This window comes from Achroia grisella, unplaced genomic scaffold (genome assembly GCF_030625045.1).
Source record: "Achroia grisella isolate CSIRO2021 unplaced genomic scaffold, CSIRO_AGI_Agris_v1 utg660, whole genome shotgun sequence".
Classification (NCBI taxonomy): domain Eukaryota; kingdom Metazoa; phylum Arthropoda; class Insecta; order Lepidoptera; family Pyralidae; genus Achroia; species Achroia grisella.
Genome location: NW_026712984.1, coordinates 357,905 through 480,078, shown reverse-complemented (window position 1 = coordinate 480,078; position 122,174 = coordinate 357,905). Strand labels below are relative to the sequence as shown.

General features: G+C 32.1%; 1 protein-coding gene across 1 annotated transcript; it reads left to right on the top strand.

The window, feature by feature from the left end:
* Positions 1–18,721: 18,721 nt before the first annotated feature.
* On the top strand, positions 18,722–117,477 carry LOC131849768 (uncharacterized). The gene is made up of 9 exons (XM_059199886.1): positions 18,722–18,811; positions 64,074–64,941; positions 72,136–72,322; positions 80,523–80,622; positions 81,457–81,565; positions 109,680–109,771; positions 111,477–111,669; positions 113,245–113,399; positions 117,221–117,477. The coding sequence occupies exons 2-9, from the start codon at positions 64,119–64,121 to the stop codon at positions 117,350–117,352; spliced, it is 1,791 nt and encodes a 596-aa protein (XP_059055869.1). The 5' UTR covers positions 18,722–18,811; positions 64,074–64,118; the 3' UTR covers positions 117,353–117,477.
* The last annotated feature ends 4,697 nt before the right edge of the window (positions 117,478–122,174 follow it).

Genomic DNA, 122,174 nt, shown 5'->3' with positions numbered 1-122,174 from the left:
TATGTAACAGCTGGTAAATTTTTTCTAATAATTTCAATAAGTTGTAAACATTACTTACGTAATGCGTTGTAATTTCACTGTCTTATCTCTACCCTACGACCAAAATATGTTACACGGCAAGCTACTTGGTGTCTGTGATATAGGGGCACTCTTACGACAGATGACTATGCACAAAGTATAACTATATCGTGTTATCAGGCTGTTTGTTCCACTGCTCGTACATATTAGTTTTATTACGTTTTAGCCTATAGATTTGTGGTTGGTTAAGCTTACCTTCCCTACAAATATTCCCCCCCCATTCATTTTTAAGTTTGGGAGTGTTTTTTTTTATATCAAAAAAGTGTCATCAATAGACCCAAATTTGTGGGAAGTCTTAAAAAAAATACATTTTAAAATGCTTTAGTTTAACCTGACGGTCAATAATATTTTTTACTTACTTATACTCTTTATTGCACCAATTACAGAACAAAAACAAAAGAACAATTAAAATGGAAAATATACACTGATACAAAAGGCGGTCTTATCGCTAAGCAATCTCTTCCAGACTACCTTTAGGTGGATAGAGAAATAAAAATAAGAACAGGGTAGGTGGCGCACGTAATAAATAAAAATGACTCAAATCTACATAAATATAAACATATATACCTACACATTAATACATATATACATACACATACATATACTTAATAGTGCACATACATTTGGAAAGAATGAAGGAAGATTAGTTATGAGAATAATAAGAAATTAATTAAAGCGATATAAAATGCGATTTGACAGATGCTTTAAAGTTGATTGAATGCTCCGAATGCAAGAGGGGAGTGAGTTCCACAACCTAACGGCTTTTTAGTGGCTGAATATGGAATAATGTATAAATTTACCATCGACCACAAAAAGCATATCTGAACCCCAGATGGTGTAGGTATATATAAATATATAAACTTAAGAGGTACTTCGTCTGATAGAAACATAAACAGCCCTAATGCATTGTTAATAACATTTCCTTGCCTAGGTGTAACTTAATTACAGGTACTAATTATGTTTGTCAGCTTCCCGCATCTTGTTCCTGGGTGTAGGTACAAATATAAAGTGCCCACTCTAATATTATATCAGATGTTATCTTTAAATTACATCCCACCTTTATAAGTAACTAACGCGCCCACCACGGATTGCACTGTAATTTAAATTTTTGGGATGTTTTTCATTACTCATTGCTCCTATTGGTCGTAGCGTGATGTTATACAGCTATAGCCTTCCTCGGTAAATGAGTTATGTGACGAATAATAAAATTTTCAAATTTGGATTTGTAGTACTAGGGCGTGGTTAATCGAGCAGGGCCTGTAAATTCTTCTAAGACGCTGATATGGTATCAATATTTTTTACATTGCACTGAATAAAATGTTTTTCTTCTTCAATATAAAAAATATGGCTCAGAGCATATACCTACCTATATAGACAAAAAAATTATTGATAAAATAAAATCCTGTTGTGTTTCGTTTGGACATTTGTTACCCGAGTACTGAGTGGCCCTATCAGTGCTCGGGGCCCTTAGCACCTATTAGTATTACTATTATTATTAGGTATTACAGCTAAATTCTCAATATTTAACTCTCTGTAATACCAGCATAGATATAGGTAGGTATAGAAGGTTACTTATTTGTGCAACAAAAGGTAAACTCGATAACAGCAAAGTGTGCGGCGGACATATTGAAAATGTTGGTGACATGACAGCTTGTCGGAAAGTGTGACAAGCGTTTTTGATAGGCTTTTACAGTCGAATAATTTCTCTATCGTATAAAATCGCAATATCCCGGTTCGATTTTTTTAATCCTAACTGTATCAAAATACTATTAAATACATTTCTAGATATATCGTTTATTTGTTTGTTACTAATCACACACATCGTAAAGACATTTCTTTTTTTGTTTTTGTCAATAGTACAATCCATACTGATGGATCAGTATAATTGCAAAAATGTGTCTGTCTGTCTGTCTGTCTGTTTGTTACCTTTTTACGATTAAACAGTTGTGTACATATCCTTGGAGTGGCCCTATTCATTTATGTCTCACTAGCTGTTCCCGTGACTTCGCTACTTTTTTGGATGTGTAGGATATTTATTTATTTATATAACTTCAATGCACAAAATACCAAGGTAAAAGTACATATGGCGGACTTAACGCCTTAAGGCATTTTCTACCAGTCAACCATAGGCTGTGCAGAGAAAAACTGTAGGCGGTGCAAATATAATCAATAAAAATAAATAGGTCAAAAAAAAATTATACATATACTAAAAGTAAATACACGTAAACACATGCATATACATACACAAATACATATACATATATAATATGTATCATGTACATAGGATATGTACATGTAGCTCATGTTTGTCATCCTAATACAATCTATTTCACGCAAAATTCATTAAAATCCGTTCAGGCGCTTAGTAGTGGAAAGGTAACAGAGAGACTCTTTCATGTATGTATTAATATACATGAAATGTATCATTAAATAGTATAAAATAAAGTCACTATCGCTGTCTGTCCGTCCCTATGTATGCTTAAATCTTTAAAACTACGCAACGGATTTTGAAGCGGTTTGTTTTTAATAGATAGAGTAATTCAAGAGGAAGGTTTATATGTATAATATATGTACACCCGTGCGAAACTGGGGCGAATAGCTAGTATATTATAAATACTAGTTGTGCCCAAGGTTTCACCCTGTTAAATTTATAGTCTACTTGTTATTCTGATGTATTAGCTACATTATAGTAAAGTTTCAATAGATAGATAGATAGATAAGTTCTTTATTCAACAATTACAAACACATAGCATACATGAGATACATTTTATAAATAGAAATAAAGTTTACAGATTAAATAATACAGAAATATAATATTACAAAATAAAATAAAAATGGAGGTGGCTTTATGTGTCGCAATGATGAAGAGGCAACCAACTCAGCATGAAGCTACAGATAAGTCTGCAGAGCTGATATTCTGTTGGCTCCTATAATTAAATACATACTTACATACATATATACGTGAATGTTTATATATTACACTTCGAGCTCTTAAAAAATTATACTATTACAAAACATTATACAATATATAAATAGATTAAAAATGAAGTGGTGTGTTATGTATACATATATTGTTAACCTATAGATACATACTACGTAAATAATACTACAATAAAATCTATTCCGTGGTTTTGCATGAAAGAGTAACAATCATCCATACTCAGAAACTTCCGCATTTATAATATTACTAAGATAGTTATTTACGTAGGTCATAATCTAAATTTCAAAACATTACTCAGTATGTTTAATTCGTTCATCGTTTAAGAGATGTACTGCAACAAAACAGACAAGAAAATTAATGTAATATTAATTTAAATTTTTACACAATTGAAAACTGTCGGCTAGATGGATAGCTGAGAATAAATCGTGATTACTTAGACAGATGCCTGAAAGTTCCAGCTCTTGTTGGTATTTGTTAGGGAGACTGTGGGGTAGCAAGAGGTGGGAGAGAAAAGAATGTAAGTAAAAAATATTACCAGTAGTCTAACTATATTCATTCATTCACTACTATTATTAATTCATAAAATCTAAACAAAGATTTCTATTGAAACCTGTTTTAGCTATTGAACTGTGTCGTCTTTTTCTTAACACTAATTTTATTCATTTACTAAGAAAGCTAATACATTGTAAACAGAGTGCAACGAGAAATCGAACCCGCGACCATTGGAAGTAAAGCGGTGTGCTAAACCGGTAGGCCACCGAGGTCGTCATTTGACGAAAATAGCATCAGACTCGGGGCTATTATTTTTTATTTAATTATGTCAGATACGAGGATCGCTGGAAGACGTTGTATGCGAACAGCGCAGGACCGATCGTCGCGTCGCCGCGTCGTGAAGATTTTTGGGGAAGGCCTTTGTTCAGCAGTGGACGTCTGAGATGATGATGATGTTGGCGAGTTTGCGGGCTGAAATGATGATGATGAAGATGACGAATTGAACTTTTTTTTTATAATAGAAGTCTCTGGTCCGCAGTGAAGTACCACCTCGCTCTATTGAGCACACCGAGCTTCTTGGACGCTCTGGAAATGTTCTGGAATTGAGGAGCCACAGCAAAAGGGATTTTCTTACTACAGTTGTAGTAGCTCGGGGCTATATTTTTTATTTTTTTATTCATATTTCATTATTTATTTATTATTTATTTTATTTATTTTATTAATGCCAGATATGAGTTGAACTACTGTTGTGGTTACGTTTACAGTAACTTGAAGTACTTACGGGTACATTCCTGTGGTTGGCTGGCACCTGTTGCTACAACATAACTTGGTTAGTTAAGTTTACGATACCACCCACTTGTACAGTGAGCTTCATATTTATGTACCTCGAGAGAGTGGTGAGCCTCATACCTTTATGTGGGTAACATTATTAATGGCACCTTTAATCTAATTCGGAATGATTATTTTACAGCCAAAATGAAAATTCATTAAATAAATATATATATATAATAATATCATATACAGGAACTATTCCTAAAACACTACATAAAGCAATAGACGATCTGAAATTAAATAAACGAATCTACATTCCACTACAAAAGGCTGTTATCTTAGACACATGTGCAATAGTCCGTCGCTTCCTAAATGCTACAGAATGAACCATCCAGCAAAATAAAGTGACTAGAGACTTGTCATGTCCCGTCTTCGCTATAAGTCAGCAGCTTAAGCTGTGAAAAAGAGAATAATAGTAATATATTTATTCATCTACACAAAAACATACATAATATAAAGTGATGTAGAGCCTTTGAGGCATATAAAATTCCATATGGAAGTATGTACTACTGAAAGTATGTACTGTATGTAGAACTTACATTATAAAAAAAATGTGTCTGTTCGTTTGTTCTTGGTAATCTCTGAAAGGGCTCGATCGTTTTTTACGGGACTTTCTTTAGTATCTGCGATTGAAAGTCCCGCCATAATCAATAAGGTAAACGAAAGTTACTCCTAATATTGTAAAGAGTAACTTTGCCTATTTTTATTTTCGAAAATTGATTTATATTAATAAAAGCTAGTTAAATTCTACGCGGACAAAGTTTCGTGTAACAGCTAGTCTAAATGTATATAACTCAAAGGTGACTGACGTAGTGATCTATCAACGCACAGCCCAAACCACTGGACGGATCGGGCTGAAATTTGTCAAGCAGGTAGATGTTATAACGTAGGCATCCGCTAAGAAAGGATTTTGATTAATTCTACCCCCAAAGGGATAAAATAGGGGATGAAAGTTTATATGAAACTTTGTCAATTTTAAACCGATCGGGCTGAGACTTTGCATGCAAAAAGCTACTATGACGTAGGCATCCCCTAAGAAAGGATTTTGATAAATTCCACCCCTAAGGACGGCGAGCGAGCGAAGCCGCGGACAAAAGCTAGTCATATATAAAAATTAATTCCTATTATCTACCGGTGGTCACGGCATCCCGCGTGTACGGCTGGACCGATGTCGCTAATTATTTTTTTGTTGCTTGTTATTGTTAGGAGATGTTATGAAAGAAAAAAAAATAAGAAAGTTACGCTGAATTTTCATTTTTTATTGATTACATAAATGCAAATTCAATATTCATTCATAGGATAACGTCTTTCGGACTAGTTTTATATTCATAGAAGGCTAGCTGCACCCGCGCTTTCACCCGCATGTAGTTTATAGCCTATGTGTTACTCTTATGTATAAGCTACTTCACTGTAAAGTTTAATCAAAATCCGTTCTGTATTTTTTGCGTGAAAGAGTAACAAACATCCAACCATACTCACAAACTTTTGTGATTATAAAATTAACCAGCTATCCGCGACTTCGCGCAGCGTACGCAACGGAAGCCCTCAAATATGAATAATTTTCGCCGTTTTTGCAACATTTTTCACTGATGCTTCGCTTCTATTGGTCGTAGCGTAATGTTATATATCTTAAAGCCTTCCTCGACAAATGGACTATCCAAGACAAAAACAAATTTTCAATTCGAACCTGTAGTTCCTGAGATTAGCGCATTCAAACAAACTCTTCGGCTTTATCATATTAGTATAGATAATACGACTGACTGTATATTTCATATGTAAGTAATAAAAGTTATAAATAATAAGTAGATAGCTATATGAGAATAAAAACGGTAACAAATGAAGTACATTTGTTACGATGGCTCGATGAATGGCCATCACTCGATACACGACACTAGACGCCTTTCATTACTTTCTGGCAGCCTTCTGTAAAAATAGACGTTGACGTCATCAGCTTTTAGGGTTCCGTACTACAGCTATAACTAGCTGTCTCATGCGACTTCCTCTGCACAAAACATTTCACTTCCTATTACACCCTCTTCTTGAATGAAAGCTTACGGCCGTCCTTCCCTATTACACATCCCCTTCTAGAATGATACCGTACCGGCCGTACGGCCGTTTTCTGATACAATCTATCTACACATCCAATTTTATTAAGATAACTTCAGCTATTATTATATGTAAAGGTAACAGATATACAGACATTTTTATAAATATTATGAGCGGACAGTTACTGGAACTCGTTTAAAATAAGTCATTTTAAGTGACACAAGGGAAAATATATACACTCACTGTATATACCCACAATATATACTCATAATGTGTTAATATGGATAATATGGAAAAAAAATCCTAATAAAGATATTGTCAACTCACCCGGCCGGCCAGCGGTGGTTCTGGGCCAGACGGATAAGCTCTGCCTTGGTGCCACTGTTAGGCAAATCGTAACATCTCGGTTGGAGGCTCCTCTGGAGTTGTTCAAAAGTGGAAATTAAAGAAATATAATAATATTAAAGTAAATTAAAAAAAAGGCACGGACGAATATATCTGTAGAAAATTGTATTTAATTTAGAAAAAAAAATGGACCTATGATAATTCACACAGCGACATCTAAGCCCCATAATTAAACAGAACTTATAAAAACAATCATAGTTATGAAATATATATAAATATATAATACTTTTATTGTACGAAAGTCGACCTCGTGATTGGAAGTAAAAGGTACCTATGACTACCGACTAAACCGCTAGACTATCGAGACCCCTAAACCTTCAAATAATATACCCAGCTCATTTATTAGTTCTATTTCAGTGGTAGAGCTCTTAGTTCTTTCTCTCACTTATTTCAGCTAAAGCAGCTTGCCTTATAACTTTGTAAGCGTTGTTCAAGTTTGAAGGGTGAGTGAGATATGACAGTGAAATTAGTGTTCAAAAGCATAATATCTTAATCTTCTAGAATAGCAACGTATGAGGACCTAATACGGTCCTCCTACTACGGTAATCGTTTGGTCTTTCGGTTTAGTATACAGCCTTACTTCCAACGATCGCGGGTCGATTCCAAGTGTTGCAGATTGACAGTGTTATAGAAAAATAAATAGAGATGAAAATTTGTATGAAAGTATTGTAATTTTTAAAGTTAGGAGATTGATTTGTTTTTAGGCTATTGATTAGATTAGGTTAGATAATTGAATTTTTTCTTTATTTGGTTAAGGTCACTATAACATCCGGACGAAGTCGCGAGCACAGCTAGTGTAACGTAAATAAACAATTATTATATTATTTTAATATCTCAGGACAATTCATACATCACCATCTAGTCCCAAGCTCAGAAGAGTTTTTTTTTTGTGAATACATACATAATATACATAGAAAACTTAAACTGATACAAACAATCAGTCATGATTACAAATGTTTTACCGTGCCAGGAATCGAACCCGCAACCATCGGAAGTAAAGCGGCATGCCTAGGATGTATTATGAAAAGCTATGTAGGAGCCTGACTATCTACTATGTATATCTTACATCAATATACATACAGGTAATAAATATAAACTGGCATTTTTACGAGAAATAAAAATGCCTACATGTAAGGGATCAGTATCTTATAGATCTCATATGGCTTATCGGTTCAATATACAGGACACGCATCGCTATTTATGAAGCCGTAAAACGTCCCACGTGTTGCTTTATTATCACTATAAACAGGTAAATATAAAATTATGTCAGGCTCGTTAGAGGTCTCTATAAAATAATGTCCGTATATGACCCACTATCCGTGCCCGCGGTTACACCCGCGCGACGTACTGTATCACACTTATCATTATACATATATCGTCCAATTTACTTAATATCTTTTTATATTATATCCTGTGTAATTCTGATGTATAAGTCACTGTAAAGTTTCATTAAAATAATTTCAGTAGTTTTTGCGTGAAAGAGTAACAAACATCCATCCATACTCACAAAGTTTCGCACACACATACGCGTTGCCGACCCTTAAGAAACGTTAATATACCCTTCTTGAAAAACCATTCTAATATTTTAATACATTTATTTATTTATTTTTATTTATTTATTTGAGCGACCAACAAGACATGCACCATGAGGTTACAATTATTATAACTTGCAAAGAGTTCAGGTATATAGTGTTGACTTAATTACTGATTGCCACGGCATGCGATATTGTTTACAGAAGTTTATATATGTGTATACATATTTATCTTTTTATTTTATTCATTCTAGTTTAATATATTATATTTATATATAAGTATATACCGACTTTTTTTTTATATATTATTTATATGTGTATATATTTTTAATATTAATTTTAACTGTGTTAATGAAACGGGTTTGAAATATATAAGCTATATTATTGTAAAGTTTCATCAAATCCGTTCAATACTTTTTGTGTGAAGGGGTACAGTATATTATCCTAAGGTATAAGAAGAAATGATATTTTATATTGTTATAAATACATTTCAAGACAGACCATTGAACTTGGCACCCATTTAGATCTCATCTCTTTTGTCGTAGAAGTCAACAATCAAGGCGTATATCATAATATTAAACTCGGCTATCATTTCACATTTATGTTTTTGATGAGATACAGACTACTCAATTGCACAGAGTACGTTACAAGCACCGTAGACTATATTTATACTATATGATTATATCTTAGACATTATACTTAAGACTATATTATAAATACTACAATAATAACTTTAGACTTAAGACTATTATATATACTACAATAATATTAAAAAGATATACCTAATGGGACCATTTAGGTGTATATCTTGTTCACAGAGCTGGGCCTTCTTGGCTTTAATTAATAAACAAACTGGGTAGTAGTAGCTTCATTGTTAGTAAAGAAATGCTCGTATGCATGTGAGATAAACCTCCACGCGGTACCTCTGAAAACCATCGTGTTTAATTCTTAGGGAACATATACTAACTGAACTGATTTCATGATCATCTTCCACCGGCTGATTGTTTGTAATAGAGACTCATTGCTTAGATTAATATATTTAGCGGTAGCCATTTTGCTTACGAATTCTATTGAATTGCCGTCTGAAGAAAATAGTCCATTTTCTTCAGACAGCCACCATTTATAAGACTGCTAAATGAACGCTAACAAAATTTATAATAAGTATTTGAAATACTAATTACGAATTGTCCACGGTAGTTATGAGTTAGTTATATGTCCCTGACAAAATAAAGTCGCTGTCGCTGTCTGTCCGTCCCTATGTATGCTTAAATCTTTAAAACTACGTAACGGATTTTGCGGTTTTTTTAAATAGATAGAGTGATTTAAGAGGAAGGTTTATATATATAACATGTACACCCGTGTGAAGCTGGGGCGAGTAGTTAGAAAAATGTAGCAAGAATGGGGAAAATGTGACGCAAATGAAGTTACGTGGGTGAATTAGTCTGTACTATTTTTATAAGGAGTGGATTTTTTTAATGAGAAATGTAACTTTGAAATGACTGCATTGACTTGAGAAGCTGTTACCCTATTTGAAAGCTACATTATTGCAGAGAGACATAGCTAACAATATACCATTACGACTTCTATAACACACGAGGTAGCTAGAGGATTGTCAGCTTATCCATATTTCCTTCATTGGAAAAGTTAGTGTGAAATATAAATTAACACACACCAAAAAAAAAATCGATTTGCCTCACATATAAAACTGCATAGTTTTCTGCTCTTGCCTTTTATATATAATATACTGTAGAATATGGATTTGATATTATAAAATATTCATGCTTTTGTAGGAAAAAGAAAAATGGACGATGCAGTAAAAGGAACGTATGATAAAAGGAACACGAAAATAAATCTCAGTACAATGCGAATATAGCTTCATTCATTTGTTTTTATAAAAGTGCACGTTATTTTAAATCATATTTGATTTTCATTATACTCTTTTTATTGTGGGGCAAGTGTTATGAAGACTTCAATGTTCCACCAATTTTCCATACTGCCATCGGTTCCTCGCACAGTACACACATTTTTATTCAATAGTCGGATTGTTTGTTTGTTTGTTACAAATAATCATATTATTGATATTTGGGTGTTGTTCCAATTGTTTTCTATATGTATTGCTAGCTGACCGAACTTCGTCTGCATCACACTTACTTGACATTTATCTTTGTACTAGCTGTACCCGCGACTTCGACCACGTAAATAATGAAAAAATATTTAATGACCTAACCCAATAAAAGCCAAATAAAAAAGTTTCATCCATTTAGCTTTAAAAGTGAGTATACAAAATTACATACAATTCAATCAACAGTCTAAACAATAATTTTCAAGCATCTAGCTTTGATAATGACGACACTTCCATACAATCTTCATCTCTCTTTCAACAGACAGACAGACAGAGTTACTTTCGCATTTATAATATTAGTAAGGAGTAAGGATTTCGCCCAATTTACATAATATATTTTTAAATTATAGCCTATATGTTATTTTAATGTATAAGATATACGACTGAAAAGTTTCATCAAAATCTGTTCAGTAATTTTTTCGTCAAAGAGTAACACACATACAAATCCATACTCACAAACTTTAGTGTCTATAATATTAGTGAGATTTATGCACTAAAAACGTGTTTAAGTATTCCTACCAGTTATTTAATACTGATAGTTTAACTTTTGCTTAATTTAAGACTATATGGTGTTATATAAATAGTAGTCGTTTATTTTATTATTACACATTTTTCTAATTTTAAAACAATAACAATTTATTAAAGATTTTACAATCGGTCGTATTTTTTTGTTGTTTCTCCATAAACATACATACAATCAAATCCAATCTTTCGTTTATATAATATTACTTTATACATCTCTATTTTTAATTGTAACGGAATAATGCCATCTCTTTCAGTCTGTGGTTTTTTTCAGGAGATGTAAGCAAAATGTTATCGGTTCATGTGAAAATTTCGATGATTTATTGTTTCTCATATCGAAGTTTCGAGTACAGTTAGCAATAAATTCACGTATTTATTGTTTAGAACGCAAAAAAATCAACGGCTCAACTGCGTAGCAGCAAAAAAGTCAATTAATCAAAATATTATAAACCAACCCCTAATTCGGTCATCGAACCAATTTTTGGCTAAAGTAAAGAAACACAAATACATTCCACCATTCCATTTCCTTCTTTATTGATGAACATTTAAGACTTATATTGCATAGCAGAAGGCTTGTCATTTATCTATATGTTGGCTTATTTAGGGGCGTCAACAAAATGCTTTCTGACATATCGTTAATCATGCTTTTGTGCCTAAATTCACCTGAAATTCCTTGGTAGCAAAATCCCAGCAAGTTTCTATTGTATGGTAATATTATAGCTTTCATATATAAGATTAATTAAGACCAAGGGAAATACCGCAGTCAAAGGGTTTGAGTGTATGATATATCTAATATCACGAAGTATCTAGAAATGGTGATATCAGATGTCACCCACCTACAAGCTATGTACTTTAGTTTATTAAGAAAATTTCACCAATTTATGTAGTCTTGTACATATGAAAGTACATTTCTGTTTTCAGGATCAAACGGATATATAGATGGTCTCGGTGATTTAGTGGTTTAGTACACCGCCTTGCTTCTGATGTCGTGGGTTCGATTTCTAATACGGTATAAACATTTCTTTGTATTAATATCGGTTGTCTAGCATCCATAACACAAGCACTGCTTACCTTGGTATTAAATGACTGACTTTGTGGGAATTCTCCTGAGATATTATTATTTTCATGATGGTCTGTTTTGAATTTTTGTGCCGTTAATTTTTATAAAACTACCAAAACTTCATAGTTGATAGAAAGTACTTATATGAAGTCGAGACTCCGGCACAATTTGAATGTCTTATTTAAAATAAAGAACACGTTTGAAATTACGTTATCGTTACAAGTTATTTACTGTTTATTTTTATAAAATTACCAGGGCGTTAGAGACGAGGGAGAGTCTAAAAGAATTAGATATGTAAACGAAACGCGGGCACGGCCTAAACTGTTTTACAGCAACAGGTTACATAAATTTTTATACATAGAGAATTTTACACTTTGCTACGTTTTCGATAAGGTTGTTTTTAGGTTGTGTATCGGAAACGAATTTCAAGTTGAATTCTTTCAGAATTAAGTTGTTAGTAACGTTTTTCTCTAAAACACTCCGTCTCTGAAGATTGCCCTGAAGCGACGGTATGTGCAAATATTCTTGTAATTTAGTAAGAGGTGCAGAGTCCTTATAGTACATAAATATCATATTTAAGTCCATTTTATGGCGAATTTTGATCAAAAATTATGTTTGTGAATTATTTGGTGATTATTTTAAAATGTGGTTTGACGTAGTACTTTAGTTAAATATATTTTTATTGTCACGTATATAGGTTAAATAAAAAAATATCATAATTCAATTAATTTGTCTTTTTGAAGTGTTTTCAGGTCATGGAAATGTGAGGCAATTGCAAATACAGTGGTGAAAAAATATCCATATGGCCTTATCCATACTATGTAATATTATCTTGTGTCCATACTAATAATATTATAAATGTATGTCCGTACGTTAATACTTTAGAACTAATCGGATCTTAATGAAATTTGGCGTTGAACTAGATTGTATCTCGAGAATGGACCTAGGACTATCTTTTATCTCAAAAAACAATCTGCAAGAGAAGAAATAGGTGGTGAGTGTGTACAGACGGAGTCACGGCTATTAGCTAGTTACTAATATCTTTTCAGAAGGGTCGGAAAACTTTGCCGATGAATCTATAATATCGAAGTTTTGTTTTATGATCCGACCGGGCTGGCAAAGGAAAATCTGAGAAGAATATCTTAGTAGAAATTTAAATTTATTCGGGTAAAGGTAAAGTTTTTATTTCACACATTTTAATGACAAATATTATTTATACCTAATCTTGGTAATCCGCTCTTTCTAATACTTCTGGGATGAAAAGAATTTTTGATACATTTATTCTTAATTCGTCACAGGTATACATATTTCGGGACGAGAATTTGTTAGTATTCGTGGGCTAGTTGAGAATAAACACAAAGGGTAGACCAGACAGTCTCAGCTATTATTTTACATCCCACACAATTGTGACAATAGTAAACTATTATCACAAATATGTGTAATTATCTCCTATACTATGAGATTGTTTAATGCTTCCATTAAAGAATCTCATAGTATCATGGTATAGATATGTAATATCATATTATGTTATCTGTGGTATAGAGATCATAGTATAGTCAAAATATATAATAGTTAAACTATCATACATTTTGACTTAACCTCCTCTACTATAGTTTAACCACCTATATTATATAAAAATATATTTATATACGTTTGATTTTGATTAAAAAATATGTTTGTGAATGATTTTTTCAATATATTTACGATGTTATAGATATATAGTTTTCGGTAAAATTAATAATATTTTTTTCTTCTTAAGATCATTGTATTCTGTCATTACAACAAAACAAGTAATCAGTAAAAACTGAAATTATATTTACTGACTAGCTTTACCTGCAACTTCGTCCGCGTGGAATTTAACTTACATTTTCTAAAATAAAAGATTTTTTTCTAAAATAAAAGTAGCCTAAGTTACTCCTTATTACATCAGCTACCTGCCAAAAAAAGTCCCGTCAAAATCGGTCTAGCCATTTCAGAGATGAGCCGGAATAAACAGATAGACAGACAAAAATAGTAAAAAATGTTAATTTGGTGTCTGTACCGTATTTATATTCATATGCATGTAGCAAAAAACGGTTATTTCAATAATACATACAGACACTCCAATTTTATTTATATGTATAGATAAATTATTATATATATTAATTATTATAGTTTTCGATAAAATTAATAATAAATTTATTTCTTAAGATATTTGTACCCTGTCATAACAAACAAAATAAGTAATCAGTAAATAACTGAAATTATATTTATCGATTATAAACATTAAGTATAAGTGTCATGATGTTAAGAATACCATTTAGTTGAAAAACAAAAATAAGGATTTATGTTGGTATTGCGTGATATATTATATGTTAGACGAGGCAATGATGTAGGCGGATAAGAAAGTTCTACAACGAAAACTACGAAGACGGGAAACAGCATACGATTAGCCTTATGGTAGGCAGTTATAATAAACTCGTGGAGACTAGCCTTGGCAACTTTTACAAGTTCGTGTCGTTGTTGGAATGCAATACTTGAAATTTTATTTCGTTTATAGCCTAACGCTTAAGGTTTATAGTTAATATCATTATAATAGTCAGAAAAAACAAAAGGACTAAGCCAGACCTCAAATACATACTATAATATAGTTAATGTTTTTAGCAGCACATTTTGAGTTATTGCTTATAGTCAGAAAGGAGGGACTGTTCTGCCATATTACTGTCATTGATTTTGTTTATTATCAAAACTTTTTTTAATTTAATATTTTACTCTTGTAAGTTTCTACTTTGAACAACATCTGTTTAAAAGAGCAATAGGACCTACCTTTCTTTATCAATCTTCTTAACTGAATCTGAACAAATTAGCGGTAGAATAAAAAAAATACTTTATTTGAATATTTGAAAACTCTTAAAGTTATTTAAATAAAAAAAAAATAATGGATAATTTTTTTTTATTATATAACTTTAATGCACGTAATACACAGGTAAAAAGTACATATGGCGGACTTAACACCTAATGGCATTTTCTACCAGTGAACCATGAGTTGTGCTTTGTATTTAATCTGCAAAGCATGACTTTCTTTTTAAATAAACCCTACGAGTATGCAATATTATTTTATCTCTTCTTTATCTCTGACGACCTCGGTGGTCTAGTGGTCTAGCACACCGCTTTACGACCGATGGTCGCGAGTTCGATTCCTCGCACGGCACAAACATTTGTATTCATGAGTATGATTGTTTGTATTGGTCTGGGTGTTTTCTATGTATAGTATGTATGTATTTACAAAAAAAAAATATATCTATGTATTTGTATCAGTTATCTAGTACCCATAACACAAGCTTTAGCTAGCTTAACTTGGGTCTAGATGGCGCTGTGTGAATTGTCCTGAGATTATTATTATTATTATTATTATTATTATCTGTGCTACGAGTTCTACGAAGTGCTAACCGCGGTTTGGTCTAAGCCCTAATATCCAATAGTTAAGTCGGAATGATCTATTAGCGCCTAATCTTCCTTCAGGTATCACAAAGTGAATAGGAAACCTTCGAGATAAGTTGTCGAATTCAATTTACTCGGCGAGATGACTTGACGACTAGCGACTGGAATAGAATTATACGACAGCGTACGATCTTGAACTTGTTAGTTAAAAAAATATTTATTAAATACGTTCTGACATGTTTTTTATTATTGAGGATTTGGGCTATCGTCAGGTATTAAGACCTGTAGCACTGCGACCTATATAGAGAATCCAATCAAAGATTTGTATATATATATATTAACACATACTTACTAATATTATAAATGTAAAAATAGGGTTGTTTGTTACGCCTTCACGCAAAAACTACTGAACCGAACATCATGAAATTTTGTACACATCTTCTTGAAGATATTAGAATGAACCTATAGTAAAAAGCGTCCTATATGCTTTTTATTTAAAAAAAACAAATATTTTATTAAAAAACAAAAAAATAATAATATCAACAGTTTGCTATTAAGTATATTCATCATATTGATTCATTTCTATAGTAACGATATCCGTTACTTATTTAATGGATTCAATGGGAGCGAAGCCGCGGGTAATAACCAGTATTGTATATTTTATAAAGAAATAGTATACAATGTCAATTGTTTACCTACGATTCACGTATATCAGCTGCCAGCATCTTCCTTTGTGCGATGTGTTCCGTTTGAAGGAAGAGATAGGTCAGTGAAGTAATAAGGTAGTAATGACGTCTTATTCCTCCAGTGGCTTCACAGGTGTACCCCAATGACGTAATGTCTATGATGTTTACGAGTATGTATCTACTAGCTGTGCCCGCGACTTCGTACGCGTGGAATAGTGGCTTTGGATAGTACTTTTAATTATTTAGGCTAATCATAAAAAGCCAAAGGAAAAAGTGTTAGCTTCAAAAATGACGAGTTTCAATAAAAACTTTCATTCTCTATTTTATTTCACCCTTTAAGGGTAAAATTTTTACCAAAATTTGAAAGTCATATTTATTAATATTTAATTAATAGGCTAAAAATAAGTTTTATGTTTCTAACTTTAAAATATACTTTCATACAAACATTTGTCTTCCCTTTCAACGTCTTACAATCCTTATTACTTAATACTTATTTTAAAAAGTAGCCTATGTCCTTTCTCAGAGTCTAGACTATCTGTGCACCAAATTTTATTTAAATCGGTTAGTAGTTCGACAGACAAACAGATTGAGTTACTTTCGCATTTATAATATTAAAAGTAACAATATAAACAATCTGACGAGCCGTGTAAGGTACGTAGGAACCGTCAGTTGGCTCGTCAGATTGTTTGCCTACGTTAAAAAAACATGTAAATATTATTGTTGTTATGTGTTGTAGTGTGTACTGTAACAAAATAAATACATAATATTTAATGTGCTATTTTATCTTTATTTTACGATACCTATCTGAAGATTATTAACGTTATGACAACAGTTAATATTTTAATGTACAGTGCTGGCAACCATCTTGTTCATTTATCGAGGTGACATCTTCTATTTGTTGTCCTGTATGCAATAAAATTATTTCAAAACTATTTAGTACTCTTATATATAACAATAAACATATTTGTTCTTCTTATAAAGCTGGAGAGTTTGTTTAGTTTACTTAAGTTAACTCGCTAATTTCACAAACTACTAGTTCGTATTTTAATTTCTTTTAGTATGTGAGAGTCTATTTATCTGGGAAGCTTACAGCCAATAGGAGAGGAGCATTAATGAAAAATGCTGCAGAAACTAAGAACAAATCTAATTATGCTGTCCGCAGCTGGTCTTGGAAAATGGAGGCGAGTGGAGAGGGAATTCCACTCCAAACTCGGAATATAGTGGACGGCCAGCTCCTGCGTGAAGAACACAACTTCAGTTCACCCCTAAGGGTGATTTACAACACCTTGGGTGTTCGACACTTTGGTCAGGATGTCACTAACTAAAAAAATATTAAAAATAAAGTAGTTCTAAGACATAACATAAGTAGCACAGGATGTTGTAACTTCGATTCCCGTTGGAATGGTATAGGGTAGCGATCGGGGGAGCAATGCGCCAGGTGTTCATCTTAAGACTAAGCTTACTTTAAATAGGTACTAGTTTACAAAATTAAATTGCATGTATTAACGTTATTTAAATACAAATTATTTCTGATTCTGTTGTCACTTCCATCACGTATCATCAGTTTTTGTGCCTTTACAATTTAATAAAATAATAACAGCAAAAGTGGCTATATTTTATTTTATCATATGCTTATCAGAATAATGTTATCTTTAAGAAATGTCTTGTCATTCGTATTCACAAAACCTATATCAGAGCATGATCATTGAAAGGTGCCTTCGTATTATATGCTCCAAGGGTAAAATTGACATGTGCCAACTGCCGCCACAGTCGACAGTCACTGTGACATTTTATTTACGGTACAAAACAGAAATAAAAGACACACAAACAGAAATAACAACGACAGGCACAGGTCTAAGAGACACATGAACTTTTGCAGACAAATTTTAGAATTGTTTTTTTGTGGACGTATTACTTGTGTGACCTAAGTTATTTTTTTAAGTAGGTATGTGATGGTATTAGCATGTAAGTTGTGGTAAGTGGTAAGTGGTAACCGTCGCCTATATACATGAACAGCACCACGTATCCTTTGTGACATAACTAATACGTTGTCTAAGATGTTACGTAATATATATGTCCACTTTATTTGTAATTTCACTACTTTATCTCGACTGAAATACAGCTCACTATGCTTGGCAGCTGAAATAGGTGAGATAGAGGTAACCACTTGTAGAATGTGTGCAAAGTGTGCCACAGTAGTACTTTTAATTTATACTATGTCGTTTATGTACATTTAATTTAAATCAGTAAAGTCGTTTAGGCGTTATTGAGTAGCAAATCTCTAATTTCCGTTTATAATATCAAAGTATCTGTGAATAGCACTAATAAGCTTCAAAGAGCTTCATCATAATTCACATAAAGTTAATAACGATCGAAACTTGGCATAATATATTATGACAAAATGAACATCCCGTTTGTCCGTCGTTCCCAGGCCGAACGTCTCGGCCATTATTATCGCCCCCTAACAACCTGAAAAGGATTCCATTCCCCTCGTGTTTCTGATAATAATTTCCTATAAATTTTCCCCAGTCGTCTGTGCCGCGCCGTTAGGAACGGACGTGTTCTTATAATCGTGTTGATACCAAATACAGTGCATTGTAATAGTTGTGAAAGATACAGTACAAAATAATCGTTTATTAGTGATTTATAATAAATAATATTGGATTGTTTAAACCGGTAAGTTATTTTTTTGTAGATTTTTAAACAACATATTTGAATACCTGTTGCTTGACGCTCAACAGAACCGTCTGACTGACGCGACTCGGCATGCGAGTAATGCGTTGTTTTTTTTTAACAATTTTTCAATTTTTCTAAATGTTTTTTATGTGCCACTCATAATATTAGTTTTTTGTTATCGCGTGTGGGCGTTATCGTATTGATCTTTACCGTTTTATCATCTCAATGGGACATCAATTTGTGTTCGTTAGACGCCTCCTAAAGCAGTAGGTTGGCGTAATAAAACAATTTATTTTTATTTTCTTGACTATACAATGTTATTACAATTTTATGATTTTTATTGGTATACCTAGTAAATATTTTTTTTTATGACGCGACCTAACACCTTGATTGGTTTTTAACAAATTCAGGATTAAGTATTTTGTGATAAAATTTAATTATATTTCCCACTTATTCCAGCCGAGACTTGTTTGTCTATATTTTTATTTATATTTATAAATAAATACTTATAACTCTGAGTAGGTATACTTGTATTGGGTCATACAACCACTTTGTGGTGATCAACAATCGGCATAAGTACCCACTTCCTCAAATAAATAGATATACATACAACGTGAGTCGAGCCTATGCCATATCACAGAATAATCGTTTAGTGTTTTCGATCATCAGAGTATACTTTTTTATTATTGTTTTAAGATTTCATTTTGGTATAATATATCACTGCATGTATATATTCTACGATACTGACGTTTGCCTGAACTGCTATTTAATCGTATGGAATGTAATTTGGCAAAGATAAAATTACTCGTTTGTGATAATAGAGGAAGTATAATGTCCATTGAGATCTTCATCTGCCGTTCTTGCAATATTTTTCATTACAGCTCAGTTCCTATTAATCGTAGCGTCATTATATAGTCTTATAGACTTTTTCCAACGATAAAATGATTTTTTAATTTAAACTACAGTTCTTATTTTTAGCGTTTTCAATCAAACTAACATTTCAGCTGTATAATACGTCAGTTAGTATTAAAAAAAAAGAAATAAATAGCAGTACGAGCGATAATCTCTTTTTGAGTAATTTAGTAGATATGAAATAAAATGAGACACTTCCTGTCTTATAAAAAAAAATTGTCCAAAATATAAAAACAAATCTAGGGTGGTGCAGCATCCTTAACACTTAGTTAAACACAGACTAATCGGAAGCTTTGGTCTGGTCACGATTTTACAATTTCCTTATAAAGACTAGATCTTACTCTCGACGTCGTATGCTTTTTTTAACTTAAAGATAGCCAATGTTCGTTCTTGTGATACAATCTATTTATATATTAAATTTTATTCAGATCCGTTCAAGTATTCGACAGTGACGCGGTAACAATCAGACATACATACTTTGGAATTTATAATGTTAATATGGGAGTATGGATATCTACACCGATACTCCCAGTATGTATGTAAAAAATATATATATGTACTTATTTTGTTTAGTTTAACATGTCATGCCAATTAATGATCTTAACACTAAATATACAAAATACAAAGACATTAAGATTTCTGCTTTGTTTCTTGACCAAAATGGTTTATATTCCCTTGGTATATCTCTCACTAGTACTGTGCAAGTAAGAATCAACGCGCTAGAAAATTTCTGTGAAACTTTTCTAATAACCTGCCAACTGTATGTTGAACGTTACCTACAGAAGTCCAAAGTTGTGTGTTTAGTAGACAACCGAAATAATATAACCTTTACATTAATTCTACTGTTTAGTTAATTAATGTTGAACTTTGAATGCAAAAGTTTGTAAGGTATTTGTACAGAAAAAGGGTCGTTTAACCTTCAGGTATAAATTACGACAATAGATTTAGTGAATGAATTTTAAAGAGCGTTGTGGCTTTCCACCGGCTTTGAGTTCGAGTTCGAATTCCAACACCAATAATAATAATAATAATAATTAAATATTCACCCTTCCAAAAAATATCTCCCATAAAAAACCACAATATTAAATACCTGTCGCATAACCCGAAAATTCTTAACCTCCTCAACAATATCTTGACCCAGCACAACCTCTCCCACACTTGGCTAAGGCCCGTGTAGATGAGTATTACCTTCTTTTAAATGTATAAAAGAAGAGAAAGAAAGAGATAAAATAAGAATAATAATAATAATGATAATAATCTCAGGAGAATTCACACAGCGCCATCTAGAACCAAGTTAACTTAGCTAAAGCTTGTGTTATGGCTACTAGATAACTGATACATATACATAGATATTTTTTATTTGTAAATACATACATATTATACATAGAAAACAAGCGGACCGATACAAAAATCATACTCATGAATACAAATGTTTGTGCCGTGCGAGGAATCGAATCCGCGATCATCGGTCGTAAAGCGGTGTGCTAACCGCTATACCACCGAGGTCGTCAATATCGTGTCAATTTAAATTTGTTACTGATTCTCCTGTAATGAAAAAAACTTACTAATATTATAAACGCGAAAGTTTGAGAGGTTAAGACGGATGTTTCTTACGCTTTAAGGCAAAAACTATTGAACGGATTTTGATGAAACTTTACAGTAATATAGCTTATACATCAGAATAACACATAGGCTATAAATTAAGAAGATATTATGTAAATTGAGCGAAATATAAGCTATGGTAAACAGCTTATGGTAGGTACATCATAGTAAACGGTAACGGTCGTCTATATATATGTACATGAACAGCATTCCGAACGTCAGGTTATCACGTGACACCCGTGATGCAGCTCATGCCTTACTATTCCAAAAGACTAAGATGTCATGCCTTTTATCAGGTACATAATCCTACAACTGAAGCACATGTCACAAAGTCGCCCAAGCAGCTTGCTTAGCAGCTGCTACAGATAACTTTTTACTCTACGTCTGGCAAATGTGTATAATATTTGGATGAGTTTGCTTTGTAAACGATAATGAGTTATTACTGGAGAGTGGTGATGTTACGGAGCTCCGTAACCGTAACCGAAACTATCGGATAACCGACGGATAATATCGGATAGGAGCGGAGCCTAATTGAGACACATTATGTAACTACAAAAGCCTTTCTTAGAGGATGCCTACGTCATAGTAGCTTTATGCATGCAAAGTCTCAGCCCGATCAGTTTAATATTGACAAAGTTTCATCCCCTATTTTATCTCCTTGGGGGTAGAATTAATCAAAATCCTTTCTTAGCGGTGTATTTTATTAGCTATTTATATTTTACTTTTGAAATTCCTTAAAAATTAATATCCGTAACCGAAATTATCCGAAACTAACGGATAATCCGAAATAATTTCATATCCGCATTCGTATCCGTATCCGGTATAATAATCGTTCCTATATCCGAAACATATCCGTATCCGAAATTTCATATCCATAACATCCCTGCTGGAGACTTAGTCAGAAATATAACAATTGATGTCGGGCAGTTTGGAACTTAAGACTTTTGAGTCCAATTTGAGGTAGGAACTACTATACCACGTCATTTCGAAAAGTGCATTATCATAGTTAAATAACAATCATTCACTATGAGATTGGTTATCCGGACATAAAATTGTTCTGACCATCTCCATGGCGCAGGCTATTTGTATGCAAATTTTCGCTGAGTTTCATCATTGGACTGTATAATTTTTATTGAGATCAGTTCCATCATGTTGCGAAAGTGGAGCAAAAAAATATCGTCACTTTATGTATACTGCTAGTTACCTAATTCTTATTTAACCCTTGACTTCGTCTGCACTTTCACCCCCTATTTCATCCCTTCCAGATTATTTTTTTGTTATAAAAGATATATCTTTTTATCCAACAATTAGATCTATCCAACCGTTTACTCTTGAAAAGGTCAGATAAACAGGCTGACAGACAGACATAGCCTCGAGTTTGTAATAATATTATGAATGGACTACTTGGCTTAACCATGAAAAGAATTTACTGTTTGCATATTTGTTAATTTGTAATGAATAATGGAACATTTTTTCCTTTAATCAAATCTATATCTATATATGTACAACTCAAAGGTGACTGACAAGTGATCTATCAACGCACAGCCCAAACCACTGGACGGATCGGACTGAAATTTGGCATGCAGGTAGATGTTATGACGTAGGCATCCGCTAAGAAAGTATTTTGATTAATTCTACCCCCAAGGAGATAAAATAGGGGATGAAAGTTTGTATAAAACTTTTTAATTTTAACCCGATCGGGCTGAGACTTTGCATGCATAAACCTACTATGACGTAGGCATCCTCTAAGAAAGGTTTTTGATAAATTCCACCCCTAAGGGCATAAATTAACGCGGACAAAAGCTCATCATCTGCTTCTTCCTTATCCCATTTATTTTGGGTCGGCGTAATATGTTTTTCGCTTCCATTCATCCCTGTTCGCAGTCATCGCGTTATTTACTTCCTTTTTTACCATATCATCTTTCACACAGTCCATCCATCTCTTTTTCGGCCTTCCTCTGCCCTTATAACCATCCACATTCATATGGATTTCAAAACACCGAAGAAAACCTTTTTTTAAATTTTATCCTCGTTCCTACGCATTACATGTCCATACCATGATAGACGATTACTCTTCAACCTCTCTGACACCAGTGCCACAACGCGGACAAAAGCTAGTGTATTTATAAAGCTGAAGAGTATTTTTCGTTTGTTTGAACGCGCTAATCTCAGGAACTACTGATTCAAATGTCAAAATTCTTATTGTGTTGGATAGTCCAGTTGTCGAGGAACGGTTTAAGCAGTATAACACTTTTGCATATAGAAAAATATTGCAAAAGGTGGCGAAATGAAACGCAGACGAAGTTGTGCAAAGGTTCATCCTATGTAATCGAAGTGAAACTGAAAATCACTAAGGATTATTCAATTCAAGTGCTAGCTGGCACAGTAATTTTAACCTGGGATTTCAAACGGGGTTCATTTTGATTGCACACTGTTTTTGCTTTTTTTATCCGATCCGCCGTATGCAGATGGTTCGTTTTCAATTTATTCTGAAATCTTGTCAGTTTAGCTCTGATAAGTATTTTTTTAATGTTACTGGAATGGCAAATAAACTGTAAGCTCACCTGGTGGTAAGGAGCTACCGTCACTTGGATAGCATGAAGTACACACGTCATCATGTGATGCCCTTGATACCTCTTTCAAGTATTGCCATTCGTATCAATATCAGTTTCGTCTTTGAAACATAATTAAAAAAAATATTTACTCCAAGTACAAAAATCTTAAATGTGTCAGATAAATGCAGTAGTTATATATATATTTATACACACTTAAGTCTTTCACTCAACACATCGAGTTTTTTATTTTTTACTCTGTATTATGATGCTGAGTAAATTATTATTATTATATCTCACCCTTCTACTGACTCTGAAATAGGTGAAATTTGTCTCAAGCCCAATTTACATCCAGCCCGAGTGGGCAGGGAAGTGAGCAGCGCGTGAGTGTAAGCACGAGTGGAAACACTTCCCATGCCATTGGCGCTGCCACTCGCGCTGCCCGGCGCTCCCTCGATTGTCGGTTTTGCGTGCGCGAATCAAAGGACTGGCAACGCGAGTGGCAGCGTGTTTTTACATTCAGCCCTCTCACTCAGTTGTCGCCCGGCAATATTTCCGGCAGCGCGAGTAGCAGGGTTAGCGGCTGAATGTAAACGTATAGAGCAAGAGACGGCCAGACATACGTCATATTAGTAAACGTGAAAGTTCTTGTATGTGTGTCCCCAACACAGGTAAGAACGATCCCCAAACATGAAACCTGGATCGTAGTAGCATCAGGTACACTTTGTTTAACTTTATACGAAATCGTTTGTGTAGTCACAGCTGTCTCGCCTATTTCTGGCGCCAAGTAGCTTGCTTTAGAAGCTGTTTAATCCAGTGTGAAGGGTAATATTACAGTTTATAGAGACGTGGCATCTTTGTCCTCCGGAATGCCATCGTATGACATGTAGACGACACATAATAACGCGATGTCGGTGAAGCTATTCATGCACCTATACAGACGACGGATGACATTGTTTCACATATTAATATAATGTTTAGCTCTACGTTAAACTTAAAACTAGTATATAACAATTCGTTTCATATTAATCACAACCTGTTCCTGCGAATTGGTCTGCGTGGAATTGAACTTTATTTTTCTAAAATAAAAGTAGTCTAAGTTAATCCTTGTTACATCAGCTACCTGCCAAAAAAAGTCCTGTCAAAATCGGTCCAGCCATTTCAGAGATTAGCCGGAATAAACAGACAGACAGATAGACAGATGAAAATTGTAAAAAATATTATTTTGGTATATGTACCGTTTTTAATTATTAATGTTTCTAAGGACTGTATATATTTTATATTATATTTTTAGTTACAACAGGTTTTCTGTTTATATTCCTGAAACTGTATTCCCGCGAAACGGTTTGACCGATTTTGATGAAATTTTATATGTATATTCAGTAGGTCTGATAATAGGTTTATAACTAATTTTTATAAAATGACATATATTACATCAATTAATTTATATGACAAAACAATGATATAAAAAATAAACGCTACATATGTTTATTGTATTTGAACAAATAATAGAACAATAGAAAATGTATTTTAAATATATATATAAATAATACAATAAAAGTCTAATTACATTAGAAAAAAAATCGTCAATATCGGTCCAGCCATTTCAGAGATTAGCAGGAACAAACAGACAGACAGACAAAAATCGTAAATTATGTTATATGTACGTACCGTATTTGTATTCATATGTATGTAGTAAAAGACGGTTATTTCAATATTACAAACAGACACTCCAATTTTATTTATTCAATAACCTCTAATTTGAGTATTTTTCATATTAATCCATTGCAAACGATAAACATTAAATATTTCCTCTTTATGATATAAGTGTAGACAAATTGCCAACCATATTTCTATATAGGTAAGGAGGATTTTAGCATGTACTTCTAAAGCAGGGTAGGACAACTTTTTCCTCATGAGTCATATAACGTAAAAAAATTTACAGAGCACCAAAATTATCACGAAAGAAACATTATATTTACATATATATTACAATTATACAACAGAATATTTTCTTTATGTTTATTATCAACAACGTTACGAAGATATATCCAAAGATACAGATATATAGAAATCATACAATACATATTTAAAACTATGTTAAATTCCTAATTAATATTATATATATATAACAATATTAAAAATACACGAAAAAAAGCGAAAAATAACCAAATGAAGTAGATAATCTTTACATAGTATAAAATGGAGTCGGCACAGCTATCTGTTCGCTTATGTCTTATAAATTATTTAACGGATTTGATGCAGTTTTTATATTCAATATTCTAATTAAAAAACATTACGATTTTCCATACAAATGGTCATCCCCTATTTTATTTTACCCCCTTACATTTTTACAAACTCTTACTGTCATATTTATATTTAACCCACAGCTTAAAAATATTATTTAAGCTTCTAGCATTAAAATGAATACTTCCATACAAATTTCGATCTCCTTTTCAACCCCTTACGACCCTTTTATCACATCAAAAAGTAGCCTATCTCTTTCTTCATGGTCTTGACTATCTGTGTACTAATTTTCATTGAAATCTGTCTAGTAGTTTTGGCGTGAAAGCGAGATTAGACAGACAGAGTTACCTTCGCATTTATAATACTAGTAAGGAGTGTATTGTGTTATACATGTCAAAAAAATATTCAGAATCATCTTTAATTGAAACATTTTTGATGAAAATATTTTTAACTATTGGGAATCTCAAGCAAAGCCTGTTCTCGCAATAATTATAATTAGGTAAATAATAAAATTTTACGATAATACGCGCGCATGAAGTCGAGTGCACCCATTGTAGAAAATAAAAAAATGAGAAATGTACGATACATTAAAGAATATTAGTAAATAATATTTGCATTGTTCCCTAAGCAATTTAGTTTGACAGTTGTGACAGACATCTGGTTTCTAAAATTGAATTATGCACAAGTTGTCACTTGAAAACATTGATGGAGGTCTGTTATTGTGGAGGGATTTGCTATTTTGCTTCAAAAAACATCACAAACTGTCATTCACTCTGTCTATTTCAAAACTGTTGCTATAAATGAATTTGTGTATTTAATATACGTTTTAAAATAGGATATAATGTATTAAACTATATTTTATCTTGTACTAGCTGGGCCCGTGGTTTCACCTGCATTAAATTTCAAATAAAATGCCGTATTTTTTTTTAAATTTAATGCAGGTGAAACCACTATGTGTTATTCTGATGTATAAGCTATATTACTGTAAAGTTTTATCAAAATTCGTTCAGTAGTTTTTACGTGAAAGAGAAACAAACATCCATAATTTCGAAAACCAAATTTCCAAAACTCACAAAATTTCGTTTATAATATTATTAAGATGTTCTTCTTGCATCAAAATCCGTTCAGTAGTTTTTGAGTGAAAAACTAACAATCATTTATCCATTCATTTATATAGATCTTACAAATTTTCGTATTTGTAATATTAGTACGATATATAACACAATACTTTCATTAATTCTGCTCCAATTTAGATGATTCAATTTATTATATATATTTTATTCTCAATACTAACTCCTTTTTTCGTTAGCCAATCCAATTTTTTCTAAACCATCAAGACTTACTACGTACATTTTTATACTCGTATAACAATAATGGCAATATTGAAATGAATCTATGTATAAATCACGAAAATTCTATCTCGGTACTGCGTCTCTGCACGGAATCAATACTACGCCACGAATAAATCTTATAGGGCAGTTGTTCCTTAGGTTTTTTATACTAGGCACCGATTCCTTTAATAAAAAGACATGTGAATAAATAAACTTACTACTTTTAATTAAACAGTAGTAAGTAATATCTACACCGCTTTTAAACGGCAATGTGCGGAACGAGTTCCAGTACCTACCCTGTTTATAAGTGGTAATCCTCGAAGCTTTGGAAAGTTTACATTTTTTACTGAGGAGATAAAAACCATCACTCCTAAGAATATCCTTCAATTCTTTTCCCTGACGGGTCTAGGTAGCGAACTCTGAAAAAGAGCGAGCACAATAGATCTCTTGCCCCTATCACCTGGTGTTAAGTCCGCCAAATTATGAGGTGGGCGGTTTGTACCCAACCGCCCACCTCATAATGTGATAATAAATATTTTTTTAATTTATATGATTTTAGCGCATACAGTTTTAAAAAATAACAGTACATTTGGCGGACTTAACACCAGGTGTTACTGACATAAGAAAATTCAGTTATTAAATTACTATTATGTTTGAGACCTTTTATGTTATCCTACATAGTTGATTTTGTATCAGATGAATAAATGAAAAACATTATTCTCAAAATTAAACTTTAAATATTAATATTATTCTAAATTTTCATGCTGGTAATGTTCAAGCTGAATATGAAACTATTACCTATTTAAAGCAAATAAAGAATTAAAAATTATTTTCCCCATAAAAACAACCGAGAATCAACAAAGTAGGTGCAAGTGTTAATAAATTACCACAACACTTGTTGCCGAGCGTATATTGCCTCGCCCTTGGGATGGAGAAAACAATAAATATATAGGTACGTAAATACAATATAACAATATGAACTGCAACATTGCTCTCATTCACATAGAGTACGTGTAGGAGTGTCTACGTCACTTCACGTGATGGGATAAGGTTCAGTGTTGCCATCACCGTTTGAGTAAGCCCATTATATCATCCATTAGAAACAACCAAAGGTTCAGTATTGCCAACAAAGTTCGAGTAAGGACATTATATAATTCTCCTAAAACAACCAAATGTTTTAAGGTAATTTTTTTTATTACCTCCATAACTATTAAAAGTTATCTCGTTTTAAGTTTTTACATATACATTTTTTAAAAGCCAGGCCTGGATCTCTTTTAAGTATAGTCAAATGCTTGTGATGGGGAAAATCCCGCAAGGAATTATATATATTCTTTATTGCACTTTAAAATAGAGTAGAAAACTTAATTATATATAAAATGGGCAAAGGTTGACTTATCTCTAAAAGAGATCTCTACCAGTCAACCCAACAGTGAGGCATAGCTATTAGTGAGTGGGTAACACTAGTGCAACTAGGAAACAAGCTGGCAGCACACTTGATGGTAAGTGGTAACTGTCTGCTATACATGAATAGCACTACAGACATAATGTCAGCCCGTGGTACATGTAACGTTGTCATTCTGGAGGACTACGTAGTCCATAAAATTAGATGTCATTAGCTACTCGCCCCGGCTTCGCTCGGATATACGTGTATATATAGGGCTCGGAATAGGTAGTACAATTTTATGTACTTACGATTTTGTGACATCAATAGTATGGATATGCCTATAAGGTATTCTTTTCTATTTCGCTGTATAAATGGATAATGAATATCAAAAGAAATTCCTTGACACCCAGTAATACCGAAAAAATAATAGTTTTATATTATAATAAACCCGACGATGATGATTTTGTTGGCGATCTTGAATTCGATGACGAATAATTGTCAACTTTGGAATACTGTACTGCACTCTGATTTTTCTTTTAAATTGCAATAAATATTTGAACATGTTTTTTTTCTACTCACCTATATACCTAAAATAAACAGTAAGGGTAATTTTCATGATTTTATAATTATATAAGTTGCATTGCATTGCATGGTTTAAGTCCCCGGAAATCAAACTGATTTAAGGTCTTATCCATGTCATGCTTACGTTGACTTTCTTGCTGCAAGTACATAAAATTGCACTACCTATTCCGAGCCCTAATAATACATATAAATCTTCCTCTAGAATCACTCTATCTATTAAAAAAAACCGCTTCAAAATTTGTTACGTAGTTTTAAAGATTTAAGCATACATAAGGACGGACAGACAGCGAACGCGATTTTGTTTTATACTATGTAATGATGCTCTTATCCTATAATTTCACTGCCTTATCCTAGCTTTCAATAGAAATACATCTTACAAAAATAAGTGAGACGGTGATACCCACGCAGACGACTTTACACAAATTCTACTTAGTTATGAATAACATTTATCTACAATGTTCTGATATTTTAATTAAAAAAACAACAGGAAGTGAACTTGTGTTCAGAAATTAAATATTAATGAGTACGTACCTACTTATGAAATATTTTAACTTTGCAATAATTTTTCTGAATTCCAAACCACAAGCCATCAAAAAGAAATCCCTATCAAAGAGGGAGCAAATTCACCAGATACTGTGGTAAAACTAAGGTGATAAAGGTAATACTGTAGAGTAGATGTTATAAGTACCTACGTCATCTTACGTGTGAAATAACGGTATGTTTAGAATTCACTAACGACTTAATTTATTAACGTTTTGTTACTGTTAATCTAATTTTGAAATTCGAACGTTGCCTCGTACTATTTTGTTGCCGCCATTCAAGGTTTATAATCACTCAGCTGTTTCTTTTATTACTTTAAACATATTTTTTAACATATGTTCATAAAAAAAAGTTAGTAGTATGTTAAATTTTAAATTTCTCTATAGATAGAGATATTTAAAATTTAACATTTAGAAGATATTTAAATTTGAATTGATAAAAATTTGATTTTAGTAGAATTTCTCAATTTGATTTTAGTAGAATTTACTACTCTACATTAGAATGTAGAGTAGTAAATTCGACTAAAATCAAATTTTTATCAATTCAAATTAAAATATCTTCTTTCATTTGGGTGTCTCGCAGGTTCTTATGATATGTTAAATCTACTCTACTCGCTGATCCGTGCTAGTTATTAACATCTGGCAATTCTTTTGTGGACTCCCGCGATACAGGTTCGCCTAGATCGTTTAAAAAATTTATAAAAATTGAATGTTAAAAAAAAAATGTAAGATTTCTTTATTGAATCTATTCTGTTTTTTAAATCGATAAAGTATTCTTATTCATAGAAGTGAAATGAGTCTTGCGTTGCCTTTTCTTGCTCTATACATTTATCTCTCTGACACTTCTTATAAAATAAGCTTCTGAATGATAGAAAACAATGCAGATGATAAACATGTGCTATCGACAACAAAAGAAATGAAAAAGTTAGTATTCTCAAGTTTGTTATCAACTTTTATTTGAAGTTATTTTCCCGTATTTTTTAAATATCAGAGGTTAACCATTCAACATTCAGAGTCATGCTCAGTGAATACTGCGTACTTTTGACGTGAATTCACAAGTTACGCGAATGTTACAGATAAAACAGAGATATATTTATATGAAAACTAGCTGACCCCGCAAATGTTGTTTTACCATATAAACTAAAATCGCTATTAAAATTAGGGGTTGATGATAGAAGGGTGAAACTTGGTTGTATGTGTTTTTAATGCCTCATTATAAAAAAATAACAAATGAGCAAAAAATAAAAAATAAATGTTGGAGATGGACAACCCTTATCACTCAGGGGTATCAAAAATAGATAGTAGCCGATTCTCAGACCTACTGAATACATATATATAAAATTTCATAAAAATCGGTCAAGCCATTTCGGAGGATTATGGTTACTAACAGTGTGATATGAGAATTTTATAGGTATATAATATTCTTACAATACAACCATATTGTAGCCCTTCGGTACGAATGCGCCAAATATCACTTATGTAATGACAATAGTTAATAACTTTTTTTATTCGAAAACTAAGACAAATTAAGAATAAAAAAAATCTTTATTCAAATGAACTTGAATTTAAGTATTTTGTTTAATCTACCGTTAAATACAACAGACACAATATTTTAAGTGAATCTTATTTTCTAATACATCAGTGAAAACTACACCCAAATTGATTATTGAAGTCGTATGATTTCAGGCGGAAGTTGGTCTTCAGCCGCTCCATAAGTCCTTCCGCGGGTTTGTTGTTTATTCTCTGCACTCACTCTTTTTTAAATTCGGTGAAACTGTAGCGGCCAGATACGGCTAACAGTATGAAAATAATTAAAAAAAAGAACAATTTTAACAATATTTTTTATGAGTTACCCACTGATTTATTTATTACCGTCAGTTTTCACACATTCATGACTAAGCTTTCTTTTATATACTGTTTTATACTTGACAAGGTCATTATTTATACGTATAATTAGTAAAAATCACTGGATCTTACCACGTTTTATATTTATTAGTCGAGTTCCCGATATTTCAGCAGTGTTTCAATCACCATGATCACGGGTAAACTGCAAATAATTATAAAACGTGGTAAGATCCCGTGATTTTTACTAATTATACATATAAGCTTTCTTTTGTTTAAATGCTGTTAGATGAAAATAATAATAACATTTTTGATATTTCATTTTGAGTGGTTTCGTATCTAATATTTTTTCTGTTCTACTGATTAATATGTTATTTTTTTCTCATATATCTTTAACGTTCAGACAGTTGAATTTCTATGATATGTATAGATTTTATTTACTGGAGCATTTTTTTTATATCGACTAAGATCTTCATTGAAACATAAACCTATAAGATCAATATGACGATATTTTTGTAGGCGATATCTTGTAAAGTGTTAACCGATTCTGATGAATCTTTTAATCCAAAATTTATTTTTCCTTGCCATAATCAGGAATAATTATCCGCAGATATATTAAAATTAATTAGTAAACTACGCGTATAAATGGCAACTCGCCAACTTTTCCAATTGTTTACCGAAGGGGGTGTCGTTCAATGAATAAATTAAAATGAATGCTGTACACAAAGATATTAAGTGAGACAGTCAATATAAACGACGCCATTACGGTAGCATGCATTAAACGTGAACTACTGAAAATAAGTGCAAGCAATAGAGGAACGTGGGGGAAATACAAATAGTGAGTTTTATAGTCTGTGCTTATGAAATGATGCTAACACTAATGGTATAGTATGGCGAGGCAATATTGAAGGATGATGGGATGACCACACCGTGGAAGGTGATGAACTGTTGAAAATGTCTGATCAGTTTACCCATCATGCAACGTGTGCATTACTATTATCATACCATCTCTTAAAAAATTAGCTCTTTCCATCTTGTCTTAAAAAATATATAAGCGGACGTTTACTTTGTGATGTAAAATGACGATAATTGATAATAATGCGAAGAAAATTATATTAATATTAATTTACTAAATACTAATTTATACTAACACTAGCTGACATAAGCAACATTGTGTCCAATTTTCCCCATTTTGAAACATTTTCTAATGCAACTCAGCTCGTAACGTGATGCTATGTCACTTATAACAATCCTCGACAAATTGTCTATGCAACACTAAAAGAATTTTCATAATTAGTTTATTAGATCTATAAATTACCCCCTACAACTTCACAAACTTTATTTCCATAATATTAGTATACATTAAAAAGTTGTAAAGTTTGTAAGTTTGGATGTTCGAGGTAGTCTTCGATACTACTGATCCGGTTTTGAAAATTATTACAGTATTGGATAGTCCATTTATCGCGGAAGTCTATATAATACCACGCTACGACCCATGCGTATATGTATGCGTATCTATATTGAAAACTATTACTAAAATGGGAAAAATGTGAATCAGATGAAGGCGTTCAGCTAGTATTATATAAGTCGAAGTGTGTCTGTCTGTTTGTAACATTTTCACGACTAAAGCTGAGCGGATCTTAATCTTTGGCATGAAGACACATTGTATAAAGAAGACGGATGTACGTTACCTTTAATCTGAAAACTAATTTGGCAGGGGGTGAAATATAGGATGAAAGTTTTGGTACATGAACATCTAAGTAACTAATATAATTATTTCTCTATTAATTTCGAAATATATATATGTGCGATATTTTTTCTTAACTATCAGTTGTTCCCCTGTTCACTCCTGCGTATTGCCTGTACTGGGAATTGCTCAATTTTATTTTATTCGAGTCGCAAACTGGAATGAATGTTGATTTTACGATCCCTTGGGAATGGATAGGTTAGAATTCTTGTTGCGTTAAGTATTTTATGGTCAATGTTTCGACCAACTTCGAAATGGGGAAGGTATTCGATTAAATTGTATTTTATATATCAATAAATAATGAATTGGGGACTGATTTTATTCACATTTTATTTAGCAAACAATAAATAATTACATACATAAACAATGACAACAAAACTGATTTTATTACTTTTTTACAATTAAATAAATTTCATTCTGTTTTGATTTCATACTACCAGATTTGTCGTTATATTACGATTAATAAATTAAAATATAATTATAATTGTGTGTTAGGAGTTATGACTAAATATTACCAATAAATATAATTATATAACTAGAGTATAATTGTAGAGCGTCGCAGCCTAGTGGTTAACTACTTTAAACTACAGGAGGTCGTCAGTTTAAATCTGATCGAGACAAAAAAAAACTTCCTATGCTAATTTATGTTACTATTTTAAAGCACTTCGAACTGACGGTAGATTTGACATATCATACGAGTCTCAAATATATTTATTCATGTAGGTCTATTATAGACCTACATGAATAAATATATTTTGATTTGATTGATTTCTGATTGTTTATCCAGTGAAGGAACATCGATAACAAACCAAAAAGTAATTCGTCTCTTGGATTTTCTTTTATTTTTCTGTTTTTAAGTACCGATTGTTTTCTAATGACTGATCCAATAGAAAGTGGCAAGGAGTTATAAATACGATTAGCCTGGAGAGTGAAGGATTGAGAAAAGAAGTTAGTAGAAATATAATTCACATGTCCAAATCCGCCGTTTTCAACTAGTATGCGAATAGTATTTTTATGGAAAAGTTCTTTAATGTTGTTTCGACAACTGAGTGGCAGGTCAAAAGTGCTCCATTAGCCGACTATAGAAACTTTCCCGAGTGTTGATATATGCCGCGATTGTGAATGATCAATCCGAAACGATTTATGAAATCAGATAATTCTAAACTTTACAGCATTGACATAAGGTTTTGTTTCATCAGATATCATAATGAATCTGCTGGAGTTTTGATATACGGAGAAATATGTGCGAATCGAATATTATATGGAAAGTAAACAAAATTAGGATGGTCGCGGATTTGATTCCTCACACGATGCAAACATTTGTATTCATGAGCATGATTGTTTATGTTGGTCTGAGTTATTTCAATATATGTATTTACGAAAATATGTATTCAAATACACAAGGTTTGCTTAGCATGGAACTAGATGGCGCTGTGAATAGTATTGATATTAAAAATATCTTTAGTTATTTCAAACGAAATGACTATCTTAATAGATAATTAGTTATTCATCAGATAACACGTTTTAAGTTTATTCTAAACTGAGAAGTATTTTTTCATAGAGCTTTTGCAATCTTTATATACAGAGTACTGAATAACTAGTAGGTTCCCTGTAACGAAGTACTGTATAATTATCTCAGATTTCTTGTAATTACTTAGTGTAGATACTACTGTTACGTAACTCGCATTTGAACGATGTGTTGTTTTTTGTAGATAAAAAAAAACTTAAAATCATAAATGTACATATTTGTAAAAAGTCACAAGCCAAGTTCAAGTAAAATTTGTCAAAAGCAACTTGTAACGATACGATACTGAAGTAACAAGATCTATTTGGATTAGTAACTAGTCGTGGGATTCGTAGTAATTAGTGTATAAATGAAATGGACCTACAACAGATAACATATTAAATAAAAAAATATATAAATTTGTTTGACTGTTATGTCTAGAAAATATGAGAGCACAGTAATAAACACAGTTTCAGTTATAAGGCTCGGATTAGTCAATGAAATAGGATAAGAGGAATCTCCTCGGAAATGGCAACGAGTGGTTGGCATGAGTGGTCTCACGGGTATCACCCATACTACTGTTCTTGTATGTTAACAACGGTTACTACTTATGTACCATCATGTGGCCGTCACCTTGTTTGTAATAATATACATACTCAGAAAATCTCAATCTATGCAACCCATATGACAGAACATTCTGTAAGTAGTCTCTTTTTTTTGTCACAATACAAAAAAGGTATTTTCTGTATTGTGACAACAGATTACCTACAGTGTTATCTATCATATGGGTTGCATACATTGATATTTTGTTTACATCAGTACGTTGACAGTGGTATTTAGAGCTGTACCTTTGATGGTAAGGGCTCTTGTACACGCCCTCAGGTGCCCACTAATAACCACTCGGGATTAAGGTGCGTTAGGTACAGAAGTGTGAGTATAGTTTGCAATAAAAAAATCATTAATATATTATAAATAAATAAATTTATTACAGCGGACAGCAACTGAAGTAAAATGTAATAATATATTACTATAAGATTTTTTGGTTGACAGTCCATTTGGATTTAATTTTATTTATATGTGAATCCTTTTATTGGCGACAGACCTTTTCATTTATGTTTTCCACATTCGTTTTTGTCTTTACGTTATGCTCTTATAATACTCTTAAGTCTTGTTCTTCAACATTGACAAATAGGCTACAAAATAATAATGAGTCTAAATAAAAAAGGCAGGTTGCTCGACACAGTAGGCTATCAAAATATTTTTTTTCTCCTAGACGGAGATAATACTAACAAAAAAAAATTTCCGCCGTTTCAATGGCTTTATTCTCCTAGTCGCCTGCGATATTGTGGTAATTAAAAGGAAAGGTGGCAAGTTTCTGTGTTAACCGTGTTTAAAAATGTTCATTTTCCAAAAGTACAAGTTTCAAACAGCGATAATTCGGCAACTTGCAGTTGACATTTTTGATGTTTCATAGACTGCAGTAACCGTTTACCATTAGAGTTACTACAGATTAGGGCCTGTTTGCTACAAACCAAAAAAAAAAATTAAAAGTATAATCTTGATTACGATAGCACAATATGTATATCATAATCGGTCTATTGGCTTAAAAGCTACGATGCCACACAGATACACAGAAACGCTAAAATTACCGCCCTTTTGCGTCGAGGATTAAAAAGACAGAAGTAAGAATGTTAGTGTATTCTTACCTAATAATAATAAAGACATTTAATCAGCATTACAACAGTATTATTTACTTCATCGTTGTATGGTTATTATTTAATTAACAAATATTTATTTGATATTTTTGCTGTCTGTACATAATCAGGTAGACCGACGAGGATGCTTAATGAAACCTGCGGTTGTAATTCGCTGTAGGCAATTTCCTCTGCTCTATTTCAGGATCCATTTGAAATGCTATCTCATGTCGCATTATGAAGTTTATATTTGCTCGCCTTTCGCCGACAAAAAAATAGGTAATATTTTAACTAAATAGACTTTGTCCCCGTAGGTACTTCCGTAAGGCTGTGAAATACAAGGTACGAGGTCATAATATCATATTTGATTAGATTGTCTATAATGGATTAGATTCAAATCGATTGAGATTACTCTCCGCAGTAGATCTGTAGGTAGACCTGCACCTGCTTGCAGGGCTTCATTGCTAATTACATATATATAAAAATCATCAAAGTGATTTCCTTTACAGTTTCAATAAAAAAAACTACACAACGTAAAAGAAATAAGAAGTGGTTTTGGAATGTACAAATGAATCCCTTTCAGATGATAACCTACTTAAGGCATGTACGAAATTTCTAAAGGACGGACGGACCATAAAGGATACGTTATATCTTTTTGTTTGGTATCTTAAAACATAAGAAAATATTATACCACAAATATTATGCATTATAACTTGTTGAAAATGATTATGATAGTTATTTTTAGTTTTTGTTAGGATCATGTCAACGTCATTGTATCTAACCTAATTATCATAAATAATGAAAAACAAAAATTAAACAATTACTGACTGAAAGGGTCCTCCTTGTCAAATGGCTTCAGCGGAAACAAAGATGGCGCAATCTCAGAAGAAAGGGCATGTTCTATGCTCTGAACAATACCCACACCTTTGGTCCTTTCAAGTTGTAATAGTAGAAATAAAAGCCCATTCATAAATTACGCCACACGTTAAGGGGCAGGAGATTGACAAGGTTCGTTTAAAAAATCATGAAATCTAAGAACCTTTCCACCTTCTTGGTGTTTAGTATTGAAATACGAAATTATTACTAATAAAATATGACAAGCTATTCCATGTTTTATTTATTGTTATCGTATGTTCGATATTAATAAATACAAATGTATGCTCTAACACACGCGTACGAAGTCGTGTGTACCACAGAATATATTTAATGCACCTACATATTGTGTAATATGTCATCGCTTACATAGAATCCTAACTCGTTAAAACCTCGCTGGGGAAATATGTAAGCATTTAGGCGAAAACGGGCACCGCGCATTATAAAGTTAAATAAATTACCTAGGTTTGTCAAATTAAATGAAAACATGTGTTTTATACATTGCAATAAATAGGCTATACGAGTATATATTAGATTTTGGCTGTGAGTTACATGAATAAATTTATCACATCCGATTGCACAATAATTTTTAAACTCTTAATAAATAAATCAATTTATTTTAGTTTTCGTGAGCACTTTGTTTCTTAGTGACAGTGGTTCAGTTTCGTAAATGTTCTGTCCTTTGGATTCGTATACTGTTTCAAAGTTTGAACTTACGTGTAACAAAATTGGTAATAAAGGAATGTATCCTTTGTAACTCAACAGTCAAGCAACACTCCTGAGACATTACGTTTATTATTATTCTGAACACAACATCTGGCATTGCAGTCGTTAAGACGAGCAAAAAGAGAATTTATCTTCTTTTCATAAAGATAAATGCTTGCTTAATGTTATACATTGAGTCAGAAAAAACGGTTCGCTATTCATTGTTTCCAGAATAAGAGTGCCACTGGCCAGTAATATATCTTCGGGAAGTGCCGATTAAATGATTAAATGGAAACGTGTAAGATGGATTGATACGTGATCCCAATGCGTAATGGGAGAGTTTTCTATCAATTTTCAGGCCTCATCAGAGTTAGGTAAACTTACTATATTGTATTATACATCGTACAAGTCAATCTTCGTTTCATTCGATTATCAGATATTAAATGAAGTCTAATGGTCCTAATCTAATAAGTTTATTTATTTATTTATTCTTAGAAGTAAATTACAAAGAACATAAACAGAAGTAAAAAGATACAAAAAACGGTCTTATAGCGTAAGCAGTCCAGACAACCTTTGAGTAGAGGAAAGAAGATAGAAAGTGGTAGATGGCACAAGAATGAACAATGAAATAAAAAAAGGCATAGCAATACTAAATAATGATAATTTACATATACTAGGTCGTAAAACGTATAATAAAAATGTTTGCAACATTTTTCGCGTCAATTTGTCGTGACGTGATGTTATATAGCCTTCCTCGATAAATGTGCCATCCAACGCTAAACGATTTTTCAAAACCATTCTGCACCTTTTTATACTTTTCATTTATATACAACCAACGTTTACAATTACGTTTTATTATTTTATTAATTTCGTCTTCTATGAATGAACTAACTGAAATTTTTATCAATAAATTCAGTTCATTTAGTCTTGATTATATTTCGTAAAATTAGTACAAATTTGATAGAATTGAAATTGATATTGGGAGTAATCTTAATATAATTCAATTCAATAAAATTTAAATCAATTCTGTGTTTTTATTCTTTAGACTGATTTGCAGGAATATAGTTCAATAATTATAAAGTTTAATCTTAATATAGTTCAATTCAATAATATTTAAATCAATTCTGGATTTTTATTCTTTAGACTGATTTGCAGGAATATAGTTTAATAATTAAAAAAGTTTAAAAAATCAAATAATCCCCGATTAAAAAAGTAACAAATTTGTGAACAAAGAGCCATGTCGATCGTATTAGCTTTCAATAATAAGTACTTATGTTTAGGAGTTATGATGTCACAGATACACAGACTCGTCAAACTTATAACACCACCCTTTTTGTATCGGGGGTTAAAAAGTAAGCAACTTGACAGCAGAAATAAGCAACAGTGGTACCCACGCACAATGTATTCTTAGAAATAATCTGTTTTGTTAGATTGTGAAGACTAACCATCTGCAAGCACGATAATAATTATGAGTCGTATCTTTTTAAGGACATTGTTATTTTTACTGCACTTACTTTAACGGAACAAGAACGTCGTAGTTTACAAGCCAATATCAGCTTTACGGCTTTTGCAATAAAGGCGTCGGCTTCAACAGTGTCGTTTTACGTATGAAGATGGAAACGCATTAAACTTTGACCCACTCATAAAGTTTTATTAAAATTTTCCCGAACTCTGACCTTTTTAGAAATCCATTGTAGATTTTTTCTTATAAAAGTAATTCGTTTTGACTACAGTGAAAATGTCAATCAATTATCTCAATACAAAGTAGACAAAACAAACGACAAAGAAAGTCTTTACTTCGAAAATATACAATTGTATTGAACGATTAATGTTTTGTTTATCAAGTTGTAAAGACAAACAAGCTACCTAAAGCTAGCCTACAGAATGGAAAGTGATAAGCGCTGTTTTTACCCTTGAACCTTCTCCTCAGATCGATCCCCCGTCCAATTCAAACGGGGACTGAAATTAGGACGGCCTGAGCCGAGTTTTGAACCCCTAGCGGTACCCTAAGACTAAAGTCGTATCCGTTAGGCGGGAGCAGGTCCTTAAGTTCTTTCTTGGAGTGCCGAGTGCACTCGCCCCCTATCGTCCGGTGAAACTGTAAAGGCCAGCTGCGGCTAACAGCATTAGAGTAGTCCGAAAAAATGAACTCGAACCTTATTACAAATATGACAAAATATATATAATACATTGAGATTCCCGTTGTAAATATGTCGCGTCATTCCTACCTGTAGCTACCAAGTTGTTAGGTATTGATTCTCTGTAATTTCTTTGCTTCTACACTACTTCTTCTATTATAGAAATAGTTGCAGGCACTATCAAGTAAAACAGCAAAGCAAGTTTTGACTACATCTTATATATAAAATTCTCGTGTCACAGTTTTCATTCCCATACTCCTCCGAAACGGCTTGACCGATTCTCATGAAATTTTGTGAGCGTATTAAGTAGGTCTGAGAATCAGCCAACATCTATTTTTCATCACCCTAAATTTTTTTTTATTTTAAGGCAAAACAACGTTTGCCGGGACAGCTAGTAAAATATAAAACATTAAAGTTAGCGCCATTCACATAGACATTCACAAGCAAAATATTTTGTAGAAAATCATCACATATAAAAGCACTACATTAGCTCAGATATATATGGCGTTTGCGTATAACTTCTTATATAGATTACGGGTATTGACTCCTCTATATAGATATTACAATGTACCGTCCTGGACTACATAATACACATGTTACCGTCTGGTCAAGAGGTTCATTGGTAGATATTTTGATACCAACACGTAAGCTGTCTGTTCGTTTATATTTGAAGCCCCGTAGTTGTCGACGTCAATGATTGGATGCAATTTGTGAGGCAAATATAAACAATCTGCATTACAATATATATTTATACAAATAAAGTTAAATCCAGGGGTACTTCAGTCTCATTCATTTTAGCCGTTATGCTGTAATTCAGTTCGAGCAGTGTTTCCCAACCTTTTTAGTGACAGACCCACATTAGCCTATCTAAAATTCTTATGACCTTCACCCTATCTAACATACATAATTAATAAATTAAAAAAGTGAACCATTCAATTAAGAAACTTATCTACCTACTAGGTTTTAGGAAGATATCACTAGGAAGTGGATATGATAGTAAATTTTCAGAACATGAAATATTGAAATTCACATTTCATATAATTTAAATAAAGGGTCAATTTTTTAATTACCCCCTTTAACAGTCAAATTGCCCATCTCTGGGGCGTGGGTTCTACGTTGGGAAACACTGGGTTAGAGAGTGAAATATGTCAGAGAAATTACACCACCAGGTTTTAAGTCATATAAAAAAATAATTGCCAATTACCAACTTGATTATGTAAGAAGCACTAATTAAAGATGACGACTTTACTTCGATGGACGTGGGTTCGATTCTTCACACGGTACAAATATTTGTATTCATGAATATGAATGTTTATATCGGTTGGTGTAATTTAGAATTATATGATAATGTACATTAATACAGATTTTGATAAATTTTGAATTTTGATTCTTTTCCACAATAGGTTCTATAATGTTCCTTCTATATTATATTTCTCAGAAAACAGTCAATCGTCTAGAATTTTTTACAAACTAGGAGGTCATAAAGCCTACTTTTGAATAACTTCAAGTCACAATATTAGTTATTTTATAAATAAACGATCAACATTTTTGTACTAGATAGATAGCACCTATTTGCATTCTAATTGGTTACTGTGCAACCGAAATTTAAGGAAAATATTTATACTTTTCAGCCATGCTGTATATATTTATTTATCTTCAAACCGGGTTTGTTACGCGGTCGGGCCTCTTGGTTAAACCACTTCAAAACTAATCAAATCTTCTATCAATAAATATTGATACCTTTTCGATATCCTTTCAAATATATATATGTATGTGATTATATTCATGTAATTTATACACCTGAATAGTCAGAATCTCGTAGCATTTAATATCTAAAGCATCTGTTTAGGAATTTACCAATTTGCTGCCAGGAACGCGATCATATTGGTCTAATAAAAACATATACTTACAGATTTTTCATATTTCTATACATTAATAAGTTATAGAGTATCCGATATTGCTATGACCTCGTCTTGTTTCCCATCCTATATCATTTGAGGTCGCCGTAATATTTTTTCTCTGCCATTCACGTTTTCGTTTACAGCCATCTCTCGTCGTTTTTACCGCGCCAACATTTTTCGCATTTACGATTGGCAAACTTATGTACATATATATAGATGTATATTATTTTCTTTAGTTGCTGTGGCATAAAGAAATACTATTCGGTGTTTATAAGAAATTTGTCTGAATATTTTGTTTTCTGTTTTAGAAAGGTACAAGAAAGTTATATCGGTACTAATCTAGACACGCGGCAGCGTGTCAAGCCGAGTTTCAAGTAAACTGGCAAGCAGCACCGTGTGTATATTTACAAGAACCATTTGGAGTCACTTTTGACCTCCTCATAACTCAAAAACTCTTTCACAAAAACCTGTCAAATTTGGTTCATATATTGAGACTTGCGAGATAAATATGTGTTCCAAATTTCATAAAAATATCTCAAACGGTTATTTAGATATTAATGTCCAAAAATCGTCATTTTTATCACTGATCAACTATAGATCAAAATTATAACCCACGGAAGTGAATTTGAACTTCCTAGGTCATCTGGAAAGATGACCTAGGAAGTTCAAATTTGGCATGCAGATAGGTAATTAGGTGAATATAAAGGAAAAACTGAAACTGGTAAATTGTTATCATTTTACTACAATTTTTCACTTTAATTGATTCTATTTCAACTTATACTGGACGAATACTAAAATTCTATGAAAAGTTCGATAGCCACCAATTGACATTGATCCCTGGCGAAATATCTCATCTTGTACTGGACGGAAACTAATATTGTATGAAAACGTCGATCATTACCAATTTACGTTGAGCCCTTCACATCAGTGTCGATAGCTAGCAAACTTCAAATATTGCATTGAGCGGTAAACACTAGTTGCTATAATTTAGATTCTGTCTAAAATATACTCGTACTTATAACTAGGAGTATAGTCGAATTTCGTATTTATTATGTTATTAACTGACATACATCATTCATTCATTCATCATTCATTCATCATTCATTCATCAATCATCATTCATTCTTTCATCATTCATACATCATTCATTCATTCATCATTCATCATTCATTCATCATTCATCATTCATCATTCATCATTCATCATTCATTCATCATTCGTCTTTCATCAATCATCATTCATTCATCATTCATCATTCATTCATCATTCATTCATCATTCATCATTCATTCATCATTCATCATTCATCATTCATTCATCATTCATCATTCATTCATCATTCATCATTCATCATTCATTCATCATTCATCATTCATCATTCATTCATCATTCATTCATCATTCATTCATCATTCATCATTCACCATTCATTCATCATTCATCATTCATTCATCATTCATTCATCATTCATCATTCATCATTCATCATTCATTCATCATTCATCATTCATTCATCATTCATTCATCATTCATCATTCATCATTCATTCATCATTCATTCATCATGCATCATTCATCATTCATCATTCATTCATCATTCATTCATCATTCATTCATCATTCATAATTCATTCATCATTCATTCATCATTCATTCATCATTCATTCATCATTCATTCATCATTCATTCATCATTCATTCATCATTCATCATTCATTCATCATTCATCATTCATCATTCATCATTCATCATTCATCATTCATTCATCATTCATTCATAATTCATTCATCATTCATTCATCATTCATTCATCATTCATCATTCATCATTCATTCATCATTCATCATTCATCATTCATCATTCATCATTCATCATTCATCATTCATCATTCATCATTCATCATTCATCATTCATCATTCATCATTCATCATTCATCATTCATCATTCATCATTCATCATTCATCATTCATCATTCATCATTCATCATTCATCATTCATCATTCATCATTCATCATTCATCATTCATCATTCATGCATCATCAATTATTATTCATTCTTCATTCATCATTCATTCATAATTCATGTATGATGAATGAATGACATAAATTTTACCTCTGGAGGTAAAATTTACCCAAAAGCAGGTACGTAAGTCTCTTTTCTCCCTTGACATCCACAAGTCGAGTGGGCCTGACGGTATTCCTGCTATTGTGCTCAGGACGTGTGCACCTGAGTTGGCTCCGGTACTAACGCCTCTTTTCCGGTACTGCTACTCTACAGGTGTAGTCCCGAAACTTTGGAAGACGGCTTTGGTTCATCCGATCCCTAAGAAGGGAGATCGCTCAGATCCAGCTAACTATAGGCCCATAGCCATCATTTATTCTTCTTATTCTATTTATTATTCTTTTGAATCAAAGACAATGGAGTCGATTGTCAACCGTCAACTCCTACGATACCTAGAAGTGAACCAGTTGATTTCTGATCGTCAGTATGGCTTTCGCCAGGGTCGCTCAGCTGGTGATCTTCTAGTGTATTTGACACATCGATGGGCAGAGGCTATTGAGAGTAAGGGGGAGGCCCTATCTGTTATATTGCATCTCTATGCATTTTCTACCGCATATATCACGGGGAGTGTTCTGAGGAATTGTTCGGATTCGCACAACCACATTATGGAATCACCTTATAGCAATGGTATTTCCGAAACGATACGATATTGAAACCTTCAAGAAAAGAGCTTATTCCTTTTTAAAAGGCCGACAACGTACTTGCAATTCCCCTGGTGTTGCGGGTGCTCATGGGCGGCGGTAATCACTTACCATCAGGTGAGCCGCATGCTCGTTTGTCCCCTGTGTTATAAAAAAAAAATATAAAAATTCATAAAAATCGGTCAAGCCGCTCCGGAGGAGTATGGTACAATATATAAAATTCAAAAATGGTATAATATAATATAATATAATATAATAGTATAATATATAAAATATTAAAAGAAGAATGAATGATATATGAATGAAAATTAAGAATGAATGATATTTGAATGAGAATGAAGAATGAATGAGAATGAAGACTGAATGAGAATGAAGAATGAATGGGAACGAAGAATGAATGATAAATGAACGAAGAATGAATAGCAACATTGAGAATGAGGAATTATAATGATAATGAAAACTAAAGAATGAAGAATGAAGAATGAATACTCATCAATGAATATTCATTATTCAATATCAATATTCATTCTTCATTTTCAGTCATTTTTGATTCTCAATCATTCACCATTCATTATTCATTCATTCTTCATTAATCATTCATTCTTCATTCACCATTCATCATTCATTCAACATTCATTCATCATTCATTCATTATTCATTCACCATTCATCATCATTTATCATTCATTCATCATTAATTCATCATTAATTCATCATTAAGTCATCATTAATTCATCAGTCATTCATCATTTATTCATCATTCATTTATCATTCATTCATCATTCATTCATCATTCATTCATCATTCATTCATCATTCATTCATCATTCATTCATCATTCATTCATCATTCATTCGGTTGGTATTTATGCTACGAAATTCATAGTTTTCTTAAATTATACTTATATATATGTGGTTATATTATTATTACATTATTTTAGTAAATACGTATGGTATAGACAATAGTTTAAACCAAAAATTAATGATGAAAAAAAGAATGAATGATGAAAGTATTAATGATGAAAGAATGAATGATGATTGATGAATGAAGAATGATTGATGATGAATGAATGATGCAAGAATGAAAGATAAATGATGAATGATGAATTAATGATGAATGGAGAATGAATGATGAATGAAGAATGAATGATGACTGAAGAATGAATCATGAAGGAAGGTAGAATGATGAATGAGAATAAAAATGAAGAATGAATATTGATAATGATGATGATGATGATTAAAGGTTATTATACTGGTTTGCATTACAAATACTTAAAAAATAGATGGTACAATATATAAAATTCAAAAATGGTATAATATAGTATAATATATATAATATATAAAATATTAGATATATTAGTTATAATAATAAGGTTAATGTTTATACGCGGATATGAATGAACGGACAAAAAAACTATAACAAGATTATGAACTCGTAAACAAAGACATACCATCGTAAAATATATCCCATCAAAAACATAAATGTGAAATGATACGAATATTATATATATTTGATTGTTGACTTCTACGACAAAAGAGATGAGATCTAAATTATTACTTTCGATTGCTAGTTACTACTAATATTAAAATAGGAACCGACAAGTAACATGTTTAGAACTTGCGAAGAAGTCAACAATCAAGGCATATATCATAATATTAAACTCGGCTATCATTTCACATTTATGTTTTTGATGGGATATTATAAGTACAGAATCGTCTGTATCATATGTACAATAACATTCACACAGCTGTAATTTAGTAATATAAAGTTTTTAATATACAAAATTAACTTTAATTATATGAATATTATTACTGTGCAAATGTGTGATAATGCAATAAATGTATGTAGAAATGTATTCAAATCTACATTTTGTTTTCGAGTTTATTTATATGATTCATTCTTACAAGTATTTAACTTGGTGTATATTACTTATATTGTTAATGTAACGAATATTTTTTTCTCAAATAAAGGTATTTACCTTTCTCGACGTTTCGATTAGGTTGTACTAGCCGTGGTCGACTGATGGTACGAGCTGACTGGACAAACAGCCAATGTCAATGTCAGTAAGTGCCCAACAGTTTATCAAATACCGTCACTAGATTGTCATACTAAGCAATAACTTTATTTGCTACTAGCTGTTCTTGCGACTTCGTCCGCGTGGAATATAACTTTATTTTTCTAAAATAAAAGAATGTTACTCCTTACTACATCAGCTACCTGCCAAAGTCCCGTCAAAATCGGTCCAGCCATTTCAGAGATAAACCGGAACAAACAGACCGACAGACAGACAAAAATGATAAAAATGTTATTTTGGTATATGTACCGTATATATACCAATATTATATAGATTCATGTGCATGTAGTAAAAAACGGTTATTTCAGTATTACAAACAGACACTCCAATTTTATTTATATATATAGATAATATTCGTGTTAGTATCCGGTTACCAATATAGTTTAGTGTAGTAGAAAGTTTAAACTGTAGAATTCTCAAATTTAATATGTAACAAACGAAAGTTTTTTTCAAAAAAGTTCATTGATGGACATAAACCACCATAGCACATATTGTGATTTATCCAACATTGACGGTCTATATGACTCATGGGCGGGATAGGCCACGACATCTTTCAAAGAATACCCACCTACGTACGAAAGTAATATTCTGAGAATAGCTAAAACGAGAAACATTACCTATGGCATGAGTTAGCAGAATGTGATCCCTCTTTGTAAAAGCTTGAGTGGGTTTTGAGAGCATGCACGCTGAGAAATTTTACGCATAAATAGGGTTCCCACTTGTCAGAGGACTCCGGAAGTCTTATAGAATTTAGCATAGAAAGTGAAAATCTCGTCTTTTTCGAAATAAACTAAGGTAACGAAATTTCTGGAATTTCTTATATAGGCAACATTTTGTCAAATGTGGAAAATGGGGTGAGAATTGGTTTAGAAATAATATTGTTTTATTTTATCTATACTGATTTTGTTATTAACAATAATATACAAAGACGTACAAGAGTCTATCAAAGGATGTAAAATGTATCAGTTCCAGATATACATTAACATTTATATAAAGATATATCGAAATTTAATTGAAAATTATAAGCAAAAGTGTTTGAGGATGAATAATTGAATGGTGTGAAAGTTTTTCATGTTACATTATCATGCTGGATGGATAAGAATAAAACTTTGGTACTCAGATTCATCACATACAAAATTAAAATACAGGGTATACCTCATATAATTGAAATGCAGTTAGTATAAAAAAAATTGTACACTTCATAGATTTTCACACGGATTTAAGTAGCACAGACGTGGCAACCCTCAGCAAGAATCGAATATGCGATGTTGTACTATTTGCGATATAGGTGATCAATTGTGTTCAAATATCACAACAGGGCCGTAGCCATAGGTTTACTGCTATAGGCTCTAACAGAAGTTATAAGTTCCGATCTGGCCGACACCTAGTAAAACTTTGTCCGTTTATATTTCTGACTTAAAATAGAATGAATTTTTCCATGAGCATACCAGAAGTACTAGCTTATACGTCCAGAAACAATAACTAGCAGTAACGAAGTTGAGGTTTTTTTAATTCACACGGTACCATCTAGTCCCGAGCTAAGCACGTTATGAGCCTTCTGTTATAGTACCCATAACAGAAGGCCAAGACATATGTGCGTAGAATTGTACCCGGTTTGCCGTTAGACACTACCGAGGCCGTCAATGTTTATCTGTAGAGCTTTGCATATCGTTATATCGTGTTTATTTGCCATTAATTACTAAAATCTACATACATCCATATTTGTATTGAAACAATTCCCATCTGTACATCTGGCTATCAGAGAATTGGATACCTTTATACGTAAAATTAACAATTTCATTCAATTTATACTAATAATATCTATATTATATAAAATATATATTATATAAAAAAAAACATCTACACACACAAGTAAATGAATCTGCATGAAAAGTTTCAAAAGTTTGAATAAAGATTATTTCTATTTCTATTTCTATTTCTATTTCTATTACTACAATAAAGCTGAAGAGTTTGTTTGCGGTCTAAAACTAATTAGGGTGTACAAAATCAGCAAAATTTGTTAAGAATGAATCATCATTAGATTCATTTAACATAGTCAATAAATATGTTAGAATAATATGCTGAACTGACAATAAACTCAATTAGTTTTTTGTGATTTCAGTCGGTATAATTGAATGGTTGTTCATAAATATAAAAATTAACGTACATTGCAAAAAATGATAAGAGATTCTTCAATGAATAAAAGATTTTTACTTTATCTTTATTACGGAATATTTAGTTTGTATACAAATTGGCATGAAACAATCACAATTTTAACTAAGGCTTAACGTTAACGTCTCCCAAATCAGTTATGTAGTGTTTGAGATTAGAGCACATAAACGCAAACACCAACTATCAAAAATTGTAACAATCACTGTTTTGATTTCTTCTATATGCGGCTAATTCGATTGTAAACGGTTACCAGAGCTTATGGACGCCCAAGATGATAGGATGACGTTGATGTCAAGTTTTTTCCTATGGAGGTCGACCTGGAGTAGAAAAAAAAGAAACACCTATGTAATATATTTTTTTCGGACTACTTCGATGAGACTCTAAAGTCCAGTATAATACTGTTGAACGCAGCTGGTCTTTACAGCCTTACCGGACGATAGGGGGCAAGTGCAGATGGCATATCAAACTTGGCGAAGGACTTATGGAGCTCTCGCCTGACGGATACGACTAGTCTGAGCGCACCACTAGGAATTCGAACCTCGGCTTAGGTGGTCGTAATTTCGATCCCCTTTTTGAATTGGTAAGGGAATCGATCGGAGGTTCATGCCTTTCAATCTCATTAATTCCTGCGTACTTGACAAAGGAATCAATAACTTTATCTGCAGATAAAAGGATCGTGTGATATTGACTTAGGCACAGATATGGCGATTAAGTAGATAGGCGTTGAAACTGCAAGTACTCTGTGTATCAATATTTTTGTTTGAATTATATTCGTATAATAATACTTATGTATAGACATTATAAAATGTAGGAACTGGGCCATCTAGTCCCAAGCCAAGCAGATCTTGTATTGTGGCGACAACTAATAGATATATTTAGTTTTTTTCGTAAATACATACATGATATACATAGATATACCCAGGTCAATACAAACAATACTTATGAATACAAATGTTTGTACGTATGAGGAATAGCATGCGCGAATATCATTACATAGTATAAAATAAAGTTGCCGTCGCTGTCTATCCCTATATATGCTTAAATCTTTAAAACTTTTTTTAATAGATAGAGTGATTCAAGAGGAAGGTTTATATATATAATACATGTACACCCGTGTGAAGCTGGGGCGAGTCATAAATAAAGCGTTGTGCTAAATCGCTAGACCGTCATTAACATGACTAGCTCACCCGCGCAATTTCGTCTGCGTTTCACTTCCCCACCTTTTGCAATATTCTTCATTGCAGCTCCGCTCCTATTGGTCGTAGCGTAATGTTTTATAGCTTAAAGCCTATCTTGACAAATGGACTATCCAACACAAAGGAAATGTTTCAATTGGATTTGGTAGTTCCTGAAATTAGCACATTCAAACAAACAAACTATCTCTTCAGCTTTATAATATTGATATAGATTATTTTGATGACTTTTAATAAGTCATTATTAGTACATAGGTTTAACATTTGAATGTTAAGTTTACGTACTTTGTAATTTGACTGCAAAATCTGACTATTTAACCCAGAGGTTCGCAAAGAAGAGGTTCGGTTTTGGGTAGACCCCCCCATTCTTAACTGGTATTGATTTTTTTGTAGATTTCAAACTGTAGTAAAGTGTAGTGTTAAAAACATAAAGTAACAACAACAAGATGACCACTGTCGTAGACCCCTTGCACTTTGTCATAGACCCCTGGGGGTCGATATAGACCACTTCGGAGATCACTTATTTTACCGAATCACATCTTACAAAGAAGCTACTTTGCGGCTGAGTAAAATGAGTAACACAGAGTAAGTAACCCGACGTCATGAAAAGTCTATCTCTGTCTCTCAACATTGTCCAACGCTATTATTTTATTACACTATTCCTTACTATTGACAGCTTTGGTGGCACACCGCTTTACTTGCGATGGTCATGGGTTCGATTCCTCGCACGGTGCAAATATGTTTTTATATTCGTGACTACGATTGTTTGTATCAGTCTGGGTGTTTTCTATGTATATCATGGATGTATTTACAGAAAATATATATCTAAGTATTTACATCGGTTGACTAGTGCTCACAAGCTATTTACCTTGGGACTAGATGGCGCTGTGTGAATTGTTTAAGGATATTATTATTCTGTATCGAAAAAAATGCGTGTGGTTTTAACGCACTACGTATCGATTTCTTTAAGTTATTTATATAGGGGCGTTATAGAGGGTCGTAGCTATTTAAATATAAAGGGATTATATTTAACATTTTAAAGTTATAAATAACATTAATATAAATTTTCATTACACGGCGTTAGATTCCTCGACGTTTTAGATAAAGTAGCATTTTTTTATGTAATTGGAATGGCTAATAAGATGACGGCCCACCTGTTATTCCTAATAAGTATAAAGTTAGTCCGAGATATAACTAATAATATCTATTTTTATATACTTTCATCCTCGCCCACATTGTAATTAAGTGAACCGTTGAAACAAAACACATCAATATTATAACTTTTTGATGTATGAACATTAAATATACCTATATAAGAAAATACTACGACTGGTGGAATGATTCAAAGTAATGCTGAATAACTGAATATACATTGCTTTAAAGACGCGGTCATTATTTATACCTATAATTAGTAAATCACGATTTCTAACCACGTTTTATTTTTATCGATTAAACAAAAAAATAAAAAGCGATGTATTAAGTGTACGTGAAGATACTGTGAGTATAGTTTGTCGAGATGAATAACGAGTGAGTTTTAATAGTAACAACAAAAGAAGACATGGAAGGTAGACGAATATGTCTGTCCATAAAAGATTTTGTTTACTATCTACCTGCTGTTCTTCAGTTTACCTGTGATCATGGCGATTGAAACACTACCGAAATATCGAGAACTCAATAAAAATAAAACGTGGTAAGATCCCGTGATTTACTAAATATATTTATCAACTTATTGATTGTTTGTCTGCGAATATGTGTGAGCTAAACAAAAAATTGATTAACCTATTTAAGAGAGGTTTTACTATTTAATTATGAAGGCTTTAATTAAAATTTTATGTTTGTTTTATTGTAATCGATTTATAAACAACAAAGTTATAACAGTAACTTTTTTTGGAGTCGGATAGTAACAAATATATGCTACTAGATGTACAGACACTGAATTTTCATTACCAAGTCAGTTGCTTGCTTTATTTCACGATTCATTGGATGATGATGATGATGGATTCCTTTATTGCATGACGGGAAATAAAACAAAGGTCTTTATTAATCAGATTGTCAATAAACAACAAAATAGATCGGATATTTAAATTCAGAAACTCTTAGGTAAAAAACACTAAGGTTTTATATATGACATGGTAAGAAATGGTTGTTTACATTAATTATAAGGCCTCAGCAGTCTAGCGGTTTGTCACACCGCTTTCTTTCGTTATTTCGGGTTTCGTACCTCACACGATACATTTGAATTCTTAAGTATGATTGTTTTTATCAGTGTGGTTGTTTCTGTGCATGTATGTATTTACAAAAAAAAATTAAATATTTGTATGAATTATCCAGCTTGTGGAGCTTGTCAATTATCGGAGCTTGTGTTATTGATTATAATACAAGTTCTGCTTATCTTGGTACTAGATGGCGCTATGTGAATTGTCCTGCATTGTTATTATTATTAAATATTGGGTGGAGATGGAACATTTTGACAAAATCGTGACATCTAAATATATTTTTTTATGATATTAAATTAATTTCGTTAAAAGCTGGTCTCGATAAAATAACTTGTTCGCTTTTCACACAAAGATCGTCACTTCACTCTGAAAATTCTCAATATACTTTTTCCAATATTAATTTTAGGAAAATTTTCACTAAACAATGCTCGCGACTGCTCATTGTTAGAATAAGTGCTTTCAAGTACGTTTAGGGGGAAATTTAATTTTATTCATACAACCTTTGTAAAGGAGTTTCCAAAGTATAAGCTCGATTTCTCGTTGTCACCGAGTGCCCAGAACGTGATAAATTAACTATGCAATGGCTTATCTCATTTAAATATTTACTTGAATATAAAAAGTACAAAATTAATAAGTATTATATTGCTTAACCGAGTTAGGTTTTGACAAAAATCATCTGCGTACCTTATTATTATTTATTTCAGCTGAGAAACAGATGCTTTGTAAGTCGTGTATTGATCGTAGGGTGAAAAGGCAGTGAAATTACGGGGTACGTAAGCATGATGTCTTAGTCCTCCGAATGAGTGGTATCATGTGCGTGATCGGACATCACGATGATGTTGGTCGAGACGATGTATATTACAGAGAATAAACTGACAATATGTACATAGAAATATTGATCTTATATACCTACTAAATAACAATAGGAAAATGTAAGGTGGGGTGACACAGTTTAGACACAGCAGTGTTTAGTAGACAATATTGAATTTGTCTTACTAGGCATTATTTAATGCAATTATTATTTTGATGTGTCTAGGTGACTGTGTCCCATAGATATTCCCCCCTTGAGAGAAAAAAAATATTGCACACACAAATAAAATTATAAAAGTTAATTATGAACAATATAAATTAGTAAAATATTTTTTTTTTTTACAAATTAAATCTCACTGTAGGATGAGATCAGATCATATATACATACATGTATATAGTGGACGGTGGCCACTTACTGTTAAGCACAGATAACATAATATTACACTGTTAAGTAAGTTAGGTGGAGCGTCAGCTATTTTGCCATTCCATTCATATAAATATGTCGACCATGAGGAATTATCTACTAAAATAAAACGTATTTTTTTTTATTTCAATATATAATTGTTATTATAAGTCAGCGGTTCATTAACCAGAGCGCAAAGCGCGGAGCGATCTTAGAGATCAGATTTGCGCTCTTTGTAACGTTACTCCTCTGAAACGGCTTGACCGATTGAAACCAAAATTTCATTGAGGGACGACCTTCAGGCATTTATCGTTTACCACTCCAAAAATTCTGGTCGGTCATGGTCCAGTTTGAAGAATAAACGCGCTCCGCTTAATATGTGACCTGGTGAGTAAACAACCCACCGGTCACAAACCTACTTACTTACTGCCCATATCTACTAGAGTACTTTTTATTTACTTTTTTTACAGTATGTCGGCTATTTGGTCGATGAATTAATTAAGAATTAAAATAATTGATTTGCTAGATTCAAGTGGAATGTTTTTATTGCATTTCAAAACTTCAAAACCACTTACGTAAAGTGAAGCTGAAAATAACAGAAATGTTTGCTTTCACAGCATTTCAAAGTGAACTTTATTTCATTCCCGCCATTACTTCGCCTCCATTTTTAGTTTAGGATCCGGCTTCAAAATTCATTTGTTTTTTAATTAAATTCATAATTTTATATAGACATTTACGTATTTACGAATAGGGAACTGTCTTAATAGGGGGAGGAATAAAATTGTTACCCCGTCGGTACCTCGACGTGGATACTTAGAAACCATCATGGTTAATTTTCATTTAGCATAATTTGCCACGATGTAGCCTATTATGACGATTTCTTACCAAACAATTACTGGGCTGACTCTATATTTAATTATCCCCTACTGGTGCTCCGAAAGCATATACAATTAATGGAAAAATATACCTGAAAATTTGACCGCTAGTCATTGTTATTAAAATAATATTAATTTAAAACTATTTCGTCATTAATTATTAACAGTTCTAAGAAGACTATATAATATTATAAATTCGAAACTGTCTCTCGGTCTATGTCTTAGTCTGTTTCCTTTTACGACTAAACTGCTGAATGGATCGTATTGTAATTGACGTGAAAATAGATAGTATCAGGAGAACCGATATAGGTTGTACTGTATCTAAAAAACAGGTGACAGCTAGTGATTCAACTAGCTGAAAATCTTCTTCACAACAATATGTTGTATGATTAAAAAACAGGCGTGTGTAATAATTTCGAAGCCGGCTCTCGTACTATTACTATCTACTGAAGCGAGCAATGGCTCTATAAACTTCTGGATTACTTTTGGCCTGATGAGGAATTGATTTCGTCATTATCATTTTATCTTAAAGGTTTCGAAACAAAAAAGGCGGTATACTTAGGACGCGCCTTTACTTTATGTTATTTTTCAATTTATTCAGTCCCTGAATTCTTTGCGACTAAAATGATAGACTTCGATCAATCTAGTCTATTCACAGATAATAACGTTATATTTCTGTAACTACTAATATCTTTGGTATTTAGAATGCGTTTAGAGTCTAAACCAAATATGTAATTTGATTTGGTCGTTTTTAGGTATTGTCTTTTTAAAAACCCAAACTATAGAACTGAAAGCCTGGCCCTGTTGGTAACATGTTTATCTATTTGTTACCTTTTCATTACCATACCTCTGAACGAATATTAAAGAAATTTGACATAGGTTATCTGTTTTAAAAAATATTAGATGCTAACGTTGGTAATAGCTAGTTTGTTATAAATAACGAGATGTAAGAAGTTGGGCCGTGATAAATGGTTAACTGGTACCTAAACTATTTCGTAATGGAGTTGAACAATTCGTCGAACTGTTTGTTAATATAAACGCCCTAATGAAAGTTATCGTAGTATTAATTATTCTACATTATGTAGAACTAATAGTTACCGGCTAGCTACTGCTTTTTCAAGATAAAAGATAAAAAGTCTTCATAATTGTCATGTTTAATTGTGAAAATGTAATAAACTGACAGACAGACTTCAGTATTTATAATATTATATTAATAACAGCAACCAGTGCTGCAAAAACTTTGTATCCCTTTTAACGAAAATTGGGCCTACGGAAGAGTATGAAATTTCGTACACTTATAGTTTATATAGAGAAACGTGCAGATAAAGAATACTTTTTATAAATTATGCATAAAAAATATTGTGATAAATCCAAAAAATATTACAATGTATCTAACCCACACACACATATGTATACATCCATTTGTTTATTGTTAAAGTAAGACAGTGAGCTTAACTGCTAGACCATGGTGATTCTTAATATATACAACAGTGAAAATGTATTTACCAGACTTAGTAGGGACTTACCTTATAAACAGATACTCAGAGAGATGCCACCCAATCCTTTCAAACTGTAATTAAGCAGGTGGCTTATGGTCTTTGTGAAAATCTCAAACTTCCTAATATTATAATGATTTATTGTTGAATATGTTAATTAATTAATAAGGCGGAGTTGTGACTTAGTGGTTCGCCACCCTCACCATATTTCACAAATGTATATATGTTTAGGTATATAGGTTTGTATAATACTTTTAAAATTTTGATATTTTTACAATCGACTTCGAAAAACCGATAAGGTTTCTTTGTGAACCAATTTTAATTATTGTTGTTTGTTTTATTATGAACTGCCTATCGCCCCGGCTTCGCACGGGTGTACATTAAACCGCTACAAAGTCCGTTGCGTAGTTAAAGATTTAAGCATATATAGGGACGGAGAGACAGCGACAGCGACTTTGTTTTATACTATGTACTGATAAATCCCCTTTTAAGATTTTCTAATTTGTGTGTTTTAAAAAAAAAACTGTTGTTGTTTCTTCATAAATTTGATCAATATCTGACCAGTCATTAGTTTATGAGTAAAATAATACGACTTAAGTTGTTTTCTTCGCATGACGATGCTTTTATGAAAATATTAAAATCATGAAAAGTTTCACCAAGTTTCTGTCCCTTTCTTCTCTTGTAAATGTGGTAAGTGAATATAACAAAATATTATTTATAATCGGTTTTTTTATGGGGATTACTTCCGAAATATCGAGATACAGTTCTTGTAAACACACTAGAATTTATTCAGTGAAAAGTAGCTTATTTGAATAGTTCCAAATATATATGCCTTCTCAACATAGGTGATATTATGCGTCCTATTGTAACTGAAACCAGAGCTTCTATAGAATAGCAACATAATAATATAGATCGATAACTTTGAGCCATTTCAATGCAAATGTTGGAATCGAATCCGGAACCCTTTTAGTTCGGTAGGGATCAAATCCTACTTAAGGTATACGTGTGACGCATCTATAGGGATCTATGATAAACTTGGGTGCATATTGATATTGCTTTACCTTTGTTAGGTATATTTAGTTTAAAAAAATCATGGAGCCTATAAGTATAAAGTATTTTTTTATATTTTTAAAAAGATGGAGGGGTTAATTGCAATTTTAGACTGCAGACTATGTTCTTTTTGCAACTGTGGTTCGCGTTGTGACACGTTGGTTTACACTTCGAATGCTATTATACCTATTTTAGTTATAGTTTTAGTTACTAATAAATATGTTTGTAGTATTATATTATATACAGAATATATAACAAGAGACGATCGAACACGATCTCTACATATATATGTAGAGATCATATAGAGACGCATACTAATATCTTTGCAACAGCGCTATGTGACCCATTGAACTACAGAAGGCTAAACAAACATCATGCATAGAATTTCATTCACTAATGAGCAAAAAAAACAGTAATGTAAAATGAGACGGTTTCCTCGTTGGAGGTACAGTTCTCTCTCATCAACAGATTCCCACAACAAATCTGCTAAAGGCTTGAGCCGACTGCAAGATATGGATATGAAAAAAAAAATCTATTATAAATTAAATTTAAGTCACACCTCATTTGTCTTTTTTATGCCGACTAGATGTGGCTACCGTAATTTACTCGTATACAATATGGCCCTGTATTTTTGGTAATAATCCCTAAGGGTACGGATTATATTTATCATCGTCTGAGTAACAACAAAACCATATTCGACAGGTTATTTCGCCCACATAGAGTTGGAAATATACTCAACTACCTTCAATTTATTGAGAGAGGGGACGTTGGAGGCAGTGTTTTCAGGAAACTGTCAAACTACGCGACATGGCTGGCTCTGGCAAGAGAAATGACAAAACTTTTATATTATCAAGATCATAAGACATTATATCCACTTTATTTTTGTGGATAACTGAAATTGAGCTGTCTTTCAGAAGTTTTAAAATAATTCACTAGCGATCCGATAGCGATTTCACGGCAGTGGAATTACTATAATGTGTGTTATTATGGAATTAATGTGAATTACTATGGAATATATAAATGTTGTGAAAAAAATATAGGTAATGATACTCGTGGTAACATACCTTTCTTTTTGCTGTTTCTCTATAAATGATCTCATTTAATTATATATATTTTTAAGTCCTTAATTCGGTGATTTTGTTATTTACAAACAAAAAACATAAATTTCGTCTGTATAATATTAGTTTAATGTTAAATTTCTGTGAAAAAGTTTTAAATAAATAGAAATATCATAATTTTATCATAAACAAAATCCAATTTGATAACATATTAGCAGAATGTTAACTAATAACACTATATATGTTACGAAATCATGTTATCATGTGGCACCTAGTATATCACTCATGTATCGCCATTCTAGAGGACTAAGATGGTATGCTCATGTCCATAGCCTGTATAACTTCTGCTTAGTACTTCAGTTCACTTTCAGCCTATGGGATTTCGTTCCTCCGTAGGTTTTTTCGTGGCCTGAAGACATAATTATAATAAAGAATTTTTATTGATTATTAGAATGAAGATACTGACGTAGTGTGGGTTATAAGATTTTGTAAAGGCACTGGACAACAGCATTAAAATGAAATTAATTGTTTCAAATTTGATTACAAACTCGTTTCAAAGATGAACTGAATTTCTAATTCAGTTAAGTCCAATTTTGCTTGTCGCTTAAATGATGAGGGTCTGCACGAGAGATTAGCAGATGAAGAGTGATCGATTACCCATAATTTTTGCTGTGATTTCAGTGAAATGTGTAGCCCATCCATCTTGTCTCAATGGTTGACTTTTATCTTTTATAGTATATCAAAAGATAGGAGATATAACCTCATGTTGTGGCTTGTTGGTTTACTACCCTGTCTTATTTACAAAGATCGTGAGTTCAAATTTAACTGACTCCAAAAAAGCCGGTATAAAATAGTTTGCTTTACAGGAGAGTTGTGAAATATATATTTACACACAAAGTTTATTTGATGTATATTACGGAAATAAGATCCGGAAGTAAACTTAGGAAAAACAACACTTATTTAAGAAATTCTTGACTGTTCAAAAGGTACACAGTACCTGAGTGACATAAGCTACTTACACTAAAAAAAAATACTTACACTCAGGCGGACTAGGGGCGAGTGACTAGTTATTCAAAATTAATTTATTAATCTGTACATATATATGTCACGTCTATAAAAATCTTTACTAATATTATAAATGCGAAAGTAACTCTGTCTGTCTGTCTGTCTGTCTGTCTGTCTGTCTCGCTTTCACGCCAAAACTACTGAACCGATTTAAATGAAATTTGGTACACAGATAGTCTAGATCCTGAGAAAGGATATAGGTTACTTTTTAATGCGAAAAAGTGTTATAATAGATTGAAAGAGGTTATATAGAAGTATCGTCATTTTTAAAAGATGAAGCTCGAATCTTATTTTTTTGCGTATTGATTAAATATAATTAACAAAAATGGGTTGTAAGGGTCAAAAGGGGAGTTGAAATGTTGTATACAGGTATTGACATTTTTAAAGCTAGAAGGTTGAAACTTATTTTTTAGTCTGTTATATGAAAATGAATGATATGATATGAAATATGAGAAAATATCAGTACCTACCTTCACAGGACTCAGCCATAAGTGGTTACAGTATAGAGACATCTTCTTATCATTGGTACATAATAACATTAATATAAGTAGCATTAAAAAAAAACAAGAAAAAGGGTTGTAAGGGGTTGAAAGGGGAGATGTGAGGTTGTATGGAAGTATCGTTATTTTAAAGCTAGAAGTTTGAAACTTAGTTTTTGCCTGTTGATTGAATTGTATGGAATTATGTATGGAAATTTTCATCTTTCAAGCTAGAACGACGAAACTTCTTTATTGGGTTAGATTATTAATATATATTTTTTATTATTTGGTCAAGGTCACTATTTTACGCGGACGACGTCGCGGGTACAGCTAGTAGTAAATATATCTCTAAAAGTTTATTGTCTTCGTTTATCAAAAAAAAAAAATTTAATTAATTAAAGGATGTTTGTTAAAAGTACCGAAAAACAATTAATTTGTGAATATACGAGAGTATCTAGCGAACAATGAAAAGTTTATAAGTTTATATAAGAGTAATAAATATGTACCCGTATATATAAGTTTCAATGAAGCTTTATAAATAACAAAGTGAATTTTCAGGAAGTTACTTCGCCGTGGTACAGTCAAATTTTGGGAGGTTTGATTTAATATTGCATTTTGATAAATGTATAATATTATTTATATTTGAAAGATTTGTAAGCTGCACTTAGTTTCCGACCTTTCTGAGATATCGATTTCACATTTAATTTTTGATCAGCATTTCAATGGTTTTTTAATATTTTATTCGTTCACGTATCCTGTACGTTATGTTAAATATCTAAAAAACTGTTTAAATGTGCTAGAGTTACAATAATAATAAACCTGGACAATTCCTTCAGTGTCATCTAGCCTATTTTGGATACTAAATAAACTTTTAATCAATAAACTAGAAATTACTTAACCGATGCTGTTGATCATATATCTATAGGACTAATCTGAAAATATAAGCATTAAAAAAAAAAAACTATTTTTACATTCGGTTAATACGAAGAGACGAAATGGATTCTAACGTAACAGACATGAAAAAAAACGTAACCGAATTGAGAACTCGTTTTTTTTAGTCGGTTAAAAGAGGACGAAAAATATCACAGATATCTTTCCGGTATCACGGTGATATGATTTCCGATTCATTTATAATCCTTCAGCGCCTCACCGTAGTTGGAGATGAGGCTACCGGCCGACAAAAGTCGCGTCATTCTGAATCCTTCACGTGACGTCAGCCGTGAATAGGCGGCGATTACTTTGATGTTGATTTCTCGGCGTGCTGGAACCTCGCGGGGGACGCGCTCAAAAGACAAATTAGATCCGGTCGATCCCTCGCAGGGTTGCCATGTTGCCGTTACTATACTCTTTATTACATTTTATAATAATCACTAGTTACTCGCCCCGGCTTCGCACGGGTGTACATGTATTATACATGTATATAAAACTTTCCCTTGAATCACACTATCTATTAAAAAAAACCGCTTCAAAATCCGTTGCGTAGTTTTAAAGACTGGCTTACATAGGGACGGACAGACAGCGAGAGCGATTTTGTTTTATACTATATAATAATGATGGTGTTCCACGCTAATAAACATAGTACCATCTAGTCCTAAGCTAAGCAGAGTTTGTATTATGGGTACTAAACAACTGATACAAATACTTAAATATATATTTTTTGTAAATATATACATAACTAGCTGTGCCCAAGGTTTCACCCGCGTAAAATTTACAGGCTACATGTTATTCTGATGTATAAGCTATATTACTGTAAAGTTTCATCAAAATCTGCTCAGTAGTTTTTGCGTGAAACAGTAATAAATATCGATCCATACTCACAAACTTTCGTGTTTATAATATTAATAAGATGTACATAGCAAATACCCAGACCGATACAACAATTATACTCATGAATACAAAAGTTTGTACCGGGCGAGTAACCGAATCGCGACTGTTATTTTTCTGCTGTCTCACCTGAACCGAAACACAGCTAACAAAGCACGCAGACGCCTGTCTACACTCTAGACCAGCTCCTTTATTTTTGGCAAAAAGTTTTTATATTGGCAACCCTGATACCTCACCGCTCGGGTTACGTGAGGTGCATTCAACGGGAGATAGCGGTGTTAAAAATAAATTCATTTAAATAAAGTACCTCGGAAAAAATATTATTTTTCAAATAAAGTTGCTAAGATACTTTGAGGATCACGTTTTTAATGTGATCAAAGATTCGAAGCTCAGTTTTGTACTATATAATGGTATTGAAGTATTAGAAACGATTATATATAAAAAAGATACAGTTTTTATAATCGCTATTAATAATGACAAAACTATTCAACTTGTACCTAAAATAATAGTAATTGACGAATACACTTAAATCCGAGTGAACTCGCCTTCGCTTGTGTCTTTCAGTGAAGCTTTCAGAGAGCAATGGAATACAATGTCACAACCGTTCAAGTATAAATATAAGCCAGATATATAGACCGCTCTGTGGAATGTTCCATATCATTGCTGTGGTATAATTAATTGTGTATTTTCATGAATTCTATTGTAATACATTGTTTAAAAAGGAAATAAACATAAGGAATAAATCTTTAGTCGAGTGATGTCGAAAAACGAAACTGCAACACTATAGTTCTAGAATTTGCATTCACGATGCTGTAATCATGATAAAATCCGCGCTATGTTTAATGCCAACATATTTTTTAACGCCATCTAGTCTCACGCCACAGCAGAGTTTGAGTTATGGGTACTAAACAACTGATACAAATACATAAGCGTTCATTTAGTAAATATATAAAATACTAGCTGTCCCGGCAAACTTTGTTTTGCCATATAGATTAATAACGCTATAACAAAATAGGGGTTGATAATAGATCATAAAAAAATAGAAACTAAAAATTTTGTCTAAAAAATAAAAAAAAATTTTGGGGTGGACTACCCCTAACATTTAGGGGGATGAAAAATAGATGTTGGCCGATTCTCAGACCTACTCAATACGCTCACAAAATTTCATGAGAATCGGTCAAGCCGTTTCGGAGGAGCATGGGAACGAAAACTGTGACACGAGAACTTTATATATAAGGTTACTAAAAGAAACAATCAAACTTATGTTTGTACTAAGATTGTATATGAGGAATCGACGCCGTGACTGCCGGATGTAAGGCTGTGTTAAACGTATAAAGGTATGCTAAACAGCCAGACCACAGAGGACTTCAGGCCGTTTTGAAACTGGAATACCAAACAAGCTGGAAGCACTAGATTCTAGTAGGACCTGTCGCTGTCGCCTATATATACGTGTATATTTAAACAGTATCTCGGATGGTGCCTATATTATCCTACTAGACGTATCCGCGACTTTGTCCGCTTAAATTGTGGATACTTCCATATAACCTTTCATCTCCTCTATCAACCCTTTTTTCGGATTAAAAAGTAGCCTATGTCCTTTCTCAGGTTATATACTATCTGCGTACTAAATTTCGTTTAAATCGGTTTAGTGATTTTGGCGTATTTAAAACGAGACAGACAGACAGATAGATAGACAGGTAGAGTTACTTTCGCATTTATAATAGTAGTAAGGATATAGCGTAGCTAATATGAAACTTGGAAAAGCTAAAATAAAGTCGACCAATATCAAATATGTGAATTGCATGCACTCTATAGATAGACCGCTCTGTGAAATGTTTCATATTAGCTAAGCTATAATTAATCATGTCTCTCCTCGATTTGAATAATTCAATTTGAAACCGCATATTTGAAATTATCCCGCAAATAATAGTTTCTTCCGTTACGAAATGAGTTTCGAATGGTTCAAAATATGAAAATTTGACATAATATTTGTAAACAAATATAACAGGTCAGTTAAAAGTGTAAAAAGTGTAAAGTGTGTAATAATTGTCAAATGTATATGTAAAAATGGTTGACAATAAATGTTCTTCTTTCTTTCTTTCTTAAAATAACGTGCAACGTGAGTGGCAAAAATAACGTGGAATTCGATGTGTATTTTGCTTATATCTTTGCCACAGACAATATCAATAGCATCCGATTCTCTTAAATTTGACTAATATATATAAGATTATGAAATGTTTTCAATAATTTGGAAGAATATCTTTTTTCGTTTTATGTGAATGATTTCTGTTTTCTTTACAGATGCAGCAGATATGAGTGGCAAGCTGAAGTGAAGTGAACCACCTCATGATGGCAGTGAATAGTCCTGGTGGATATCCTCCCGTATCCCCTAAGCCCCTAACTCCAAAAAGTCCTCGCCATTTCGTTTTCCCCCAAAAAAGTCCCTCCATAACATCAAGCACCTCCTCATCAGGATACTATACTCCGCAATCAGGCTGTAGCTATGACAAACATAACCAACCACCCAAATCTCCAATCGCTCACGGCCATAGAAGTCCTATTAGTCCCAGACACTTTAATTTTCCTCAAAATCATTCAGGACGGTCCAGCCCCAGTAATTTCGACAGATCTCACGGCCTCCATTACACCACGTCACTGAAGCATAGTCGTCGAGAAAAGTCCAGATCCCCAAAGCCACCACCCGTGCATATTCATACCAATCCTGGTTACGTATCACCAAATCGCACGAGAAAATTATATGGCTCTACTTCCACAGTGAACTCACCAAGGCTGGTTACCTCTCCAAGCATAGTGTCGAGTCATACTGATGATTCGACAGATGCGATGCCCGGTACTCCTTCAGCAATAATCCATGACGCTGATGATGAAGCAACTACCACCTCCTCGAGGATCTGTAGGAAGTCCACATCAGATCTCACAGATATGACGGACGATACGCCGCAGACTAGGTCGACCAGCGTTAGCAGACCGTGTTCCCCAATGAGACGAGGATCTATGAAAGGTGGTTTGGCATACTTAGCTAGTAGAAGAGGTTCGAGGGAGTCCACGATGTCGAATTGCGATTCAGTGGAAGATATCGGCCCCTTAAACTTTCAAAATACAATGCGTGGCCGACAAAGAAGAACGTCGAACTTTCTTGAATTACCAGGTGAGTTCAAAGACTTACATACGCACGTATAATATACTAGCTGTTGCCGTCGATTCGCCAACCTCGCTCTACGGGATGTATTTTTTTCTCGTAATATACTTATTTTATATAATTGAAATGGCAAAAAGATGATAGAGTACCTGAAGGTAAGCGGTAAAAATATTATAGAACAGTTCTACAGACTTTATGTTATCATGTGATGCTATTCAGATGTGCTACCACTCATGTGTTACCCGGAGAACTAACATGTCTTGCCCCTTATCTTGTAATTTCACTGCTCTTCAAGAAAAACTCAGCTTGTAACATAAGCTGCTTGACGGCTTACTTAAATGAGACTGAGTTACTCACGCAGACGACTTCTTGCAAAGTCTACCTAGGAAAAAATTACATATATCTAAAGACATATTCTTCCACGCAAACAATCCCACGGGAAAAATTGAATTTGAATAAATACAAAGAACGTTCCTAAGTACAAGATAACTTATTGCTTAATATTAAATTACTTTTCAATTTATATACCTACGTTCTAGATAAGCCTGTGATATTGTAAATTTAAGACGTTTAAAGTTCAGATGTTTCGTTTTAATCATAATTTGCCCTTCTACAGTTTGTCGAGATGTCATTGAGACTCATAACATTAAAATTTTATCATATATTTAACTCAATTTCAGATTTCAGAATATATTACACTATGAAACCACCTCGGCTTCGCGTATCTTTTATGTAACTGGACTGCCGTACAAGCTGACGATTATCTATATACATGCACTACAGACAGCATGTTATCATAGGACACACTCATGCTTTGTCATTCTGGAGAACTTAGACGTTATGTTTTTTATCCAGTAATTTAACACTCTTCAATCCAATACAGGCTACAAAGTAAACAGCTTACTCGCAGAAATTGGTATCCACGGCGGCTACCATTTATGTACAAAGCATACCCCGCTAAAAATCCTGAAGATGCTTGGTAAATCACATTTATGAAGACGATTCTAAATAAGAAGTTTCTTTATTTAAATTTAATTCTACCGTGTATTTGCGGAATTCTATATAATTTATATCCCACGTAGACCAGACCGCAGACAGTTTTAATTAAAACATGAAAAACGAGCTCTAATTATAATAAACAGAGAGACTTTTTTCCAACGCTGAATGTTTAAATTATGTTTTACTCGTACATAAAAAAGGTTTCTAAATGCGTCCCAGGTTGAGATAGAGCTACCATTGAATATTTAAAGAGACCGAAGATCATAAGGGTACGCCGCGACAAAACCGCAAGTCCCTTGCGTACAGTTGCTCGCTAAGCATCGTTTATAAATATCGAATTTGATAATAGCTGCCAACCATAGGTAATCTTTTAGACTTTACCTGTAGGATGGTAGATAATAGAATAGAATAGAAAATCATTTATTCAAATAAACTTAATTTAAGCACTTTTGAATAGTCATAACAATTTGTTTTTTATCTACCGAGAAATTACAGGGTACGCAGGTCTGTCACATGATAACGATATATCTGTGGTGCTGTTCATTTGTTATCGAGTGTTATTACTAATCAGGTGAACTATTAGGTTAATTTTCATTCTAGTAACATTGGTACAGATCCATACGAATATATATATGTTGATATATTGCACGTATTTATTTTATACTAAAATGTTACTAATCAACTTGTCTTAGTGAAAATTAACTATTAGTTTCCATGATTTTGTTTTCTGATTGTTATTTTCATTTATTTACTAGTAACAAACAAAGTTGTATTGTTGAGGAACATTACTTTAAAAGAGCAACCGCCTCATTCAATTTGTTCTGGATCTGCTTTGAATCAAGATTACTCCTATATATTACTTATATCTTACTAATATTATAAACGTGAAAAATTGTGAGTATTGATGGATGTTTGTTATTTTTTCACGCAAGAACTACCGAATGGATTTTGATGAAACTTTACAGTAAGATAGCTTATACATCAGAATAACACATAGGCTGTAATTTAAAAAGATATTATGTAAATTGGGCGATATATGTATTATGATTAGTGTGTTGCAAACGAAGTTGTGCGGTCAGCTAGTTAGTATGTATGTCTGTATGTTTATAATATTGAAATAACCGTTTTTTACACATACATATGAACATTTTACAATTTTTGTCTGTCTCCCTATTTCTTCAGGCTAATCTCTGAAATGGCTAATCGTCAAAATCGGTGTCGCTGATGTAATAAGGAGTAATTTAGACTACTTTCATTATAGACAATAAAGTTAAATTCCACGCGAACGACGTTGCGGGTACAGCTAGTTTATAATATATATATATATATATATATATATATATCTTGACTTTATAAATATCTCTTGCATCGGACTTCATAACTCCTTGGAGGTGTGGGTGCGATAATGAACACCCACATTTTCAGTAGGTACTACGAAATTTTATCATGCATTTAATCGTTATGTTAGAGATCAGGTTTCGCATGAAAGCAGAACTTTGTAATCCTATATTGAGCGATAGTGCATAGGTAAAAGAGCGTGGGTGGTCGCCGCACCATCTACCGGCCAATATCCGTTATTGGCACTCTCAAAGCCAAATTCATAAGCATTTATTCATTCGGAATATTTTACCATTTATGCACTTTAAATATTTTATTAGTATCTTTAATCGTACTGATTCAGTTCAGCTGGATGCTTCAATTGAGAGGAATTTGGAAACTCTTTTTGTTTATGATTGCATTACAAAGTACATATTTATAAGGCAGTCTTTTAAAAATATCAGTGACAAGTTTTGTAATTTGATATTTGTATAGTGTAGTTTTTTTATGTCCAATATAAAAAAAGCGTAAGACAATTACTGAAAATGCATTTTTGCTTTAATTTTTTATAGAAATGGTGCCTAAAAATATGGTTTCCATGCCTTCTTTTATAAAAACATATTTACCGATCTTTAATTGTTGAAATGCAAACAATAATCTCGTATCTTGGGATAGATATATAAATTTTCTCGTAACCGCCCCTAGATATTAATTTATTCTCTTTGTGCAATGTCTGCCTTGCTTGTATTAAATGCTTACTAATATTATAAATGCTTAAGTAACTCTGTCTGTCTGTTTGTTTCCCTTTCACGCTAAAACTACTGAACAGATACAAATGAAATTTGGTACACACATAGTCCCTGAAAGAACATATGCTAAATTTGATGCGAGATGAAAGTTTGTATGGAGATATTGTCATTTGTAAAATCTATTTTTTAGGCTGTTCATTGAGTTCTATGGAAATCTGTATGGATATTCGTTAATTTTTAAGTCAAAACGATGAAAACGCTTTTTTATCCATTACAAGCAAGCATATGACAAATTCTAACCTTTACTCTTAATAATAATACTTTAGATATTGAAATAAACACTCTTCCATAGTCTGCTATTATATATTAACAAACAGTGCTGTACGATTAGTGAGAATAACATCAATTAGTAATTTGAGCGTCACTTACAAGTAGGTTCGTTTCATTCTCATAAATCCGCTTAAGCTATCGAAGACTTCACGATCAATTGAAATATCTAAAATATTATGCAGAGTACATTTCAATATTTCAGGAGGCATCATTACTTATGTAGCGAGCCGTAGGAAATCGTGTGAGATGGAATAGAACTTAAATTCAAGTGATGGGTGGAATCACATTAAAGTGGATTAAAGTACAGAATATGCAATCATATATTAATTTATGTGCATGTAACTGTGAAATAGGCTAGAAAGGAAATATTTTTTATTCTAACTTAAACTAGTTAATATTATAAACACGGATGTTTGTGAGTATGGATGGATGTTTATTTCATTGCAATTTAGGAACTTTTATACAAACTAAAAACACATGCCAGTCGCATTGTACAACTAATGACTATATCACAGAGCAAATTGCTATAGTCACAAGATCTTAAGGATGGCTGGATGTTTGTTACTCTTTCACGAAAAAACTACTAAATAGAATTTAATTAAACTTTACAGTAATATAGCTTAATACAACAGAATAACACTTAGGCTCAAAATCGCTGCCACAGTGAAGACTATTGTTATTTTACCGTTCATGGAAGTGTATTCAGATAAGAAGCTGTAATGTTGTTGTACTTTTAAACATGTATTTCGAGAAATTTTAATATTATCTGTGTGTATTTATTACATCGTCGTATTGTAAAGAGAACATTCGGGGTTATTATATTAAGAAAACGGAGTGGACAGCCAGTTTAAAAGTTTCATTACCTAAATTAAATCTAATCAAATTATTATTATTAATGTTGAACTTATGATAAGTTAAATGTACAGTCGATTCGGTGATTATTGAGCAAAAAATCTAATCAAATTATTATTTTGATTAGATTTATTTTTAATATTTAATTTTACTATTTGCCATTAAAAGTCCCGTCAAAGTCGGTCCAGACATTTCAGAGATGAGCCGGAACAGACCGACAGACAGACAAAAATTGTAAAAAATGTTTTTTACAATGTATATTCATATGCATGTAGTAAAAAATGGTTATTTCAATATTACAAACAGACACTCCAATCTTATTTATATGTATAGATTAAACATTTTCAGAAACACGCTTTTCTAACAAAATTGACTGTTTGTTTAATTATATGAAAACACGTGTCCCTCTTGTACTCGTATATAATACTACAAATATCGTTTTAATTATGTATTAATGAATGAAGACATGTCGTTTGAACTTGATCCAACAGACTTTAAAGTTAATTTCAAACGTAAATTCAATACAGAATTAAATTTAAGTCAATACAGAATATTAATTCGGAACTTAAACATTGACATACAGATTTAAAGCATGAATTATTAAATATCTTACTTAGCAAGCTTTACACTTATAGCTAATGTGACCATACTTCACGCTTAACACAGTCCTTTTCAAACCGACAACATTAATTTGTCTATATAAATTGCATACGTTTAAAACAAATTGCAAATAAATATAAAGCAAAAATATTAGAAGCATATTTTTAAATTTATTTATTTACTAGCTGTGCCCGCGACTTCGTCCGCCTGAGTCTGTCAGAGTATGAAATATTTTTTGGTTACCTTGGCCAAAAAATATTTCATAATTGACCTAAAAACGTTAAAGAAAAAAGTGTCATCGTTCTAGCTACAAAAATAACGGATTTTCAAACAATTTTCCCCCCCCCATTTTAACCCCCTTAAGGGTAAAATTTTTACAAACTTTGAATGTCACATTTATATTGTCACATTTATAATGTCACATTTATATTGAATCAACAGCTCAAAAATAAGTTTCAAGCTTCTAAAATGACGATACCTCCATACAATTTTTCATTTCCTCTTTCAACCCCTTACAACCCTTTTTTCGCTTCAAAAAGTAGCCTATGTCCTTTCTCAGGATTTAGACTATCTGTGTACCAAATTTCATTTATATCAGTAGTTTTGGAATGAAAGTGAGACAGACAGACAGACAGACTACTAGTACTAGTTACTTTCGCATTTATAATATTAGTAAGAATTATTATTTTATCGAATCACACTTTCAACAAAGTCGATTACGCAGTACTATCTATATCAATTATTTTAGCCCCAAAGATGGCTTACTCAGTAAACTGTGTTTCGATATAGTTACTGTTGGTCATAGCTGACTTTACAGCTTCACCAGACGATAGGGTCGAGTGAAGATGGCACTCCAAACCCGCGGAAGGACTTATGGAGCGCCTAAAGCCTGACTCCTGCCTGATTGATATGACTTTAGTCTCCCTCAGACTAAAGTCGTATCTTTCAGGAGGATCCTGCTGTAGTTTGAATTGAAAGATGGATCGATCGGAGTGGTCTTTCGATTGAACGCTAAAATATAGTGGAATGACTTTGAAGTGATGGTACCTTACTCCTTCGGAATTACTATGCATGAGTATCACGTATATAGACAAGGATAAGCTCTTACTATTAGGTTTTTTTATTGGGTTGTTTGGATTATTGTCAGGTACCTGTAGCACCTGTGGCCTGTGACGTAGATCTATTGTGCTCACCCTTTAAGAGTGTAGACTACCTAGACCCCTCAGGGACAAGAATTGAAGGATATCTTAGGAGTGATGGTTTTTGTCTCTTCGGGAAAGAGTGTAAACTTTCCAAAGGAGATATTTCGTTTATGCATGAGTCGCATTATATACAATCACATAGGATGTGTATTGGCGTTTCCTCTTCTACTATCAGGTAGCTTGTTTACTTTTGTAGTAACAGAAAATAGAATGATTTTCTCACAATTTTTAGTCCTCAAACATTTTGACAAGGATTAATTGTCACTTTAGTCAAAGGAATATAACTTAACAGTAGGTATCTCTAGTATTTCGCTTTCAGCTCACTGCATTGTTATTTGAATAGATACAATAGTACTTACAGAATTATTGTATTTGCTAGTAATTATTGATTTCATTGTTTAACACCTTCGTACTAGACATTTATAGAAATAGAAATAGATATAATCTTTATTCAAAGAAACTCATTACAAGCACATTTGAATAGTCATATTTTGATTCTACCACTCATTCGGAATGCAGATTCATCACAAGAAGAATGAGTAAGAAACTTGTGTTTTGCTCTTTTGAATAGATGTTTTTTTATATAATTAATTACAGTATAACAAGTAAGAGGCTTGTGATAATCAACATAGAAATCGCTACGCACTCATTATTAGTGTAATCAGATTTCAGCGCTATGGATTTTAAGTTTTTCTATAAAAACATTATTATTGTTAACGAATTCTTCAATTTTATCTTCTTCAAATCTTCTTATTACGCTTTTTAAATGAAGATACAACCACACACAGACCCAAAAAAACTAGTGATATATAATTAAAAAAACTATTTCGTTTTACCTCGTTATAGTAATTATAACGTTTGCATTTTTTAATATTTAAAAAGAAAAATACAAAAAGATCTTTGAACCAGCAATAACAATTAAACAAGTAAAAAAGAGTAAGTATATATCTGTACGTGTGTCTAATATATGGTAGTGTGTATAATAGTTTTTAATGTATTTTTATACATAATTTAGCATTCTGCATTCCTTCTCTATATAAAATATAAGCGTACGAAATTTCATACTACTCCGCAATTTTCATGAAACGGGGTACAAAGTTTTTGCTTCACGATTTAATATAATGATTAATGAAAGTGTGTTCTTTTTCCTCTAGTTGTGGAACACTCCAGACCAAGAGTGTGTTCACTGCCCGAGAAGCCGTACAACCCGCGACTCTCCGACGACCTGTACAGGCTACGGACCTTCTCCATCACCACCAAAGGGGGCGTCGTCAATTGCGGCGACTCCATCTGCAACCGCAGAAGTCGCTCCAATACTTCAGTCAATTCTACTAATAGCAGGTACATATTTTTTATGTAATTTATTTAATTCAAGCCAGTAGCCCATAATATAAATACCTTATGGACTAATGCATATGAAATAATAATCTAAATATATATAACTCAAATAAAATAAAATTGGGGATGAAAGTTTGTATGAAACTTTGTCAATTTTAAACCGATCGGGCTGAGACTTTGCACGCATAAAGCTACTATGATGTAGGCACCGCCTAAGAAAGGATTTTGATAAATTCCACCCCTAAGTAAAATATCTTCTTAGATTTTGTAGGCCCTAATTTTTTACACACGCTAAACAAAAGTAAAGCCACTAAAACTATACCTAATTTATAATAATACTTACTACTACGCGAGCGAAGCCGCGGGCAAAGGCTAGTAAAATATAAATTGTCTGTGTGGTCACGGCACGGATGACGGCAATCTGCCATGGTAACGCCGATAAATCACACACTTCGAAAAGTATTCCTCCTTCATGTAGATGGTAAGCATGTTGGTGGGAACACGGGCCATAAACGCCTAGTTACATGTTTTGTGACTCAACTCCAGCTGCGTCACCCTCAATCTCAGATTAGTTCTGGTCCCTATGTAGTCGACAATGTCCTGCTCCTTGGTGGTGTAGTGTAGGCGGGAGAAGTAATTGCAAACATACTAGCTAACAAGGTTATGACAATCATCACCTACATATCTGTATAAACAGTATCGCGGACGTTATATTATTAAGTGATACCAGTGGTATCAATTAGTAATTGCAAATTCGAAGAATTAAGATCGTATCATCTCTCCGAAATTGCGTATCCTGTATACCTTTGAATACACGCTTACTTAATCTAGATAGGCATAGGCAGACCTTAAAATAATGATAGGGACAATAACGGGCAATTGTTCCTTAAACAAAATTGATGCTACAGACAGTACCCTATGTCGGGGCTGCTTTAAAGCTGAAGAAACGGCGGCTCACTTAATCCTGGAGTGCACGGCAGTGGCCTAACGACGAAAACAAATCCTCGGAACGGTGAGGTCGCTCCGTGAAGCCTGTGAAGACACCAGGAGTCTTCTGCGCTTTTGGGAGGAGCTTGGCTGGCTACTTTAGTAGTCTGGCTCTGCACGCACAACGGCCAGAATGAGAGGCTAATTGCGGAGACTGGAGTCCAACCTACAATACCTTTGAATACTTTTATTGCAACTTCATTACTTTTTTGTTTTCTTAAAAGCAAAAAAATAGTTATTTTGTATAGGAGCTTGCTTTGTAAGAAGATAAACTCATGTCAATTATGGCTCCTTGTGAATACCTCACAAGGAATTACCCATGAAGGTTCTTAGGTTTAGTCGCACGTAAGGCTTGGCATGACATTTTATAATGGAACGATGCACCTGGCTACGCTACGCTATTTACAGGGCACTAGTGAAGAATGACAGGATGTTTACGAAGGCAAGTCAGCCCATCTTAGCTAATTGATCCGGAATTAACTAGACGATTTCCAGGAGCGACCGCTTAGTGATCGATCACACATACATGGTACATTAGGGATTTGTGGCCCCATTGTACAATAGGGCTCCAAATCCCCAATTACTAATAATCCTACTGTATACGCCCAATAATCCTTCCGACCAGAATGTCGCGGAAGTCATAATAACAAAACACGATTTTCTCCAGTATCCCGATTACTAAATGGATTTACCAAGATTTTTGGCTGATTAGAACTTTGCGTGACTACCAAATCACCTGACCTGACCCACTTGTCCGTTTCTTTGTGTTGATTAATTTGTCTTGGGAATGTTGTCTTTGAATGACTGTGCATTAGCATAAAAATAGGGGAATTACGGACATTGGACCGAATTAAGTAGGTCGATGTCCAGTCATTTGTGAATACCATTTCGTCTAAAACATTGACTTAAAGAGAAATAAAAAGATTTTCGCACTTTGGGAGAAAATGAACGGGGATAGCGGGTGGAAAAGAAAAATTCTTTACTCAAGCAAAAATACTTTTAAGCACCTTTAAATATTCATATATTTTTAATTTACTGCTCATTCGGAATGCAGTCACAACTAAGAAGATTGAGCAAGAAACTTGCCTGTTGCTTAAACGAATGTCGTACAAATTTATGTTTCAATTTATTAACATATAGTTAAACAGTAACGGCATTATAACAGTAATATGGTAAATAAGGTATTACTAAGTAAAGTAATATCATAAAATTATTTGTGTCATAACCCGTAATGCTATACTAAACTTTAAAAATAAGTTTCACTTTCGTAAGTCAGGTGTGAATTAAAATTACCGTATAAGCAGCGTAATATATCAGATGTATATACATAACGAGATTTGATGACAAGGTGACAGATAGACAGATATTTCTGTCTATCCGACAGAGAGACACGTTTCGAATTGTAAATATATATTTAGAATGGATTATTAGAAGTCCAATTGGTAAATGAACAAAGAATATATTAAATCACTAATTCGCTTTCTATTTTTTAATATCAAAAATGTTCGCGTCTCAGCCACTGTGGATAACCTAAAATTTTCCAATAATATTTCAAGAAATCGTAAATTAAATTGGACCAGCTTTACAATTTCGCCGTAAACAGTTTTTTCATTCAAAGAACATTTGTATAATGAAATTGTGGGAGTATCTTGAGTTTTTCATTTATCAAAACTAATATAATTAGATAAGAGAGATTTCATTTTTAATTTTCAATGGACATATTAAAAACATAATTTACTGATATATACTCTACTGATTATGTCTTTCTACAGTTCATATTTAGAGATGAAGTTCTTAATTAGCATATTTCTTAAAAAATATTTATAAAAATACATCAAATCACTAAAAAAAACATTACACAGCGCTACCATTTACTTGACACACACACACGCATAAAGGTTTTTGACAATAGAAACTTAATAATGTTTAAATTTATAATTTAAATTCATTATGGTCGAATCCGTAAGCCCGTAACGAGTGCTACGGGCTCAAAATATTTAGAAAATATGAAGAACATTTTTGTATTAATCACATTAAATGAAACGCAAGGAAATATATAGCTTCGTAGTTGACATAAAAGATTATCAGGCATTCATTAGGTGGCAAGGGACGGGGTCAACTAATTCTGGTAATTACTCGTGTCCTCTCTGTGTCTGCCTCAAAGATTAATTAATAAGATGTAATTAACCTGAGCCGCGGACACAAGCATTTGTCACCTAATGATGGGACGGTGTAATTAACGGAATATGATTATACTATTATACTGCGGCGAGATATTGCATATCTGTGTATTTTCTACCGCATACATCACGGGGAGTGTTCTGAGGAATTGTTCGGATTAGTACCAGCTGCTGAGTTTCACTACCGTACCACCCGCCAGAAACTGAAATACCATCCTGATCATCTGGATGAATGGTGGTCCTCCACAGTGCGGTTTTGAAGAAACTTTTCGCCACGCACAACATTGTAGAATCATCTTCCGGCAATAGTATTTCCGAACCGATGTGATATTGAAAACCTTCAAGAAAAGAGCTTATTCCTTTTTAAAAGGGCGATAACGTACTTGTAATTCCCCTGGTGCTCATGGGCATTTACCATCAGGTGAGCCGCATGCTCGTCTGTGTAATAAATACTACTTAATATCCTGTGGGCGTTTATGGCTATATAATTGCCTCAAATGACAAATGGCAGCGAATAGTACAGTAATAATAGTATTCAGCGGAGGGAAAGGCAATTATTAGTAATGTGAACTTATAGGCCAATAGCCACCAATGCCACATTGCTAGCTATGAGATCATTATCAAGATGACCTCCACGTATTTCTCCTTAAAACCAATCGTGTTAAGTTTCTGGTGAACAGACCTGATCATATGCTCATCTTATCATCCTTCACTACTGCAACTGAAATTACTGCGCTAATATTCAGCAAAGGCCCTAGGTTAAATAAAATCATATAAATGAATTGTATAAAAAAAATGTGGATCGACTTTTAACTGACAAACTAAACAAATGTGAACATAAAATCGATTTAAGTTAGTCGTGTTAAAACTATGTGTTTCCAATGCTGAAAAGTCAATCAAAGTATACATTGACACAGATTTGGACTCACGACCTGTCGAGGTAGAAAAACGCTTCCTTTATTATAGCGTATAAAACTATTTTTTGCTTCTTCTTACATATCGATTATCTTTCAATGTGTATGTTTTGTCTCTATTTTACAATATGCCATTAAAACGGATTTGTAAGCATCCAGCTTGAAGGCTGAAGAAATGAGGTCGCGGTAAGTGGGTAACATACGATGTACATTCACTAAAACTAATGGCGCGACCAAAGCCCCGTGTAATAGCTTTAGGCACAGCTGCGCCTTTCCACTAGGGTGCCCATTCACACGGAGAGAAGTGGGATGAATAGACAAACTTCAGTGAACTTCAAAGGTGATTTGGCATTGAAAACAAGATGCATAATTAATGAAAATTGACTCTATTTATATTTGATTGTATTCTTTTTGTATAATTGAAATACATTCATATACTTGAAAACGAATCACTTTGTCAAATGTGGCAAAACGTTGGACGTATTAGATACATCACAGATACTACAAAGACCACCACAACGTCACGCCCGTTGTACGGTACAACAATCTAGATAACTTGTACCTCATGTATTCCTATATCTAGATTGTACATGACGCACCTTTTTTATATATACAGTTTATGTTTTTGTCTATTATTCTATACTAGCTTTTGTCCGCGGCTTCGCTCGCTTTAAGTTTTCCCCTTAGGGGTAGAATTAATCAAAACCCTTTCTTAGCGGATGCTTACGTCTAACATCTACCTGCATGCCAAATTTCAGCCCGATCCGTCCAGTGGTTTGGGCTGTGCGTTGATAGATCACTATGTCAGTAACCTTTGAGTTATATATATAGATAGATTGAAAATATTGTATTCTGTCATTCTTCTTTTATCTGTTATTTTTTGTGTACAAATGTAATATATGTATAATATATCATTTCGTCAAAAAATATCCTCTTTCCAATATTACATTTACCAGCTCTTCGCTTACGCAGAGACTAAAGTGTCGTGTTACCACTACCACTAACCACTAGACAAGATTCGACTGGCTCTCCCAGGTTATTTTACTAATGTATTATCAAAAATATTCAATAGAGACATGTCCCAACTTCAATAGAACTTATGGTTACCTTGCTTTTGAGAGATGTGAATTTTGTTATCGCTACAATGGCATTGTATTTGTGGTAAAACGATTGGTAAACCACGCAGTGATTATTTACTCAGTGGGTATACCACGCATAGATTTATGAAGCGTTTGTTTTCACTGTCATCGATTTTCCTTATTTCTGTTTTGTATCAAGACTAATTTCGATGTTGAAACTGCATAATGTACTATCACTTAATATTATATTATCTGTGGTACAAGTATTAGTTCAGTATAAACGTATCATTCAAAAACATATATGCCTGTTTGATGTTTTACATTGTCCAGAAAGAACTCGTGTTACAATATTCCCTAATACTGTTTAAGATATTGGTTTAATAAAATTAAAAACTATTTACCTATGTGCTTCATGTCATATGTTCATAAATGATGTGATTGCTTAATTATAACTAGGTTTATATTTATAAATTACCTATATGGAGTACTTTTTCATGTAACTTGAACGGCATACAACTGACAGCCCACCTGATGGTAGGTATATGGTAACTGTCGTCTATATAGCTTAACACGACTACATACATCGTACTATTATGTGCCAAATTAATAGCTTCTTTTCTTTCCTTCTTCATGTGAGGTCCGTCTTACCGCTAGTGCGTAGCTATTCCAGAGGACCAGATGTAAATACATTTTATCCTGTAATTTCACTCATTTTTCTCACCTTACAACCGAAACAGCTTAAAGGAAGCTGCTTGGCTGTAATAGGCGAAACTGAGAAAATCTAAATTAAAGCAGTGAGGTTAGGGACGTGAAGATATACATGTTATAGTTGAATGAACCATCCTGATGATTGATTTAGTAGATTCTGTTAAATTAGCGATTCATAATTAATGAACGGATAGGGCTGTATCCGGAGCGCGGGGTCTGATAAGTCAATCAAAGGGCTGATTCCCTTTGTGGGGATTATTTGTTGTGGAACTGAAGGAAGTAGATTGGTGCGGTCTCTTGCAGCTGTTCGCAGTGTTTCCTCTGAGTGTTAACTACGATAATAATGTGATTACGACAAAGGACAAATGCTTTTGAGAAAGGGTTTGTGCCCAAAAGTCTTTAACCTAATATAATTGAGAATTGCCTGCGTGGGCAATCTGTTTCTCTATTTCTGGCGCTTGTGTTTTGTCTTTTTTGACAAGTCGCTTGCCTATGTTTTAGTTTTTGCAATAATTGCATACGTCTGATCGCTTGTAAATTCTAATATAAAACTATAAATGCAAAAGTGTGCCTCTTTATTAACTTTTCACAGCTAAACGGCTAACAGATATTAATGAATTGTGTCATAAAGATAGATTCTATATATAAGGGAACGAAGATAGGTTGTCTTTTATCTCTTTGAAATATTCTGGATGGTAGTGAAACATTAGATTTAGCATATCTCTTTACTATCCGATGGTCGCGGGTTCGATTCCTCGCACGGCACAAATATTTGTAGTCATTAGTATGATTGTTTGTATCGGTCTGGATGTTTTCTACGTATATGTATATGTATTTATTTACAAAATAAATTGCATCCATGAATTTATATCAGTTGTCTAGTACCCATAACACAAGCTCTGCTTAGCTTGGCACTAGATGGCGTTGTGTGAATTGATCTGAGATATTATTATTATTATTTAATACAACGCAGAGATTCTATCACGAGATTTATTTATAGGTTATCTTTTTCTCACAAAATGTTTTGCATAGGGATGAAACAGAGAATGAAGGTTTGAGCAGACAGAAATAGTAAATTATATAGCTACATTTACCAGTATAAACTTTATATGCTGTTTAAAATTGAATTTCTATAAGGTTATGCCAAGCAATTTCTAACTTCCGTTCGATACGAATAAAATGTAGTTGACTATCTACTATCAAAATCGGATCAAACAGGGGTGGAAACTAGGGCAAAGGGAAATATATTCAAAATAACATTGTTCCAAACACATTTATGTGCTATTTGCGCGGAATCTCGACAGCTTAATTTCTTTCTAGAACATTTAATATTTCGTCTGTCACGAATAGGTACCTAATATTAGAAAAAAGGGAAGAGTAGAGTGCAATGACCTCTATTTTGTTTTGGTATACATATATGCATAAAATGGTTGGAGAAAGACTTAGTGTTTGATCAACACAAAATATGGGTATGTTTATTTTATTTTCTGTATATTTTTATGAAACGAAAATGATAAAAATGCTGGTCCTCCATTTTATAGATATTGTTACCTGCGACTTTGATCGCATGGAATTTAATTTTTTTTAATTAAAAACATTAAAATTTTAAAATAAAGCAGCCTAAGGTACTCCTTGTATTATGACCTATCAGCGGATGAAAATCTCGTCAAATTCAGAGACTGACAGACAGACTTTTTTCTAAAGTTTGATTATTTGATGTCAGTACCGCATATATGTACTTTATGCATATAGTGAAAAGCTTTGAATTTGAAATAACAAAAGTCACAATTTTTTTTTATTACGGATATAATGTTATCGTGTGATGTCTGTGATACTCCTCATGTATGTATGTACAAATATGTAAATGTGACAGCCTCGGTGGTCTAGCGGTTTAGCACACTGCCTTATATCCGATGGCCGCGGGTTCGATTCCTCACACGGCACAAACATTTTGTATTTATGAGTATGATTGTTTGTGTCGGTCTGGGTGTTTTCTATGTTAATACGTGTTTATTTACGAAAAAAAATCTATGTATTTATTAATTATGAAGCAGGTATATATTTTGAATTTTGAATATATATTTAAACCAGCTACTCGCCCTATCTTCGCCCGTGTGTACATGTATTATATATAAAAACCATACTCTAGAATCACTCTATCTATTTAAAAAACTTCAAAATCCGTTGCGTAGTTTTAAACAAAAGAATATAAATCCATCGAGTAGTTTTAAAGATTTAAGCAAACGGACGCACAGACAGCGACAGCGACTTTGTTTTATACTATGTAATGATAATACACTATATAATACGTCTAACTCCTGATAATTGTCCTCAGAGCATCAGACAGATCGCCATTTGATGGTTCCTGCTGTTCGGGGTACCGGCCTGTAGACTCCGCCAGTCTCACCACGCCTGATGAAGACGACCTGGATGCGGTACGTTTTGTACGGTCATTTTTTCTTACACATGACAATCCGTCCTGTGGAAATCTATACACATTGGAAAATGTGCTGTATCTACTCGTCACAACATTCGTTATGCCTTGTCACATCCCCATAGATTTTTAAATTAGAACACTTTGCATAAAGCAGTTTGCATAGTAATTTCACTGATATATTCAGGTAATCACACAGCTATATCTTCTATTATAGTTTAATGGGTAAAAATGATTGCATTTCAATTGAATTCGGATGCAGACAATAAAACCACAATCTAGACTAGTTGAGTGAGCTTTTATAACGCCTGAGATCTTTATAAATAATATAGGGTAAAAGTTTAAGGGAATGTTGACAGGCAAAAAAAGTCTATTAAAACTATTGTTTAAATTTTTTCCTACCGGGTAGGGTAGGAAAAATTTTAAATAATTATATTACAAGATGAACAGAATCTTATATCAGATAGAAGATCAATTTAGCCAGTAGCCAAAAAAAGTTTTCGTTCAATTTATAGTTTATAAAATATCTAAACAATTTACACAGCGTCATCTCGCATCATGTTATGCAGAGCTTCTGTTATAAATACTAGATAACTGATAAATACATAGAATTTTTTTCGAAATTGGTACATAATATACATAGAATATACCCAGACCGATACTAACAATCATATACATGAATGCAAATGTTTGTGCCGTGCGAGGAATCTAACCTGCGACCATCGGAAGTTAAGCCGTGTTATAAACTACTAGACCATCGGAACCATTAAGCAGGTAGTTTATATAGTTATAGTGAATTGAAAGCACATGTTAGTGTGTTTATTTCTTTCAACAGATACCAAAATACAGGGTGGTGTTACTAGGAGATGCAGGTGTCGGGAAAACTGCACTCGTGTCCCAATTCATGACGTCAGAATATATGAACACATACGACGCTAGCTTGGGTGAGTCAGCATGAAGTAACTTCGACGCCTCAATATTAAAGTACTCAAATGTTTTATTCTCGTACACATTCTGTAAACGGGATTTTTACTGTTGTAATATTAGACTGACAAGTTACTTATATTATTTCACTTATACTGTGACAAATTACTCTTCAACTGACCCTCAGTTGAACAATAATTTGTCACAGTATCGAAATAGCGGTAGCTCATAAATACTAGCTAGCTAACTGGTAGCTAATCACGGTAAATATCCCGATTATACTATATAATGTGTACAATTTTTAATAACCGTGAAAAAAGTTTATATAATACTTTTTGTGTATGAATATAGAATAGTGAATTGGCCTGCCTTAACCTATTTACAAAAAAAAAAATGAGTTAAACTAATTATGAAACAAAACACAAGGCAATGTATAGTATTGACAGAAAAAAATATTATAATGAAATTTTATTTATTAACTAATTAAGACGAAGAATGCAGAAAAGAAATGCATGATAATAGAGTAAAGATGAAGTTAAGTCTGTTAGCCCATCGTAGCGATTTCATCAGGAATTATCTACGATGGTTTCCCAAGAGAATTGTGTTTATATTGACCTGAGACCAACCAGCAAATTTTATTCGATTACTAGCAAAAGAGCCGCTAGGGCCCATTGTTAATCTCCTTTTTTCTAACTATTATATTGTTAGTATTGTTTAATAAATTTAAGCCCATTGTTAATCTCCTTTTTTCTAACTATATATAACTAATAAATATTTATAATAATATTTATATAACTACTACAAAAGCCTAGCATTTAAATAATTAGTAGAAAATATGCATTATAGTACCTAAGCAATAGAATTAATCTAAACATATGTATCCCAACATGTCAGAACACAATACTCTGATTACAATGAAGTAACGAAAGTTAGGGAAATATTACATATTTGTGATCTTGATAACACGTATTAAGGTCACGAGTGTTCATCGATGCCTGTCTTTGAGTGAACAAATGTAATATTATATTCAGTTTCAAAAGGAAAATAATACCTTATTCTATTGCGACAAAGCGATAACAATAAGATTCAGTTTGGATCCTCGTGGATACCATAAAGTATTTTATTTACTGCCACATAAAGTTGTTTATTACATGCAAATGTGAGGGATCTCATTTGCAAGAATGTTACTGGTATTTTATTTGCTTGAGACGAAAATGCTTTATATGTTGGTACTTTGGCAAAGTAAAAATTTTAAGAAACGTTGTGACTTTTGAACGCGTTCTAATCGAAATCAAATTACAAGATGGTATTATTGATTAGACCTTAAACACTAACGTCACAGAATTGTGAATAAACATTCAGAGTATGAAAAAACATTTCATATTTCAAAATTGTAATGCCATTTGTTCCGCATCTGCGTCAGTAGTAAATATTTATTTGTATGGAACTGTGTGTAAAGGACTAGTAATGGTGGGTAATAATATGAAAATTATGTTAAACATTTATATTAATTGCTTAAATAGGTTCTCTGGAAAAGATTTTTAGCAATAAGGCCGCCCATTGTTGTCTCCTTGTCTTGCTCATTGTTATATATCTGTACATATAAAATCATAATATTTACATTTAAAATAACAGTATATATAAATATATTTTTCTGTGAACAGAACTATAAAAGTTTTCATTTCATTAATTGATTTGAGAAATAGAAGATTATAAAAATAAAGATACTAAAACCATAGATATGATAATAAAGTGAAAATAAATCATCAACATCAATTAACCAACTTATTTTTTGTTTCTACATAACTCTAAAACATTTTGATTATTTTCTAAGTGATTTATAATATACTAACTACTCGCCTTGGCTTAGCACAGGTATACACATATATACATAAACCTTACTCTTGAATCACTCTATCTATTTAAAAAAACTGCTTCAAAATCCATTGCGTAGTTTTAAAGATTTAAGCATACATAGAGACGGGCAGACAGCGACAGGGACTTTGTTTTATACTATGTAATGATGACTTACAATAACAACAAATAAAGCTAAGTTATCCTGTGTTTTAGTATAAAAAGAGAGGGAGAGAGATATTCTGCGCTAAAAACGAGTGTCTTACTCCGGGCCATAACAATAACCATATCATCATCTGCTTCTTCCTTATCCCATTTATTTGGAGTCGTCGTATTATGTTTTTCTCTTCCATTCATCCCAGTTCGCAGTCATCGTGTTATTGACTTCCTTTCTTACCATATCATCTTTCACACAGTCCATACATCTCTTTTTCGGCCTTCCCCTGCCCTTATAACCATCCACATTCATATCTAACACCTTCCTCTAATGTATTCATTCTTTATCTTATCCATTCTTATCACACCACACATTCACCTCAACAATCGCACTTCAGTTGCATGCAGTCATCTTTCATCCGTCGCCTTTACGGGCCAGCACTCTGATCCATACAAGACAGCCGTAACAATACATTTACACATACATTATTATCGCCTGAAATTAAGAGAACATTTTTAGAAAGACTGCGAAAGACAAAAAGATGAGATATGGAGTTAATACTGAAATAACTACCTAAGTGCCTACAGTGTGGACTGAAAAAGAACAATATATTGCCTGAATGAAATGTGATAGTGTGATAGATGACAACATCAATTATCTGGAAAGAAATTGATAGGAACATTCTTAAATAATACATATTTACAATCCATCCATCTCAAACGACTTAGTGATCGAAAACAGAATAACATAAATTAACAAACGCAAAGATTCATTACAAATTACATCACGTCTCAAATATCGTGTTAATTAGACGACATGTCTACGCGTGTAGGCGCTATATACCTATGTATATTATATATATACGTATAAATCGTAGCTTAAAGTTATTTATTATATATATTTATTATACTCTGTATGATGCGGGTCGAATGAATAGATAGTACCAGATGATGGCTTCAGCTGATTACGGGTTGTAGAAATGATAGAATTTGCTCATATTCTTCAATTTAATGGATAATACTACTATAAATTACAATTTTGGTGCAGTGTACAAAGTACGTTAGATCGATCCAATTGATTTTTGAAGTCTGTACGTTACATCGCGGATTTAAATTGGATGGGTGTGCGCTCCAATCAAAACGCTCACTTTTGCGTTTTATTACTGCTTGTACGCGACAGACAGTTTGAGTCCAAACAAATTAAATCAAAATATCGTTATTCATGTAGGTCTATTACAGACTCGTGTGATATGTCAAATCTACCGTCAGTTTGGAGTGCTTTCGAGCTCAGAAGTACCTACTGACAAGAAACTTAGCTCTTATTCATTTTAAATGAGCTTGCAGTGTTTACAAAAATACACATTTCTTTTTAAATTCAAATTAGGGGGAATAGAGTGATCATCAGCATATGCTATTGCACTTTTGTCAAAAGAAAATAGTCTAATCAGTGGCCGGAACCCAAACCTACCATGTAAAATTGACTACTATATTATTACAGTGCTATATCAAGATAAGAAAAAGATAAAGTAAAGAATGAAGTAAAGAAAAAGTTATAAAATATATACTTCCTCAGTCTCAATATGTTTGGGGTTTCGGTTTTATTATTTACTAGCTGTACACGTGACTTCGTCCGCGTGGAATTTACTTTATTTTTCTAAAATAAAAGTAGCCTAAGTTACTTCTTATTACATCAGCTACCTGCCAATAAAGGTCCCGTCAAAATCAGTCCAGCCATTTCAGAGATTAGCCGGAACAAACAGACAGACAGACAGCCAAAATTGTAAAAAATGTTATTTTGGTGTATGTACCGTATTTATATTCATATGCATGTAGTAAAAAATGGTTATTTCAATATTACAAACAGACACTCTAATTTTATTTATATGTATAGATGTACAGATATCATTATTATTATTTATAATAATAACCCAACACAATTCGCACAGCGTCATCTAGTCCAAAGGTCAGCAGAGAATGTGTTATGGATACTAAACAGCTGACAGAAATACTTAAATACATTTTTTTTGTAAATACATCAACCACACCCATACAAACAATCGTACTTATGAATACAAATCATCATACAATATACATACATCGTGCGAGGAATCGACTTCACGCCTATTGTAAGTAAGGCGGTGTTCAAAACCGCTAGATCGCCGGCGTCGCGTAGTTTCAAAGTACCTAAGTACTACCATAATAGTTATATCAAATCAAAATACCTATATTTTGATTTGATATAACTATTCCATAACACCTGGTTCGTGCAAAGTCAATTTCTAACAAGGTTGAACTGTGAATTTAATTGTATTTCCGTGAATCAGTGACCTCAAGAACTCGATCGGAATATCGGGTTTCCGTCACATAGACAGTTTCATATTGATTCGCTCTAATGAAGTGTAGGATGACTTTGTAGGCGTTATTCCATAGGATTTCCTCCAAATGTATGATTATATATGTGTATTATACTGGTTTCAAAGATCTATGGCGTTCATACCCAGTTTTATGTATATTACTAGCTGTCCTGGTAAACGTTGTTTTACCATATAAATTAAAATTGCTATTGACAAATAGGGGTTGGTAATAGAAGGGTGATATTTAGGGTTATATGTTTTTTTCAATAACACATAATAAACAAATAAAAATAAAAATTTTGTCGAAAAAATGAAAAGAAAATTTGATTTAGCTACCCTCAACACTTAAGGGTTTAAAAATTAGTTATAAACCTATTTACAGACTACTGAATATACCTACATATAAAATTTCATCAAAATCGGTCAAGCCGTTTCGGTGGAGTATAAACACGAAACCTGTAACACGAGAATTTTATATATTACATATATAACATACTAGCTGTCACGGCAAACGTTGTTTTGCCTTAAAATAAAAAAAAAATTAGGGGTGGACTACCCCTAACATTTAGGGGGATGAAAAATGAAGATGTTGGCCGATTCTCAGACCTACTCAATACGCTCACAAAATTTCGTGAGAATCGGTCAAGCCGTTTCGGAGGAGTATGGGAACGAAAACTGTGACACGAGAATTTTATATATAAGATTATATAAAATGACAGAATATTTTTTCATCAAATGCTGTTTTTGTTTGCTAGTAAACAATAATAATAATACTTTATTTGCCAAATGTAGGTAAACAATAAGGTGTTAACAATATGTTGTTGAGATCCGTACATTAACCTCAGAGGTGTGCAAAATTTCAATTTGTAGGTAATAAAACAAAATAATACAGTCCAACTCATGGTAAACAGTTACCGTAGCCTATAGATGGTATATATGTTGCTGCAAATATCAAATTATTAATGACAACGAAGTTTGTGAACTGTTGTCTGCGTGCGGACCGCTGCTGCTCATACCAAATGCCCATTCAGCTTTACTGAAACCCAGCTTGCAGGTTTCGGTTAAAGACAGTGAAACTACAGCCTCCTGACATCTTAGTCCTCCTGAATGATTACTTATCACTAGTATCACGGGCGTCACATGATAACGCGATGTCTGTGATGCTGATCATATGTATCAATTATGGGTATTGCTATCCATTACATGATCCATCAGCTTGTTTGCCATTCCAATTACATCTTTATTTAACTTTAATGCACACAATATAATATATAGTACAGTACATTTGGCGGACTTAACACCATGCGGCATTTTCTACCAGTCAACCATAGGTGGTGCAGAGAATAATTGTTGGCGGTGCAAAATTATAAACATAAACAAAATGCAACAAAATATAAACAGAACAAAAAAAAAATACATATATATGTACTTAAGAGATACAATAATATATAACATAAATATATACAAATATGATACCTATATACACATAAATATATACATATATATGCAATAAACTTAAATATATACCAAATAGTCTGACAGTCACAGAACTAAAGAGAGTTAAATGGAAAAAAAGTGATTTCAGAGAAGAGAGAAAGTTACAAATTCGAATAATATTCCCGTAGTTTACGTTTAAAAGAAAATTTATTCGTAGATATCAGTTTTCCAAAGATAGCCTGAATTGCAAAGAATAGTGGACAAAACTGGACAAATGAGCCAAAAAAATTTTCTGTGTTGATTGGTGTTGTTCCCATGGAAATGAAATTTATTCTTAATATAATCAGGAGAATTTGGATCGTATAGAATGGAATAGAGAGTACAAAGCATACGGATATCTTGATAATAATATAAACGCTAAAGTTTGTAAGTTTGGATGTTTGTTACTCTTTCACGCAAAAACTATTTAACGGTTTTGATAAAACTTTACAGTAATATAGCTTATGCATCAGAATATCACATGGGCTATATTTTATATTGAAATTCATATATTTAAATTTAACGCGGGTGAAATCGCGGATACTGCTAGTATAAACTATTGTTATTACATTCATATGGTTTTTCAACTAATTTTATATTCTGTGAGCATATAATATGCACATACAAAGAATATTGGTACTATCAAGTCGACAAGAATTCCACTCTACGAAAGTATACGACAGTGTTTGTTGAATTCCTTTTAAACCGATCGAAAGACGTCACAACAAGTATCCAATAAAAATACGAGAACAAAAACAAAGTCTATTTAAAAAAAAAATGTACCTGCAAACAGAACAACAATATTTTCTGAGTATATCTCGTCTGGCCCGCGTTTGAGATTTCACTGGTTCTAGAGTATTTTCTCGTTAAAAAAAATCTATTCTTCCTGTTTATAAGTGCAGCTATTTTCAATGATCTACTTTTAATCCTTGTTAATGTACATTTAATTAGAACAACATTCATTTAAAAGAGCAATACGCAAGTTTTTTTCTTGTCCTTCTTGTGATGAGTCTGCATTCCGAATGATTGGTAGAATAAAAAAATGTGTGTATAGAAAAGTGCTTATATGAAGTTTATTTCAATATAGTTTATTTCTATTAATTTACTTGTGCTCACAACATCATACTCGGGATATTTGGAATAACAATAGTTTATAACAATCTTTGTTCAAATACACACAAAGTTAGTAATTCATTTTATGGTAATTGCGTAAGATTCTGTAATAAACTGCCAGAATCTACGCTAAATCTGTCAGAGAGGCAATTCAAATTTTATATTAAATAAATGTTACGTAAAAAAGCCTATTATAGGATAGATGAATTTATAGATGATAGCAATATCTAGCAAGTATAAGTTTATTTGCGGACAACGTTATAATTTGTTTTTCATACTGCTTTCTTGATATATGATAGCGTAGCGGCTTTTGTATTGATTGCCACATGCATCCCCATGTAAAGTGCGAATTCTGTAACTACCATATAGTAATTTTAAGTAGCTGTGACGTGGTCGAGTGGTATGGGTAGTCATGCTCACTAAAATATCCAGACATGTGGCGGCGTGGTGGGCCGGGTCATTGGGCTCCCTAAAATATGGTCGAGTGCAGTGATGGCTGGCTCATCCGTTATACTTGTGAACGAGTGCTGCTTGTAGAGACTGGTCTGCTCTTATCACTACGACTGGTTTAATCTTATTGTATATTTATATTTGACCCAAAAAAATTAAATTTGATTGGTAGTTTGTATTCACACGTTTCGACTTGTAAATGTAAACTTACAAGAGTTATTTAAAAGAGCAACACACAAGTTTCTTGCTTGTTCATCTTGTGATGAGATAGCTTTCCGAACGAGCGGTATATTAAAAAAATTGTTTTGACTATTCAAAAGTGCTTAAATTAAGTTTATTAGAATAAATGATTTTCTATTCTATTCTATTCTATTTGTAAACGATTGAGAATAAAACAATCACTAAATTTTAAGTGAAACTTACCACAACACATTAGTGAAAACGGCACCCAAATCGGCTTTGCAGTTTCTTACATTACCGCGCGCTACACACAGATCAAAACAAATATTCTAAAAGTCATTGTTTAGGTTCTATTACGTTGATAAAGTTGCTTGCTGACATTACATATAATATTTATGTACTACTTTAAGTTAGAAAACAGCAAGTTGAAATATAGATATAAAGTCTCCCAATAGTTTTTCTCATATATCTACTAGCTGACTCACGCGACTTCGTCTGCATCACACTTACTTGACATTTATCATTACATTTCGCCCAATTTAAATAATATACTTTTAAATTATAGTCTATGTGTTATTATGTATACACTATATTACTACAGTATAGTTTCATTAAAATCTGTAGTTAGAGTAGTAGGAGTAGTTCTTACGTTAAACAGTAACAAACAACGAGGCAAATATTCTCACCGTTGCTTCTCAATTTATATATTCAAATATCCTATGTGTTCATAAAAATCTTGACTTATTTCCAAAAAACAGCAATATTCATAATATTAATACTAGATTTAAAGACAAACTTGCTGTCCCCATGTATCGTTTAGAAAAAGTCAATAGGTCTTTTATGGGAATAGGTATAAAATTTTACAATAAGATAAGACTATAATAATAATAAGATAAGATTATACAATAAGATTGGAATTACCCTTAAATAAATTCAAAACATCTGTTAAATCATATTTACTGAGTAAGGCCTATTACTCACTAAACGATTACTTAAATGACGAGCATGCATGGCAATAGTTTTCATGTTCGGGATTTTCATTTAATGTTAGACATAGACACCTATATAAATACCTATGCATTGTAAATAAATTGGCTTTAAAAAAGAAAGTAATTCAATTGAGTTTCTTGCCAGTTCTTCTCAATCGGATTTATATACCGAACTGGACGGTAGGGTAAAAAAAATATAATGTAAAAACTTGACGTTCATAAGCGGCTAAAATGTCCTACATGAATAAATGATTTTTGAATTTGAATTTGAATTTGAAACCTCCAACCATTTGTCTATTGATCCATACTCACAAACTTTCGCCTCTATAATATTAGTGTGACATCCAGACAGCAATTTGATATATTTTGTTAGATATATACTGTTGGCAGAACAATTGCCTTCAAACCATCATCAGAACCTACTTATATTTACAACGCAAACTTCAATTATTCGCGTACTAACTTATTGAGCTGGACTTCGTCCGCGTGGAATTTAACTTTATTTTTCTAAAATAAAAGTAGCCTAAGTCTATTCTATATTATATCAGCTTCCTGGCAAAAAAAGTCCCGTCAAAATCGGTCCGGCCATTTCAGAGATAAGCCGGAACAAACAGACAGACAAAAATTGTAAAAAATGTTATTTTGGTGTATGTACCGTATATATTCATATGCATGTAGTAAAAAAGGGTTATTTCAATATTACAAACAGACACTCCAATTTTATTTATATCCTATTTTTAAATATTTATATTCTATATGTTATTCGGGTGTAGAAACTTTCATCCATATTATTATATATTATATTATATTACTAATTTTCAACCCCCTTAAGGGTAAATTATTTAAAAACTTTGAATGTTATATATATTCATATTTGATCAACAGCTTCAAAAATAAGTTTCAAGCTTTTAGCTTAAAAAATGACGATACTTCCATACCATCTTTCAACCTCTTACAACTCTTTTACGCATTCAAAAGCAGCCTATGTCCTTTCTCAGGGTGTAGACTATCTGTGTACCAAATTTCATTTAAATCGGTTCAGTAGTTTTGACGTGAAAGCGAGACAGACAGACAGACAGACAGAGTTACTTTCGCATTTATAATATTAGTATAAGGATATTACATATTTCGTCACCATTTCTTCTATTATAAACCCGCCAACCAAGCTACATATTGTATACTCGATGCGTAGTTTTTTTATATGTACAGGTACTTAGATTTATCCGATTACATCGTCGATTTGTCTGATTACTTTTTATCATACGGTTGCTACGTTGTTCGCTTGTCTTGAGTCTCTGGAAGGATTTACCTAAGTCTTGTACTTCCGTAAAGCCGGATCACTGTATAACTTGTAGCTACGAGTATATATTGACATGTAAATTAGATGCCGTTATTGATATTTTTATGTAGAGATACATCTTTTTGTACAGTTCAGTATTAGCGAAGATTAATGTAAGAGTTCGTGTATGCATATATTAAGACATACGTATATAATACGTACGTAGTACAATATATATAATACATATAAAACATTTATATGTTTTATAGGTATTATATAATATCTGACGACCTCGGTGGTCTAGCGGTCAAGCACACCGCTTTACGACCGATGGTCGCGGGTTCGATTCCTCGCACGGCACAATCATTTGTATTCATAAGTATGATTGTTTGTATCGGTCTGGGTGTTTTCTATGTATAATATGTATGTATTTACAAAAAATATATATATGTATCAGTTATCTAGTACCCATAACACAAGCTTTAGCTAGCTTAACGTGGGTCTAGATGGCGCTGTGTGAATTGTCCTGAGTTTATTATTATTATTATTATATAATATACTAGCTGAACCGCACATCTTCGTAATTCAACCGTATCTTACTAAACGTGTGAACAGATCTTATATAATATTTAGCGTCAAGATACTTTCTATCACAAGGAGTATATAAGCTATCTATATTTTATATTAATACAAAATAACTCATAAGAGTTAGTGAAAATATATATGAAAAAGTACAAGACGAATAATAAACGATTCGTATGAAATTACAAACGCTTTTATGTAACAAGGGTCACGCCGACCGACGGACAAACCTCAGAAAGGTCGACACCCCGCGAATGAATTATATTGTTCTGATGTTAGCGAACTCTATAATTTATATAATGTGTAAAATATATCTTATATTATTAAACTGTCAGGATATATAATCCTTGCTTGTTTTATGTAATTGGAGTAGCTAACAAACTAGGTGTTTCAAGAGTCAATAGGCTACGGTCCGTATATTAGGCACATTGATTGAAGTAGAAAAAGTATAATCCATCACATTTAAAATAAGTATTGTTGCTAAGTAACAGTTTGTGTGTATGTAATCGGAACGAAATAAATAGGTCCAACAGAAATTGTTAGTATTTTAACAGATTTTATTTTGGATATGTTTTTTGCTAGTAGTTCTATTGTTTACTCTTCTGTATATTGTTTTATATTATGTATGTTATTTAAATGTAGAGATGTAGAATGTCTTAAATGTAATGGATTAAGTTTCACATTGATTGAAGTCCATCACATTTAAAATAAGTATTGTTGCTAGGTGTGTAACTAACTGCAATCGTAAATTATATTTACTACTATATATGTAATCCACTGAATATCTCTATCACCGTATGCTTGTACTTTATGGTCAGCAGTAACCGTCAATAAATGGCCAGCACAGAGTTCATTGTTACGACCATGTACCATGGGCTTTGTACAATGTCTTCTGGTATCCATCGTCTGATGTATCCAAACCTCATTCTCACCTATTCTAGCCAAACAACTAGAAAGAAAGAAAGAAAGAAAGAAAGAAAGAAAGAAAGAAAGAAAAAATATTTTATTCAGTGCAATGTAAAAAATATAATATAAACAACAAACGAAAAAAAAGAGCAAATAAAATGTACATATAATTAAACTTAATTTACCATAATTAAAAAATAAACATAAAATAAACATTTTTTACATCCAATAATGCACTGAAATAGCTCCACTCAGCCAAACAACTGGTTTTCAGGGGGGAGAGAGAGGGCACTATTTAAATATTTATTTAGCTTGGTAAGCTGTTTCGTTTAAAGTTTTTTTATATCTGAGTACATCCTGCATCCTCGGGTAATTAGAACTCATATTTACGACGTGACTTTATACTAATTTTTATGCGGTTTTAATGCTAATTTTATTTATACTATAAACTATTCATAAATTTATTATTATCTTATATATAAATATTATATACCTTTTTTTATTATTTTAGCTATAATTCCCCTATTTGCCAGCCCACTTGCCTATATATCTGCTATTCTTTTGTTACGAGGAAAGTAAAATCGAATATTAATGCACCGATTTTTTTTTTTTATTATTTAGACAAAATTTTTATTCAATAATAAACATACAAAAATACATAATAGTCATATTTTCATTCTATCCACTCCCCTATTTTTTTATGCAGTTATTCATCACAAAACAACGTTTGCAAGGACAACTTGTTATTCTTATAAATTTAATATATGTTTTTTATTTTATAAATAATTACAGTGTTTACCAGCCTACTTGCCTATATATCTGCTATTATTTTGTTACGAGGAAATTAAAATCGGATATTAATGCACCGATTTGAAAAATTCATTAATTGTTTGAAAGGTACATAATTTTACAGTTATATAATGAGGCTAGTGTAAGGGGCACACCGCTTAATTCTGTTATTCGCTAGTTCCTTTCCAAACATTTTGTAATCGCAAGTATAGTTGTTTGCACTAGGGTTTTCTATGTGTAAACATTAACAAAAAAAAAGAGTTTTTTGTAATTTTGTAGAGAATTGAGTATTTCTATTGTTTAGTATCCATAACATCAGGTTTCCTCATCTTTAGACCAGGTAACGCTGTGTAAATTGTAGGTAAAGGTGAACTAAAGTAAGGAAAGGTGTAGGTAAACTGCTAGGTTTATTTTTCTAGGTTATTATTATTATACCCTGAAATATATCCTAATATATATAAAAATCAGAAAATTATAAGCACCCAACAAAAAAAATATTAAAAAACTTTATGAAATGAACATTAATTTGTCGTTGGGGTAAAAAAGTATAAAAAGAAAGTCCGTAACAAGACGGCAACAGAGTATCTCGATATTCGTCTAAATGCGTGATCATGTGGTTTTCAAAATTTGATAATATTCACTTGAGTAAATAAACGTTTAATGAAAAATCGTTTAGCGTGTAGCGTTTTCGCCAACAATTCTAAAATTCCAATATTGGTAGGTCCTGGCTGTCTCTAATAACGCTTTGTAAAGTGGAATAAGATTACGGCGTCAACCAAACTCGAAATTAAGTATACAAATTATTTGCACAGAACGAGATGAAATTATTTCAATCAATAATAAATGAAGACATGACAAAAGAAACAAGGCTGTATTATAATAATTGTAATATTAAGATTAATATATTATGGTTTCTTTATTTTTAATACTCGGATGTATATATAAATATATAAACGAACGATATGACAAAAGAAACTAAAGGCTTTATAAATTATAATAATCATTTTGTATAATAATGTTGGGATTAATATATTGTTAAGATGGATGTGTGGGGTTACTTTATTTATATACGAGGAAGTTTGAAAGTTGCGCCGGTTATATAAAAGTTGCGATTTATTGCAGATTGAGCTGGTATGGGCATGTTATGCGGAGGAATGAGGACCATGTCTTATGGAAAGTGTATAATATGAATGTGGATGGATGTAAAGGGATGCCCTAAGAAAAGATGGATAGATTGTGTGAAAGATGATATGAATAAAAGAAGAGTATGTTTAGATATGACGACCGATAGAGAGCAGTGGAAGAGAATGACATACTGCGCCGACCCCAAATAATGGGATAAAGGCAAGGCAATGATGATGATGATGATGGATGTATACAGTTCGATTTATTGCAGTTACAAATATATTTAGTATTATATTTTTTTCTATTAGTAGTTCAGTAAATTGTACTATTTTACTTGAAGTAATTTAATAAGAGAAAAATAATATTATAAATGTTAAAACAGAAATTTAAATTATCGAGCACATATCAAATAGCGACATATAGTCCCAAAATGAGCAAATCTTGTTCTATGGGGTATAAAGTAATAAAATATAATACATGTATTTGTTTATTAAATACGATTTTTAATAGAGGATGATGATGGTGACGATGAGCCTGCGCTAATGATAGACGCGGGACACTAGTATAGGATAATATGATGAGCGTGAAGTAAGGTCGGACATCGAATCATGGGATTTGTTATATATTCCATAGGATTTGACATGATACAGTGCTAGTAATGACATTTAATAATCCCCTCGCCTTTAAAAAAACGGAAACTATCCGGTGAGTAATATACAACATCTATCTGTTTGTAAAAAATAGGATCATTTTAGAGATATGTTAATAAACTCAAAACATATTATAATCGAAAGTCCTAAATTTTAGAACGTCTACGAAACAAAATGTCTAAAATTAATACCATCTAAAAAGCAGACAGTCTAAGTTGCAGAGTGCTATGCAGTAAACCATATGTATTCTGTAACCATATGTATATGTGTGTTTTGCTCCTACTAACATTACATTTAAGAAATTGTAAGTAACACTGTGAATAACAATCTGAAATAAATTTATATTATTATTATTAAAAGGCCTAAAATCCTTCAGACGTAGCAAACCATATTTGTTTTGAGCAATATGACTTTACTACTTAATACGTGGGAATATTAAATTCTACCGAGAGAGGAAGTATTTTAATTATTTGCTAAAGACGTATCTCTATAGATATTTATAATTACACAAACAGAACAACAAGTTTCTTATTCAAAATAACTTTGCTCTACGACCACGTAACTAAATATTTTAGAGAGAGCAAAGCTTTATCGTGAGACTAATTATGCCGCGTAACTTTACATTGTCCCCATTTTTTTTAACATTTTCTATTGTATCTTCGCTCCTATTGGTCGTAGCGTGATATTATATAGCCCATAGCCTTCCTCGATAAATGGACTGTATAATTAATATAATTTTACAACACTAATATATTTTTTTAAATCAGATCAGTAGTACCGGATATTACCCCGAATATCCAAACTCACCTCACAACAAAGACTACCCCGAACATCCAAACTCACAAACTTTACCTCTTTACCAATAGATTTAAGGAAAAGGCACCGCTTCACGCTAGTGTAAACATGAGAATGCTAGCAGACCGGAAATGGAAGGGGATTGCTATTAATTAGGATTATATAGCTCCTTTGCTGCCACTATATAATTTGATAAGTTAGGTTACCTCCATGCTGTTCCTTCTGTTAATCATCTTAGTATATTCCGGGTTAATTCCTCACGATGTATTACTACCTGACATCATTCTTACTATCATACTTTGCAAGTGCTCCGCCAGGTTATACCGATATCGCGGGCGGGTACAGCCATTACAAATTATGGCTGAACTACGATTTAGTTTGAAATTTTTTTAAAAAGCTAATCTTGTGTTTGTTCTTATGATACGATGATTTTTATATTTTTTATATAGATTCATCATTAATTACAAAATTATACTTCTTAAAATCAATATTGTAGATAGTACCGCACCCAACTTTCCCGTTTGTACTAATAATTAGACAAAGTTAGCAATTGGATAAAAATAACTTACAGAGAGTTACAGAGGGGTAATAAATCATTCATTACGTTACTTCAGCATCCGTTCGATTCTATATAACTTGGAAACTTGTCCGAGGTAGAATTTGTTTTAGGCGCCAAGCCGCTTGATTTGGAAGATGTGATTCGATTGTAAGGTGATTACAAGATGAATTACATAATATTTTAGTCCCATGGAATAGCAACGCATGAGTGTTATCATGGACGTCACATGATAACGTAATACAGTGTAAGGTCATATATGTGTATGTCATAATCTCTTAGTAGTGAAGGTCATATATCTTGTTTATCGTAAGCAATACAGTAAAACTTCTATATTTTAACCGCAAATAAGTTACAGAATACGCAGAGTTGTAAGTGCTTCATTCTCACAATTATCTGTAACTCATAAATGCGCAAAAATTTCTAGATAATATTATACATTTATTAGATTAGCCTTTGTCTGTCGTTTTGATTATTACATAGTCTATGACCGTCGCGATCGTATTGATCCTAACTATTTTCATGTCGAATCTCATTAAGATAGGTTTAATAGTAAAATGGTAACAAAAAGATAGAGGACATATCTGTACTAATAATTAAACGTATATGCGAAAGTAAGTCTATCTGAATTTTTGTTAATTTTTCATGATTAAGGTCAGGTCTTAATGAAAATTGATATGAAAATTGTAGTACGAGGGCGGACATAGGTTATCTATGAACACAAAACGACAGCCTCGGTGGTCTAGTGGTTTAATGCACCGCTTTACTATCCGATGGTTGTGGGTTCGATTCCTCGCATGGTACAAAAATTTGTATTCATGAGTATGATTCTTTGTATCAGTCTGGGTGTTTTCTATGTATAATATGTATTTATTTACAAAAAAAATGTATCCATGTATTTATATCAGTTGTCTAGTACCTATAACACAAGCTCTGCTTAGCTTGGAACTAGATGGCGCTGTGTGAATTGTCCTGAGATATTATTATTATTAATAATATAAAAAATAATCTGTAAGAGGGCGAAGTAGGGGATGAAAATTCGTGCAGACGAAGTCACGAGTAATAACTTGTCAGTTACATCGAACATACTGCTAACAAACTAAAGTTTAGTTTGAAACGCAATTATTGTACCAACCGCAACTCGATCATTGAATAAGGGAGGTATCTAATGTGTCCTTGAATGTTATCGCGGAGGCAAACAACACATTATAGTAACATCCTGTATACGAAGTACCTAACGCTAGGTACACGCCAGTGACTTTGATAGACAGGCACTTGCCGGCGATCTATCTATATTTTTTGTTTTTATTCTAGTTTCTATCGGAATTTCGTTCGTTATGTATCTATACATTTTGCATGTTAATTCTAGGTTTTAAACAGTTTCTAGATTTAGGTGTACATATATTTTGTATTCATGCTTAGCAACATATTTCTGTAAAAATTTAATTACGCCCTCAGACGTCGTTGAACGTAAATACACAAATAGGTTAACATACAAACAAATAGTTTTCGGCTCGTCACGATTTTCTTATTACATATTTTATTTACATTTCATTTGAATTATGTATTAAATTATATGATGTAAAGAACAAAGTAACAAAATGAAATAATTATATGTATAGCTTGGTTAATATACAATTACTAAGTAGCAAATGAAGTCTGTCGTGGCATAACCATAATTAACTATATTGAATATCTTATGATCTCGAACAGGCCATTCAAAAAAATAAAATATACGTGGTACAAATTTATGAACATTTAAAAAAAAAGGAGACTGAGACTATGAACTAACATCTCAATTGTCGAAAGAAAGTTACTAGGTAATTATTATAAATATGTATGTTTTATTCATAAAAATAGTGTCCCATTACAGTTTATTGTTAATTGAGATAACTCCGAAAATGTCCAGTTTGTAACTTATTACAGGGTTAGGATATTTGAAAAAAATAATCAAATCATATAATTTTAGTATCTGCTTTTAGTCGATTGACGTGTTCAATTATAGTGGAAATTAATATTGTTTAACTTGTAAGATAATGAACACAAGGTTCAATATTATATTATACTTTTATTTTATCCCGGCAAACGATGTTTTGCCTTAAAAATAAAAACAAATTTTGTAGATGGACTACCCGTCGACATTTCGCTAAATGAAAATAGATGTTGGCCGATTCTCAGACCTACTCAATACGCTCACAAAATTTCAAAAAACTCAGTTTTACAAAACTTATTTTTTATAATGATACAATAAATGTATAATAATAATTTATTTTATCCATTAAAATAAATCAAACCATGTTAAAAGCCAAGTGAATAGTCGACGAAATTCGATGTTGAATTGAGTTTTGGCAGTGGATTCTAAATATGGATCACTAGTTACAACTTGAGAAGGAAGCCTACGTAAATTCCCACGATACAACCTATCACCACGTTAAATTATTTTAACACCCATTCCATCGTTTTTTATTTATGAAAACATGGTAAGGTTGTTTATTCACACACTTAAACTTAAAAATGTAAATAACAATAAAATGATTTAAAAGAGCAACACGCAAGTTTCTTGCTCGTTCTTCTTTTGATGAGACAGCTTTCCGAATGAGCGGTAGATTAAAAAGATGTAATGACTATTCAAAAGTGCTTCAATGTAAATTTATTTGAATAAATGATTTTCTATTCTATTTTATTCTATTTAGCATGCAAACTTTCAATCATCAATATCTCAAATATAATTTATACGTAAAAGAAAGCAATAACTTTAAACACTGTATTACGAAAATTGCGCGGACGAAAGTATATGAAATTTCGCGAAATGATTTATAGCCTAATTATAATTTAATTAATAAAATTATTCGATAATTATGTAGTTTCATCTTGAAATGACAATTAAACAAACAGACCGACTCACACCCTTTCATATTTTCTAATATTAGATGTAGGATACAGTTATAACCATACTTCATACAGTAAAAAGTATAGATATTATGTGTAAGTAGTCTATTTCGACAGAGAATTGTACTTCTTTTTTGTCGAAGTAGCCATATTGAGCTGACCTCGACAGTCCGTATTAAGAAGGATTTATTTGTTTGTCCCAAAATCAGGGCAAAACAGTTTGCGAGAAAACTTTCTTATTATTACCTTCCGAGTTACGTTATTATATTTCTGTTTATAATTTGTTGTATATCACGTACACAATTTTTTATTTATTAAATGCACAAGATTATTAATAACACTGTATTATATATAAACTAAATGGCTGGACGGATTTGAATGAAATTTCTAACATTAATTTCAATAAATGATGTTATAATTTTTGAAGATATATATGTACGGCAATTTTTAGTGTCATAATAGAAATCATTTAGCCATTCCGATCGTAATTCAATATAATTTGCCTACAAAAACTGTACAAAATAGGGTGAGCCGCGGAAAATTCCCTTGCAAGTAGAATCACCCATATGTATAGCATGGTTAATATACAATTACTAAGTAGCAAATGAAATCTGTCGTGGCATAACCATAATTAACTATATTGAATATCTTATGTAACAGATTCAAGAGTTAACCGCGCTCAATCTCTACTTATATAAAATTGGAGTGTGTATTTGTAATATTGAAATAACTGTTTCTTACTACATACATATGAATATAACTACGGTCCACAACTTACATACGCTTTGTAGGGTACATATTTTTTTAATTTTTGTCGATTGACTGTTTGTTCCGGCTAATCTTACTTGTGAGATAATGAGCACAACCGATTTTATATTATACTTTTTTTCCCGGCAAACGTTGTTGTAATAAAAACAAATTTAGGGGTGGACTTTTACATTTAGATGAAAAATAGATGTTAAATTCCACGCTACTCAATACGCTCACAAAATTTCGTATAATAGGAAGGAGGTAAGTATCGACGTAGACTATACACGAGAATTTTATATATAAGATATAACACATTTTGAACCTATTGTCAAAACTTCGCTTTGGTTTGTGTGTTGGAACAAATATATATTATTGAATTAAACGGCATTCTGCAAATCACTACATCTTATTATATGGTTTCTTATTTTTTTATAAAATAAATATATAATAATTATATATTAAAATAAATCAAACCATGTTAAATACGTGAATTGTTGAAACATTTTCTTGTTAATTGTATTTATTCTAAATATGGATCACTATTACAACTTGAGATATTGTGCCACAAATTCATCATCTGCTTCTTCACGTTAAATTATTTTAACCCATTCCATCGTTTTTTATTTATGAAAACATGGTAAGGTAATATGTTTTTCACACACTTCCACTTAAAAATGTAAATTTGATTTAAAAGAGCAACACGCAGTTTCTTCTCGTTATCTTTTGATGAGACAGCTTTCCTTGAGCTTTAAGAAATCAATGACTATTCAAACATCATCCATGTAAATTTATTTGAATAAATGATTTTCTATTCTCTTTTATTCTATTTAATCAATTATCAAACTGCAATCATCAATATCCTTCAAATATAATTATCTTCATTCCTAATAACTTTAAACATGTCCATACCGGACGATAGACATCTTCAAATGACTCTCCGACACCGACGCCACTTTCATATTTTCTAATATGTATTCATTCTTTATCTTATCCATTCTTGTCACAGTACACATCCATAGATATTATTTCAGTTGCATTTTGACAGAAAATTGTCTTTCATCCGTCGCCTTTAGCCATATTGCACCTGATCCTCGACAGTCAGTATTATCATGGATTTATATATTTGTCCCAAAATCAGGGCAAAACAGTTTGCGAGGAAACTTTCTTATTATTACCTTCCGAGTTACGTTATTATATTTCTGTTTATAATTTGTTGTATAACACGTACACAATTTTTTATTTATTAAATGCACAAGATTATTAATAACACTGTATTATACTGCTTTAGTAGAAAGAACCTAGATTACTGGAAATCGGAGTAGATCGGTAATGGAGCTCTATTTAGTGATATGGCTGCAGAGCCGGAAAGACTGCCAAAATTACAGAACATGTATGTTTTGGAGTCACTAATTTTTAAGTCACCGCTTTCCAGCTTTTGCTGCCACATCAACAATCGCGTGTCACAGTAACAGTATAAATGATTAAATTTAATGTATGTTATTACTTGGTCCTTATGTCGCAAATTAAATTCAATCAAATAAATTCAATATTCTGTTTTAACCTTTTTTCACGGTTATATAAATATTCCATTTTATAAAGTGTACGATTGTGTTATTAATGTATTCATTAATAAAATGGTTGTGTATAAAATGTTTCGCTTATTTTTTTATTTTTATTGCTATTTGTGTTAATTTTATTATGTTAGCTTTCTATAAATTGTACTAAAAATTCAAATTAATATAAACTTTTTTTCAATTATTGCTATCAAATGGAGCATATGATTATTAAAAATAATAAATACAATATATTTGTTACTGCTCATAAAGTGAACATTCGTTGTCTACTTTTTCCATTATCTGTAGTTGCATGTAAAATTTCTACTATAAGCATGTATCATATTGACTTAGTGATATAAATGTTATTATTAATAGCAATATTGACAAATAGAAATAATAGTTTATTTTTAATTATTATTAAGTTTAGACTGTATTATTCTCATAAAGTACCAATTTTACCGAGATTAAAAACTCAAGTTTGATAGGGATTTGACAAGAGGATGTTATCGCTCACTAGGAGCAGACCTGACTATAACTTAAAAGTCGATGAACCTAATACAATATACAATACTTGCGTCTACATGGTAATACAACTAGTTGGAGCAAAAACAAAATAACACTTAAACAGAACTGAACATGTAAATGTTGATGGTACCTTTCGTATATAAACACGTAAGAGTAAACAAATACTTGTATTTATACGAGCGTTTCCGGAACAATTTCTCTACCTATATAAATAGTCGTAACACTGTGGTTTCCGTGTGAAGGATACTATTGTAGAACATAGCGTCGCTGAGGGAATGAACACTACAATATCAGAGTGGCACGACAAGACTTCTACTTTACGAGAATTTCAATAAACAATAAATAGTATACTATAAATACAGAGCTTAATAAAAAAAATAGTCTAGTTTCATATAAATATTGTTTTGTTCTGAGGACTGAACTGAGAAGTAACTGAGGACATAAATCTTTCGCTATCTATAACGTCCATATTCTCAATAATATATTTTTACCGAGGTTGACTTTCGATCTTTTTGGGCCTCAAATAGCTTGATTCGTAAGCTGTTTCGGTTCAAGAGTGATATAGAGACGGTAAGGAGGTAAAATTACTGGGTACAGCGGGATAAGACCTTACTCCTCCGTCTATGGTGATAAGACTTGAGTGGTGCCACGTTCAGTTCTGTCTGGTGGGGTTTTATGAACATATATAGGCGAGAGTTGTCGAGTGATCTTTATGAGCCAATTTCAACAGATGGGCTTTCAGCTTACCTATTAAATAAATAAATAATCTCAGGACAATTCTCACAGCGCCATCTAGACCCAAATTAAGCTAGCTAAAACTAGTGTTATAACTCGGTAATTAATGCAAATACGTAGGTATATATATTTTTAAATGAATATATAAATACTAGCAGTCCCAGTAAACGTTGTTTTGTCATATAAATTAAAATCGCTATTAAAAAATAAGGGTTGATGCTAGAAGGGTGAAAATTTAGGGTTGTATGTATTTTACAATCCTAAATAATAATAAAATTAACATAAAATATTTAGGGGTAGATATCCCTTACCATTTAGGGGTATGAAAAGTAGATAGTAGCCGATTCTTAGACCTACTGAATATGCATATAAAAATCGATCAAGCCGTTTAGGAGGAGTATGGTAACAAAGATTGTGACACGAGAATTTTATATATAAGATTATACATAGAAAACACCCAGACCGATACAAATAATCATACTCATGAAAACTCGCTAGACTACCGAGACCGTCAAAGTTAAAAGAATTAAGCCAATTTAAAAAGAAATTAGAAACAACAACAATTGCCAGAAAAAAATAACCTTGTACGTCATACAACTTGTCCAGTTTTCTTAACTTGACAGACAGTAACAAAACACTGATACTTAAAATGTTTTTATTTTTTCTTTCTTATTCATAAAAACATCTACGGTGTAATAAACCTATATGAGCTATTGAAACGTTGCGCTTTCATATTATATTCTTAATTTGATTGAAATACACCAAATAACTCCAATAGATAAATAATGGTTTATAAACTTTAGTAAGTTTTAAAGAAGTTGAATAAGGAAAATAATCGGAAATACTACAATATTTATGTAACTAAATTCTTAGCTTGGTAAAATTGGTACTTATGGTAACAAAACTAGTTATAAACAACAATGGAATGAAGTTACTTATAAACGCTTCAGGCTGTTATTGTATCTAAGCTTTAAATTAGTGAAAGGCAGTGCGTTGGCGGGAGCGAATTAATTTGAATAAATACCAAATCTATTTCTAAAAATGGAGTCAGATTGATAGGCGTACAAATAAAATAAACTCAAGACTGTGCTTTAAAATTTGTAATTTCAAATAATATTAGTAATGATTTTTCCTGAAACTTTATATGACTTGGATATAGTCAATTGCGATTATAGGCATTTCAGGTAAACAAACAAACTACTTTGTATGGATCTTTATTAAACCAAGGATTTAGATTCCTATAAAAACTATGGCTATATGTCCTGGTATAGGGTTTTAAAAGGAAGTTTGGTTGAAAATGAGTTATGATTTTGACACATTGCACTTTATACTAAGTTAATAAATTTTAAATGAGTAGTAAGTTTTATAAACTATTAGTGTAATATTGAATCTTGAATGCGATGTGATGCGATGACGAGTAAATGCAACTTTTGAAAGAATTATAACTTCATGTAATCTTGAAGTTATAATTCGTTCAAAAGGTGCATATACTCGTCGTTCTATGCTGTTTGAATATGCAAGCTTCAAATTATTTTATGCTTAAACGCAAGTCTGTAATTTTTAATAATAATAATAATAATGTTTATTTGTCTCAAACAAAACTTTTCACACAATACAACTGTTGCTCATACAATAATATAATTTAAAACTAATGAATGAGACAAAACGGTCTATAACTCAGTGAGGGCAGTGAGTCCACCTTCTCTGCTATTCTGTTATAGCCTTTATCAGTAAAATAATACAATGTGAGATCGACCAAGATTCCTCTTTGTTTCTAATAATCTTATATCAGTCTTTACAACGCCCAATTATTATTATTATATTACAAGATTGAAATATATTATCTACGGAACAAAATACTATTTCTTTGAAATCTACCAATAATAATATATTCAGACTTTATAACATAAAATAATACAAAGTAAAGTCTGTAGAGAAGTCTATTAATAACGTGCAACGAAATATTCATCGCAAAGTACAAATTATAAAAATAAAAGTTAAATTAAAAATGGTATTATTTATTTAACATTTGAAACAAATGAGAGCCCGCTCCTGCCTACGCGTATGCTCGCAACCTTAGATTACCATGTGTGGCTGGCTAACGCTAACTCTCTTGTAAATAACAAAACTTCTTTTTGCTTGCTCACGATTGGCGAAGCAAAACGCGGTAAGTTCATCGTGATACCCCTCATGTGTGTCCAAATAAGTTAACCTTAATAGAACCTGTGTTCATGCTCCATTTTCTTTGCCTCTTGTGGTAGTGACCTAAAATTATAGTCTACACGCAGCGTAGATATGTAAATAATAAAAGTAAGTATATAATTCTTTATTTATATAGATAACATTTATTTATTTGCTTTATTGACCCCTGATATTGGTGCAAAAGGCAATGCTATAGTATTCTCTCCCAGTCAACCTTTGGGATGTGAAGAGATACGGCGATTTAATGCGGCCAAAAGAATTGTAATAACATAATATATATATGCGTACATACATTTATAGAATTGACCTACTTTTTAATACAATAACAAAAACATTGGTTGAAACCTTCTGTTGTTGATTGTTTGCTGCAAGTGTGTTTCTCACGCCACATTTTTTGTAATATGTATTATTTTATATTGTGTACTTTTCGTCAGGTCACAATTTCATTTGCTCAATATTTATTTATTTTTTTACCGTATCTATAAACGGAGTTAAACGAGTTAAATTCAAAAGCAGGAATATTGATCTTACTTTAATAAAAAATGTAACAATATTTTATATTACCTTATTTTTAATAAATGTAAATCTACCAAACATAGGTAGACTTTGTGAAAAATCGTCTGCCTGGGTACCTCAGTGTCACCTATTTCTGCCGCCAAGGGGCTTGCTATGTATGTTGTTTCGGTTGAAGAATCAAATAAGATAACGAACTTCAAATTAAAAAAAATATATATATCAAAATATCTTTATTCATGTACATCTACGGGTATTACAGACTCTTATGACATATCAAATGTACCGTCAGTTCGGAATGATTTCGACATGAGAAGAACCGACAAGAAACTCAGCACATATTCTTTTTAAATCATTGCATAGTAAAAAATAAAGTCGCTGTCGCAGTCTGTCCCTATGAATGCTTAAATCTTTAAAACTACGCAACGGATTTTGAAGCGGTTTTTTTAATATATAGAGTGACTTTAGAGAAAAGTTTATATAAGTAATACATGTACACCCGTGCGAAGCCGGGGCGAGTAGCTAGTTACAATATAAGAGAAATAATATTTTAGTTCTCCCAAATAGTAACATAGGAAGATCATTAAAGTCACAGTCACTTGATAACGTGATATCTGTGGTGCAGTTATAGGTGACGGTTACCACTTAGCATCAGGTTTGCCCTCACCTTATTTGCCATTCTAATTATGTAAAAATAAGCATGAAACATATATAAATAAATTATATTTTATAGGCGTAAATCAGTAGACGAAACAACATTTTAAAACAAGTTATTTAAAACTTTGGGAAAGCGATCGGCGTACAGTAAATATACTTTATTTAGGTTACCTTACCTAAAATACATTACATATAATAAACAGGTACCTACTTTAATTAGAGAGTTATTCGAAGCTCACGTCTCATGTTGGTTAATCTATTTACTACACGGCCCCCGAAAAGATTCAATAAAGGATATTTTGGCGGTTATTTGTATTTATATTGAATACTAAAATATACGTCGACGGTTGTGAAATGTAGATAGGAAATATTCTTTAATAATTACTTATATTTATTTAAATTTTCTCAAGAAAAAATTGATAATTTAAATATTAGTTAATGTAGTTATATAGTTGTAATTTAAATATTAGTAATGACATATTGTAATTTAAATAATGTAAATTAAATATTGTAATGGGTGAAAACTGTGATTGGTACAGTTTATGCTGTAAATAATATAAATGACGTAGTGGAGTAACTTGAAACAGTCATGCTCGCTATAAAGTTCAAACTTGTGGCGGCGTGGTGGGCCGGGTCGATGTGCTCCCTCTAATATGGTTGAGTGCAATGATGGCTGGCTCATCCGTCATACTCGTGTACGGGTGCTGCTTGTGAGGACTGGTCTGTTCAGGTTGCGAACACTGATTAGATTTTTTTTTATTTTTTTATATAGCATATGCCGGTGGTCACTCTATTCTCCCAATTTTGAATTTAAATGAAATAGTATTATTGTAAATATGTACAACATTAAAAAAAAATACGAGCTGAGTTTCTTGTCAGTTCTTCTCATCTCGAAATCATTCCGAACTGACGGTAGATTTGACATATCATAAGAGTCTGTAATAGACCTACATGAATAAAGATATTTTGAATTTGAATTTGAATTTGTAGGATTCTACATAATCTAATTATAGATTTACGGATGTACACTTTGTACGAAGTCATCGGCGCCTTTCACTCGTCTATTAGCGTTGTAGTAGTGTTAGGGGCATGACTTCAAGTCTATCTTACTGATGTTCCCTTGAGCTACTTACCATCAGACGGACAATAAACTTATTTATCATTTAAATTACAAAAAAAGTTAATATTTGTATCGTTAAAGTGTATATAAAAATTAAAAAAGTTCTTATGAATAATTATGTAACAAAATCGGGGTTAAAGTTGCTTTAATATTCCTGCTAATTCGCCTTCTAAGAATCACCATAAATAGAGTGGATACCTACGCACTTTGAGATTTCGGCATTAAAAGAATTAACCACGTCGAGAATAAACAGTTAAAACTTAAAAGAATAACATTCTATATGTTATTCTTTTAAGTTTTTTTTAGCAAAATGGATGATTATTATATTTAAAATTAGAACTAGTTATTCGGCATCAATACACTACATTCCAATAAGTATAAATGTGTATCTCGACGTATTACAAATACCAAGCTATATTTTTTCTAGATCTGAAGTTGAAACGGGCGGTAATATTTACAAATTCTTACCCAAGTGCTTTCACCCGTATATGCGTTCGTTATTTACATAATATACTGAGGTCGTATTTGCTGACCAACCCTTTATTGCTTTTATGTTTCGTTTGCCAAAAACAAGTATGTTTGAATTAAGATCATATTTCATATTTAGAACATTGTAAACATTGAAGATAACCGTATGAACGCAAAAATTCATGTAATCATAATTTTACTTCCCAAACAGAAAACCAATAAAAAATTATTATATATATTTTTTCCCTAATTATTAACTAATATAACATACTAGCTGTGCCCTCGATTTCGTTCGTGTGAAGTTTCCCCGTTTTTACTTTTTTCACTGATGCTTCGCTTCTATTGGTCGTAGCGTAATGTTATATACCTTAAAGCCTTACTTGACAAATGGACTATCCAACACAAAAATATTTTTTCAATTCGAACCAGCAGTTCCTGAGATTAGCGCGTTCAAACAAACAAACTCTTCAGCTTAATAATACTTTTTCTTTTCCAATGCATGCCTTCATTATAATTATGTTATTATCACATCATCGCTATAGTCGTCTCCTTGTAGAAATTTAAGAATCTAGCTTTGTTTGTATAGACAATTATATCACTTATTCACACTGTAGATTTAGGTATTGGTACACAACAAACTAAAGTAATAAACATGGCAAATTTGTTTTTAATTTCTGTAATCATCATTAAATGTTATTTTCTATCAACATTTATACTTCTAATTTATAATTGTTTATATTATGTTATATGTATAATTTGTATGTGTATTATTTTGTCCTTATTAAAAAAAAACATATTTAGTGAATAAGTATGTTGTGCCATCCAGGAAGGGAAACTGTTTTAACTATTAACCCCGACTAATTTTCTAAATATTTCATTCAATCTTGTAGGATTGTACTAATTATAATAAATGCATATATGTAAAGGTATCAGATGTGCCTTGTGTAGTTTTCAAGGCATAAAAAATTAACACGAACATAAAGTCTACTTAGTTACTATTTTATATAAAATCTGAACAATTTTCTTTAAGAATTTATCAAGGATCAAGGATTTTTCATGATTTAGAAACAATCTTTCTCGCACAATATTCAATAGTAATATAGAAAATGCTTCAGTTTTTTTGTGTTACCTTTTCGACTAATCCACTGAATGGATCTTCACAATCGATCAGATCAATCGATAGAATGTCTTACGAGATCAGAAATTAAGTGTCTTTTAACTGAAAGAACAATCTGGAAGAGTGGATCTGGTGTAATATAAGGTAAAAGTTTATGCAGACAAATCAGGGGTAATGGCACAGTAAATGGATAGAACAGTGTACCTATAAAGTCATATATCGTGAAACAAACAAGTTTATTTTTTGTTGACCTATCAAGTGTTACGTTCACCACAACATCGGCAGTTGACAATGCCTCTGACGATCGCATCTAAGATAATAGTCGTAATGATATATACGTTGTTGCAGATGACGAATTCGGTGAAAAATCCGTGTCGGTGCTGCTAGATGGAGAAGAGTCTGAGCTAATATTCATTGATCACCCCAGCACTGAAATGTCGGTTAGTAGTCTTTATTTATATATTTTTATACAGGCAACTTATATCAGATTGTTACTCTAAGTCCGAAAGTCTAAGCAAGAATAGTAAAATCATCAGATTGATCTTATTCATTATACATACTTTTACACTGCAATCGATCCCTAGTTCAATTCAAACGGGATGGTATATTTATAACATAGTTTGTCCTTATTGACTATCATTGCAGTCTCAACCATTCAGAAAAAAAATAAAATATTACACTTGGTAAACATAAACCTATTTTATAATTACCAATATCGACCGATTTTACTACTTTACTAATTTAACGCTATCATATATCAGATATAATAAACAGTTATATCGTAACCACAGAAATAACTTAAAAAATGTTTGAATATTTAGAATATCTCAATAACGCATTATCTAATTAAAATGTATAAATAAATCTTTGTGTGTCAATGCATACTATCTCTCTAGTGATGGAACACACCGATAATAAACCAAATTAATCCGAGTCACATCGTTAATCTCACTCCTTGCCGTGTTGGATTAATTTGAATATATGTGTATGTTTATACTAAGTGAAATGTGGATATATCAAGTGTTGCCTACCACGATGTCAACAACTGATAATGCCTCTGACTACCCAGTTTTGGGTAGCAGCCTTGACGGTATAATATTATTTATTTATTAAAATATTAATGATGTAACAAACTCGTTAATTTAATTAACTTAACTGAAAGTTAAGTCTTTCCTTTCACTTTTTAATCCCTTCATACAAAGGGAGGATTTAACATCTAATACTTTAGATGTAGATAAGTCTTTCAGTGATTAACTGCTTATTAAAGTACTTTTAAATTCATAGCTTTTTTCCTGGCTCATTCCATAGAACTGTAGACCTCAGTTGTCTGGCGGTTTAGCACTGCTTTACTTTCGATGGTTGCGGGTTCATGCAGACATTATGTATTTATGAGTATGTTTTTATTATTGGTATAGTTGTTTTCTATATATATTATGCATGTATTTAGGTAATAATATATTATGAGTTGTTTAGTCCCATGGTATACGCTCTGCTTAGTTTGTGTTTAGGTGCCGCTTTGTAAATGGTACTGATAAAAATATATATCATCATTTTCGTATTTATAGGCCACTAGCTTTTGCCCGCGGCTTCGTTCGCGTTAATTTATCCCCCCTTAGGGGTCGAATTTATCAAAATCCTTTCTTAGGGGATGCCTACGTCATAGTAGCTTTATGCATGCAAATTCTCAGCCCGATCGGTTTAATATTGACAAAGTTTCATACAAAGTTTCATCCCCTATTTTATCCCCTTGGGGTTAGAATTAATCAAAATCCTTTCATAGCGGATGCCTACGTCATAACATCTACCTGCATGCCAAATTTCAGCCCGATCCGTCCAGTGGTTTGGACTGTGCGTTGATAGATCACTATATCAGTCAGTCACCTTTGAGTTATATATATTTAGATAGATATAGGCGATGTCTGTCAAATGCACCATCCGATAGATAGACTAGATATGATAGAGAGACGTCGAAAAGGTATCAAACAGATAGAGAGACAAACACACTTTCACGCATAATAATATTTGTATGAATTTACATATCCAACATAGATTTCGTCACCAACAACTGATAATGCCTTCTCCATCTACAATAACACTAGTGAAGAATTCTTAGTTCTAATCACATACAACCTTTTTATCAAATAGGTGGAAAATTGTCTGTCAACTTATGAACCTCACGCATGCGTCATCGTCTACTCCGTTGTGGCCAAGAGTTCGTTTATCAGAGCTGGCGAGCTACTCTCATACTTGGCGAGAGAACAATTCACAGCTGACAGAACTGTGGTGCTGGTGGGGAATAAGGCGGATTTGGCACGAGCAAGACAAGTATCGACCAATGGTTAGTAATCCATCATTTATTTTAGAGTAAAGAAATATCTCATTATTATAGCTAGGTTTGTTACCGGTGTATTCTTTACACAACAAGTCACATCATGAGCGGGGCACGTTTTTTTTTAAATCATTACGATCGGGATTTTTTTAATGGCAAACGATGGCGGCTCGAAGATCTACCTTCGATGAAATTTTAGTCTCGATCGGTTAAGCCCATTCGGAGGAGTATCGTTACAAAGAGTATAAAACAGATTTCTAAGATCTCTCCACGCTTAACGCTCCGCTCAAATATACGAGTACCATTATAAGAATTAATACGGAGAAGTGAGGATCCTGATCTAAAGATTTTTATACTGTGTGCGGCTGTAGTATAGTGCGGGTAACAGTTATTAACTACATTTAACAATTGCTACATTTAAGTTAATACAGTTATGAATGATTTAATAATTACGAATGTGGTACAGCTGAAATACTAAGTCATAATTTGTAAATCGCGGCAACTTAAGAGAGAAACGAAAGGTTAATGAAAATATCACCCGCACCATGCTACAGCGCATATGGTGTAATATGGAAATAGAAGAATGTGAAGGGAGAGGAGGGCCAAAGAAGAGATGGATAGACGAAAAAGATGTGTGGGAGATGATATGTATAATAGGAGATAAGCTCAGATATGACGACTGATGCGGACCGGTCGAAAAAGATTATATACTGCATTGACTTATAAGATTATAGCATGGCAATGTATATATTAGTATGGGACACAGTTACCTAGATACTTCAATATTATAATACTTGGAGTTAGTGAAGGCTAGTAAGACAAACTAAATATTGTGTTATAACACAAACCGTGTCAACTCGCCTTACATTTTACAATTATTATTAAGTATGTAATGAAATGAAATTTATTTTTTAAATATAGTTTTACAGTGATTATTTCTTTGCTATTGCTAAGCTTATTTTAAACATCAATGAGTCCAAAATAGGCTTAACCTAAGGTTTACTTTCCTATATATTTAGCTGTACACGCGTATTCATCCGTGTGAAATTTTATTTTATTTTTCTAAAATAAAAGTAGTTTAAGTTACTTATTACATCAGCTACCTGCAAAAAAAGCAAAAAAGCCCCGTCAAAATCGGTTCAGCTATTTCAGAGATTAGCCGGAACAAACATACCGACAGATAGACAGATAGACAAAAATAGTAAAAAAATGTTAATTTGGTGTATGTAAATATTCATATGCGTGTAGTATTTCAATATTACAAACAGACACTCCAATTTTATTTAGCAGCTATCTTGGATAGAATCAGTCTAGCTATTCAAAGAGGGAACGCTGCCAGTATCTTCGGAACTTTGCCTAAAGGGACCCTTTTAATAATATACTTTAGTTATTATATTATATTTTTTAAGCTTTTTAATTTTAGGTTCTTAGTTGTACAATTAAGTTATGTAAATAAATATATTATTTATACAATTTTATTTATATGTATAGATGCATAGATATCAAAATGCTGCTGTCATGTACTTTATACTTTACTAAACATTGTAAGTGTTGTATACATACTTAATAGACTTTTGTCCATAGAGGGGAAGGCTATGGCGACAACCAAAGACTGCAAGTTTATAGAAACATCTTCAGGCATCCAGCACAATGTGGACGAGTTACTAGTCGGTATTCTCAAACAGATTCGTTTAAAGGAGAGCAGAGAAAAGAAACAGGCAAAAAAACTTGGAAATAAGGTATGATGCAATTAATATACTTAATAATTTTATACTATGACATTTTTTAAATACAGGTACAGGTATAGGTACTAACCGACCCAGCCAACTTTGTTTTGGCATATAAATTTACAATCGCTATTAAAAAATAGGGGTTGGTGACAGGGACAGAGAGAATTAGGGTTGTATGTATTTTTTAATACCTTTTAAAAAAAAATGTTATGGGGAGTCAACCCTTATCACTTAGGGGTATGAAAAATAGAAAGTAGCCGATTCTAAGACCTACTGAATATACCTATAAAATTTCATAAAAATCGGCCAAGCATTTCCTTTTTGTTTGTTCGTTGCTATACTACTCCGAAACGAGTATGGTAACGAACATTGTGACACGAAAATTGTATATAATATACGTAGTATGTAGGTATAGACTATTGGACTTAACCACTAGACGAATTTATATAATAAGATATAGCCGGAAAGGTTTCCTGTAAACATGGTGAAACTTACAAAAAACACTTACGAACAAGTGTGTTGAAAAATATAATAATGATCTTTAAAGTTAAATAATTACATTAATTGAGATCGAATTATGAAAATGAACAATTGTTTGCTTATTTCTTCTAGATTTTAATTGTACTACGTAAATTGCAAACAACCCATGGTAATATCTACATATAATTAAATTAATTGCTACAAATTAATACGTCTCATTTATTCTTTTCTCCTTATTCTTCAGAAAAAATATGGAAATTTGTATTATGATTTCGCGGAATAATTTCTTGGAAAAACGATTTCAATCTGCCTTGTGTTTCTTATATAAAAAGAATTGTTTTAATCTCATATTGTAGAATTACCAACATAATTATAGTTGTATTATTTTAATGCTTTATTTTGTTTCTTTTATAATAATGTTTATTTTTTTCTTAATTACCTTGTTTTAAATACAAGCTGTGTGTAAATAGAAAGATAGTTTTACTTTCTATAAGCTTTATATTATAACCACGATGGTTTAGTAATTATTTTATATCTGCTTACTATCAAGGATTATGGGTTCCATCTACGCACAATACAAACATCTGTATTCATGAATACATACAATAGTAATGTTCATATTTACAAAGTAGATAACAAATTTATTAAATCGTTGGTGTATCACGTATTTCTGCCTCCATGTGGCTTTATAAGCTGTATTCTGGTTGATGGGTGAGATATACAAGTAAAACAGAGGATATATATGTACATGGAGACATTACACCTGAGTCTTTCGGAATAACAACGTAAGAGGTTTCACTTAAATATGTGATTGTTGTATTGTCGCAACAGTTACCATTTACCATCCGGTGGGCCGTCAGCTTGTTTACCATTCTAATTACATAAAAAATATACTAGTAGGTATAGTAATAATAAATAAGAGATGCTTGTAGACGTTTATTATAGCAGAGCGCAATGATATAAGTGTCTGTAAAACAATTGTAAAAAAAGAATTATTATATATATAAAATAATATATAAAACTGCCAGTCATTCTCATTGTAGATCTAACAGGTATAATAATTATATACACGATTGGTATTTAAAAGGCTCTATCTATGCCTATCCTATTGTATTAATAGGAAACCGTAATGTTAAATATATATTAATTACTCACTTTTCCATATACACACAAACATAGTTAGAAAACATACAAAGTTGCATCCTAAGCTTTATATTTTAGTAAGTATTACAACAGGTACCGCCTCTCAAATAAAATATGTTATTTGTAATACAAAATTGTAATGCGAACTATCTTTAATCATGTATGTCTATTACAGACTCTTTATGATATGTCAAATCTATCGTCAGTTCGGAATGATTTCGAAATAAGAAGAACTGACACGAATCTCAGCTCGTATTCTTTTTAAATTAATATTACCTATACATGTTTACAATAATACAAATTAATTTTTAAATTAAAATTTGGGAGAATAGAATGACGACCAGAATATGCTATTGCAAAAGCAAATAATCTAATCAGTGTTCGCAACCCAAACAGACCAGAACAGACCCCACAAGCATAGCTACATATCAACCATTAGCCATTCACTAGCTACTACAATACAGATCTGTAAGCGTAATAATAATAATATTCATCCCAAGTCAATCCACATAGCGCCATATAGTCCCAAGCTAAGCAGAGCTTGTTTTATAGGTACTAGACAACTGATATATATTTTTATGTAAATACACACATAATAAATAGATGTAGAAAACATCCAGATCGATACAAATAATCATACTCATGAATACAAATGTTTGTACTGTACGAGGAATCGAACCCGCGACCATCGGAAGTAAGGCATGGTAAACGGCTAGATTACCGAAAGCGTAACAATAGTTTAGAAACTACAGCGAAGAAATAAATTAATTATTATTTGAAATTACGGAAATTACGAATTGAACATTTAGTAATAACAATACCTCAGTATTGGTGTCCATTGTTATTTTTATGAAATAAAAATCCAAAAGATTTACCAGCGACACTTAGGTACTTACGGAAGTTTTGACAAAAAAGTTCTGGACAGAATTTTAGGCGAGAAAACTTTGCTTATTTGTATTAACTTTCCCTTTCTAAAGTATTTTCACATTTATCGTATTCCCATTTCGTTCGAGACATATTTCTTTTGTCGTTTCTTTAGAGAACACTAGGAACTCATAATATCATAAAGACTATTTTAAGAACGTAGTCGCAATCTTTAAAAAAAACGAAGAAAATGTATGTTCCGAATATTTAAGTAACTCAAATGGTAAATAAGCTGATGATTCACCTGATTGTGAATAGTAATTGTCGCATATATACAGAAACAACAGTCACTACACGTGGGATCTGAACTAGATCTACAGGGCGTCCTTTCACAAATTTCTACACATAAAGTAACGGTACCCACTGACATCCAATCCAGAGCACTGTTAATGAACAAGGCTCACACCGGGTCCAGGTAGGAGAAGACATGAGGATGGCAGGAATACGGAGACAGTATCCGATAAAATATATATCTGTGTAATATTATTATCTGAGGTATATTGTAAGATTTGATATGTATATATATACCTATGAAAATGTTGTTATCTATGGCAAAATATTCAATGAAAGCATGGTTCCCTCTTGCATCTTCCTTCTTGGAGAAAAAGCCTACCGAGAAACAAGACTAGAGAGTCAATTTAACTGATTTGTGACCGATAAATCTGAAGTCTGTTAAAATATTAGTTTGTGGAAGATAAAATTAATATGACGACCTCGGTGGTATAGCGGTCCAGCACACCGCTTTACGTCCAATGGTCGCGGGTTCGATTCCTCGCACGGCACAAACATTTGTATTCACGAGTATGATTGTTTGTATCGTATTATTGTCTGGGTATTTTGTATGTATATTATGTATGTATTTACGAAAAAAAATATCTATGTATTTGTATCAGATATCTAGTACCCATAACACAAGCTTTAGCTAGCTTAACTTGGGACTAGATGGCGCTGTGTGAATTGTCCTGAGATTATTATTATTATTATATGTAATCGGCCTAACCAGTATCAAAATAATTCGTATAAAGCAACCTGTTTGGTGGATGAAATATGTGAGACAAAGGGAGACCTCTGTCTCATGGAAACGGCTTTGTACAAAATATTTATTATATATCAATTTTCAAATAGTTTAATCGTTTCGATATAAGTAAATAAATATGTAAAACAAAAAAAAATATTAGCTCTAAAATTCTTTAAGGAGGCTCTATGCTACTCTGTTAATATTTGTTTTTATTCGCAAATCAAAAGTAAACAAAGTAATATAAAGCATATTTCTTTTGTAATAGGAGGCAAAACCGTCAAAACTGGCCAGTTCAAGAACACATATCTCTTTAAGCATTGCGCGGGAACTACTACAGAAGATTTGCATCAACGACATTTCGAAGTCGAAATCCTGTGAGAACTTACACGTCCTGTGAACTTCTGCTATCCTGGTACTGGTACTTTTTATTTATATGAATGCTGTACTATTTATATTTAAAATACTTTTCATAGATAGATAGGTACTACTTATTTGAAATGGTTAGTTTTAGATTTACTGAAATGGAAGCTATTGAAATATCTAATTTAGAAATTGTGTTGAGATTATAGTTTTTAAGTATTTTAATTATGTATGTCTATATATAATATCTTTTTTAATTTATAGAATATACTATAAATATTCCGAAATAAATAAAGAAATATCAATGACGCATAATATAATAATACCCAATGAATTACTATATTTGCTGTAAGTACCTATTATAATAGCTGGTTTACCTATTGATAATTCAATGAAGTTTCGGGAAAATTACATTAGACTTTTGTACAAAATCATTTTTCTACTAAGAATCTATTTTTTTAGCAAAATGAACAAATATCTTGAGAAGGTAAGAGTCATTATATTATACTACATTCTACTTAGGTACATCATATAAATTTCCAAATCAATATAATTTAAAGCATTTATTAATAACGTAAAAGATTTCTAACTAAAAAAATATACAGTTCTAATAGTTTTTGTTCATTTGGATTGGTGTACTATAAAATTACAAAGTTAAAAAAATTGTTTCCCTCAACAAACTCACAAAATTATGACCTATAAATATCGTATTCAAATATCTCGCATTTCATTATATAATTCGAATGGAATTTACATTATGTGTAATAATGTTTGGATTGATTTATTATCTAGTATTCAATATTCTGAATTAAATTATGTTAATTTATTAATAATATTATTATATTAGAACGGAATTATTAAGCAAATTATTTCAATTATCATTCGTTACAGTGAGCTAATGCAACATTACAATGGTCGTTAATATTCAGTTTATAATTGAACTCTGATTTTAATAGCAAACATGTGGAATTTTCGATTTAATATTTATATTAAACGATATTTATAAGTTAATAAGTTTTGAAAATATACAAAAGATTGCATGTATCATTAAGATAAAAAAAGTCTATGTAACTAATTCTATTTTTAAACATTATTATATATTGGTTTTTAGATATACTCGTACTACATACGTTTGTTTATGATAACAGCAGCACAGATCAAAATATGCTGTTGATAATGTAGATAAGTTTCTGTGCGCCTATACTCTGAGATACAACTTATACCTGTTTTTGCCCCAGATATGAATTTAATACCTGGATTATCACACTAAAAGTTTGAGATATACATCAGTAAGTGGATAAGAAAATATTATATTAGCAAATACACGTTCTAATTAACATCATGAGCTTGGAAAACAATAGAAATAGTAAATGTGTTCAAACAAGTGTCAGCTTTAAAATAATTGCACTGTAGTTGAAATTTGTTAGTAATTAGTCGTACAGAGTATATCTGTTATAAATGTAGTAGTAGCGAAACTGAACCTCATATCCAAAGTAGCAAAGTTGAAAATATAATACAATATTTAAAACTTTCATATGTGTACACTGCACGTTCAACTGATCAATTGAGTATGAAAAATTCATAATTTATTTTAAGTTTTCCGCTATATTTGTTGGTGAACGTAGTTAATTTTGATGAGTACATACGAGTAATGACGTAATTATTAATAAATTAATGTACTAATCATTCTACACATTCATTATCTACCTATTGATTTCGATTTGGTATTTCGTACTAATTTATTGAGAATTTTAGATATATAAATGTCAGTATTATTTAAAATAAATTATATTGTATAACAAAGTAATACGCTTGTTTAGTGAATAAATTGAATGTATAAAATGTATGAATAATTATGTATTACTGTTAGATACATATATTTTTCTAAATGACTTACTAAAACTTTTACATGCAAGTTTTTTTTATTATTTTCTAAGTAACTAGATGTGTATTGTTTTATAAGATTATTATAGCTTTTGTTACATTTCAGATTATATTTAATTTAAATAAAAAAATGTTATTTAGTTCATTAGTTTATGACCTTTTTTAAGGTTAAAGGTTTGCTACATTAAAAAAATACTTTCTTTATAATGGTACTAAAGTACTACTTTTGTTAAATCTTTTATCAGGTTATTCTTTTTTTCTATTATATCTCTATTTTCCAATTTTTCTAAACTTGTATCTACTATTGAGAGAGAGTTTCTAAGTTTTAGATAGGAATTAAAGATATTAGGGTCTGTGCATATCTTTTTTACTTATTTTAAAAATTATACCAATTTCAAACGTGACATGCGAAAAAGAATATACTATTTTATTAATATGCAATTAAAGATGAGTTGCCAGTTCTCTCAGCGCGTAAAGTTTTATCATTTTTTATGTATTTACTACCTAATGTATGTATACGAGTACACAAGAATTTAAAGAAAGAAAGCTTTCAACTAATGTTATTCGAGTAGTCGTGTGATATTATGATATGCGAAAAGTATTTTATTATTTGTAGTATAGTAACAAAGCAGTTGATAAAACGCTTCTAAGAATTATAGATTTCAAAATTGTATTTCGAAAAGTAAAATTGGGTGGCACAGACTCTAATTATCCCGATATGGGAAGATCGAGCTTTAAAGTACTATAAAAGGGTGTATATATACATATAATGTCTGTTGTGTATCTATTAAACTTGTTTGTGTGATATATGAATTTACATCTGTCATCTTGTCTATTAAAAATTGTTCTTCCAATGAAATTTGATGTAACTAAAATCAAATATATGTATAAAATGCCTTGTCCTAATTCTTCTTGTAATCTTATACTGGTGTGTGTTTTAAAAAATAAAACTTCTTTAGTATGAACTTCGTTTAGTTCAAGTTTAGTTCAAGAAAATTTTTCTTCCGTAGTAATTTGATTAAAAAGTAATATAAAAAATAAATATTTAAAATACCTTGTCATGATTATTGTACTACTATGTATTCATGAAATTAATTAATATTATTTCATTATTGGTATGTGTGTGTTTTAAAAATAAAACCTGTTTAGTATGGATATTGCGTTTAGTTACTTCAAACGTAGATAAGAACTATTTGTATAATTAATTAATTCGATGCGAGTGAATAATAAGGTGAATAAAATTAAAACAATAGTAGAAACATTCTGTTAGCATTTAAAATGATATCACAGTTAATCAATTATTTAAAATACAACAATTATTAATTAGTATTCTACAAAGAATACTAGATATGGGGTTAGGTTCACATTCGTCCTCTAGGTTACCTGGTATAAAATAAGTTTCTGTTAATAGATAACCGAACCGTAACTTTGATGTAATAATTAAAAAAATAATGCCAATAATGTTACCAAACCATACTGCTATATTATTCTGCCAGCTTTTTTGGCGGGAATTTGTAATCTGTATAATCATTTTATAATAAAATTAAAAAATATATCAAATATGACATGTTGAGAATGACATTTAGATTTAAGTTAGATGGTTTACTAGTCTACGAAGATTATTAACTTTAGAGAACTCCTTTGTGACATTTCTATAACTTGAAGTCTGAATCTATCTGTGTGACAAATAGATACATAGATAGCTGTGTTCGTCGTACTTATCAAAGATGTATGTAGTTTATTGTAACATTATGTTCCTGCAATTCTTCGATGTTTTGTGACAAATGAACTATACATGTAATTCCTAATAGTTGCAAATAAATTATATTAATTACAATTGCATTTATTATTTACTAGCCGAGACCATGACTTCATCACCTAACTCTTTTGTTTGTAAAATTAAAAACAACATTATTAGTGTTTAGGTAACTTACACAATACATTAGTGACATCCGTAGGAAAACCGCTTTCGACGTTTCTGTGATTAACAACATTAGTAGACAAAAATATCTAACTTTTTTTCGAACTATTCTAACGCTGTTGGCCATAGCTGGTCTGTCTTTACGACTTCACCGAACGATAGGGGACTAGTACAAACGGCACTCCAAACTCGCGCAAGGACTTATGAAGCGGCTGAAAGCCAACTCCTGCCTGACTGATACGACTTTTAACGAATGAACCGTTTACTTGTCATGCAGTTATACAAAAAAGAACACGGTAGTCGTTGATAGGGACTAAAATATCTTTCAAATCCATAAGTAATGTATAAAAGAATTATATCAGAAAAATATAGGTAAATACTTTATTTAGACATTATGCCTTTTCTACGATCTTTGTCTGTGCGGTTATCTCAGACGTAGGAGACAATACGCTCAATCGTTTCTTTTGTTGCGGCAGAAATCCGGCCTTTTATTTGAAACGATATAATGACCTATGTTATAAGAATATTTAGAGATTATGTATACTTTTCCATACCTGTGCGCCATGAACAATAGTATATAACCATTTTTATATAATTTGAATTTAGAACACTAATTAGGTACAAGAAACAAGTTGTATATAACCATTTTTATATAATTTGAATTTAGAACACTAATTAGGTACAAGGAACAAGTAGTATATAACCATTTTTATATAATTTGAATTTAGAACACTAATTAGGTACAAGGAACAAGTTGTATATAACCATTTTTATATAATTTGAATTTAGAACACTAATTAGGTACAAGGAACAAGTAGTATATAAACATTTTTATATAATTTGAATTAAGAACACTAACTAGGTATATTTTTTTTTGTATATGTAACCATTTTTATATAATAATGAATTGGTGAACACGCCTAATTTACACTGGCGGGGCAAGGGAACAAGTTGTATATAACCATTTTTATATAATTCATCTGGAATGTATCGCAATGGTTTCAAGGAACCGCGTGGAGTGTATAAACATTTTTATATAATTTGAATTAAGAAC

What these genes read in the sequence shown, in the direction of transcription:
- LOC131849768 (XM_059199886.1), top strand. Translation starts at nt 64,119, where the DNA reads ATGATGGCAGTGAATAGTCCTGGTGGATATCCTCCCGTATCCCCTAAG. An exon ending in GAACTTTCTTGAATTACCAG is followed by an intron (nt 64,942 to 72,135) that starts GTGAGTTCAAAG and finishes TTTTTCCTCTAG; the next exon opens with TTGTGGAACACTCCAGACCA. An exon ending in GTCAATTCTACTAATAGCAG is followed by an intron (nt 72,323 to 80,522) that starts GTACATATTTTT and finishes AATTGTCCTCAG; the next exon opens with AGCATCAGACAGATCGCCAT.